This window comes from Nicotiana sylvestris, chromosome 12 (genome assembly GCF_000393655.2).
Source record: "Nicotiana sylvestris chromosome 12, ASM39365v2, whole genome shotgun sequence".
NCBI lineage: Eukaryota > Viridiplantae > Streptophyta > Magnoliopsida > Solanales > Solanaceae > Nicotiana > Nicotiana sylvestris.
Window position 1 is genome coordinate 136,150,653 of NC_091068.1, and position 144,179 is coordinate 136,294,831.

General features: G+C 38.2%; 10 protein-coding genes and 1 pseudogene across 12 annotated transcripts; 10 read left to right on the forward strand and 1 right to left on the reverse strand.

Moving 5' to 3' along the window:
• Positions 1–7,672: 7,672 nt before the first annotated feature.
• LOC138883797 (uncharacterized) lies at positions 7,673–9,609 on the forward strand. The gene is made up of 2 exons (XM_070164510.1): positions 7,673–7,982; positions 8,834–9,609. Exons 1-2 carry the CDS (start codon positions 7,673–7,675, stop codon positions 9,607–9,609), a joined length of 1,086 nt encoding a protein of 361 aa, XP_070020611.1.
• Positions 9,610–13,535: 3,926 nt separating this feature from the next.
• Positions 13,536–15,116, reverse strand: LOC138883798 (secreted RxLR effector protein 161-like). The gene is made up of 2 exons (XM_070164511.1): positions 14,861–15,116; positions 13,536–13,696 (listed from the first exon to the last, which is right to left on the reverse strand). The coding sequence occupies exons 1-2, from the start codon at positions 15,114–15,116 to the stop codon at positions 13,536–13,538; spliced, it is 417 nt and encodes a 138-aa protein (XP_070020612.1).
• Positions 15,117–27,367: 12,251 nt separating this feature from the next.
• On the forward strand, positions 27,368–28,462 carry LOC104235683 (uncharacterized). Its single transcript, XM_009789493.1, has 2 exons — positions 27,368–27,533; positions 27,714–28,462. Exons 1-2 carry the CDS (start codon positions 27,368–27,370, stop codon positions 28,460–28,462), a joined length of 915 nt encoding a protein of 304 aa, XP_009787795.1.
• Positions 28,463–32,550: 4,088 nt separating this feature from the next.
• On the forward strand, positions 32,551–33,201 carry LOC104235681 (uncharacterized). The gene has a single exon (XM_009789492.1). The coding sequence runs from the start codon at positions 32,551–32,553 to the stop codon at positions 33,199–33,201; it is 651 nt and encodes a 216-aa protein (XP_009787794.1).
• Positions 33,202–33,484: 283 nt separating this feature from the next.
• Positions 33,485–34,230, forward strand: LOC138883799 (uncharacterized). Its single transcript, XM_070164512.1, has 2 exons — positions 33,485–33,820; positions 33,892–34,230. Exons 1-2 carry the CDS (start codon positions 33,485–33,487, stop codon positions 34,228–34,230), a joined length of 675 nt encoding a protein of 224 aa, XP_070020613.1.
• Positions 34,231–41,431: 7,201 nt separating this feature from the next.
• Positions 41,432–44,049, forward strand: LOC104235676 (L-type lectin-domain containing receptor kinase S.4-like). The gene has a single exon (XM_009789488.2). It carries the CDS (start codon positions 41,783–41,785, stop codon positions 43,841–43,843), a length of 2,061 nt encoding a protein of 686 aa, XP_009787790.1. The 5' UTR covers positions 41,432–41,782; the 3' UTR covers positions 43,844–44,049.
• A 4,177-nt stretch (positions 44,050–48,226) lies between these two features.
• Positions 48,227–60,277, forward strand: LOC104229397 (uncharacterized). Of its 2 annotated transcripts, none has more exons than XM_070165021.1 (8): positions 48,227–48,392; positions 49,989–50,044; positions 51,926–52,069; positions 59,098–59,171; positions 59,280–59,337; positions 59,406–59,468; positions 59,554–59,681; positions 59,835–60,277. In XM_070165021.1, exons 1-8 carry the CDS (start codon positions 48,344–48,346, stop codon positions 59,911–59,913), a joined length of 651 nt encoding a protein of 216 aa, XP_070021122.1. In that variant the 5' UTR covers positions 48,227–48,343; the 3' UTR covers positions 59,914–60,277. The 2 variants fall into 2 exon arrangements, with proteins under 2 accessions (XP_070021122.1, XP_070021123.1); XM_070165022.1 differs by having other exon boundaries at positions 48,230–48,392; positions 59,283–59,337.
• A 2,068-nt stretch (positions 60,278–62,345) lies between these two features.
• LOC104229396 (thaumatin-like protein) lies at positions 62,346–63,564 on the forward strand. Its single transcript, XM_009782041.2, has 2 exons — positions 62,346–62,479; positions 62,597–63,564. The coding sequence occupies exons 1-2, from the start codon at positions 62,416–62,418 to the stop codon at positions 63,268–63,270; spliced, it is 738 nt and encodes a 245-aa protein (XP_009780343.1). The 5' UTR covers positions 62,346–62,415; the 3' UTR covers positions 63,271–63,564.
• Positions 63,565–100,764: 37,200 nt separating this feature from the next.
• On the forward strand, positions 100,765–105,946 carry LOC104224176 (amino acid transporter AVT1E-like). Of its 2 annotated transcripts, none has more exons than XM_009775760.2 (11): positions 100,765–101,250; positions 102,679–102,938; positions 103,335–103,549; positions 103,646–103,669; positions 103,769–103,949; positions 104,048–104,267; positions 104,353–104,488; positions 104,606–104,771; positions 104,870–104,913; positions 105,221–105,283; positions 105,383–105,946. In XM_009775760.2, exons 1-11 carry the CDS (start codon positions 101,048–101,050, stop codon positions 105,467–105,469), a joined length of 1,599 nt encoding a protein of 532 aa, XP_009774062.1. In that variant the 5' UTR covers positions 100,765–101,047; the 3' UTR covers positions 105,470–105,946. The 2 variants fall into 2 exon arrangements, with proteins under 2 accessions (XP_009774062.1, XP_070021293.1); XM_070165192.1 differs by having other exon boundaries at positions 101,152–101,250; positions 102,683–102,938.
• Positions 105,947–108,797: 2,851 nt separating this feature from the next.
• LOC104224177 (laccase-17-like) lies at positions 108,798–111,787 on the forward strand. The gene is made up of 6 exons (XM_009775761.2): positions 108,798–108,993; positions 109,083–109,234; positions 109,621–109,865; positions 109,979–110,107; positions 110,318–111,286; positions 111,400–111,787. Exons 1-6 carry the CDS (start codon positions 108,874–108,876, stop codon positions 111,528–111,530), a joined length of 1,746 nt encoding a protein of 581 aa, XP_009774063.1. The 5' UTR covers positions 108,798–108,873; the 3' UTR covers positions 111,531–111,787.
• A 5,508-nt stretch (positions 111,788–117,295) lies between these two features.
• On the forward strand, positions 117,296–125,954 carry LOC104246531 (GDSL esterase/lipase WDL1-like; annotated as a pseudogene).
• The last annotated feature ends 18,225 nt before the right edge of the window (positions 125,955–144,179 follow it).

Here is a 144,179-nt window from a genome sequence, read left to right on the forward strand (position 1 = left end):
CACTTACAAGCTATTTGCAAAAGCTGGATACAATCCCAATGAGCCGTAAAAGTTAGGGAAGCTCCCATCAGAAGCTGCAACGAGGTAACCACGTGAAGGTTTGGGATACAAGCAACCGTCACCAGTGTGCATCTCCATAAGAAGGGCGAGCAGCAATTATATCATTGTAGAAGATGAATAGGCTGCTTCTAACAAACCTTCTGCCTTTGATCAACTTGGAAAATCACCTATGAGGTCCTTCGTGTTTGAGAGATTGGGTCCATTAAAGAAGGAGAACAAGTTTCAGAGAAATTTTCAAAGCATAAGAACACCCGCTTCACCCAAAATCCAGGATATCTCTAAGGATTTCCAAAGTTTGGTTCTTTCTAGAATGAGGCGACAAACAAAACTTGTGGTTTCTATCACGACCCAAACTGATGGGCCGCGATGGGCACCTGGTACCTTACTCAACCGAATACCAATGTAACGTATCTTTCTTATTACATCATCATATACACGTGACATATGAGCCTAATAGGCCAACATAATCATTTATAAACTCAAAACATAGGCCGACAAGGCCGTACAATCTTTCACGTACACGACATATATCTACAAGCCTCTAAGAATACATAAATATCATAAAGGCCGAGATAGAGTCCCTCCATACCAAACAATATACGTCTAACTCATACTAACCAAACAAGCAACTCCGAAGCAAATGGAGTGCACCAACATCTTCCGCTGAGCTAATAGCCTACATTGAGGGCTCTCGACCTGTCTATTGGGACCAGCGGGCATGAAACGTAGTGTCCCCAGGCAAAAGGGACGTCAGTACGAATAATGTACTGAGTATGTAAGGCACATAAATAAATACATAAGAGACATGGAAGACATATAGAGTACATGACTCAACCTGTAAGTCTGAATAACTTTATAAATCATAAATTACTTTTAACGTCATGCGTATGCGTATGAATGCCATGTCATGCATAGGTATATGTTTTATAACATCATCAGCCTCTGAGAGCATACCATCATATCATATCGGCCACTGCATGCAAAATCATCATCGTATACCAGTTGATCAGGTGGTGGTGCGTATATAACGTCATAATCTCTCCCATATACATATATACATACATATGCATGTGTATATAACGCCGTTTGAATCATATTTACATATATATGTGTATATAACGCTATTTGAATCATATTTCAGCCACTATGGTCAACGTCATCATCATATACCAGCTAATCAGGTGGTGGTGCGTATATAACGCCGTAACCTTTTCCCATATCCCATATACATATATTTACATATATATGTGTATATAATTCCATCTGGTTATGGGTCAATGCACATGTATAAATGAGTGAAATGCATGAAAAATACATAATAATCTCGATATTCCTTCTGGATAAACTTTTTCAACTGTGTATCATTCTGAGACCCATGAACAGATGATAAAATATTATGACACATGGAAATTCAAGAACATAGATATCTCTAATACTTCTATGAATAGATTCATTTATGGAATTTGTGCATTTGCACGTTTCGTTCATATCGTATGGATCATGCCAAAAAAAGAAGGGATAGCCTTAACGTATCTGAGCTGATTCTCTTGACAATCCCTCTAACATACGTTGATTGCGACAAAACGTGTAACGGCGGATCGAAGTAGGGGAAAATTCATATGGTATTCTTGAGAAATATTGCACTGTGCTCTCTTAGAATTGGATTTTACGCTATTGTAGCAATCCATCCGTTAGCAATCCCAGATCTCTTATAAGGGTTCATAAGTATTATCTTGAAAATGATATCATTTAGTTGTTGCCCATAATTCCCTCTTAAATGACTAGCTCTCGGTTGATGTGTGCATGGAATGATGCAGCAAATGGAGGTTTAAATAATTTTCTAAGCTTATAATTTGAGTATATCCAAATACAAAAATGGAATGAAAGTAGGAACATGGCATTATGGAATATCCCTGATACAATCTTCTAACAATTCAATCCTTTATCTATGCCCTGGGCTTAATTCTTTCTTTTAACTTATACCAGAGGCTTCTATGGTTGTATGATTGTCAACAAATATGTTGCCTGGATAATGCTCCAAAATCTGGAGTGTAACGTACAAACTCTGGATCATTAATCAAATAATTCTTTTGTTCCATCTTAGCTTTCTTTCAACGTAAGCTATTATTTTTCCTGGTCTTTCTGCCCCCTCGTTGTGTCCATACTTAGCTTATATTTGTTCCCACACTTGCCAGGGTTTTTATACAATATATATTATCTCGAATATTACTTTTAACTCTTACTTCCCGTTCATTAGCCACGGTAGGTGCCACTTTCCTTTGGAATGCTTACAATGTTGTTGTGAGATTGTTGTTACACGGCCATTTCCTCTTTAGGTCGTTGTGCTTAGGTTGAAGCCTTCTTTCTTATCTCCTCAGCTAGTCTTTCGTTGTAGTACTTAGGGAGAACCCTTGACTCTCGTAACGCTGTGAGCTTATTACGGACCTTTTCTGATGTCCTTACTTGCCTATAATCATTTGTACTTGCTTACTTCCATGCCCTTGTGCTTATATGGTTGCTTCTGAACTGATATTTAGACTACCTTCCCAGTGACACTTTCTTTTATATTCGTAACACTCATACGATACCTTTAACTACCCCGACTCTTGTTTGGATATATCTCAAGTATTTTAATGATATTCCCGAGGCTGAATTCTCCATGTTGAGTTCTACTATGTTTATATTACACGATCTGATGACTCGTCTGTAACCTCCTGTTTAGCCATAACTGGGATCTTCCTGACCAATTACTAACTACTCGTTGGCCCATTCTCATATCAATATTCCTCGTAATCTTTCTTCAGTTATTTACTTTGTTTTAACTTATGTCTCGCACTGGCTCCTTATTTATTAGTAACAGCTCGGGCAGGAACCTTTACTTCCTCTCCTTGATGTCGTACTTGCACAATATTCTTGAATCGTAGCGTATCTGTAAGATTTGGATAAGTGCCATCTCATTCCTCTTTCATTTATCGCATTTTTCCTTTACCATTCTATAGTCACTAAAACCATTTACTTCTGACTTAATGCCATATTACTCCATATCCCCCCCTTTTGGGGTGTACTAAAAGATGAAGCCACGAGGATCTACCTATAGATATTTTACCTCTTCATCTTTGGCGTCGTTTCTCAACATCAATGATCCTTACTCGCCTTGCGGCAATTCTTCTGTACCAAGGATGGAAAATTCCCTTACTCGTGAGGGTGACACTTAGCGTAACTAGCACATACAATCTCTTAAGCTTAACTTTGCTTACATTGCTTGCTCTAGAGAAGCATCTCCCTGAATGACTATTCTCTGAATTCATCATGAATCTTCTTCTGTGGTCCATTCTATTACCGCCAGAACGAAATCTGAAATTCCCATGATGTCGAGTACTTTCCAATCATTCAGTCCCTAATTCATATTTAGTTTATCTTATTTACCAGTCCATATTGATATATGTTACTCTAGGGATTAACTCTCCTCTCTGGTAGTCGCGTTGGAGTCACGAACTTATTTCTCAAAATGAGGATATAACCTTATGGCCTATACTCTTTCGTTGTCTTAAGGCCCATCACATTTCGTTTCTTCCTTCATTTGACTATAGGTTCTGTAACACTCTACCGTTTTCATCCATGTATCACACCTTATTCATAATGCTTCCTTATCTCTTTTCTTATTTCCTGCTAACATCTATGTTTATCACTGTATTCAAAAAACTCAAACAAGACATTCCTTTGCTTTTACCTCCCCTTGCTTCATCCGTTGGCTTTTCGAATTGCCTAACATTTTTTTCCTCTACTAGGGACGAGAGCCATACTAAGATAATATTTATCCCTTCAAGGCTTCCAGTGCCTATCTTTGTAGTACTTATATCTAGTTGTACTATTTTAAAGTACACCATCATATCTATTAGCACATTTGCAATATCCTTCGGAAATATCAACTGACGACAATTCATCCATCATATCTTCTTATACTACTTCTGTTAACCACCATAGGGCATATCTGGAATGGATGCGACCAATTGTAATACTATTGAATATAACTCAAAAAGCTTATGTTCTTCTGCTTGAATTATAAACACTGTTAACCTTTGTTAATTGGGTGCCTCGTACCTTTCTTTATCTTGCTTTTTTTGCTTGTTGAAACTTGTATTTATCTTTTTAATCTCTCATTGTCTTTCACCATAAAGGTGGATAGGTATTCTTGCCTTAAGGTTTCTTATCAAGAGGCTTACACCTTTCAGTACGCACATGATCTGTTGAAGACCTCACATTTACTTATCATAAGCATGATACAAAGTCGAGTTCCACTAATTCAACACTTCCACAGCTATATCTCTTATCAATCATCTTTTTGAATGTAGGCGTCGTTTTATTACGAATAAAAATAGAAGTTCGGGACTTGAATTCTTATAAGTGAGCTCTACCACACGATCTAGAGTAAGAATAAAGAGTGACAGTCTTAAATGCCCTGTAGCCTCCTGCTTATAAGTGTGGTGCACGACACACCCATAAACAAGACTCTACTAGACACGGCTTATAGACTCCCTAGGACATAACTGCTCTGATACCACTTTTGTCACAACTCAAACCGATGGGCCGCGACGGGCACCCGGTACCTTACTCAACCGAATACCAACGTAACACATCTTTCTTATTACATCATCATATACACGTGACATACGAGCCTAATAGGCCAACATAATCATTTATAAACTCAAAACATAGACCAACAAGGCCATACAATCTTTCACATACACGATATATGTCTACAAGCCTCTAAGAATACATAAATATCATAAAGGTCGAGATAGAGTCCCGCCATACCAAACAATATACGTCTAACTCATACTAACCAAACAAGCAACTCTGAAGCAAATGGAGCGCACCAACATTTTTCGCTAGGCTGATAGCCTACAAGGAGGCTCTCGACCTATCTATCGGGACCTGTGGGCATGAAATGCAATGTCCCCAGGCAAAAGGGACGTCAGTACGAATAATGTACTGAGTATGTAAGACACATAAATAAATACATAAGAGACATGGAAGACATATAGAGTACATGACTCAACCTGTAAGTCTGAATAACTTTGTAAATCATAAATTACTTTTAGCGTCATGCATATGCGTATGAATGTCATATCGTGCATAGGTACATGTTTCATAACATTATTAGCCTCTAAGGGCATCCCATCATATCATATCGGCCACTGCGTGCAAAATCATCATTGTATATCAGCTGATCAGGTGGTGGTGCGTATATAACGCCATAATCTTTCCCATATACATATATACATACATATATATGCGTATATAGCGCCGTTTGAATCATATTTACATATATATGCATATATAACGTTGTTTGAATTATATTTCAGCCACTGTGGGCAATATCATCATCATATACCAGTTGATCAGGTGGTGGTGCGTATATAACTCCGTAACCTTTTCCCATATCCCATATACATATATTTACATATATACGTGTATATAACGCCATCTGGTTATGGGTCAATGCACATGTATAGATTAGTAAAATACATGAAAAATACATAATAATCTCGATATTCCTTCCGAATAAACTTTTTCAACTGAGTATCATTCTGAGACTCATGAACAAATGATAAAATATTATGACACATGGAAATTCAAGAACATAGATATCTCTAATACTTCTATGAATAGATTCATTTATGGAATTTGTGCATTTGTACGTTTCGTTCATATCGTATGGATCATGCCAAAAGAAAGATGGGATAGCCTTAACATACCTGATCCGATTCTCTTGACAATCCCTCTAACATACGTCGATTGCGACAAAACGTGTAACGACGGATCGAAGTAGGGGAAAATTCGTATGGCATTCTTGAGAAATATTGCACCGAGCTCTCTTAGAATCAGATTTTACGCTATTGTAGCAATCCATCCGTTAGCAATCCCAGATCTCTTATAAGGGTTCATAAGGATTATCTTGAAAATGATATCATTTAGTTGCTGCCCATAATTCCCTCTTAAATGACTAGCTCTCGGTTGATGTGTGCATGGAATGATGCAGCAAATGGAGGTTCAAATAATCTTGTAAGTTTGTAATTTGAGTATATCCAAATACAAAAATGGAATGAAAGTAGGAACAAATATCACCCACTCACTTGGTATATGAAAACACTTTTTCGTATGAACCATACCAATATGTAACAATCTCTCATCTTTTAAGATTTGCGGCCCCCACTTTTGGGATGACTTAGTCACAAATATATCTGAAAACTTGACACCTTGCAATTCATTTTAAGATTCATTGATTTGAATTGTGGGCTGCCACGTTACAATCTTATCCACCAAGAATATTCTCAATTAATTAGGTAATATCCCGTTACCGATAATTAATCAATTACCCGCAAAATTAAGAATTATTCCCGCTTACTTAAAATATTACTTACTTTTCACATACCTTATACATCTTACTATTATGATCACGTGGTACCTCGTATGGTACTGGTCCATAAATATCGAGTATTTTAGCTCGAGCCGTATTTTATCCCAACATGCCAAACTTGGACGAAAATTTATTTTCTTTGACTTGCTTCCCCTCTCACCTTCACGAATTTACTTATTACTTATTTTGATATAGCATAATCCTTATAATCTCCAAATAATCTTTTCATTGGACTGATGTCAATTACCTTACGACAAATTCAATGTACAACACTATAGGGTGCAACATTGTCATAATGTAGTGCTGCGGGATGTGACATCTCACTTTCGGGATCTCATTAATTTATTTATGGCGTATTTTCATGTACGAAAATATGGGGTGTAACAGTTTCATATGAAGAAGTACTGAAGGTAAAGCCATATATTGTGGTCTACACTAAGGAACGTGATGAAGATAAACAAAGTGTGAGTTCTTCTTATCATGTTACTGTACGAGGCAAGAATGGTATTTCATCTTCGATGGAGGATAATGCAGAATTGGAGGATGTTTTACCGTGTTATCACATATCCTTCAACGAAGGGGACCCTCAAGAAGATGAGGATGCAAAAGATGTTCTACCTGAACTTGAAGAAGGAGTGAAGACGATAGTTGATACCTTAAAAGAAGTTAACATTGGCACCGATGAAAAACCAAGACCCACCTACCTAAGTGCTTTACTGGAAATTGATGAAGAGACCACTTATATTGAGTGACTCAGGGAGTTCAGGGATGCCTTTGCTTGGAGTGTGAGTTCTTCATATCATGTTACTGTACGAGGCAAGAATGGTGTTCCATCTTTGATGGAGGATAATGCAGAATTGGAGGATGTTTCACCGTGTTATCACATATCCTTCAACGACGGGGACCCTAAAGAAGATGAGGATGCAAAAGATGCTCCACCTGAACTTGAAGAAGGAGTGAAGACGATAGTTGATACCTTAAAAGAAGTTAATCTTGGCACCGATGAAGAACCAAGACCCACCTACCTAAGTGCTTTACTAGAAATTGATGAAGAGACCACTTATATTGAGTTACTCAAGGAGTTCAGGGATTTCTTTGCTTGGCTTGGACCCAAAAGTAGCAGTCCATCACCTTGCAGTCAAAAATAGTGCTCGCCCTGTTAAACAAGCCCAAAGGTGCTTTAGGCCGGACATGGTTCCCTCGATTGAAACCGAAGTTAACAAACTCATCAAAGTTGGCTTTATTAGTGAAGTTAACTACCCAACATGGGTTTCAAGTATTGTCCCTGTAAGGAAGAATAATAGCCAGATTCGAGTGTGTGTTGACTTTAGGGATCTTAACAATGCGTGTCCGAAAGATGAGTTCCCACTTCCCATTCTAGAGCTGATGATCGATACTACTAGGTACAAGGCAATGCCATTTATGGACAATTCGTCAGGCTATAACCAAATTCGCATGGCGCCAAAAGATGAAGAGCTTACTGCATTCTGTACCCCCAAAGGTATTTATTGCTATAAGGTAATGCCATTTGGCTTGAAGAACGCTGGTGCTACTTACCAAAAGAGCTATGCAAAATATCTTTGATGACTTTCTCCACAAGAATGTCGAATGCTATGTTGATGACTTTGTGGTAAAATCAAGAAAGAAAAGCGACCACTTGAAAGACTTGAGAATGGTGTATGAGCTACTCCATAGATATCAACTTAGGATGAATCCATTAAAATGCGACTTTGGAGTTACCTTTGGAAAGTTCCTAGGTTTCATTGTCCGACATCGAGGGATTGAAATAGATCAAGCTAAAGTAGATGAAATCTTGAAAATGCATGAGCCCCGTAATATTCATGCATTGAAAAGTCTGCAAGGAAAGTTATCATACCTTAGGAGATTCATCTCAAACCTAGCTGGGAGGTGCCAACCATTCAGCCGCCTTATGAAGAAAGGTGTCCCTTTCAAATGGGACCAAGCGTGTAGCAATGCCTTTGAGAGCATTAAATCCTACTTGATGAAACCTCCGGTTTTGGCAGCCCCTATACTTGGAAAGCCGCTGATACTATACATTTTAGCACAAGAAAGGTCTGTTGGCCCAAGAAAATAGTGAAGGGAAAGAAAACTCCCTTTACTACTTAAACAGGATGATGACACCAAATGAGCTGAATTATTCACCAATTGAAAAGTTATGTTTGGCGCTAGTCTTCTCAATCCAAAATTTGAAGCACTACTTTCAAGCTCATGTCGTTCGTTTGGTTTCTAGAGCAAATCCCATCAAGTTCATGATGTCAAAACCTGTCCTTAGTGATCGACTAGCAAGGTGGTACCTCTAGTTTCAACAATTTGAAATCGTGTACATCCCAGAAAAGTCTATAAAAGGACAAGAGTTAGCAGACTTCTTGGCAAATCACCCTATACCTGATGATTGGGAGCTAACTGACGAACTACCCGATAAGGACACCATGGTCATTGAAGTTCATCCTCCATGGAAGATGTACTTTGATGGTGTTGCACATCACAGAGAAGCTGGTGTTGGTGTAGTATTTGTCACTTCTCAAGGTGAAGTTCTACCCTACTCTTTTATGTTGACGCAACTCTGCTCTAACAACGTTGCTGAGTATCAAGCACTAATACTTGGGCTCGAAATGGTTGTCGAAATAAAGCAATTGCAGTTGCAAGTCTTTGGTGACTCTCAGTTAGTGGTCAATCAGCTTTTAAGTAGTTACGAGGTCAAGAAACCTGAACTACGCCCATATCATGATTACGCTAAAAAATTAATTGGGTGGCTCGGTGATATGACAATTCAGCATGTGCCAAGGAAAGAAAATAAGAAGGTTGATGTTTTAGCTGCCCTAGCTTCATCGTTAATCCTGCCTGATCAAGCGCAAGTTACTGTCTGCCAAAAATGGGTAGTACCGCTGCCAAATGAGGCTGAAGGTGAAGAAAATGAACTCAAGTATCTTGTCGCTGTTTCTGAAGTTGATAAAGAAGAATGGCGACAACCCATTATCGACTACTTGTGCTATGGGATACTTCCAGAAAATCCATGGAGAAGGACTGAAATCCGTCGTCGTGCACCTCGCTTCCTTTACTACAAAGATGCTCTATATAGAAGGTCATTCAAAGGAGTACTCTTGTGAGTCTAAGGGGAAGAAGAAGACCTCCAAGCTTTGCAAGAAGCACATTCTGGGGTATGTGGGTCACACCAGTCTGGACCAAAGCTCCAATTCCATATAAAAATGATGGGATATTATTGGCCAACGATGATACACGATTGCTTGGACTATGCTAGAAGATGCAAGCTTGTCAATTCCATATGAACTTTATTCATCAACCTCCTGAAGTGTTGCACCCGACTGTTGTATCCTGGCCATTTGACGCTTGGGGATTCTATATTGTTGGACCACTGCCAAAGTCCTCTAGTGGTCACCTATACATCTTGGCTGCAATTGACTACTTCTCAAAATGGGCTGAAGTTGTTGCTCTTAAGGAAGTAAAGAAGGAAAATGTTGCAAGTTTCATCCGAGTAAACATTATTTATCACTTTGGCATTCCTCGTTACATAATAACGGATAATAGAAAGCCATTCGATAATAGGTTGATGAACAATATTTGTGATCTCTTTGGCTTCAAGCAACATAACTCTTCGATGTACAATGATGTCGCCAATGGTCTAGCTGAGGCATTCAACAAAACTCTATGCAACTTGTTGAAGAAAGTCATCTCCAAATCTAAACGAGATTGGAATGACCGTATGGAAGAAGCTCTATGGGCATATAGGATGACTCGCCGCACGCCAACACAGGCAACTCCTTATTCACTAATTTATGAAGTTGAAGTCGTCTTTCCACTTGAGTGTCAAATACCTTCATTACGATTGGTTATTCAAGAAAGGATCACTGATGAAGAAAATGCTCGAAAATTAGTAGAGTTGGACGCTCTTGATGAGAAGAGGTTGGAAGCTCAACAAAGTCTTGAATGTTATCAAGCTCTATTGTCTCGTGCTTCAATAAAAGAGTTCGCCCGAGATCCTTTCAAGTAGGAGATCAGGTCCTTGCCGTACGAAGACCCATAATTACTTCCCATAAACCTGTAGGGAAGTTCACTTCAAAATGGGATGGGCCATATTTCGTACAAGAAGCTTACTCAAGTGGGGCTTACAAGTTGGTTGATGCAGAAGGCATGAGAATCCGCCCTATAAATGGCAAGTTTTTAAAGAAGTACTATCCTTGATGTTGCAACGCTCCTTGATGCATGAGCCTATATTGCATGTTGCTATACTCCTGGCCCGCATGAGTCTAAACTGTGTACGGCCCCACCAAAAAAAAGAATCCTCTAGGTTGAAAACTTCGAAAGAGGCGGCCTAGGCAAAAGTTAGGACATAAAAAATAAAAAAAATAAAAAAATCACCCAGCCTGAACTACTGTATGACTTGATATTAATCCATATTTATATTAGAAGGTATATATAGTTAGTCATTAAGTGATTTATATGGTAATAAGGTTTATATTGTTACTATCAGTATATAAAAGTTAAATTAAGAAAATACAAAAATAAATTTCACTGAATGTCCCTTTTGTATGCATGTGTTTAAATTTTATCCCCCATCTTCACGCTCTTCTTCTTTTTTCTGTTTCTTATGCGCTAAACTAACTAATAATTATATAATTATCATTGAAATCAATATCAAGAAGCAAAGTTCATAAGGAACGTCACTCTATGAATACACCAATTGCAAAAAAACAAACCAATACAGAAGGTTACACTTAATACAAACTCCTGAGATAAATAATTAGAGCATGTATAAATTGCAACTCTTTTATCAAACACGGTTCATTGATGATGTTTCAGCTTCAATACCACAAAAGAGGGGGTGATTTGTGTGGTGTCCTTAACTGATTATGGAAGGACCAGATTCTTTTAGTGTTCCTTAACCTACTATATTGCTGAAATAGTAAATGTGAAAAGTAAAGAACACAAGTATTTTACGTTGAAAACATCTGGTTCAAAAGGTGAAAAAATTATGACATACTTCTGAACATGATTTTTCCGAACACTCCACTGAATCACTGAGCCAAAAACTGCATTTACAAAATACTTTTGTAAACCTAGGATTTACTCTAGTCCCGTTGTGGCAATCAGCCTCTAACTGTTGCGACAACTTCAAGTTAACTCTAACTTGAATACTCTGAGTACCGATTACAATTGCCTCTAGATAAAGCTGAAAGGTACAATATGAAAACACCTACTACAATTGAACTAGAATAAAAGATAGACACTTGGACCTAGTTCTTCTATCTAGTTCATGTAGCTTCAGATTTGCACACTTGAATCACACAAGAACTGCTTGCAAAATACCTTGCTATTTTACTCTCAATTCATATTTAACTTCTACTTTTGTGCATCACCTGTAAAAGAGAACACAAACTGATATATATAGAGTTAGTAAACAAAGATGAACTAGAGTTTTAATGCTTTACTCTTCCTTGGTGGAAACATTCTAGTCAACTTCAACTTCTAACTCTTTCCTTATCTTGTATAGAGTTCTTTTTAAGTAAGGAGTCCTGCTCCTTATCAAATATGCAACCTTTTCGTTCAGGGAATATCAGATACAACCACTTATACTTATCCCTTTCATGTGCAAGGCTTTTGCTTGATTCTATCTGTCACCTGTGTACACTGTCCATGGACCTGGTTCATGCATGTCTTCCTTTGTCAATTATAAAAACAAGATTACTCAGGCCAACAAATTCTCCTTTTTTGATGATGACAAACTTCGTGCTTTTCATAAGCATGAAACCTGTTTCAACTCAGCTCAACATCAACACACTGTTATAGCATTTTCCATTTTAAAGAAAAAAATCATCAAGGACCACGTTCATTAGGTTATAAACATCACAGTCCAAAGCAAAAGCGCACCTTATCTTCCCCCTTTTGGCATCATCGAAAAGTTGCATAATTAAGTTAAGTAACCAGATTTTAACAGATATCACTTATGGCCACTAGAGCTACTTCAAATGCAATCATGGATTCAATTTTTTCTTTTTCAATCTAAGGATATTAGCCATCTAAGAAATATCAACAAACATTTAGAGCAAAAGCAGTAAACTTCATTGATTGATAAGATACTACCACAAGGCATAAAAAGAAATAAAACCAATAGAACCATGAGAAAAAAAATAGAGAAATCTCACTTGGGTCATTGGTTACAACTGGGCTAGGAAGAATTTAGGACTGGGAAGAACCAGGTTCTTGGTCTTGGCTTGAAGCAGTTTCAACATATGTTGAAGAATACCACCATTTTTTTCCTTTTAATTTGCAAGCTCACACTTGAGATAGTCTCTCTCATCCTCTACATCAGCCAATTTAGTCTTCAATCGTTCAATCTCAACATCCTTAACTATTTTTTTCCACTATTTGAGTCTATTTGCTCTTTTTGGTAGACATGGTTATTTTAGTCACAACTGAACCCTCTGCCACAACCTTTGTTTCTTGAGAATTCTTTCACTTTTTGGCACTAGGTATGGTTACTTCCACGTCTTTATCTTCATCCTCATGAACCAGGTTTATCTCCTCAATCTGGACTACTCCACTTGGCTTACCGGCTTTTTGTTTCGAAGCGATTTCTTGGCACTCTCAGCTAAGACCTTTTTACATTGGCCTTACTCTATTTCTTCTGGCTCCTTATAGTTCATCATCTTGTGGGAGGAGTTGCTACAGGGATAGAAGAAGCACTCTTTCTCTTAGTGCCACCCATGCCCTTTCCTACAGTTTTTCTAACTTTGCTTTTCTTCTTTTGATTGTAACTATCTGACACCTTTTACAGCAGATTGGGTCTTTTGTCTATTTTAGCAAGATAAAGAACTGGTTCATGAAATCGTTTGCTTAACCTAACCAGCCCATCCGTTGCACTTCTATCATCAGAACCATCATATATTTTCTGTGATTCTATTCTCATACTTTCATTCATTATCTCCTTATTATCACTAATCTCTTCACTCCAGACCACCATTGCACATGTTTCTTCATTCTAATCAACAAGAGTGGGCGAACTGGATCCAACCACTCATTCTTCTTCCCTTTCTCTCACATATGAATCAATATCCTCACTCTCATTTTCTTTTTCCTTTTTATTTTTACCACTAATTTTTTCAGTCTCAACAATCGAACCAACAAACACAAACCTATTTTCAAGACTCTTAGCAATTTCCGAAACTACATCAGAAGCTTTTAACCCAAAAGTTACTTGTTCAGTTTCAGATGAAACTGGTTCTTCCCTCTTAGTCGCATACGAGATCATCAGAATTTTGTGGCTCTTCTGCTTGACTGACTTGTAGCTTCTCATTCAATTTCTTGGCTTGTTCTTTGCTTGCTACTGTTTTTCGTGCAATCATTTTGATATGTTTTTTTCTTGGGGGTTTGGGTAGTGGAAAGTGTGGGCGAAGGTTCTTTGGGTGGTAAGGAAGGGTTTTCAGAGATTTTGGGATTCTCGTGGGTATTGCCATTTGATCAGTTCAAAAACTTGAGATAAATGGAGAGAGTTTTGAGGTTTTGGAGATTTTGATCTTTCAAAAAAAATTGAGATAAGAGGGTAAGGCGTCCACCTCTTCCCCAAATATTTCAGCAATTATGGTGCATGACTTTTGATGAAATTAGTTCGTTTGTAACTAATTGATTCAAAAGTAGGTTGGGATAAAGTGGGACTCTTTTCAGTTCATGATCCATATGCGGTTATTTCAAATTATGCGGAGTGTAGAATACATACCTTATAAGCTCGAGGAACCAAGTTCTTTACTGAAAGTTCTCTTGTGTAAGACTGATTTTTTCAAGAAAATAAGGCTAATATCATTAGACATCAGGGAGACATTTTAGCACGTGGCACAAGAGTATACTAATAAAATCATGAGATTGAGCAATATCTAATCTAATTATTTACAAAATTCACAAATTATCTAACCAACCACTGAGTTAGAATCGGTTTCATTTAGGTTATCTTAATCATCCCTAATTCTAACATATTCCTTTCAAAGTGATCCCTATTCAAATATTTTGTGAAGATGTCAACTATTTGCTTATCAGTAGCACGAAATTCCACAATGATCAAAACCTTTTCAAATTTGTCCCTCAAAATATGATGTCTAATATCTATGTGCTTAGTTCTTTTGTGATGGACCGAGTTCTTGGTCATCCTGATTACATGGGTGTTATTACAAAAGATGGGGATACAACCTACATCAATTCCAAAGTCCATTAATTGTTGTTTGATTCACAACAATTGAGCATAACGTGAGGCAGCAACCATATATTCATCTTCAGTAGTAGACAAGGCCATAAAATTTTACTTTTTGGTGGCCTAAGACACAAGACATGAGCCAAGAAAGTATGTCATACATGAAGTGCTCTTTCTATCCATAAGAAAACGTGTATAATCAGCATCAGCATATCCCACTAAATTGAAATTACTATCTTTTGGATACCATAGGCAGAGATCAGTAGTGCCTTTTAGGTATCTCAAGATCCTCTTAACAGCAATCAAGTGAGACTTCTTTGGATTTTCTTGAAATTTAGCACAAAGGCCTACACTGAAAACAATGTTAGGTCTACTAGTCGTGAGATATAACAAAGATCCAATCATGCCCCAATACATCTTCTAATCAACAGATGAACCAGGTTCATCCATATCTAAATTTATGGATATTGCTATAGGAGTGTCAATTTCTTTGGATGTTCCATTCCCATTTTGTTGTTGAGGAATATGTTCATGAATAGGTTCTTTTGAGATTTGAGTATCAATTTCTCTTTGTTCAGTTCCCCCTGTCAGGTTGCCCTTGGTAGAAGGACCTGTTCCATCACATATTCCTTCCTCTAGTGCAGCTTCAGTTTGGGCTATGATTTCATTTGATTTTCTTACCAGCCCAATTGCTCCATCATCATTTTCTTGCCTCTCAAAAGGAATGCTAGTTTCGTCAAAAACCACATGTACACTTTCTTCTACACACATAGTTATTTTGTTATAGGTCTTATAAGCTTTACTGTGTAAAGAATATCCCAAGAATACTCCCTCATCCTTTCTGGGATCAAACTTACCTAGGGAGTCTTTACCATTGTTTTGCACAAAGCACGTGCATCCAAATGCCCTAAGATGGGATATATTTGGATTTCTCCCTTTAAGTAACTCATAGGAAGTCTTCTCAATAAGAGGTCTAGTCATGTACCTATTTATGATGTAACATGCAGTGTTCACAGCTTTTACCCAAAAACTATGAGGCAGTTTACTAGAAAGAAGTATAGTCCTAGACATTTCTTCCAATGTCTTATTCTTTCTTTCAACTACTTCCATTTTGTTGTGGAGTCCTAGGAGCAAAAAAATTATGATATATGTCATGCTCATCGCAAAATTCAGCAAATTTAACATTTTTCAAATTCAGTACCATTATCAGACCAAATTGATGCAAGTTGATTACCTAGTTGTTTTTGAGTTCTTCTAACAAAAGAAGTGAACATGTCAAATGCTTCATCTTTAGATGTTAGAAATAGTGTCCAAGTAAACCTAGATTAATCATCAATAAGTACCATAATATATCTCTTACCACCTCTGCTCAAAGTTCTCATTGGTCCACAAAGATCCATATGGACCAGTTCCGTCGTTCTGGTGGTACTTACTATTTTCTTGCTTTTAAAAGAGGATTTTACCTGCTTTCCCCTTGCACAAGCCTCACAAACTTTATCTTCCTTGAACTCAATATTAGACAGTCCTATTACCAAGTTCTTGGAGAATAGTTTGTTGAGTTGACTTAGACTATCATGTCCTCTTTCTTTTGTGCCAAATGAGGGGATCATTATCCAACACACTTAAGCATGTGAGTTCATTATCTAAGATAAGATTAATCACAAAGCATTTTGTAGATGTGAATGCAACCATATTACCTCTACCACACAATTGTGATACACTTATTAGACTGAATTTCAGTCCATCAATCAGGTAGACATTCTCAATAGAGTGAGAATTAGTGTTACATACCTTGCCAACCCCGATGATCTCACCTTTGTTCCCATTTTCGAAGGAGACATTACCTCCCTTAAGGTCCTCAAGTGAAAGAAATTGGTTCTTTCCTCCTGTCATATGCTTTGAGCAGCCGCTATCGATTTACCATATTTGGCTACTCTCCTTCACTTGGACCTGTAAAAGGAAATCAGGGGTTAGTCTTAGGAATCCAAACTAGTTTGGGTCCCTTTCTATAGGCAAAAGGGTGAATCAGATTCTTTTTAGCCCAACCTGACAGCCTATTTTTCCCTTGAACAAATTTTTTATTCTTTTGACTAGCCTTTTCTTTTGCAGTACATTCACTTTTATAGTGACCAGTTTTACCACAGTATGTGCAAATTTTGTTCTCAGGAAGTATGAGGTACTTTCTTTTGGGATCCCATTTAGGTGCAGGGGTCCTATAGCCAAGTCCTCTCTTGTTGCTACTATGGTGTTCATGTAGCCATAAAAGTGCATCGGAGGACCTGTTTCATTTACAGGTTCTGTCTAGCTCGTGCTTGACCTTTCTTAGATCCACCTTTAGGACTCTTATCTGCTCATCTCTTTTGTACAACTCATCTTTCATTTTTCTGCATTTTCTTCTAAAGTGAGTTGTGTATGATCAGCTTTCTTTTTACCTGTTCCTAATTTTTGTTTTAGGTTTTCAGATCTAAGCTCTAGGATAGTGATGTCAAGTTCATGAACCTGGTTCTTCAACACAACATTTTCACTTTCACTTTCACTAGCCCTAAGTTCCAGATTTTTGCACTTAGCTTTCAAAATCACACATTCCTTAGACAGTTGTTCCTTTTCATTGTTTACATCCTCAGATTCATCAAAAATCTAGAAGAAACTCAGAGAGCCTTTTTTTAGACAAAAATTTAATCTTGTCTTTAAGATAAATTATACTTACCTCAGATTCCTCATTAGATTCTCCAATAGCCATAAGTACTTGTTCATCTCCATCTTCATCATCTGAGCTTTCTTCCCAAGCAGCAACCATAGCCTTTGTTGATCCTTTGTTCTTCTTAGGTTGAACCTGTTCCTTCTTCCTGTTTTTTCGTTCAGCTATTTCCTTCTTCCATTCAATTTCTCATTGAGGGCAGTTTTTGATGTGGTGATCAGTCTTCCCACACTTGTAGCACCCCTCATTGGTTTGCTTTTTAGGAACCCTTAGTTTGTTGTAGCTTCCACTTCTTGAAGGACCCTTTCTTCTCATTAGGTACTTCTTGAAGTCCTTTGTGATCATGTCCATTTCATCATCTTCTAGTTCAGAACCTTCAGTGATTTTGAGTGCCAGGATCCTTTCCTTCTTGGGTACATCCATCTTCATGTTTTGCCTTCTAAGTTCATAAGCAGTGATATTTCTAATTAGCTCATCCAACTTAAGAGTGGAAATATTCTTTGATTCCTGAATGGCAGTGATTTTTCTCTCCCAAGTGACTGGCAGAACTATTGTCAAAATCTTCTGCACTCTGTCTTCTTCTGGAATAATCCTTCCAAGAGACTTAAATTTATTTGTCAATGTGGTGAATCTTGTATACATCTCTTGGATGGTTTCCCCTTCGTTCATGGTGAAATTCTCATATTGAGAATATAGTAGTGTTCCTCTGAACCTCTTCACTTGAGGTGTTCCTTCATGAGCCACTTGCAAAGTGGCCCAAATTTCCTTAGCAGTGGTACAATTTTGAATTCTGATGTACTCGTCTGGACCAAGTCCACACACAAGCCATCTCTTGGCCTTAGTATTCTTCTCCTATTTCCTCAAGTCTCAGAAGTGCAGTCATCTCTTGTTTTTGGCACATCTATTCCTTCACTATTTTTCTTCATAGTAGCCAAGAGACCATCAGTCACAATGTACCATAGCTCATAGTCCTCTCCTATGATATGGTCTCTCATTCTGTTTTTCCACCAGGAGTAGTACTGGCCATTGAAGAGTTGTGGCCTAGTAGTGGATTGTCCTTCCCAATTTCCAGGTGGTGCACTCATCTTGATATTCTCCTAAGGGTTAGCCTCTTCAAGGATAACCTGCTCTGATACCAATTGATGTTTTAACTTCAATACCACACAAGAGGAGGGGTGATTTGTGTGGTTTCCAATTTTTGTCTAAACTGATTATGAAAGGACCTGGTTCTTCTAAGTATTCCTTAACCTACTATTGTTGAAATAGTAAATGCGGAAAGTAAAGAACACAAGTATTTTACGTGGAAAACACCTTGCTCAAAAGGTGAAAAAACCATGACCTACTTCTCAGTAGGATTTTCCAAACTCTCAACTAAATCATTGAGCCAAAAACTGCATTCACAAACACTTTTGTAAACTTAGGATGAACTCTAATCCCATTGTGGCAATCAGCCTCTAACTATTGCGACAACTTCAAGTTAACTCTAACTTGAATACTCTGAGTGCCTATTAAAATTGCCTCTAGATAAAGTTGAAAGGTACACTATGAAAATACCTACTACAATTGAACTAGAATAAAAGATAGACACTTGGAACTAGTTCTTCTATCTCGTTCGTGTAGCTTCAGATTTGCACACTTGAATTACACACAAACTACTTGCAAAATGCCTTGCTATATTGCTCTCAATTCACGTTTAACTTCTGTTTTTGTGTGTCGCCTGTAAAAGAGAACACAACTGATATATATATATATATATATATATATATATATATATATATATATATATATAGAGAGAGAGAGAGAGAGAGAGAGAGAGTTAGTAAATAAAATGAACTAGAGTTCTAATGCTTTACTCTTTTTTGGTGGAAGAGTTCTAGTCAACTTCAACTTCTGACTCTTCCCTTATCTTGGATAGAGTTCTCTTTAAGTAAGGAGTCTTGCTCCTTATCAAATATGAAACCTTTTCATTCAGGGAATATCAAATATAACCCCTTATACTTATCCCTTTCACGTGCAAGCTTTTTGCTTGATTCTATCTGTACTTGTGTACACTGTCTATGGATCTGGTTCATGCAAGTGTTCCTTTGTCAATTATCAAAACAAGCTTACTCGGGCCAACAATTGACTTAAAGGAGAAGTATTTTTCACGATTTAAACGAATATATAAACATTTGACTTTTTAGTTGCCTAATAGTTATAGTTATTTGAAACCAATGCACGTTTTGCCCCTTGAGAAAATTTGTGAACAATTTAACAAGATAGGTAGAATGAAAATAATATAAATGTTATATCCCGACCAGCAAAACTAGTTAACAAAGTTTTTCCATTCTTTCGGGTAGCTCCGGGGCTATTTTTTTAAGACTTTCTTAATGTGGATAAAATTTAAACTTGTGAAAATCTCCAAAAATTAAAATAATAGTAATAAGAAAAGATTGAAGAGAAAATGATCCTCTATAGCCCCTCAAAATTTTAAAACCCATGTCTTTCCTCATTGACACGAAATGGCCCTTCGGTCCAAACATATTACATCTAATAGCCCGAAATGTATGTTTTTTGAATATTTTTGGCATAGTGATAATCTATTTTGTATATATTTTGTATAGTGACAGTCTATTGTATATAAATTGTACAGTGACAGTCTATTTTGTATAGTGACATCTGTTTTGTATTTTTTGTATAGTGACAGCTTTTTTGGTATATATTTTGTATAATGACATCTATTTTGTATATTTTTATATAGTGACAATCTTTTTAGTATATAAATTATATAGTGATAGTCTATTTTGTATATATTTTATATAATGACAGTTTATTTGAATATTTTTTTGTATAGTGATAATTTTGTTTTATATGTTGAATGACTACGATGTGATATATATATTATACTAGAGTTCACATGAACTGTAGTATAATAAAATATTTGAAAGATTCTAGCTTTGTTGTATCAAAATTGTATATTTCTGAATGCATGAATCTAATGGAATAGTTATTGTTTGTCAACTTGTCATGCTGCCTCTTTTTCCATTCACTAATTTTAGCCAAGATTTATCCTTTTCTTTTGCCATATTTATTTCTATATAGGGTTACTGATTAGTACTGAAAATTGATGTGGTTATCCCTCGTTTATGTTTTTTGTATCCCTAAACAAGCAGGTAAGCCAGGACAGGGCAAGTATATGTACCTGATCTAAGATTCTTACTTTTAAGTATATGTGCAAAAAAATTCGATGTAATTGTGGTGGTTCATGACTTTAGCTTTAATCAATCTCTTGTTTAATTTGCATGTGTTGTTGATGAAAATACTGGGGATCAAGTAGACCAAGATCAAGTGCTTGCATTCAAGGAATTTAGTCATGCCGAGCAGTGAATTAAAATGTCACGATCCAAAAATCCTTCCGAAGGAGTCGTGGTGGCACCTAGTCTCTAAACTAGGTAATCCTAATATTGACTGAGATAACATTAACATTTACTAACTTCAAATTAAATAACTCTAAGTAATCACAATTCCCAAGAACCGGTGGTACAAGTCATAAGCCTTTCTAAGAGTAGTTATACAAAATAAATACAATATTGTTCCTGAACGAAAAGGAATCAATGGAATGTAAATACAAACGAATGTGACTCCGAGGCCTGCGAACGCAGCAGCAGGTTACCTTGAGTCTCCACCACGACGATCTACACAGCAACTAATGATCAATTCCTGGATCTGTATACAAAAATGTACAGCACGGCGGTGCCCAGTAAGTATCAAGACTAATATCGGTGGGGTAGTGACGAGTAACAGTCAAGACACCTACTGGTCAAATGAAATGAACATGATATGATAATAAAATATCAAGATAAAGATAACGAGGTAATATCAACAGCAGAGAGAAATCAAAATACAAACAATAGGGACAATAAAGGGAGAATACGGGTAGTAACGAACGATGACCAAGTAAATTAGATAACCAAATAAATCAGACAACCAAGTAAATCAACACTAACATAACAGGTACATAGACAAGTAGTAATGTATTCAAATAAAGAAGGCAATGCCAACTCAATCAACTACATCATATCTAATACACAATCCCGACCATTTCAATCCTCGATTTCTCATATCATAATCTCAACTTCCGAACCTTCAACACACATGGCACCTTGTGCCTACATATTTTTAATCTCACTTTTAACAACAAAATCCACATGATATACGATACATAATATCCGAACAAATGCAATCAAGATGTTTAAGAAGTTTCATTTACATAACATAAAGTAAATTACAATTTCTAAACCAATTAGGAAATCAGCGAGAAAAGATGAAGTTGTTTTTAGAAACCATTTGAGTAAAGAAAGTACATTTTTCAATTGGAATACAACATCGAATGAATTATTACTTTTAACATGGGAGTTAATAACTTAAAACTTAGTAGAAATTCCTTTTTAAGTAAAATTCAACCTCAGACGGTTTAAGGGAATATAATTGAGAAGCTAATTGCATTAAAGATCTAACAATTATTGAAGTTTGAAGTATTGAAATATATATATATATATATATATATATATACATACATACATATATATATAAATACGGCGAGGTATTGAAAATACTGTAGGTTCCAACACAAAGGATCCCAGCAGTAAAGGAATTTAAACAGTTAAAACACTTGAATTGATAACAACAAATAAACACAGCAAACAGAAAGTGCACGGCATCACCCTTCGTGCTTTTACTCTCAATCCTCAACATGCAATCAATTAACAGAAATGTCCATGGCATTACCCTCCGTGCTTTATCACTCTTCCTCACCATAGGAATCATAAAATTATGCACGGCATCACCCATCGTGCTTTATCTCTCTTCCTCACCATATGCATCAATATAAACATAAATATGCACGGCATTACTCTTTGTGCTTTATTACTCTTCTTCACAGTATGAATCATATAAATATGCACAGCATCACCCTTCATGCTTTATCTCTCTTCCTCACCATATGCATCAATATAAATGTGCACGACATCACCCTTCGTGCTTTATCACTCTTCCTCGCCCAAACAGTAGAAACAACAACATCCCGGCAAGGGAATCAACAATAGAAACAATAACATCCTGGCAAAGGAATCAACAACAGAAACAATAACATCCCGGCAAGGGAATCAACAACAGAAACAATAACATCCCGGCAAGAGAATCAACCATAGAAATAATAACATCCAGATAAGGGAATCAACAATAGAAACAATCTTGTTTTAACAGTTAGCTTCGCAATATAGATCTCAACTTGAGTCAATACTCAACAATGGTCAATTACCAAGAGAATATCATCAGTCTTACGAAACAGGAATAATCGTCAATTTAAGCATGAATAGTACATAATAAGGATCACGGAAAAGCCAAGAACAAAATAACAAGACATGATAAGCACAAAATAACTACACTGGTAACCATGACAATTGGACATGTAACATATTTGCACGAAGTCATAAAGGAACTCACAATCAAGAAGTATCAAAACAATAAGGAATGCAATCACTTCAATTAAGGCAATTAAGGGTCAAGTAACACGTAAGAATTAGAGGAAATCTAACATCATATGGAGCATATAGAGGTAACTTAAGCAATTAAGAAACTCAATCACATTGGAATACTTTGCACATAATGAACATAAGGACCTAAGAATCCTAGAGGCAAATTTCTCACAAATAAGTCCGAGCACGCACTCGTCACCTTGCGTGCACGGATTACAATTTGCATAAAAGACTCAAATCCTAAGGGGAAGTCCCCCACACAAGGTTAGGCAAGATACTTACCTCAAAAACGACAAACTGGTACTCTAAAATGCACTTCTCAGGTGAAAAGACCTCTGAACGGCTCAAATCTAACCAAATTAACTTCAAAGCACAAATAAAACACATAAGAAAATATTCCGGAACATAAAGTCTTAATCTTTAACAAAATCCAAAAATCAGTCCAAAAGTCGACCCCCGGACCCGCACCTCGGAATCCAACAAATTTTACAAAAATCGAATACCTATTCTAATATGAGTTCAACCATACAAAGTTTATTAAATTCCGATACTATTTGGCCTCTCAAATCATGATTTTTTATTCTAGGAATTTTCCTCAAAAACCAACATTTTCCTCAACCCAAATCACAAACTAAATGATAAAAATGAAGCAAAATCATCGAATATGTTAGATTCTAGGTGGAGAACACTTACCCAATCGAATTGGTTGAAAAACCCACAAGGAAGCTCCCAAAACCGAGCTTTAGAAGTCAAGATATAATGAAAATGGTGTAACCCTCGATTTGGAAATTATATTCTGTCTTCCCAGATTTTGTGCATCACGAACGCGGAAGGACAATCGCGTTCGCGAAGAAGGGAAACTAAAGCTTCCAAGAAAAGCCATTGTGAACGCGAGAATAGATGCTTACGCGAACATGAGGGAGTGGCTGCAAATGCGAAGAAGGATAAGGCAGAGCTTCACGAATGCGAGGCGTGTTATGCGAACGCGAAGAAGGATTTCTAGGTGGTCAGCAACAAAGCTTCGTGAACGCGAAAGGCGGTTCGCGATCGCAGAAGAGGATACCAGAAGCAGAAAATAGCGGTTCAAAAACAAGGGAAAATGATATGTAGCCCACCCGGAACACACCCCAGGCCCCCGGGACCCCATCTAAACACACAAACAAGTCATATAACCTAACACGGACTCGCTCGAGGTCTCAAATCATATCGAATAATGCCAAAACAACGAATCACACCATGAATCGAACTTAGGAACTTTCAAACCTTTCAACTCTTAAAACTCGTGTCGAAACCTATCAAATCAACCTGGAATGATGCCAAATTTTGCAGATAAGTCCAAAATGACATAACAGAGCTGTTCCAACTCTTGGAGTCGCATTTCGACCTCGATATCACAAAAGTCAACTATTTGTCAAACTTCTCAATTTTCCAAACTTCAAGTTTTCCAATTTTCGCCGAAACGCCTCAAATTACTCTACGGACCTCCAAATCCAAATCCCGACGCGTTCCTAAGTCTAAAATCACCATACAAAGTTGTTGAGATCAACCACAACCCATTCTGAGGCCGTTTACTCAAAAGTTCAATTCCGGCCAAATTCCCACCGCTTAAGCTTCCAACCTACATTCCTTCTTCCAATTCGACTCTGATTCATCCAGAAACAGAATCAAAGCATGCACGCAAATTGATACACATAATATGGCGCTGCTTATAACCTCAAACTTTCGAACCGAATGCAATTGCTCAAAACGACCAGTTGGGTCGTTATATAAAATATTCTGAAAGTGGAGAGAAAGCTCCCAATGTTGTCTACAAAGGGAAGCCTTGGAGCAACAAGATAGTTGCCATCATACGCTTCTTCAAGCAGTCATGGCCTGACGCTCAACAACTTGTGGTAAATTTGGTTATAAGTCAGCAGATTATATAGTTTTTTGGTCCTTTTAGCCGTCATCATTGTTGAGTAAGAAATTTTTAGATTTGAAACCTGAACTCTAAATTCGATATGACTTCATTGAGACACACTTACTGGTTACTGAACAACATCTATAGTAGTCGTCCATTATAGTTTTCATTATTTTGTTGCTTTAGTATGTCTTCACTATACAAAATTATCATGTTAGTTGGGTTTGTTAATGTCACGATCCAGACCGATGGACCGCGACGGGTGTCGAGTCCTACCTGTCGAACACCCTTAAGCATGCGTCTAAGATATAAACTGGAATGACATCTGCTGAATTTAGAGAATAACATACATGAAGGAAACCTGCTAAAAAGGCATATGTACATATACATGAGGAATACAGTGGGCGAGTTGGCAAGGTTGCTATAGATAACTATATACCTAAAACTGAAAGCCGACACGGCCACATGCTATCCAACTATACATAATTGTCGACAGACCTCTAATAAAAATACAATTGTACAAGGATGGGACTGAGCCACATCATACCCATATATATAAGTATATCGTACCAAAACCAGACGCAGCTCCGGATCAAGTGGATCATGCCAACTCTCACTAATCAAGGGTCCTAAGAAGAGGGACCGTCGGCTTGCCTACCTGCACCTGTGGGCATGAAACGCAGGCCCCAGAAAATAGGACATCAGTACAAATAATGTATTGAGTATGTAAGGCATGAAAATCAGTATATAAAAGATATAGATGAAACATGGAATAAAGAGATCCATCTGTAAATCTGAATAACTTTGTAAATTATGAAATATTTATATTGTCATGCACGTACATATAAATGTCGTGCCATGCATAGGTATAGGTGTACATAACATCATCAAGCCATTGAGGGCATCCCATCATATTGTCTCGGCACTATGGGCAACATCATCAACATATACCAACTGATCAGGTGGTGGTGCATATATAATGTCGTAACATTTTTTCCATATCCCATATACATAAATATATACATATAAATACGCGTATATAACATCGTCTGGTCATGGGTCAATGTACATGCATAAATGAATAAAATGCATGAAAATATATTAAAAATCTCAATATTCTTTTCGGATAAACTTTATCAACTGTGTATTATTTTGAGACCCATGAACAGAAGATATAATAATATGTCCCATGGGAAATCAAGAACACAGAGACCCCTAGTATTTCTATGAATAGAGTCGTTTATGAAAACTGTGTGTTTTCTCATTTCTTCTGTATAACTTGGATCATGTCAAAAAGAAAGAAGGGATAGCTTTAAAATACCCGGAGTAGGGAAAATTCGTATAATATTTCTGAAAAAGATTGCACTGTACTCCTTTAGAACCGTAAAATTTTACGTTGCTACGGTTCTAACAATTCTCGTTGGAATTGTTTGCAAGAATTTCGGTTGAAGCTTTTTCAGTTGAAGCTTAGTGTCTGTTTTTGAATATTTGAATTAGGAAAAAAGACTTATAGTTCAATTTGTTATTCTCTGTCCAAATGAACCAAGCTTTAAAAGAGACCAAACATTTTATAAACTTTGAATGCCTTTACTTTACATGTTAAAGTCTTGTTACCCTAGGTAGCCACCTAAGCCAATTTGGCCCTTAGTCATTTTATTTTATCAGCCCCTTGCTGCCACATATTTTTTCTTTGGGAGGGGTGTGGTTAGTCTTATCTCATAATTTATTAATTAACTAGGTAATGTCCTGTTACCCAATAATTAATCAACTGCCCGCATAATTAAGAATTATCTCAAATTACTTAAAATATTACTTATTTTTAATATACTTTATACATCATACTATTACGGTCATATGGTACCTTGTACGGTAATAATCCATAAATATCGAGCATTATAGCTCAGACCGTATTTTATCTCAAATCGCCAACCTTCAGCGAAACTCATTTTTTTTAATTCGTGTATCCTTTACCCTTCATGGCACTTACTTATCGCTTATTATAAATAGCATACATACGTTAACCTCAAGATAATCTCATCCCGAGTCTACGTCGATTAACTGAAGATGGAACTTTAATCGTACGAAAACGCGAGATATAACAGTTAATTTTAGTGGCTAGCCATTAGAATTGGTTCTGGGCTATAAAGTGTATATTGTAATTTATGGCCAGCGGATGATATTAGTAGTTTTTATCGAATGGCTAGTAATGAATTTTGCTCAGGATTGAAAACTTGGTTGCAAATAACGGCACACTTTTTAGGGTTGAGATCCAATCTAGTAAAATAGTTTAATTCAAATGTTGACACATGTTGTAATATAGTTTCAGTGGTCAGAATCTATTTGGTCTTTATTCTCTCTCCTCTTTCTCTCTTGGCGTACTTTAAGTGTGATTTGCTAAACAATGTTGGCTGAAAATGGGGCGAGGATGACCAAAAAGGAATGTGAAGAAGGTTCAACTGGCTGATTTCATAATGTCAGGTAATCGCAGTGGAGGACAAGGAAGGGCTTCGTCGCCGACTGAAACCCTAACTAGCGAAAAAGGAAAATCTCGATAATGCCTAATACAGGACCAGTAAGCCCAGAAGGTAACATTGTTCCATTGCTTACTGTAGAACGAATAGTAACACAAACGACTGAGAAGACTAAGAAGTTGGACCAAATCCCCTCTCAAAGGGCTATTGCTAGCTCGAACAAACCAATTGCAGATGAAGAGCAACAGGGTAATTAACACCAAGAGGAAAATCTGCTGAAACAGGAGAAGGCAGGTCCAACAAATAGGAAGGCAGGAAAACCATGGGTGAACCTGTTTGCTAGCAATAGGATGGCTGCAAGGGGGATGGACTTGGTCTATATTCCTCTAATGATTCAGAATGGAGTTAAAAAGGTTAAATTGTAACAAGAGGAGATGACAGATGAAACCAAAAAATGGCAGAAGACAATCATACTGTATGTCATTGGCACCTTCCCATCAATTGGTACTATGGAAAGGTTCATAGCTTCCCAATGGAACTTTGCTGCTAAACCAAAAGTTTACTATCACAATGGGCGATATTTTGTCATTCTATTCAATACCATGGAGGATAAAAATGAAGTAATGTACTCAGGGCCACACACTTTAGGTAACAAGCCAATTATCCTCAAATCGTGGTCTGTTGATTTCAATTTCTATGATGAGGTACTGAAGACCATACCACTGTGGGTGAGTTTTCCAAACCTACCTTTGAATTGTTGGGGTAATATTACTTTGAGCAGAATTGCTAGTGGTTTGGGCTGCCCTATATATGCTGATGAATGTACATCTAGTACAGTTAGAATCTCTTATGTTAGGGTTCTAATTGAAATGGATATTTCAAAAGAATTTCCAAAATGCATTATAGTGCAAGATCTATCGAGGAAAGAATTTGAGCAGGTGGTAGAGTATGATTGGGTGCCACAATACTGCCATGAATATCTTATGGTTGGGCATGATTGTGCTGTCACACAAGAAATTGCTGAACCACATATAGAAAGGCAGAGGGATGGACAACAAAAACAAAAGTTTGTAGTACTAAATCAACAAGACAAAACTTATAAGACTAGAGGCAATATGCAGCAAGCAAAGGCTCAAAAGCCAACAGTTCAATGGGTAGCAAGAGGACAATTCAAATAGAATGATGAGGCTAAGGACAAACAGGCAACTCAACCTCAGCAGCATGAGATGCAAACATTGGATAATGACAAAGAATCATAGCAAAAATCTAATGGAAAAGGCATGAAATCTAACCATTCCAGGCCTCAGCAATATGCTCTTGTCACTACCAATAGTTTCTTTCCTTTAAGAGTGAAACCACATGCTGAACATACAAGCTGGGCTGATGTTGTTGAAGGACAACGGAGTACAAAGGAAGGTGCAAAAGAGGTTCCCCATCAATCCATCTCATTATGAAGATAGCTACATGAAATGTGAGGGGGTTCAAAAAATTATATAAGCAAAAGGAGATGAAAGTGTTCTTACAGGTGAATAAGATAACTATAATAGCAATTATTGAACATAGAGTTCAAGATACCAAAGTAAAAGATATAATAAACAAGGTTGCAACTGGTTGGAATTGGTGTTCGAATATTCATCAAATGACAGATGAAGAATATGGATTATGTGGGATCCTAATAGTAACATGTTAACGGCTCTACAAAGCCATACATAATTCATTTATGGACTAGTACAAAGTGTTGTATCTACCAATCAGTTTGATTTCACTGTTGTGTATTGACTTCACACAATTGCCAATAAATATGATTTGTGGGCTGCTTTAAAGGAGTTGGAGGAACAGATGAACATGCCTTAGCTAATTACGGGGGATTTCAATATAGTTAAGGATATGGATGACAGAGTCAATGGCACTGCAGTTCATGAAAATTAAGTTAAAGGCTTCAGAGATTTTATGGAAGATTGTAGAGTAACTGAATTAGCAACTGTAGGAAGAACTTATACATGGACCAATAGTCATGTGTATAGCAGGATAGATAGGGCACTTGTAAATGCTCAATGGATGATGGATATGCCTCTTATGCAAGTCCAAGTGATGGATCCTCATTTCTCAGGCCATTCTCCCCTAAGTATAGAGATGGAATTAACAATGGATAACAGAAAGAAGCCTTTCAAATTTTATATTGCTTGGCTGAACATCTAAAATACGGTCAAACTGGTACAAGAAGGATGGCAAAACAGGAGTATTGATATGAAAGATATATGGCAGAATTCAAAAATTGTGAAAGCTGCTTTGAAAGGCTTGAATAAGAAAGAGTTTGCAGATATAACTATAAAGGTAAAAAAGATGAGAGAGGAGTTGGAAATCATTCAAACACAGATGAGAAACACTATCTCAATTGTTGATATGTTTGAAGCTGAAAAAGATATTAGACAGAAGCTCGAGAAATGGAGTATTATAGAGGAAAGTATCTTCAAGCAAAGGTCAAGAGTACAGTGACTTAAATTTGGGGACTCTAACACAACTTATTTCTTTTCCAGCATGAAAGGGAGAATCTCACAAAATCAAATCAAGCTTCTCACAGCTGAAGATAAAAATATATTAAGAACTACATCAGGCATTGAGCAAGATAGTGGGCTTTTATAAGAGATTTCTAGGGAATTCATCTAGTAGCCTGCCTGCAATTGATCCCACTGTGATGAGGCAAGGCCAGTATTAACAAAAAACCAGCAACTACAACTAATCTCACCTTTCACTAGTTATGTGTGTTCAAAGCAATACAGGGGATTGATGACTCGAAAGCTCCAGGGGGTGATGGATTCAATGCATGCTTTTACAAGAAAGCATGGACTATAATTGGGAAGGATGTAAGAGCAGCAGTTCTAAACTTCTTCAATAAGAACAAAATGTACAAACCAGTTAATAGCACCTCAGTCACTCTGATTCCCAAAGTGAAGAATCCAGCTTCAATCAAACAGTATCGACCTATCCCATGCTGCACTATTCTATATAAGCTCGTCTCTAAGAAGCTAATAAGTCGACTACAACTAGTGATGGAATATTTGATTGATAAGAGCCGGGCAGCTTTTGTACCAGGAAGAATGTTGAATGACAACATCTTACTAGGCCATGAGCTTGTGAAAGGCTATGGAAGGAAAGGAACTTCACCCAGATGTATGATAAAAATAGACATGCAGAAGGCATTTGATCCCTGGAATGAGTGTTTCTTGGATAGGTCCTCACAACAATGAATATACCAGGCTAGTTCATCAAATGGATTATGATTTGTCACCATAGTGTCCTATTCCATTGTGATTAATGGCAACCCAACAACTCTTTTTGATGTTAAATGTGGAGTCAGACAAGGAGACCATTTATCCCCATATCTCTTTGTACTGGATATGGAATATTTGACAAGGTTACTAAAGGGTTTGAAGAATAAACTAGACTTTAATTTTCACCCAGATGTGAGAAGTTAAACATAGTACAACTAAGTTTTTCCAATGATCTGCTTTTATTCTGTAGGGGTGACCTAGTGTCTACACAGATGTTATATAATTGCTTTCAACGGTTTTCTAACTCATCTGGGATGATTCCAAATCAAGAGAAAAGTTGTATATACTTTGGAGGGGTGCTGATGGACATACAACATCAAATTTTGCATAGGCTGGGGTTCTCCATGGGATCTCTCCCTTTCAGATACTTTGGTGTACCACTGAGTGCAAAAACAATTATTAGTGGCTCAATGTAGCCCCTGCTAAATAAGATGTTGGCAAAGGTTCATCATTGAATAGAAAAATTCTTGTCTTATGCAGGAAAATTACAATTGATCAAGAGTGTTATGATTGCTATCCAATCCTTTTGGTTGCAGATATTTCTGCCAAATAATAAACCTGCTAAAGTATTTGCAAGAGATTCTTATGGACAGGGGAAGCTGGAAGTAGCAGGAAGGCACTGGTGGCATGGAAGCAACTCTGTTGCCTTAAGACTGTAGGTGGCCTGAACATCACTGATATTATTACATGGAATAGAGCAGTAATCCTTAAACACCTTGAAACTTGTGCAAAAAGAAGGATCGATTATGGATACAATGGATGCAAACATATTATATATATAAAGCAAGGAGAAGCATGGGCTGTCAAAGCTAAGCAAGCATCATGGTTAACTCAAAAGATTTTGGGTGCAGTCAGGTACCTCACTAAAGAAAATATTATAGTGGAATAGGTGATGACTGCAGATGTTTACTCCATCAGAGACATGTACAACAAACTTAGAGGAGAATTTCCAAAGGTTTCATGGAGGAAACTGTTGTGTAAAAATGATAGCTGCCCTAAATGGATCTTTATTGTATGCATAGCCATATAAGGCAGGCTATACACTAGGGATAAGCTTATCAAATGGGGTATATAACAAATCCAATTTGTTCCCTGTGTGAAGGAGCTAACGAGGATCATGAGCACCTGTTCTTTGAATGTAATTACTCAGTGGCTAATTGTTTCACATTCTTTGATCTGTTCTTCCGGATAATTTATTCGCTTTCGGGTCTATCTCTCTGCTGGGCATCACCAGTGGTAGGGGTGACAGCCCCCTATTGGTTTGGTTCCATGGAATTTTCTATGTATTTCAGGCTGGCTTTGGACGACGAGCGAGACGGGCACATGCAAATAGTGAAGTACAACCCAAGTGTTAGCAAGGGACGACAGGAGTGGGACGCGAACGAGCTAGGTAGACGCAACACCATCGGGTATACCAAGACAATTCCCAGGTTCTTATTACGGGAGTTGGTACCTCCCGTTTTCAAGTTTCCGTCTGTTGTGTTAGTTGTGTTAGTTGAATTGTTGTAGTCTGAGTTCTTATTAGTTTGTTCACCAAATTAGTGTACCTGTAGTGGCATCTTGTCTTCTTCTAGTTTGATTTGTTGTATGTGTTAGTGACTCCCCTTAGTTTGTCGGAGGTATAGTGGTTGTGGTCTGAGATAGTCGAGTGTGCTCATATCCTCAAGGGCTGTAGGGGGGTGGGTCGGGAGATAGGGAGGGGGTTAGGGGTGGGTCGAGAGGCAAGGGAGGTAAAGGGAACAAGGGTGTGAATCAGTTGCGAATTGGGTCATGGAACGTAGGTACATTGACAAGTAAGTCTATAGAGTTGGCGAAGATCCTCTAGAAGAGAAGGATCAATATAGCGTGTGTCCGGGAGACAAGGTGGGCTGGGTCGAATGCGAGGGACGCGGACGGGTATAAACTTTGGTACTCAGGAACCCAGAAGGGTAAGAATGGGAGTGGGTATTTTGGTGGATAGGGAACTTAGAGAGTCTGTGGTTGAGGTTAGACGAGTGAATGATAGGTTGATTATTATTAAGTTAGTGGTAGGTCAGTGCACCCTAAACGTTGTTAGCACCTATGCGCCTCATGTGGGCCTAGACGAGGAGGTTAAAAGACGCTTTTGGGAGGGGTTAGATGAGATTGTACGTCAGGTACCACCTGCTGAGAAGTTATTTATAGGAGGAGATTTCATTGGTCATATTGGGGCAACAGCAGGTGGGTATGACAAAGTACATGGAGGCTTCGGTTTTGGGGAGAGTAATGGAGGAGGAACCTCATTACTGGACTTCACTAAGGCATTTGGGTTGGTGATTGCAAACTCTATCTTTTTGAAGAGGGATGAGCATTTGGTTACTCATCAGAACGCGGTGGCACATACTCAGATTGACTATCTCCTCCTCAGGAGGCGTGACAGAGGGTTGTGCAAGGATTGTAAGGTGATTCCAGGTAAGATACTCGTGATGCGGAATAGGCTCTTGGTGATGGACGTTGGTATTATGGTGAAAATGAGGAAAATGTTTGCTCGAGGAAGATCGAGAATCAGGTGGGGAGCCTTAACTAAGATAAAGCCCAAGAGTTGGAGGGGCGGTTGTCAGCAATGAGATCTTGGAGGAGTAGTGGTGACGCGAGCACTACGTGGTCAATGACAGCAGACTGTATAAGGGAGGCTGCGAGAGAGGTGTTATGGGTCTCGACGGGCATCTCCAGCAGGCACAAAGGTGACTGGTGGTGGAATGAAGTGGTACAAGGTAAAGTGGAAGCGAAGAAGGAGGTGTACCGGTCGTTAGTGGGGAGAATAGGCTAGCGTGCATAGAGAGGTATAAGGTATCTAGGAAGGAAGCAAAGCTGGCGGTCACAAAGGCTAAGACTGCGGCTTATAGTCGTATGTACGAGGAACTATGGGAAAAATGCAGGGATAAGAAGTTATTTCGGCTGGCCAAGCGGAAAGAGAGGAAAGCTCGAGATTTAGACCAAGTGAGATGCATCAAAGACGACGATGGTAGAGTATTGATGGAAGATTCCCAGATTAAGAGGAGATGGCAGACTTACTTTCAAAAACTTCTTAACGAAGTAGGGGATCGGGATATTGTGCTCGGTGAATTGGAGCATTCCGAGAGTCACAGTGACTTTGGGTACTGCAGGCGCATCAAGGTTGAGGAGGTCGCGGGAGCTATGAGTAAGAAGAGTAGGGGCAAAGCGACCAGGCCTAACAAGATTCCGGTAGAATTTTGGAAGTGTGTGGGGAAAGCAGGTTTGGAGTGGTTGACTAGGTTGTTGATGTTATTTTTAAGGCGAAGAGGATGTCGGAAGAGTGGAGGTGGAGTACGATGGTCCCACTGTATAAGAACAAGGGCGATATCCAGATCTGTAACAATTATAGGGGTATCAAATTACTGAGTCATACTATGAAAGTATGGGAGAGGGTGGTCGAAACAAGGTTGAGGATGACTGTGTCCGTTTCCGATAACCAGTTTGGTTTCATGTCGGGTCGTTCTACTACAGAAGCTATACACTTTGTTAGGAGATTGGTTGAACAGTACAATGATAGGAAGAAAGACCTGCATATGGTGTTTATTGACCTAGAAAAACGTATGATAAGGTTCCTAGAGAAGTTTTTTGGAGAAGCTTGAAGGCAAAAGGCGTGTCGGTTCCTTACATTATGGCGATTAAGGACATGTATGATGGGGCGAAGACTCCAGTTAGGATAGTAGGAGGTGACTCTGAGGATTTTCCGGTTGTTATGGGGCTACACCAAGGTTCTGCGCTCAGTCTGTTCCTATTCACCCTGGTGATGGACGCGTTGACACATCACATTCAAGGGGATGTTCCATGGTGCACGCTATTCGCCGATGACATAGTTTTGATTGATGAGTCGCGAACCGGTGTTAACGAGAGGATAGAGGTTTGGAGACAGGCTCTTGGATCTAAAGGTTTCAAGCTTAGCAGGACAAAGACAGAATACATGCAGTGTAAGTTCAGTGCTGAGTAGAGGGAAGTGGGTGTGGATGTGAGGTTGGAATCACAGGTCATCCCAAGTAGAGGCAGCTTCAAGTACCTTGGGTCGGTTATCCAGAGGGGAGGGGAGATCGACGAGGATGTTACACACCGTATTGGGGTAGGATGGATGAAGTACAGATTAGCATCGGGAGTATTGTGTGACAAGAGAGTGCCACTGATACTCAAAGGTAAGTTCTATAAAGCGGTGGTTAGGCCGGCCATGATGTATAGAGCTGAGTGTTGGCCGGTTAAGAAATCACATATCCAGAGGATGGAGGTAGCGAAAATGAGGATGTTGAGGTGGATGTGCAGGCACACTAGGATGGATAAGATTAGGAATGTTGATATTCGGGAGAAGGTATACGTGGCTCCCATTGATGACAAGATGCGGGAAGCAAGGCTCAGATAGTTCGGGCATGTTCAGAGGAGAAGCCCGGATGCTCCGGTAAGGAGGTGCGAACATCTGGTTGTGGAGGGCACGAGGAGAGGTAGAGGGCGGCCTAAGAAGTATTGGGGGAGGTGATTAGGCAGGATATGGCGAGGCTTCAGATTTCCGAGGACATGGCACTTGATAGGAACATGTGGAGGTCGAGTATTAGGGTTGTAGGTTAGGAGGTAGTTGAGTCTTGTCTTATACCATATCTTTGTGAGACTAGTTTGGTAGGGATACTATTTTGCTTTTGCCTTGCTTTTGATTTTGCCTACTTTGGATCATTTTTCTTGATTTTTGTTTCTATTTGTCATATTTGTTTCATATTATTTCAGTGGTGTTACTAATATTGTCTACTTTTGTCTTTTTATCTTCTTGAGCCGAGGGTCTTTCGGAAACATCATCTCTACTCCTTCGGGGTAGGGGTAAGGTATGCGTACACACTACCCTCCCCAGACCCCACTAGTGAGATTTTACTGGGTCGTTGTTGTTGTTATATGGAGAAAACTATTGCAATGGGCTGGAATAAACGGAGATGTCAAACGATGGGCTGAGGAGATCAGTTGGGCTACACAGCTTACATCAGGTAGGAGACTATCAGCAGCCATATACAGAAGGCTACTAACATGTGTTGTATACCACATATGTCAAGAGAGGAATTGGAGAATCTTTCGTAACCAGAAGAGGAGAAGTGAGGACATGGTCAGACTAATAATCCAAGAGGTCCATTGTCGAGGGAGTTTGAAATCCAACTTAGTGAAGATACTACAAATTCTAAACTTCTATCTTTAGATAGTACTTGTAGTTCCTTAGATTTGGTGTGGTTTTGTTATGACAAGAAAAATATCAGTCCTGAATATTCAAGTACGAAAGAGAACAAACAATTATCAAATCCATGAAGAGAGCAATATAAACTATACAGATCTTGAAGAAAGGATAGAGACAGTTGAAAAATTATTTGGCTGAAGTTCTAAAGGAGTTTGAAGAAGGAAGAATGAAGAGTAGAGAGTAGAAATTGAAAATTAAGAAGACTTGGTACGTGTTATCGCAGTGGGAATAGAGAAAAGTTAGAAAAGAATTAACTATAGTTAAAGAGTAAATAGATCCTAACCATTGAAACTATACTAGAGTAACATATGAATGCTCTATTAAACTTTACTGGAGGGGATTTACTGGACAAGATCTCAACCCCACTTTTACATACTTTAAAGAAACACCAAAATATTGTGGAAGCCAAATGTATATAGTGTGAATAAGTCACAACTACTATACCAAAAATTATGACAGCCACCAAATAATAAATAATATAATAAAGCAACAATAAAAGGAACACCAGAATTTACGAGGTTCGGCTAATTTTGCCTACTCCTCGGACACAACCAATATTTTATTCCACTCCAAAAATACAAGTGAAATAATACTAAAGAGAGAAGATACAAATGCCTTAAGAAGATAAGAAGGCAAATGAGAGGTGTGTTTAAATCCTAAACATTAGGCCTCCTTTTATAGGGTGAAGTACCAACCAAAATTGGTACTTCACCGATGTGGGATTTCTGCCATTCAACAAATCTCCACCTTGGCAAAATTTCACATCTTCAATTTTCTCTCAATAACAAAATTTTAGTTGTGTCTTCATCTTCAATCTTCAGTGTTCAACAATGTTGATAAAATCCAAACAATGTTGAAACTTGACCACAGTTACCACTTTGGTCAGTATATCAGCAGGATTCTCTGTAGTATGAATTTTCTTCACTGTGACTTCACCTTCTTCTATGATTTCTCGTACGAAATGATACCGAACATCAATGTGCTTCATCCTTGCATGATAAACTTGGTTCTTCGCTAATTGAATAGTACTTTGACTATCACAAAAAATTGTGATATTTTTTTGTTCAACACCAAGCTCCTTTAGCAACCCTTGAAGCCAAATTGCCTCCTTCACAGCCTCTGTAATAGTCATGTACTCTGCCTCTGTTGTAGACAAAGCAACTGTTGACTGCAAAGTAGACTTCCAACTAACTGGTGATTTTGCAAAAGTAAACACATAACCAGTAGTTGATCTTCGTTTTGTCCAGATCACCAGCAAAATCTGAGTCACAATATCCAACTACAGACTGATTGCCTCCCTGCTTAAAAACTAACCCAACATCTACAGTATTATGAATATACCGTAGAATCCACTTCACGGCTTGTCAATGCTCCTTTCCTGGATTATGCATATATCTACTAATAACTCCAACATCTTGTGAAATGTCAGGTCTCGTGCAGACCATTGCATACATCAAGCTACCAACAACATTTGCATATGGTACCTTTGACATATACTCTCGTTCAACTTCATCCTTTGGCGACATAGTATTACTTAGCTTAAAATGGGGAGCAAGTGGAGTGCTAACTGGCTTAGTCTTTTCATCTATGCCAAAATGTTGTAGTACTCTAAATATTCTTTCTGAGATAAACAGAGTTTCTTTGAACGTCTATCTCTTATTATCTCCATGCCAAGAATTTTCTTTACCTCACCCAGATCCTTCATCTCGAACTCCTTCTTCAGTTGAATCTTCAACTTATCAATTTCTTCTGAATTCTTGGAAGCTATCAACATATCATCAACATATAGGAGAATATATACAAAGTAACCATCTTTAATCTTGCGCAAATACACATAATGATCGTATTTGCTTCTCTTGTACCCTTGCCGCAACATAAACTCGTCAAATCGCTTGTACCATTGTCTAGAAGATTGTTTCAATACGTACAACGATTTTTCAAGTTTGCACACCATATTTTCTTTTCCAAAAACTTTGAATCCTTCTGGCCGAGTCATGTAGATTTCCTCCTCCAAGATTCCATGTAAAAACGCAGTTTTTACATCCATCTGAACTAGTTCCAAATCCAACTGTGCTACCAAAACCAACATAATTCTAATGGAGGAATGTTTTACAACTGGAGAAAACACTTCATTGTAATCAATTACCTCCTTTTGAGCATATCCTTTGGCCACCAATCTTGCTTTGTAGCGAACATCTACTTGGTTAGGAAATCCTTCCTTCTTTGCAAATACCCATTTACACCCAATTGCTTTCTTTCCCTTCGGGAGATTGGCCAATCTCCATGTATGATTCTGATGAATGGACTGTATTTCATCATTCATGGCAATCCTCCACTTATCTTCTTCTAAACTTTGGACTGCGTCTTTATAAGTCGGAACATCATCAGCTACAATTGAGGTTGCACAAGCAACCGTCTCTATGAGACGAACAGGTTTCGTTATTGTCCTTTTTGGCCTGCTGGTTGCTATTGATTCAAGTTGTTGTTGAGGTTCCTGAGTTGAAATCTCCTCTACTGGCTCTCCTTCCAGATGGTAATCTTCATTTGTTTTCTCCTCTACTTCTTGTGTAGGAAAAATAAATTTTCCTTCAAACTCCACCTGCTTAGAAGCACCTTCATTTTGTTTGGTATCTTCTGTTACCTTATTTACCATAGCAGATTCATCAAAGGTAACATCCCTGTTGAATATTATTTTCTTTGTCATAGGACACCATAAGTGATATCCTTTGACTCCAGAAGTAATTCCCATAAAAATAGCCTTCTTTGCCCTTGGATCCAATTTTGACTCTGTCACATGATATATGTAGTTGAGCCAAACACGTGCAAAGAGTCATAATCTACAGCAAGCTTTCCATACTATTTTTCAAATGGTGCCTTGCCATCAATAACAACAGATGGTAGACGATTAATGAGGTGGCATGCATATGTAATTGCCTTAGCCCAAAATTCTTTTCCCAAGCTAGCATTGGACAACATACATCGTACCTTCTCCAGCAAGGTCCGATTCATACGTTCTGCCACTCCATTCTGTTGTGGTGTATGTCTAACAGTGAAGTGTCAGACGATGCCATCATTTTCACAGACCTTATTGAAACAACCATTTTTGTATTCACCTCCATTGTTTGTGCGAATACACTTGATCCTCCTGCCTGTTTGATTCTCCACCATCATCTTCCATTTGAGAAAAATTCCCAGCACTTCATCTTTGCTTTTCATTATATACACCCACACTCTTCGGGAAAAATCATCAACAAAGGTTACAAAATAGTGCTTCCCACCCAATGAAGGTGTTTTGGAAGGACCCCAAACATCAGAGTGTATATAATCCAAAATGCCTTTAGTATTATGGATCGCTGTACCAAATTTAACCCTTGTCTGTTTCCCTTTGACACAATGCTCGCAAAACTCCAAGTTGCAAGCCTTTACTCCTTTTAACAATCCTTGATCTGATAAAGTTTTCAAGGATTTTCCTCCAGCATGTCCCAAGCGCATGTGCCATAGCCTGGTTGCTTCTGCCTCTTTTTCGTCACTGGATGTTACTATCGATGTCCCAATAACTGTACTACCGCGATAATGGTACATGTTATTGTTCTTCCGATTGGCCTTCATTACCACTAGTGCACCAGAGCATACTCTCATCACTCCATTTTCTGCAATGATTTTGAACCCTTTTGATTCTAGGGCTCCCACAGAGATGAGATTCTTATTCAAATTCGGTACATATCGAACATCTGTTAATGTTCTGATCATTCCATCATAGTTCCTTAATCGTATTGAACCAATTCCATATGAGGTAAGAGGGTTGTTATCCACTGTGTGGATGACTCCATATTCTCCTTCTTGAAATTCCACGAACCAGTCCCTGTTGGGACACATATGATAGCTACAAGCCGAGTCCATCAACCATACGTCTGATGATGTTGATGACTCTGTTGTAACTAATGAGAAGTCTGAATCGTCACAATCAGCTACATTTGAATCCATAATTGCCTTTCCATTGTTATGTTTGGCCTTATTCTTCAACTTCGGACAGTCTTTCTTCCAGTGCCCCTTTTCTCGACAAAAGGCACATTCATCTTTGCTGGGTTTAGATCTTGACTTGGATCTTCCCTTCTTTGTTCTCATTTGATTTTGAGGACGAGCCCTCACAACCAGTGCTTCTCCTTCTCCGCCCTTTTGTTTTTCTCCCTTTCTTTGTTCATAGCTATACAAAGCCGAACAAACTTCTCTGAGAGAAATTTTGTCATTCCCATGGAGTAGAGTAGTTTCAAGATGCTCGTACTCATCAGGAAGTGACCCCAATAACATCAAGGCCAAGTCACCATCATCAAAAGTTGCATCCATATTTTGCAAATTTGTGACCAACTTATTGAAACTGGTGATATGTTCGTTCATTGTGGTACCAGGAACATAGGTGAAGCGAAACAGTCTCTTCTTCATAGTACAATTTATTTTGATTGTTTTTCTTCAAAAATTTATCCTCCAATGCTTTCCATAATTTATTTGCAGAAGTTTCCTTTGTGTCTGGATATTTCATCTCTCTAGCAAGGTAGGATCGAATGGTACCGCAAGAAACACGGTTGATAATTCTCCAATCTTCTTCTCCAATAACATCTGGTCTTTTTTCTTCAATGGCAAGATCTAGCCCTTGTTGAAAAAGGACATCTAGAACCTCGCCTTGCCGCATCCCAAAATGTCCTGATCCGTCAAAAATTTCTACCGCAAATTTCGCATTTGACACAATTCTTGTCATAAGCGAAGATGCCAATGATGACGTATTGTTGACACTTGATGTAGATTCTTCTTGTTTATTGTCTCCCATCTTTGACACAAATATTATTTAATAGTTGTCAACAAAAATCAAGATTATTTCCTTTCTGGTTTGGAAGATCAGACTAAGCTGCAACCACAGAGCATACTCAGACAGAACCTTGACTCAGTTACCAAGATAAATCTTTTCTGATGTAGAAGATCAGACTATGTTGCAGCCACAGAGCATACTTAGACAGTACCTTGGCTCTGATATCAATTGTTGCGGAAGCCAAATGTATATAGTGTGAATAAGTCACAACTACTATACCAAAAATTATGACAACCACCAAATAATAAATAAGACAATAAAGTAACAATAAAAGGAACACCAGAATTTACGAGGTTCGGCTAATTTTGCCTACTCCTCGGACACAACTAATATTTTATTCCACTCCAAAAATACAAGTGAAATAATACTAAAGAGAGAAGATACAAATGTTTTAAGAAGATAAGAAGGCAAATGAGAAGTGTGTTTAAATCCTAAACATTAAGTCTTCTTTTATAGGGTGAAGTACCAACCAAAATTGGTACTTCAACCGATGTGAGATTTCTGCCATTCAACACAAAAAAGAGAGGGGAAGAAGCTATTTGTTTTCTACAGCCTCCACCTATGACCCAATTTTATGCAGTGCATTAATTTGAAATTTCTTTTGGTAAAGAATAGTGACAATCAACTAGTGGTTCATTGCGTCAGAAGTCATAACAACTAACTTGCTATAAATAAAAGAACCTCCCTTTCACTTTAGTCTAAGGACAATGCTTCTGCAAAATAAATGTCACTTCTGTTTTTCTGTAACTTTCCTCTCAACTCCATGTGCCTCGTTGCAATAAAAAAAATCAGAATTCATTCTTTAAAACCTGCTCAAAATCCTTCTCTTTGCTCTCAATACAAATTTTACTACCCATAAAAATCTGATCTCATCACTACGAAAAAAAACTGAAATTAGTTATGAACATCTTTGTTGATCTGTCGCTAAATCGCTCGTAGCTAACAGAATTTTTTGATAATCTGGTGTTAATCCATCGCTAATCGATAATTTTTCTAGTTAGCTACAGAATTTGTATCGCTAATTTCTGCTTTTAGTAGTGTATAATCTTAAAACTCTTACTTACAAATGGTCAGTTTTCTTATATTCCTCTGCCCCATCATTTGTTTCTCAATTCTTGTTTCATCTGAGGTTGATGAATTCATATATACAAGATTCAATGAACCAAATAACAACAACATAAGCTTAAGTGGAGTTGCAGAAATAGCCCAAAATGGTTTTCTTCAGCTAACTAATGACACAAGTAGACTAATGGGTCATGCCTTTTATTCTTCACCTTTCCACTTCAAGAACTCCAGTAGTAATGATACTGCCTTCTCTTTCTCAACATGTTTTGCTTTCGCCATCGTCCCTGAATATCCAAAACTCGGTGGCCATGGCTTTGCATTCACTGTTTCTCACTCAAAAGATTTCAGTACAGCTCTTCCAAGTCAGTATTTAGGCCTACTTAATGCCAGTGATGTTGGTAATTTCTCTAACCATATTTTTGCTGTTGAATTTGACACGGTACGAGATTTTGAGTTCGGAGATATTAATGATAATCATGTTGGTGTCAACATCAACAGCTTACAGTCCAATAAGTCTGCTGCAGCTGCTTACTACAATGATGAGTTAGTGAAACAAGATTTGAATCTCAAAAGTGGAGAGGTTATTCTTGCTTGGGTAGAATATGATTCTGTCAAGAAATTAATTAATGTTACTCTTTCACCAACTTCTTTAAAACCCAAAATTCCTCTTTTTTCTTATCATTTAGACCTCTCTCCAATTCTCAAGGAAACTATGTATGTTGGCTTCTCTGCTTCTACTGGTTTGCTTGCCAGTTCACATTACATTTTAGGTTGGAGTTTTAAGTTAAATGGAGAAGCTAAATTTTTAGACTTGGATTCTTTGCCATCACTTCCTGGAGCCAAGAAGAAACACACTGGCCTAATTATAGTCATTTCAATTGCTGCAGCTGTTTTCGCGTTAAGCTTAATCTTGGTTGCTATTTATTTATTCTGGAGATTCAAGAATGATGATGTGATTGACCCTTGGGAGCTTGAGATTGGTCCTCATAGATATTCTTACCAAGAACTTAAGCAAGCTACTAAAGGTTTTAAGGACAGTGAACTACTCGGGCGTGGCGGATTTGGCAAAGTTTACAAGGGTATTTTACGAAATTCAAAAACACAAATTGCTGTGAAGTGCATTTCGCATGAATCTAAACAAGGTTTGCAGGAATTTGTGTCTGAAATTGCCAGCATTGGAAGACTCCGTCATAGGAATTTGGTGCAATTGTTAGGGTGGTGTAGACGTCGTGGTGACTTGTTGCTTGTGTATGATTTTATGCCCAATGGAAGCTTGGATAATTTCTTGTTTGATCAGCCTAAAATGGTATTAACTTGGGAACAAAGGTTCAAGATAATCAAAGGGGTTGCTTCTGGTTTATTGTATTTACATGAAGGCTATGAACAAGTTGTGGTACATCGAGACGTTAAGGCTAGTAATGTGCTACTAGATGGGGAACTGAACGGCAAGCTTGGGGATTTTGGACTAGCAAGATTATATGAGCACGGATCAAATCCTTGCACGACTAGGGTGATGGGCACCTTGGGGTACCTTGCACCAGAATTGCCAAGAACAGGACGGGCCACAACGAGTTCTGATGTGTTTGCCTTTGGTGCTTTGTTACTCGAGGTGGTCTGTGGACGTAGGCCAATTGAACCCAAGGCAGAACCCGAGGAGTTTGTACTAGTGGATTTGGTGTGGGATAAATTAAGAGAAGGGAAAGTTCATGATGTGGTGGACTATAGATTGAAAGGTGAGTTCAATGAAAATGAGGTTTTGATGGTGTTAAAATTAGGACTAATGTGCTCAAATAGCCAGCCATTGGCGCGACCAAGCATAAGGCAAGTGGTAAGATACTTGGAAGGTGAAATTCTGATGCCTGAGGCTCCAACAGAGCCAAATCCTGATGATGGAGAATTGTGGTTCGACGAAAATGAACGTTGGAATTCTTTAGGATCAACTAATATTATCAAGTCAAATTCATTTACAAGTTTGTCTAATGGAGATGAAGATGATACTTTTGCTTCTTTTTCTACTTCACCACTTCCACTTCTATATAGTGGTGAAGTACCTAGATACTGATATGAACTAGCAAGCAAACTCCTCTTTATTTTTCCAGGAACATTTCCTGTACATTTTTTCCGCTTTTCTTTGTCTTTCCTCTCTGTATGTATTCCAGTCTATAAAGATTCAGTTGCATAATCTGAAGTTCTCCTCAGTTGAACAATGGATAAAGATTGATGTAATGTAACTATGAATGGATGTGGTTGTTCCAAAGTTCTCTTTTATTCCTTTTTGTGCGTGCGCTTCTGTATCTTTTCCTTTTTTAGAAAAGGCGAAATGGCTTCCTGGCCACTTAAACTTGTCGGGTTTTTTAAAGCCGATACATAAACTTATAACTTTCTCATTTGAACACTCGAACTCATTTTTTCCATAACTAATAAACACATTTGACCATTGACCATGCTCATGTGACGTCAGTTGGTCCTAATCAGCAGCCCGCGTGAGGAACACGACGCACAGGAGCGTGAAAACCCCCTTCCCAACGCCCAACAGTACAAAATACGCCCTTCCTCCATTTTTAAAAATCTGAAGCTCCATTTTCAATTTTTTTTTTCATTTTTCAGACCTTGAAAATGGTGGAAAGTTGTATATTTTGTCATTGTAGAGTTTGAAGCTAAGTTTTGAACTTCCCCATAACCTCCCCTTCCAAGTTCATTGATTGAAATCCTTCAAAAGCTTTCTGTACTTCTTCTGGATGTTCAAGGTGATGGTAACAGCCCTGTGGAGGAACTCGGCAATCTGCTCGAAGTCCTTCTCAACCAATCCCCTTGATGTCATTGCAGGAGTACCTGTAAATGAGAACTTCAGTTAGTTAAAAATGTTTAATGAAGGACCTTAACATTATGCATAGAAGAAGAGATTATGGGGGATTTCAAGTTTCAATAAGGAGGGCCTTCAGATTCTCTTTGAAATTCCAAGTAAGGTTGGCTTCTGCTTTTGTATAGAAATAGATTCATTGAATTAAAACATTTAGAAAATTACGAAACTGGACCACGACAAACCTCCAAACAGCAACCTCGGCTTTTGATTGAGGAAGAAAATTGATCAGGTGGAGTGTTGTGTGGTAAAGGGAAGAAAAAGGAGCAGAGATAGGCGTAGCAGAGATAGGCGTTCTTTTGTTGCTAGGGGTGTTGGAATTAGCTTGAAATGGTTGATGAAGAAGAACACTAAAGCAGTCAAAGAGAAGACGTTGTTGCTTGACTTTTCGCGCCCTTACGTGTAAGACATCCATTGGTCATTTGCTGACTAGATGGACACGTATGTGTATGTGTAATACACGCACACATGGTCAATGGTCAGATGTGTTTATTAATTATGGAAAAAACGAGTTCGAGTGTTCAAATGAGAAAGTTATAAGTTTATGTATCGGCTTAAAAAAACCCGACAAGTTTAAATGGCTAGGAAGCCATTTCGCTTTTAGAAAAAGCAACAACAAACCGAGTGAATTCCCACAAGTGATTTCTGGGGAGGATAAGATGTATGCAATATTACCCCTATCCTGGGAGGCAGAGAGATCATTTCTGATAGACCCTCGGCTAAAGAAAAAAATGATAAGCAGTAGCAACAACAAAATATTAACAAGACCAAAGCCAACATAGCAATTAAACGATAGGTAGTAATAGCAATCTTCTTTTAGAAAAAGCTAGTAGGAAAATTTAACCACACTTTGAGGTCAACAAACATTGAAAAATGGTGCTCATGTCAAACTTGATAAAGGGTTCAGAGAAGAAATTATGACGAAAGGCTTTCTCCAACGAATTTCTAGAGTCAAGGCATCACCAAAACCGTAGTTTAAACTAGTCTAGTGATTAATGCAATATGATCAATGCTACAATAGTGGTGTTTTCTTGAGCAGAAGGCAAATACTTTTTAATATGGCACAATAAGCATAGTGATGCCACCAGAAATGAATGGAGATAAAGTTGAATAATACTAAAATCTAACTTAGATGATAATGCGGCCTCTTGGCAAATAATTTCAACTTAGCCCTCTTTTGGATTTTAAATTAGACACTTGAAAGCATGCCTAGCTTTTATTTTAAATAGAATATATTAACGGCCACTAATAGTTCAGTGGGGAAGTTGTTGAATAAATTAAAGTCTTCTAAGGACTAGAAAATCTTCCGAACAAGGGATCCAACAATGAGTTTGCGAGTTCAATATATGTTTTAGAACTCATTCTTTCAAGTTTCAACTCAGAACCGAAAACGTCTAAATTTTGGGCGCGTAACTTATGATGTCTACTTGTCTAGCTCCATTCAATTGAAGCTCGTGGAGCTATGACAGCAGTAGTAACTGGGACCATATTTAGTTTTATGCAGAGGCGGACCCATGATTTAAGCGCGACGGGGGCACCATCACTTTATATATGCAATTACTAGCGACAAAAAGCAGTTCTATGAAAACGTAAATGATTATGATAACATATCAACAAAATATAGATTTAATATTATCGAATATAATTAATTTGGTACTGATATAATAAAAGTACATCATAGGCTCATACTTGAACTCTATGCATTTTCATACGCAAAGGGCAAAGGTTTAAACTTTAATGTGTAAATTTTTATATAGAATGTCCCGATGTGATTGTAGCTATACAATGAGTTAAATGTTTAGGTATCACTAATTAGAATTGAGAAACATAATCAAATATATATCTTGCTAATGCATAGAAAATCACAAGCCGCTTGTTAATGTCCATATGGAAGGGAAGAATCACATAGGAAATTGTCCAAGTTAGTTTTATTTTACAATCTTCAAAAGGTAAACTTTATTAGTCATTATGTGGATCCAACTGTCCTCCAATTATTGCAAAGAAAATATATTTTACTTCTCCATCATTCTTCGTTCTTTAAGTTACATCGTCAGATAAAGCTTTCAAAAAAGAGAAAATTCTAAGCAGAGAGTGAGTGAGGGACTTGAAAAAGAATAAAATACATTGACTATTATGTACTAGTAATAAACTAATTTTGAAAAGATAAAAGAAAAAAAATTAAATTAATTGCTAGTAAGGAGTATAGTAGTAAGTTAAAAAAAAGGAAGTGAGGGAAGGACTGGAAAAGGAATAAAATAAATTAACAACTATGTAATAAAAATAAACTAATTCAGAAAATATTATAGAAAACAAAAATAAACACATTGACTAGAAGGGGAGTAATAGTAAGTAAAAAAAGGTATCCATGATTTTCTTTTTAAAACAAAGTAAACAAAAAACAATTTTATTAGGAGAAAAAAATCAAGTTATAGGAGTACGTTTCGAACCAAGGTAAACGGGTAAGTAAGGGAACTCGCGCTGTCCAGTAAACTAGTCTAGTCTGATTTTTAAGTTCAAGAGGGCCAAGGAAATATACAACGGGTTCCTTTGTATATATACAGACCATATATAACATAAGTATACGTAATTTTTGCCGTGACTAACAGGATCCCGTGACCCCAACACTCTATGTAGGTCCGCCCTTGGTTTTATGGAGTTTAGCTATAATACTTCCTCAACCCGAATGATATTTTTCAAAAGTATATGTGTAGGGACTAGGGTTATGGCTTCAAGCTCGGTGCATTTCTGGTGAGAGTTGACGAAGTCTAGCCGCAGCAGTCATGATGTGTGATGACTAATGAGAGGCCAAGTTTTCTTCACGCTGCTACTTTTGTTTGTTGTCTTTTTTCGTTGGCCCCCACTTTGCTTTCCAACTAAAAAATAGACAAGTCGTCGAAATAGTATTCCGAACTTATTAGTCCGATTAATTTAGATTAATTTAACTTGAAATTTCTGATTAATAGTTAAGAATGAGAGAATCACATCCATCAATTCACGTCTTAACTTTTATTCATCTTTTAAATCATAAAAAGCTAATAATCGGAACTATTGTGATAGATAAAAAGACCGGCTAATTATCAAGTGATGTTCACAATAGCTTTTGGGATAAATGTCATCGGTGGTGTTCGCACTATTTTTTTTTTTTTTTCACAAAAGTATCTAAAAACATTTTGTAAATAGAAATACCTAAATTACAGTTATATCTAACAAAAAGAAATACTTACTGGAAATATAAATTCTTCAATATAAAACATTTACAAAATAATTTGAAAACCCTTAACTCACCCAATTAACATATTTTCAACCCACTTGCGGTTATAAATTTTACACATTACCTATTTTGATTAGTGAATAATATATACACACAACTATTTATTTATAGAATTGATTTCAAACACTTAAAGTTATTTACAATTTATTTAGCATTTGCTAATAATGACTTATTTTCAATCAGCTATGACAAACATAATTTTTCCTAAAATTGTTTGCTATTATGTTTTTCAAAAGCTACAATTCTCAAAACAAAACCAAAAATGAATAGGCTTTATTAAAAAAATTAATTGCATCTTTTTTTCTTTTTTTTTTTCCTTTTTTCGGAGAAAAGTTGAGTTACCAATGCTTCTACTTCCGCCTACTTTGCGACTAAGGTCGGTTCTCAATTCTCAGTGCGATTGAAAAGGATAATATAAAGGCGACCACAAAATGCCTGTGAGAGTGGTGGAAACTTCTTCTACGCCTTCCCAGCCTTCAGGTAATCAACTTGCACTAAATTTCTCGCTTTTTAGATATACTAATTTAATATCATCAAAAAAATTGGAAGCTGAAATTACCTCCTGTATAATTTTTTATATACACTATGTTTTCTGAATCGAAGTTTCAGTTTTGATTATGGACATATAAATTGAGATTCTTAATATTTAGGGCCTGACTTAATCAGCGTAATGTGGGTTAATTTACTAAGTTGGCATTTTTTTCATTTTTCTTTTCTTTTTGAAGATACTTTTGAAAGGATCTGGGCCACTCACTTTGCCAGATTGAATAGTTTAAAGATTCTTGCCATGTGTAATTTGCTTTTAATTTAAATTGGATTTCCTCAGTTTCTGATTTCAGTATATTTAATTGTCATAGTGATAAGAATGTGCCGCTGAGACTTAAAAGATAATTTCTACAAGGTTGTAGTTAGATAGCAGAGTGTTGGCCGGTCAAGAACTCTCATACCCAGAAGCTAAAAGTAGCTGAAATGAGGATGTTGAGGTGGATGTGTGAGCATACCCGGTTGCATAAGATTAGGAATGAAGTTATTCGGGAAAATGTGGGAGTAACCCTGTGGAGGATAAGATGCGGGAGGTGAGGTTGTGATGGTTCGGGCATGTTAAGATGAGAAGTATAGAAGCCCCAGTTAGAAGGTGCGAGCAGTTAACCTCGGTGGGTATTAGGGAGGGTTATTAGGCGGGACATAGCGCAGTTGGAGCTAAATGAGGACATGGCCCTAGACAGGACGGTGTGGAGGTCAAAGATTAGGGCAGAAGGTTCATAGGTAGTCGAGCGTTTCTCTTTGTCTTACTCAGTTCGCTAGCATTAGTGTTTGTATGTTATCTTTTATACAAGATGGTTATTACTACCTAGAGTTTGACTGCATTCTTGGATTCAATCAGTGTTATCAAAGGCGAAAAGCGCAGAAAAGCTCTAAGGTCCTTTGGGGCTTTAAGCGCAAAGTGCAAATAAAGCATGGGCTTTAATAAAAAAAGGCACAACTAGAAAAAAATTAAAAATATGCATATGTAGTCTAAGAACAATAATTATAAGCATGAATAACAAATATATGGACAAAGAAATTGAAAAAAATGATTACAATAAAGTGAAATATCAATTATTTAGTGTCGCATTTTCAGGATTACACTCATTGGCAAGTAAAAGTATGTCTTAGAGCCTTAATACGACACTGAAGCGCCCACAAAGCGAGGCGAAGCGCTCAACATGTTTTGAGCCTCGCTTCAGGGCTTTAAGCGCGCCTTTGACAACAGTGGATTCAATTATTTCATCTTGCTGTTATTCCTACTTGTTGCAATTACCTTTTCTTTTTCAGTCGTTCTCTAGCCGAGGGTCTATCGAAAACAACCTCTCTGCCCTTTCAGGGGTAAGGGTAAGGCTGCGTACATCCTACCCTCCCCAGACCCCACTTTTGGGAAACTACTGAGTTTGTTGTTGTTGTTGTTGTTGTTGTAGTGTTAGTATTTAGTATTCACTAAAGTTCTGTACTTTTTGGTGTCAAATTATGTGATTGTGTTTGCCAAGTAGTAAGTAGTTGTTGCATGACTCAAATGCTCGTCTTTTTTCAACTATAAAGGTGCAACTTCAGGAAATACTTTGCCTCCAGCCTGTACACTTCTAAGTGTCGGACAGGTGAACTTCTGCTGTCATTTTCTCCTTCTGTTTCTATCATTTCATTTCTTTGGAAATGCATTTCCCATTAATTTACGCGATGTTATACTTGTATAGATGTTGTCCTGTAACATTAGTGTAGCCTTCTTGTTTTTGTTTTCAATTTGATAGTTTGTTAAGATGACTTTTTCCTGTCTCGTCCTTTGAGACGAGGTTTTATTTAGAATTGTTTCATCAGTTTGGGCAAGAACAGTGGGACAAGTAATATTTTGAGAGCTTGAAGAGTATAAAGGAGTGGGTGAGACGGGTAAGCAAAAAAAAATGTTAAGTCAAAGGCTATGATCAATCTGTGTCGCCCACGACAGAAGGCGGGCCAATGAGAGCGGGCAAGCAAGACTGACAGGCTTCTAGGCTTGCAAGCTTATGAAGAAGGGGTGCACATGTCACCTTAGGCGAATCCCACGTCGAAATGAGAGAGGAAAGTAAAGAGCTTTATAAAATATAACACAAGTTTACATGTACGTGCACTTTTGGCCTCGATAATGGCGTAGCCCAAGGGACAAATCTGTGAGGTCCGGGGCCAAAATGGACAATACATATTATGGACTTGGGTATATAGTATCAGAGTCCCGCGCTTCCTCAGTACGATAGTGGGGCGAACCTCAGTGAGGACGCTGAGTCCTCGGGGAAGGAAAGAATGTGACGCCCATGAGGGAGGGCAAGCTGACGAGGACACGTCAAGCAAGACTAGTAGGCTTCTAGGCTGACAAGCTTATGAAGAACATGTCACTTTAGGTGAATTCCACATCGGAAAGAGGAAATTGAAGAGCTTTATAAGGATAACACAAGTTCACATGGTATGCATTCTTTTGGGCTCGATGATAGCGTAGTCCAAAAGACAAATCTGTGAGATCTAGTGGGCCAAAGCAGGCAATACGTGCTACGGATTTGGAGTGTGACACAATCGGAGAGGAATGAGCGTGAGAGCTTGTCTAAGAGAAAAGGCAAAAAAGGGGAAGAAATTCAAAACTGAATTGAACAGAAAGTGATCTATGCACATGTCTCTAACCAGCTAATCGGCTTACTCCAGTCAACTATTTATGATTCCATTATGAGTTGGTGTTTTTCATTCTTTTGTTGCTGAGATACAGTACAGCAGTGGCCACAATATCTCTGTGGACATTCAACACTCCCCCTCAAGTTGAGGGATGAAAATTCTTCTTGATTCCCAACTTGGAAACCAATGTGCAGTGCTGTTACTTGCCTAAACCTTTGGTCAGTAAATCTGCTCGTTGCTTTTTTGGTTGTATGATTATTTCTGCGTTCTTGCAAACCCTATACCAGAGAAGAAACTGAACTCCCCTATCCCTGATTTCAAAATTGTACTTTGTTCTTTGCTTGTTGTATCACATCCAAATTGTATAGATGGCAATGATCAGAAAGCTGTTGCCTAACCTCTTGTGGACAGAGCTCATGCTTGCTTTGATTGAGAGCTAACTTCAGTGAGCATCAGTGAGCTCCAAGTTTCATTTTTTGAAGCTTGTTTGAGTCTTTGAGACCATAAAGTGGTTTAAAAGCCTATACAGCTTGTTCTTCTCCAATCTGTGATAACCCTGAGGTAAAGCCATGTAGGCCATCTCAAAAAAATCATCTTGCATGAAAGCATTGTGGGCATCCATCTGATGGACAGTCCACTGATCAAATGCTGCAAGGGGGGCTGCTTCTCTCTGCCACACTTGTGGCTAATGGTGAAAAGGGTATCATGGTGGTTCAACCCTTCCTTCTGATTGTACTTTTTGGCTGCTAATCTAGCCTTGAAGCTTTCGAACTTAAAGTTTGTGGTTGTTCAGCTTGTCACACAGGTGAAAAGTCTCATCATTGCTCACTGCATTTTTTTTCCAGGCCTTTTCTGGGACTCAGAATGTCTCAAGTCAACAAAAAGATGAAGCGTGGAGAGTAAATGTACGAATTCAAGGTTGTGACCTTGATCATGGGTATCTCTGTGGTACAATGGAAGCTCTTAATGTTCCTATGGCAGATACACCAGTAAGAAGCCTGTGCTTTTACTTCAATGAGCATCAGATCTCTTTGCTTCTTCCTTAAATATCTTTGATACATGAATTTGAAGCTACTTTAAAGAATAGGCATCTCTTGAGTGGTTGAACCTTTTTGTTACATTCATATGAAATTACACAGGTGAAAGGACGTCGATTGAAATGTCATTGATCAGTGAGCGAAGATGGTTCTTAATCTAACTGCTGGTCCACTTTGTCTTTTTTCTACCATTACAAGTGGTATTGCAGTGACAAGTTTTATTCGACAACTCCTATGCTTTTCACATCTTCATCTGGAATACTTTGAAAATCACTCCACACTTCATGGTGACAGTCTAAATAATATATCCAAGAGTTTTTGTTGAAGAAAATTTCCTCTATGTGGTTGTCTCTCTCGATTCTCTGCTGCAGAGAAAATATTAATATGCTTTTTCTTTCCAGTTTAGAAAATGCTGTTGACGATTTTGCTTGCTGTCTAGTGTCTACTCTTAATAACTTTGATCTTATTTTGGACTTTGCATGCTAATGTTTCCAGCCTCTATTAGATAAAAGAAGAGGCTTCTCAACCTCACTTTCCAGGAAAGAAAAGGGAAACGAGTTATGAACTGCTGTGTCCATGGAGCTTTTTTTACTCTTTTATTTTTCAAACTTGTTTTGAAAAAGCTTTTCTTGAGCTGAGGGTCTATCAGAAATAGTCTCTCTACCTTACACAAGGTAGGGGTAAGGTTTACTGTACACCCCGCCCTCCCCAGACTTCATTTGTTGGTTCCGATTTTAAGGCTTTAGGTCCAGCAGAGGATTGAACTAGTTTATCCACTCGCGGGGATCGCTCTGGATATGTTGTTGTTGTTGTTTATTCTTTGCATAACAGCAGTCTCTCTCTCTCTCTCTCTCTCTCTCTCTCTTTGTAGTTATTTGGTTCCCATTAATCTCCTTATTCCAGCAGAGCAGTCCTCGGTTTCGTGAGACATTTTTATAGATCCTCCAAGTTCAGATATTTTTGTTCATGTTCTCTAGTTCCAAGAGATTCTTTTTAAGCTGTTGTTTCTGCTGATCTCCTTCACCCAAATCCCAATAGATGACCCCCCCCAACCCCCCCCCCCAAAAAAAACAGCTTTGGAAATTTCTTATCATTCCCTTATATGCATAAAGGAGTTTGGATCAAAACCAAGTTGAGTTTTGATAGTTTTTTTTAAGAGAGTAACGCAGTACAAGAAACCGTAGACTTTGAAACCTCACGAACAGGATTACTTCATCCTCAATACGCAAAGATTTTTTTATTTTTTATTTTTGGGGGGGGGGGGTGGTGGTGGAGGCTGGATGTAATTGGAACTCAGTGAATTCATTTAATTCTCTCCAGTCCAGATATAATGAATTGTGTTAATAGCTCTGTCACTTGATACTTTTGTAGATTTCCCTTGAGAGACTTTTCTACCTAACTCATCTGGTATCATATCTCTCTTTTTTATAAGGTAAAGATCTCATCTGGAATCATGTCTCACAAAGCATGAACTGTAGGAACTGTTACGCAACGCCTTCCTGATGATCTTTGGAAGGGCAACGTAAGGCTAAGCAACCGATGTCAGTGCGGTTGCTGTCCGCCAATGAGGTCCTCGCCGCACGCTAGACTAGATTGTCAGTGCCGTGCGGGAAAACCAATGTCGTGGGCAATTGCGGAAGCTTGAGAGAGAATTGGGTTTTGAATGATGATGATGATTTTATTGCTGAATGAAAATGATGATTACAATGATGTGGTGTCGAGGGGGAGAGACACCAGAAAATGCTGATTGAAATGTTTGATTGTTTGGTCCCCCTTAATAATGCTTAAAAAAAATAAACCAACATGACAAGACTAGTCCTAATAAAGCTGTAGAAGCACACTGAAATGAAAATGATGAAAACTAGTCTATGATTACAATGAAAAGGACTTAGATTATTACAAGGAAAAACTAAGTCCGATGGCAGCATCTTTGTCTTGCGGGTCTGCGCGCGCGTTGCTGTGGGCGCGCGCGACACTTGATGTGCTGGCCTGAGGCTGGGCACTGGTGCTTGGCATCAGGGTCTGTGCGCGAGGCGCTGTTGGAATGGGCCTGCAGCTGGGCGCTGGCGAGGCATCAGGATCTGCGCGCGCGGCATTGTCAGGGCGCGCGGCGCTGTTGTCAATGGCCAGCCCTTGGGCGCTGGCGAGAGGCATCGGTGGGGCGACAGAGGCACATGCGCGCTTGTCACTTGGCGCAGCCAAGACCACGGGGCCGACCATGGCGCTAGGCATTGTGAGGCTTGCTAGGCCGCCATGGGGCGCGGCCAAGGGGTCATGGGGCATGTCTGGAAAGCAGCCCATGACATTCTCCCCCACCTGAGTTGGCGCCGTCCTCGGAGCCTTATGATGATGATGATGATGATGATGATTCTGATGGTTTGCGCCCCTCTGTTCTGTGAGCTTGCTGTTGTAGCGAAGCAATGATTTCATGCGGCTGACATGGAAGACTGGATGGATCTTCCACCAGGATGGAGTTTTCACCTGGTATGTGGACTCCCCAATGCGTTTTTCAATGGACAGGGGCCCGATGTATTTTTGTTGCAGGCGAGGGTCATGGGTCCTTTCTGCAACAAGTACTGCTTTGGGATGCGTAGCATTACTTTATCCCCTGGTTGATGTTGGGAAAAGCAACGCTTTTGTTCGGTGAACCTTTTTGCCCGCTCTTGGGCCCTGATGAGATAGCTCCGCACTATCTCCATGTTGCGCTCCCATTCGCTCGAGAAGTTGGCAGCTCGAGGAGATTTCGGCATGGTTGAGGCATTCACCGTCTGCGGGAGAAGCGGTTGCTGTCCGGTAACAATTTCAAAAGGGCTCTTGTTTGTATGATGGCTCTTTTGAGAATTGAAACACAGTTGAGCAGCATCCAGGAGCTTCACCCAATGCTTCTGTGATCCGGTTGCGAAGTTGCGGAGATATTCCTCCAGCATGTCATCGAACCGGTCTGTCTGGCCATCCGATGGTGGATGGATGTCTGTGTTGTGACTCAATGTTGACCCAAAGCACCTGAAGAGATGGGTCCAGAAGTTGCTAGTAAAGCGTGAGTCGCGCCTACTAACAATGTTTTTGGGCAGGCCCCAATGTTTGACAATGTGCGAGAAGAAGAGTCGAGCTGTATCTTCTGCTGAGATGTTTTGCGGGGCTGCTATGAAAGTTGCATAGTCTGAGAACTGATCTATGACAACCATGATGGATGCAAGATTGCCAACTTGGGGCAATCCCGTGATGAATCTGAGGGAAACACTTTCCCATGGTCTCTGAGGGACATGTGATGGCTGCGAGGGTCCCGGCTGTGATGAGTGATCCGACTTGTCCTTGTGGCATGGCTGACAAGTCTTCACACGATGATGAGCGTCACCAGTCTTTTGAGGCCGATGACATGATGGCTGATTGTTGCTGCGAAGGGTAGCCTGAACCTGGGGTTCATGTCTGTTGACTACCTTCTCCAACTGCATGGCCGAGATGTTTTCAGCGGCCATCTTTATGGGAAAGCATGGTATGGTGCAGGGCTTGGCCCCTTTTTCTCCCATCATTAGGAGCATGTTGGCAAATGGTACTGGAATGGTGTTGGTCTGCCTCATGAACTCCAGACCCACTATGATGTCGAAGTCATCTATGATTGCGATGCGCAGGTCGATGCTTCCTTTGTATGGGCCAAGTTTCACTGGGACATTTGTTAGCTGTTCCACCCAATGTCTGAGGTGGTGAGTTGATAGCCTTGACGCGGCCTTTGCTCTTTTGTACCACAAGACCTAGGCGCTCTACTTGCGTTGATGACAAGTAGTTATGGGTGGCACCCGTGTCTATCAATGCGTGAAGGGGCTTGCCGTTCACTTTCAATTCGACGAACATTAGGGTCCTCGCTTGCTTAGGAGGTCCTTCGTCCATCTTTTCTTTCCCTTTCCTGGTGATCGGGACTGATGTTTTCTTAGGAGGACATGCACTGGTCCCCGCTAAGGCATGAGGGATAGAGCCAACAATTGCATTGAAGGCGCCTACCTGGTTGTCTTCAGATGTGTCTGATGCATCTGTCTCATCCTCGACAGTCTGATGAGCATTGACCTTGATGTTTGGGCATTCATTGTTCCAATGTGCCCCGCCGCAATGACGGCATTCTGAGGGAGGCTTTCTCCCCTGATTGTTGTTGATGGATGCAGCACTGTTGCTGTTGGAGGGAGGAGTCTTAGTTTTGGATGCACTCCGATCTCCCCCACTTTTGCTTGGGCCACCATTGCTGGGATGGTGCCCGTTGGATCCCCCTCGGACAGACGGCTGGGGCCTGTCGTTCTGAGTTCCCAAATGATAATCGCCAAGGCATTCTGCAGCTTGAATGGCCTTGGGCAGGGTGTCTACCCGTTGTCGCTGTAGTTCCATACGGGCATGAGGTTTCAAACCTTCTATGAATGCGAAGAGTTTGTCTTTGTCCCCCATGTCGCGTATGTTTAGCATGAGTGCGGAGAATTCGCGCACGTACTCCCTCACTGATCTGGTGTGGCGGAGGTCCCGTAGCTTTCTCCTTGCATTGTATTCCACATTTTCGGGAAAGAACTGCAGGCGTATGGCTACCTTCAATTCGTCCCATGTCTGAAGAGTATCTTCACCGGCCTTGATGGCTTCGTGTTTGACCCGCCACCAAAGTTTGGCATCGCCCTGAAGATACATGGCAGCAGTCGCTACCTTTTTGGATTCCTCCAAATGGCCCACGGCATCGAAGTATTGTTCGATGTCGAAGATGAAGTTTTCCACTTCTTTAGCATCCCGGGATCCGTCGTATGGCTTTGGCTCCGGTATCTTAAGCTTTTGTGGAATGGGGGTGAGGTTTGCTGCACCCCTGATGTGATGGTTGCCTTCTCGAAGTAGGCTCTGTAAGGCAGCATTGACAACGTTGAGCTTGTCAGTCAAGTCGTTTATGGTTTGCTGCATGGCAGTTAGTCTGTCTGCCTCATGTTGCTGATGGGCTAAATCGTCGGCACGCTCCTGTTGGAGGTCCTCAAATTTGCCATGAATATTGGCAGTTTCGATGGCTGCCGTTTGTCGGTCCTCGTCGGAGTCACGACTGATGTTTGCAATGTCATTTTCGGCCTGCCGCATTCGGCGGTCCAGGTCGTCCAACCTTTGCACTAGGTTGTTGCTTTGATCAGGCACCGTTTCTACGATGGGTCGTAATCGGTCAACCGTCTCTTCTAGGGATGCTAGACGCTCCCCATGATTCACCATGGTCAGAAATGGTGATGATGGCAAATGTTTTCCCTCGTCCGATGTCGAGCCTAGGCTCTGATACCAACTGTTACGCAACGCCTTCCTGATGATCTTTGGAAGGGCAACGTAAGGCTAAGCAACCGATGTCAGTGCGGTTGCTGTCCGCCAATGAGGTCCTCGCCGCACGCTAGACTAGATTGTCAGTGCCGTGCGGGAAAACCAATGTCGTGGGCAATTGCGGAAGCTTGAGAGAGAATTGGGTTTTGAATGATGATGATGATTTTATTGCTGAATGAAAATGATGATTACAATGATGTGGTGTCGAGGGGGAGAGACACCAGAAAATGCTGATTGAAATGTTTGATTGTTTGGTCCCCCTTAATAATGCTTAAAAAAAATAAACCAACATGACAAGACTAGTCCTAATAAAGCTGTAGAAGCACACTGAAATGAAAATGATGAAAACTAGTCTATGATTACAATGAAAAGGACTTAGATTATTACAAGGAAAAACTAAGTCCGATGGCAGCATCTTTGTCTTGCGGGTCTGCGCGCGCGTTGCTGTGGGCGCGCGCGACACTTGATGTGCTGGCCTGAGGCTGGGCACTGGTGCTTGGCATCAGGGTCTGTGCGCGAGGCGCTGTTGGAATGGGCCTGCAGCTGGGCGCTGGCGAGGCATCAGGATCTGCGCGCGCGGCATTGTCAGGGCGCGCGGCGCTGTTGTCAATGGCCAGCCCTTGGGCGCTGGCGAGAGGCATCGGTGGGGCGACAGAGGCACATGCGCGCTTGTCACTTGGCGCAGCCAAGACCACGGGGCCGACCATGGCGCTAGGCATTGTGAGGCTTGCTAGGCCGCCATGGGGCGCGGCCAAGGGGTCATGGGGCATGTCTGGAAAGCAGCCCATGACAGTAAGTATGAACAAATTCAGACTGTGAAACTGCGAATGGCTCATTAAATCAGTTATAGTTTGTTTGATGGTATCTACTACTCGGATAACCGTAGTAATTCTAGAGCTAATACGTGCAACAAACCCCGACTTCTGGAAGGGATGCATTTATTAGATAAAAGGTCGACGCGGGCTTTGCCCGTTGCTGCGATGATTCATGATAACTCGACGGATCGCACGACCATCGTGCCGGCGACGCATCATTCAAATTTCAAAGATTCTGCAGTTATATCTCTTTTAGGATCAAGATTCTGCTTCATACAAGTTAATTTTTCTTTTTAATGTTATTTTCTTGTTAGAGCTTTACAATCTTTTCTTCAACACATGTGAGTACGGTTCACTGCTCAAAACTTTCTCTTATCTTACCTTCAACCTCATTTATCTGTTCTTCACCTTCAACAATCAAGTAGTTACCTAATTCTCCATACACTCTAGCTGTAAAGCTGACAACACAGAATGTGTAAGTGTGGTTACTCGAAGCTGAATCTCCTCGTCTGACCCTTCAAACCTATTGTTATCAGCCTTCAACAATCAAGTAGTTGCCTAATTCTCAAATTCAAGCTGTAGAGTTGCTGTTGATGGCTGGCAACACACACATACAGCTAGGTGCAAATTCTCTAATATCTAGCAGCCTTTTTTCCATTGAGAATAAGCTTACCATGGAGTGATTTGTCAAGTTGTGATTAGTCTTCAGCGTGTAACTGAAATTTTATCCTCTGCTATTCGTCTCTTTCGGGAAAGAGTGTTAACCAATATGTTCTGAGTGCTCTTTTATATCTGTCCTGTGCAAACCTCCAAGATGTCTAGGGTAACACCACTTCTTTGTGGTATCGCCAGGTAGTTACTTTCTGGGAAGGAGAAATTGTTGACACCAAGAACTATACTTTCTTCACTGGCAAATGGGGTGCCACGTATGCTCTTTTCCTTCGCTTTCTACATTGACCAACATCCATTCCAAATGCTTTGACTAATTTTTTTTAAAAAAATAGAAGTTTAGCTAATTGGTTTGGTTTTATAAGCAGATCAGAAGATGATATAAAACACTGGACCAAGTTTCCATCGTTTTCACCCCTTCTGGTAAGCAGTCAAAGCTTCTCCTTTAAATGCAGATATTCAGCCCTCTTGATCGTTTCTGCCCTTTCCAGAGCCAAGTGGAGGTCGATGGTGGTAAATCACTGGACCTGAGTAACTATCCATACATATTCATGGTAACATTTCTTCTATTACTGATTATTTGGTAAGGAAGCTTGCCTGCAGCTCATGGGATGTGACATTCTAACTTTGGGCGTGCAGAGATGGAAAGAACAATACTTCGTAAATGTTGGAACAGACTGTGGGTTGACAATCGCTGGTTTCTACTATGTGTGCTTCTCCTGTAGTGATGGCTCCATCAATGGCTTCTATTATGATCCCAATAGCAGGTATCATCTTTACCAAGCTCTTTCTCTTTATGGTTTTCCTATATATTTGCCTATCAATGTGCTCATGAACCTTCTCGGACTACTGTAACCTTCTCACGACAGAACTTAATTCTTCCAAAGTTGATGAGAATGTGATTGAATTTATTTTGGCAGCCCTTTTCAGAAGTTAGAACTAAAATCCACAAACGAGGGACGATCAGGTTTCAGTTTTTCCTCATATGAGTTGCAGTGAACCATCATCAGGAGTCAGATCGGTAAGCCCTGGCTTTGATACATTATTTCTGAAGTCTTCCGTCAATTCCTTGATGTCAAGTGGTGGCAAAGTTTCCAATATGCAAACTAGAGCGTTCACAGAAAATAGAAGTTCAGACACGGGCCAGAGCTCCTGATTTAGTTGTCACAGGTCGAGTAGATGGGAGTAAAGATTAATTAATGAGTTAAGTCCTGATTTTATTTGAGATTTTGTATCAGTGAAGTATATTCTTATTATGTACTTCTATGTAGTCCATCTGTGGAATACTCATCTTTGATTCACTGAATCACCTCATTTTAATCTCTATTTTCGGTGAATCATTAAAAGAAAGTGAGTTCTTGTACATCAACTTCTGGATCTATCATGCACGCAATTGTTGGAGGGTGTTGGTAGCATTTGACACTCAAATGTAATAGTGTACTTGTGATGCAAAGGACTAGAAACCAAGACAATATGCAGGTCTCGGTGGAGGTACCCAGTGGATTAGTCGAGGTGCCTATAAGTTGTTTTAGACACAACTTTTATCAAAAAAGAAAAAAAAAAGTATGATGAACTGTGAGGTTGCAGATCACTGCTGTGAAGCTCTGGTAAGTTAAGTGGTAGGGCTTGAAAGTAAGCCTTGCACGTAGTTTCTATTTCTTCCTGTCCCTTACTGGGAAACCTACTGATTATACTCGACCATATTTCTTTTCTTTTTTTGTTTAACAATCATGAGATTTCTGGGGTCATTGCCACACTGTTTAAAATTTGATGGATAATGGGTCATACTTTTATCCTTCTCCACTTAAATACTAGGTTCTTAACTTGTTGGTATGATTCGTACTCGTAAAGTGAGCCTACCCACAGGGTAGTGCACTCTTAACGCTAGACCAAAACATTGAAGCGGTAAAGTATTATATTTCTCTTGCAACTTCTAAATTCTAAAAAAAAATATGAAAATCTTGTATGATTGATTAAGTTCCAATTGTTGTGATCGATATAGCAGTATAGACTTAGATTATACATTTCTCCAAGTTCTCTCTACTCTTTCCTTCCTTTCTTTTCTGTGTTTTTGTTTCTCTCTCTTTCTAAAAAAAATAGTAATATTTATCACAAGTAGGCGCTGGTCGGATTTGACAGATTGGAATCTTACTTCTAGCTACTATGAAAGTGATGTATAGCTTATTAACACTTTAAGGACCCTAAAAAATCTTCCTTGTCAAGAATAATATTATTTAGTACTATTAATGTCATTTCTTTTGGAATCCCCTTTCGGAAATTAATAGACAGTTCTTTATCATGTCAGGATATAAATATTAGAGACCGCCCTTTTCCTTTACAAGACTCAGAAGATTGCTTCTACTACACACCATTGCAAAGTTACGACGATTTTCTCCTTGGGACAAAAATAATCTTGTTTCTCTTTCGCTTAATCTGCTCTCTTTTGCTTGAAATAGTATAAAATGAATCTTCTTTCTTTTCCTTCTTTTTTCATTCATAATTAATTATGAATACAAATAAAAAATTACAAGCTACCTTCACAAAGCTCAGGGGTAAGGTCTGCATATATTTTACCCTCCTTTAGACTCTACTTTGTGGGATTACACTGGATATGTTGTTATTGTTGTACCAATAAAACATTACAAGGAGACAGATTATGAATATGTTTAAAAATTTCATGATTCTTTCTTCTAGGATGCTATTTTGCTAACTAAATAGGCGCTTTTATGTGCATATATATTACAAAAGTGATCCAAGCTGATAACAACTGAACATTAGCTACGAATAGTAATAAGACAAACTATAGTGCTTTATGAAAATTCCTCGAAGCAAATTGTGATTAGCTCAAGACACTACATATTTTCAATAAAATATGTTTTAGTCTCAAATTAGTTAAAGGTGGTTATATAAATCTTTTATATACGTTCATTCCGCTCCATTAAAGCTCTCCATATTCATATGATTTATCATTTTTACGTTGTCCATTAAGTTACATCTATTTTCCTTTTTGTCCGAGTTTGGAACCGGCAATACAACTCCATAAATATTTTGCTCTACTTGATTAGGTTAAATTTGCCAACAATCACGTTACCGAAAATGTGGAAGAAGATACGCAATGATGTCCAAACTTATCTGCTTGATTATTTAATACAATTTCATACATACATCTGGTGAGTGATGACTCATCTTGACCTGTAAAGCCCTTGAACATTTTCTTCAAACTTTAACTGTGTGATATTTGCCACTCCCATTTATAAACAGGTAAGTACAAGTCCTCCACTTGAAGCAATGCATATATTCCTTTTCATTCCAAAGAAAAAGCTAAAACAAAACAACATATTAAAATATCGATAAAAGAAAAAAAAAAAAAAAAAGAGACATAAAGTAGTAAGTACACAAGCCCTCACCCCTAAAGAGTAAGTTTGTCCTTTAAAAACTGAGTCCTTGTCCAGAAAACTGATCATCAGCTCTTATTCTCACTTAGTAGAGCCAACTTCCAAAATGCTTATTTCGCCTTATCTTGTCCCTATTTTGCTCTGCATATTTCTCTTTCTTTTTAGCACTGGTAATTCTTCAACTTTAACTCATTTTCTCTTCTTTGTATTGGAACAACGCTATCTATTAGTCTAAGCAAGATACGACTTATTCAAACTGAATACATTAGCTATTTTTTTGACTGCAGATGGAACACAAGTCATTCTAGTAAACAACTGCAAGGAGAGCATATGGCCAGGAATTCTTGGCGGTGCAGGGCAGACTACTCTAAAAGATGGCGGCTTTCACCTCAACAGTGGCGAGCAAATAGTCCTCGACGTGCCTGAGAAGTGGTCGGGTAGAATATGGGGTAGACAGAATTGCCATTTTGACGAGAATGGGAAAGGAAAATGTGATACGGGAGATTGTGGTAGCCAACTACAGTGCCGGGGGATGGGAGGTGAACCCCCGGCTACTGTTGTGGAAATGACATTAGGCTCATCGACTTCACCTTTACATTTCTACGATGTGAGCTTAGTCGATGGGTTTAACTTGCCTGTATCGATGAAACCTGTGGGGGGAGGTGTTGGTTGTGGAATAGCAGAATGTGAAGTTGATTTAAACATATGTTGTCCATCTGCATTGGAAGTGAAAGCTGGAGAGAAAGTGGTAGGGTGCAAAAGTGCATGTTTGGCTATACAATCACCAAAATACTGCTGCACAGGAGAGTATGCAAATCCCAAAACTTGCAAACCAACTGTTTTTGCACATCTGTTTAAGGCTATTTGCCCAAAGGCTTATAGTTATGCATTTGATGATGCTTCCAGTCTTTATACATGTAGGGCTTCTAGATATTTGGTAACTTTCTGTCCTCCCAAATAAGAGGCAGAGGTAATGACGGGGCGAAGATTTTAAGTTTATGGGTCCTGAAATTGTTACGGAATCATAGCTCGTCTTAGTTACTGGGTTCATAATTAAATATTTATATATATCTAATGAATTTTCTAATACAAATTACATCGTTTAAGCAAAAGTGTCTGGGTTCGGCCGAACTCGCGCCGAATGAGCTAGCTCCGCCTCTGGTGAGAGGTTTATATTTTGCTGTGTAATTCCCCTGCAAATTAGGATGTGATTGAAGAGTCACGTCCCTTGTGTTTATGGGCAGTTTATTGTCTAGTTTTTTGTTATTCAGTTTAATAGAAAAGTAGTTTAAAGGCCAATGAAGAACAATCCTGGCCCTGCTTACTGAGTTGAAAAGCAGATTAACAAAAATTCATCCTGAAATTAATACTATCTGAATTTGCTGCATCCACACAATACCTTTAATCAATTAAGTATGTCTCGTTTCCAAGTTAGTTGGGGCCAACTATCTTCTGTAGTTTATCTAACATCTGTGAGATCACGAATTCAACATGTAATATTGACCACCCTTAAGGGCGGAGCTAGAGACTGTTGTGCTGGTTCGGCCGAACCCAGTAACTTTGGTACAAACTCTGTAATTGTCTTCAAAAATTCATTTAATGTGTGCAAATTATTAATCCAGAACTCAGTGACATAAAAGTGTTAGAATTCGGAACCCACAAATTTAAAATCCTAGCTCCGCCTCTACCTACCCTAATGCAAGCATTAGTGACCGCTTAAAATGACTAAGAACTTATTATCATTGGTGATGTTAATTGAGTCAACGTGTTCATGTAATTCATTAAGCATATGTGATGTCAAGAAGCTAGGAGAAAATGCTCCACATGAATAAAAAGTATACTATTAGAATATCAGTATAATCTGGGGACATGCACACAAAAGCAAAACAAACAAAAAGTAGGACGCAAAAAAATTCAGTACCTTGAGAAGTTGCCCTTGAACCTGCTCAATGGTTTATGGAGACTATTCAAGCGCTTAACCGTCAATTTTGGAATCTCACGCAAATTCAAGATGTGATATATATATATATGTAATATGTTGTACAAGAACCAAACATCTTTAAAGTTGGTATCCAGTAATAGTCCTTAAAAAATGTTTATTTCCTCCTCTTGCTTAATTCTGCTTGAGTAATGAGTATACGTACCTACTATATAATACATGAATCTCCCTTGCACTATTTTGCAAAGTTTTAATACAATGAATGGGGATCCTAATTTAAATAGTACTGTATGCGACATTTAAGTCTTCATGTATTAAATAAAAAAGGGTGACAGAGTAAACAATTTAATTTTATTCAGAAATAAGTTTTCAAAAAAATAAAAATAAATAATGACCGTCACTGAGTTGTTTTATGTACAATTAAAATGATAGTATTTCACTTGAAATTACAAAAAGTTTTGATGCATTCCAGTTGCACATATAGGACAAGCTGACGCGCGGAATCCCAGTATCATATTCATGGTACACTGCTAAATGCGTGATACCAAATTTTTGCTGAAGTCATGGGACCATGTTCACAAAAAAAAAAAAAAATACAAAACTAATTTAACTGTTATTGAATATAGCTTAAATTGAGGCATAGTGCTAGAGTTTAGGTTACCAATTCGGTTGAACCCAGTATTTTCTTTAAACTCTATTTTTTTTAAGAAAACATTAAATATTGTTAAAATTCGGATTCTGTCTTTGCTTGTTAAATCCTAGGTCAAATACATAGATATCCCCTTAAACTTAGGCTCCAAATTCCGTTTAAACACTTTAACAAATTCTTATACCTATTAGACGCTTCAACTCTTACCAAAATGTACCTATTGAATACTTCCTGCTCATGTGGCACAAAAAGTGAATCTCACTTAGAATTAGGCGCGTAAAGCTAAAATATACTGTATTTTTTTTTCTTTCCTTCTTATTTCTTCTTCACAGAACGTCCTCCCACCATGATCATCTTCTCCCACTATAAAAATGGTCATCCATAGCCATATACCTCGTATAATTAACCAAAACCAAAATACAAAATTCAAAAGAAAAAAGAAAATAAAAAATCTTGAAAACCTCAGATTCGGAAAAAGGACGTACAAATAAAACAAGTTGAATGAAGGAGAGAAATTGGAAACGATGAAACAAAAACCCACCTGATAGCAATTGAAAAATGAGAAAAAGAGTTAGAGAAGAAAAGACAACTCATTCAAAATAATAATAGTAAGGATTAAAGAAAAGCAAGCAAAATTTGTAAATACACCGACCACCGACGACGATATCGCATTGCCGTTGTTTCATCGTTGAAGACCCACCACTCTTTTAACCCTCTTCAAATTCAATTCCACGAGAGTCATTATAAACAGGGGCATAAAAAATTAGAGAAGGAAGCAACAACACCGAAAATTTTTTGGCCGGAAAAGTGAGTACTTGCTAGAGAATTCTCTGGCAATCTTCCCTCTTTCATATTGTTGTATGGGTCAAAATCTGATCAAGACAACCTCGCCTGAAATAAGGCAATCAAGAACCAATTAGGTCGACGGTGTGCTTAAGAAGCAACACTAATGAGCCGAGCAGCTAATGTCGAGGTCGAGCACTCAGATCGGCCAAAACGGCTAATGTAGCAAATAAGATATTTTAAAAGAATATTCTCTGCATTTGTACTTTCAGTAGGTAAGGTTTATGTCTCATATAAGGAAGAATATAGAGAGAAAGAGAGGCATGCAATATTCTATTTGATAAGCTCTCTCTAGAAAAGTTGACTCTCAAGTAACTACAAACATGATCTTTACACAAGATCCGATTTGCTATTGATTCTAAGCTTTCCCGCATCAGATCCGATAAAGTATTTGATATTCCCACGTTTGGTTATCTTACATTATTGTCAGAGGGAGAATCATCCACCTCATTATACATTTGAGTTAATCATTCTCTCTATTTACACTTATTACTATTTATCATATTTATTGCTTGTCCTTATCCCCTCATTCATTCATAACAATATCATTAAATATCTTTTTGGCATTTAATAGCTTTAAATGTGGTTTTAGACTATTATTATCCGTCAATCTCGGATCTAGGATTTATTATATTTAACTAGAATTTACCCATTGTTATTTATTTATTTAATTTAACAAAAAGGTTTAACACTTTTTAGTCAAACAATTTGGCGCCGTCTTTGGGGATTTTCTAGTTAGAAGTTTTAGTTTTTTCTAGATTTACAAGAACACACCAATAGCAAAATACAAGACTTTTTCCCCCATACTTGCACAATCTAACATGGCAGAAAATGGAGAAGGAAGACTAAAAGTAGTGGCAGGCCTTACTACTGGCCTCTTCCCTGAGGCAATCCCTGGGATTCAAAAGAGAGAGAAGGAACTTTCTGTGTCCTATGCCGTCATCACTAACCATTCCCCTTCTCTTTGCATTTCTTGATCGGTCGCTTCCTTTCGCTTTCATGCGGAAGGTTCCCCCTACCGGCCTGAAAGAAAGAATGGTTTTTAGATAGAGCGTTGGCTATGGCGCCATTTGCGAATTTATTTCAGAGTCGCCACTTGGGGGATTTAGGGTGTCCCAAGTCACCAATTTAATCCCGAATTGAGGAAAAGAATGACTCTGTTTAACAGTCTGCGAACCAGAAATCCGGATAAGGAATTCTGTTAACCCGGGAGAAGGTGTTAGGCATTCCCGAGTTCCGTGGTTCTAGCACGGTCGCTCAACTGTTGCATTTAGCTATTATCTGATTTTTACATGAATAACCTATGTGCTGATTCTACTTTTTATTACTTTTACATATACATATTTATTCGAGAGAGTGAACGCCGTTTAAAGTATGTTTTCGGATTGCGCCACATCAAATGAACCCGCAATCTTAGGCACACTCTATTCAACGTCTTAGGATTTGGATTCGGGCCGCATAAAATGCCCACCCATATTTAGGAATGTAATTTACTAAAGTCGCGCTTAAAGATTCTAGCGCGTTATTATCTTTTGGGAGGGCCGTGAAATTCGTTAAACGGCCCTTCCCGACTTCTAAAAAAATTTCTTAAACCTTTACTGAGGATCCTGCAATTTTTTTATTATTATTTTTTTTTCGTTTTTTTTTTGTTTGACGAAGCTCGTCTTATTTATTTATTTATTTATTTATTTATTTATTTATTAAAAGGAAAGTAACTACATTTCTATTTTTATTTGTCTCTAAATAAAGAAAAATCCTGGTTAGTTACATGCTAAAAAAAATCGTAACTTATTTAATTAACAGATTACAACAGATGCTGACGAAAATTATACTTGAACTTGTAAAAATGGAAAATTGTTTCGCGCCTTATTCCATAAGCTAATATTACTAAAAATGGAATTATGTATAAAAAACGTACAAGATTGACTAACATTACTACAATTAGCTATTTTTAACTGTAGTGAGGTTAACTAAATGATCAAAGCTATAGACTAATTCATTAACCCTAATGGATTCGCAATTTAACTATACTAAATGCTTATTGAAACTACTCTACATTAGTGTAAGTATACTTAATTATTAATACATAAAATTATCGACTACGACCTTTATTTATTTATTTATTTACTTCTATTATTATTATTGGAGCTATAATGTTGACACTACCCAACCACCTTACATTTACATTTTTATCAAGTCCACAATCTATCTATGTGAGATTATTTGTAACATGAATTAATGTCAATACTGATGAGAGTATAATCACTTAAGAGGACTAATGGAAATTAGTTTTAACCATCTAAACGAAATACTAATCGGGTTTTGACTAAGTACTCTATCTCGTTTATGGACTACTTGAATTATATGCATGGAAACAAACAACTAACTAGAGATATGCTACTTATCATGATTTACCCCATTAATCTAATAAAATTGAAAGGTTCATGTTATATCAGCGCATGACCATTTATATGATTCCTTCTCTTTTCAATCCAATTATACAAAAAAAATAAAAAATAAAACAGTTCATACAGAAAAAACTAAATAGACCAGATTGTCTACTATCTACTTTATTGAAGCGGTTGGATTTTATTGCTGCATTTCCACTTCAAAGCTTTATCACTACAAGATTCGAATGTGTACCTGGAATTCGAATTACAAATAGAGAAAAGAGGTTAGGAGCAACAATGTATAGCAGTAGCACAGCAACAGAATCCCACAGCAAATAACAACAACAAAACAGCAATAACCAATGTAACAATGGTAAGAACCAAACTGAAAACCCCGGAAAACCTGACTAAAATCAGTAGTACTAAACGCAATCCACAGAGGCAGTAACAAAGTTCTGATTTCAGCAGTAAAGAAAATGACCTCACTTTCAGTTTTTAGCTCTCAAAGACTGACTTTTTTAGTTCTGAAAAATTAGCCTATCTCTCACTTTTAAGTTCTGAAAATTTCTCTTCTGTAATTTTTTCAGTCCCCTTCTCTATATCAACTCCTCCTATTTATAGGCTAGAACTAAACATTATTTATTCAAAGTTTTCACTTTCAGCCTGTATATTCCCTCCCATGTGCATCTATACACTTTTATCATTAATCCCATGCTTATTTTCTGATTTTCCACCCTTAAAGATACCAGACAGGGTGTATTCTGCACTACTAATTCCCTTTTCATTAAATAATTCATTAATTTAATTATACACTAAATATTCAACTGGCAGACTACTAACACTAAACATTTTAAATCTTTTAACACCCAAAAATACCCCTGAAAATCCTCTATTATTATTGCCTTGCCCTCACTCTTAGCAATCTGTATTTAAACCTCTCTGATTTACAACTACACCAAATCACTACACAGCTACAACCAATCCTTAAGTCAAATTCACACAAAAGATTCAAGCATCAAAACAGACCTACGAAGTGATTCATGTTGTATTCGTCCAAACAAAGCAGTCATAAACTAACTATTCGACGAAGTTGTTCAAATCGAATGTAGTTTATAACGCACACTCAAACAAACAGAAGAAAGACCTTGACCAAATAAAAAGGTCTTGAAGAAGAAGGAGAACTAATGAACAAGACAAGATTATAAAATAACACTTTAAACAAAGAATCAATAATCCGAAAAATAGAATGAACAAAACAAGATTATGAACAACACTTAAAACCAAAAACCATAACAGAAAATAAATCAAATGAACTAAATAATCTTGAAAGAAAAATTTGACACTTGAACGAACCCAAGTCGAACTCGGAGTTGAACTATTGGAGGTCGAACGGACTGTTTTGTGGACGTCGAAAAAGGATGAAGCAGAAGCTGGTCGTTTGGACTGTGGTGGATTAGCATGGAAGGAGTTGGTGGTGGGGTCGACGGGACGCGTATGGAGCTGGTTTCAATGGAGGAAGAAGGCGATGGGGAAGGACGTGAAGCAGCTGCAGCAACTGCTACTTGACGGGGTGGTCGACGCGACGGAAAACTGGTATCGTTTGGACGCGAAAGAAGAAGAAACAATGGCCAAATGAAGAAGTCTTGGACTGTTTCGTTTTTTCTTCATGAAGAAGAAGAAGAAGGTCAATCGTGCCTTCTTCAAAACTTTTTCTTTTTAAAATCCCCCCCTTTTTGCACGTTCTGTCCCTTTCTTTTTTTCAAAAATTTGCTTTTAAAATTTCCAATCCCCCTTCAATTTCACGTTCTGTCCTCTCTTTGTAGCTTGTGCAAAAAACATGGACCCCACGTATGTAGGGGTCCAAGACTTGTGTCCCCCAGGCGTGGTGGGGTTCCCCGTGTGTGGTGTTCCGTCCGTGTTTCCCACGCGTGTCCTCCATGTGTGGTGGACTCGGATTATTATTGGTCAGGTCCGAAAATTAGGCCTAAAAACGGGTAGTTTAAACTCAAATATTATTCTTTGCCCAGACCCAAGAATAGAACACGATGTTATTCAATTAATCCTATGCGAGCAAAATAACTACCAAAATAAGACTAACATTTAAAATAAAACTATTTTTAAAATAGCTACAAAGCATAAATAAAACTATTTTTGTCATTTTCGTTTTTATATAAAGATAAAATATAAAGTACTATTTTTTTTTGTATTTTTCAAGATTAAAATGGCTACAAAACGTTAATAACTCTTTTTTTTTATAATTTTCGAAATTATACAACGATAAAAATATAAAGTACTATTTCTATATTTTTTAAGTTTAAAATGACTACAAAACATTAATAAAACTATATTTTTTATAATTTTCGAAATTATATAAAGTACAAAAATAAGGTACTTTTTTTTGTATTTTTTCAAGTTTATGCGAAATACATAAGCTAAAATTTACATATATATTTTTTGTAATTTTTCTTTTGCGAAGAAATAAAGTAAAATAGTCAAAATAGCTATATTAGACTCAATTCAAATATTAACGTTTTGTAGCCCTCTTTTTTTTTTTTTTGATAAAACTAAAATTCTAAATTGAGCTACAAACTAAATTAACTCCAAAAATGCTAATTAAACTATTAACAACAATTATCATACACAATTAAACACCAATTAAAACAAAATTGCATAATTTGACATTAAATGCTAACAATGCAAAATATTCCTATTTTTTGTGACTTTCATTTTTGCAAAACAAACTTAATTAAATACTAAATGAAAATGTGATATATTTTATATTTTTATTAATTAAAACAAATAAACATGCACTCATAAAAATACAAATAATTATACAAACATACCACAAAAATAACAAAAATTGCACACAAAGGAAAATTATTTTATTTTGAATTTTTTGGGAGTAATTCTTTCATAGGGAAAAAATCACGTTCTTACAGCTGCCCCTCTTTGCCCGAAAACACAAAGGATTTTCGTGCAAAGATAAAGTGAGCGATTTTTGCCCATCCGAGTACTCCGCGTGAAGCATTTTTTGAAAGATTTGACCGAACCTTTGCTTCAGAGGTTTCCTACATATCCTGGGCTAAACAGGAATCAGGTCAATGTAGTTCGGGAAGTCTTGGTAGCTGGGACTACCGGGGAACTGTGGTTCTGCTGTTACTGCTGTTGTATACTGTTACCACTGCCTTACTGATCTCCTTATTACACCGTATCCAAAAGAAAACAAGAAAATCAGAAGCTAGGCTAGCCTATGGATCACAAGATCTTATCTATTTTCAACTTGTCTTTGCTGCCTTGCTTTCTTGTCGGATTGTGTTTCTTCCGGCGCTTCCTTCTTCCGAAAACTTGGGGATGGCACTGGCCTTTTGCTTTTCTGAATCCCAGTTCTCACTATCTTGTTCGGTCCGCTGGGATATGGCTTCCTCCTCTAAACATTTAAAGGTTTCTCTGGGGATACGGCTTCTCTTCATCAGATTTGTTATGCTGGGATCAATTGAGGTTCAAAGGCCGTTTCTTTTGAGATTTGTCTTATTTTCCCTTTGACTCATGCGCTTGAACTTGTGCTGGACTTCTCGTTGTAACATTCTGCCTTCTTTCTGATTTCTGAATTTGGACTTATGCTAGGACCTCTTGTTGCAACCTTCTGCTTCCCGGTGTTGGGGATTTCTGTTGTAGCCTTCTGCCTTTCGGAGGGGTTACTGATTTCAAGACCTGAAGTATAAGACTGAAAAGTATTCCTATCGTTATACAGGTAGGCGCCTGAAACAAAAATGTAAAGACTGAAAAGTATTTCTCTCGTTATACAGGTGGGCGCCTGATACATAAAATGTAAAGACTGAAAAGTATTCCTCTCGTTATACAGGTGGGCGCCTGATACAAAAAATATAAAGACTGAAAAGTATTCCTCTCGTTATACAGATGGGCGCCTGATACGTGAAATGAAAAACAGAAATGTATGCCCTCATTATACTGGTGGGTGACCTAGAACATGAAATGTAAAGACTGAAATGTATACCCTCATTATACTGGTGGGCGACCTAGAACATGGAATGAAAAATGCGTACCCTCATTATACTGGTGGGCGACCTAGAACATGGAATGAAAAATGCGTACCCTCATTATACTGGTGGGCGACCTAGGATAGGAAATGAAAACAGAACTGTATACCCTCATTATACTGGTGGGAGACCTAGGACATGGAATGAAAAATGCGTACCCTCATTATACTGGTGGGCGACCTAGGACATGAAATGTAAAGACAGAATTGTATACCCTCATTATACTGGTGGGCGACCTAGGACAGTAAATGAAAACAGAACTGCATACCCTCATTATACTGGTGAGCGACCTAGGACATGAAAATGAAAAATGCATACCCTCATTATACTGGTGGGCGACCTAGGACAGGAAATGAAAAATGCATACCCTCATTATACTGGTGGGCGACCTAGGACATGAAATGTAAAGACAGAATTGTATACCCTCATTATACTGGTGGGCGACCTAGGACAGGAAATGAAAACAGAACTGCATACCCTCATTATACTGGTGGGCGACCTAGGACATGAAAAAATAAAAAAAAATGTATTCGGATTTGTTTCCTCGTTCCTCCGAGAAAATTTTTAACAACGGCAGAAAATTTTCTGCCCCGATTTTGGTGACCTTCTTTGTGGTGTGTTTTTCTGTCATCATCAACCTTTGTTTTCCTGTAAAAATCAAAGAAAACTTTGTTAGTTTTAATATGGTGAGTGATGATGTCACTCCTGCTGGGGGATGATTTTTCCTTTCCCTTTCCTTTGCTCTGTGCTCCCAAAATTGGTTGGGGATAAAGTTGCTTGCTGGGGATGGTATTTCATTTATCTCTTCCCCGCTTTTGTTTCAAAACATGCTGGGGGAGTTCTCTTCAACTCCAAAACTACTCCCTTAAAAGTTTATTTTCTCCCAGCACTGCAAGGCATAAAATGTTATCATCTGGGGATAACGTTGTTGAGGATAAGACTGTTAGGGTTATCTTTTTGCGGATTAATTCTCTCTCCCTCTTTCCCCCTTTCTATTTTGTCTGACCCCCTTGGACCTTGGTCAGTGATCTATCGAAGTTCTGCCGGGGATCTTTTTGGAACTTGGTTCATAAGTCTTTAACCTCTGATTCCCGCTTTTCTTCATGTTCCCCTTAACTTTCCAGGACAGTTTGTCATTTGGTTTTGCAACAAACACCTTTTGTCTTATTGTCTTGACTTTGGCCTGTCCCCTTCGTATTTTGCTTTGTACCCTTTCGGCCCCTGGTAGTAAACTCTGAAAAATCCTTTTCGAAACAAATTTCTGGAAAAAATCTTTTTAGACAAAGAAAATGAAAAGATAGAAAAAGAGAAAAAATCTTCCTGAGCAAACGCTGGGGGAAAAGAAAAGGAAAGAACTTATCTGGACGGTATGACTGGTCTCAACGATCATGTCATGCATTACGGATTAATCAACCCAGTCTATTTGTATCAATCAATCTTCCTGATGGCCTCACTTACTGGGAATAAATAGGTGCTCACCTCTTCGCAAATCCAGCCCTTTTTGCCAATCTATCTTGTTGCCTTATATTGCCCTTCGAGGGGTTTTCACTAATAAGACTCTCTCCTTTCCCTCAGCTCTCGTCGCCTTATGGTGCCTGTGAAGGTTTTCACCGATAAGACTCTCTCGTTTCATTTCTCTCATCTTTCGTCGCCTTATGGTGCCTGTGAAGGTTTTCACCGATAAGACTCTCTCATTTTATTTTTTTCAGCGGGGAATTGGAGTGTTGCCGATATGACTCTCTCTTCTGGAGATTCTTTTCGGCTATCAATTCATTTCCAGTTTATGATCCTCTTCTTGCTGGGGATCAGTGCATTATTCTCGGCTTTCATTTGCCTGACTTGCCACCTCTCGGATATTGATCGGGAGGTCTTTTTTGGACAACGATGTTGATTTCGGTGTGAGTCTAAAAGAAAGGCTATCAAAAATTCAACATAACTTTGATGGGTGAACTACTACAACTCTTGGAATCAAACCCTTTTTGAAACTTTAAAACATAACTTCTGCCCCAATTTTTTTTTTTTTTTTTGCTTGGGGGATTTTATTTTTGTTACACTATGTTGAACTATGCACACTATGACCGAGCCGTGAGGCGCCTACGTATCCTCTTTGAGGAATCAGGTCAAACGTAGTTCCCACGGTTTTGTTTTTCTTGTGATCTTTATCTTTCTTTCTTCTTTTTTTTTTCTTTTAATTTTTCTCTTCTTCTTTTTTTCTTTTTCATATCTTTTTCCCATTAGTGATTCCAAAAGAAGGGTATGAAAGAATAACTTAAGGCTCAAAAGGGGGAAGCAAGGGTTAAAAGTGTTTGGATAGAAGACAGAATTGCCTCCATCATTTCATTATCCAATAAGTACCAAATACAAACAAACGAATCAATAACTACCATAATCAAAGAAATTACGCATAATATCTTTTGACTGCATCAGAATTGATAGTCATGTCGACACATCTTCCCTCGATATCTGTTAGACACAAAGCACCGTTGGACAACACTCTGGTCACGATATAAGGCCCTTGCCAATTTGGGGCGAACTTGCCTTTTGCTTCGACCTGATGCGGGAGGATCCCGTTTCAATACTTGCTGCCCTACTTCAAATTTTCTGGGGCGCACCTTCTTATTGTATGCTCTTGCCATTCTTTTCTGATACAACTGGCCATGACACACTGCTGCCAATCTTTTTTCATCTATTAAGTTCAGCTGCTCCAGTCGAGCTTTGACCCATTCATTATCATCAATCTCAGCTTCAGCGACAATCCGGAGGGACGGAATTTCGACCTCCGCTGGTATTACTGCCTCAGTTCCGTATATCAACAAATAAGGAGTTGCACCTATTGAAGTACGAACAGTAGTGCGGTATCCCAACAATGCAAATGGTAGCTTTTCATGCCATTGTCTGGATCCTTCAACCATTTTCCTCAATATCTTCTTTATGTTTTTGTTGGCTGCCTCAACCGCTCCATTCGCCTTGGGCCGATACGGGGTGGAATTACGGTGTGTAATCTTAAACTGTTCACATACTTCTCTCATCAAGTTGCTGTTAAGATTAGCACCATTGTCCGTGATTATTACTTTCGGGATCCCAAATCTACAGATGATATGGGAATGGACAAAATCCACCACTGCCTTCTTGGTTACTGACTTGAAAGTTTTGGCTTCAACCCACTTAGTGAAATAATCGATGGTTACCAGAATGAATCTATGACCGTTCGAAGCTACCGGCTCAATAGGCCCAATGACATCCATCCCCCATGCCACAAATGGCCATGGTGCGGACATTGTGTGCAATTCCATTGGTGGAGAATGAATCAGATCTCCGTGTATCTGACACTGATGGCATTTTCGTACGAAACTGATACAATCATGCTCCATAGTGAGCCAATAATATCCCGCTCGCAGAATCTTCTTTGCCAACACATATCCGCTCATATGGGGCCCACAGACTCCAGCATGTACCTCTGTCATCACTATCGTGGCTTGACCTGCATCAATACATCTCAGCAATCCCAGATCTGGGGTTCTTTTGTACAACATTCCTCCACTGAGGAAAAATCCATTTGCCAGTCGTCGAATGGCTCTCTTTTGATCTCCGGTTGCCTGCTCCGGGTATATCCCCATCCTGAGGTATTCCTTGATATCATAAAACCATGGCTCGCCATCCATTTCTTCTTCTATTATGTTGCAGTAGGCATGCTGATCACGAACCTGAATATACAATGGGTCAACATGGATTTTGTCTGGATGGTGCAACATCGATGCTAAAGTGGCCAAAGCATCGGCAACCTCATTGTGAACTCTCGGGATGTGTCTGAACTCCACTGATCGAAATCGCTTGCTCAGATCGTGCAAACATTGTCGATATGGTATAAGCTTCAAATCCCGTGTTTCCCATTCACCCTGGATCTGATGTACTAGGAGGTCCGAGTCTCCCAAGACCAAGACGTCCTGAACATCCATGTCTGCAGCCAATCGTAGGCCCAAAATACATGCCTCATATTCAGCCATGTTGTTGGTACAATAGAAACGTAGCTGAGCTGTAACAGGATAGTGATGTCCTGTTTCTGAAATAAGTACTGCTCCTACTCCAACTCCTTTTGCATTAGCAGCCCCGTCAAAGAAAAGCTTCCACCCTGGTTCCTCCTTCAGTTCTAACTCCTCTATATGCATCACTTCTTCATCTGGAAAATACGTCCTCAAAGGCTCGTATTCTTCATCAATAGGATTCTCAGCCAAGTGATCGGCCAATGCTTGGGCTTTCATGGCCGTCCTCGTCACATAGACAATGTCGAACTCTGTGAGTAATATCTGCCATTTTGCCAATCTTCCTGTGGGCATAGGCTTCTGGAAAATATACTTTAATGGATCCAGACGTGAAATAAGGTAAGTAGTATGTGACGACAGATAATGCTTAAACTTCTGTGCTACCCAAGTTAGAGCACAACATGTCTTCTCAAGTTGAGTGTACTTATTCTCATAGACTGTAAACTTCTTGCTGAGATAATAGATGGCTTGCTCTTTCCTTCCTGTGATGTCGTGTTGCCCCAACACGCAACCAAACGAATTCTCCAGGATTGTTAGATAAAGAATTAATGGCCTCCCTGGCTCAGGTGGAACCAACATAGGTGGATTGGACAGATACCCTTTCATCTAGTCGAAAGCCTCTTGACACTCCTCCGTCCAGTCTACCGCAGCGTCTTTCTTCAACAGCCGAAATATGGGTTCACAAGTCGCCGTGAGTTGAGCGATGAACCTGCTGATGTAATTTAGTCTCCCCAGCAGACTCATTACCTCTGTTTTGTTCTTTGGCGGTGGTAAATCTTGGATGGATTTGATCTTGGATGGATCCAATTCAATACCCCGTCGACTGACGATGAATCCTAACAGCTTTCCTGATGGAACCCCAAAGGCGCATTTGGCCGGGTTGAGCTTAATATCATACCTTCGAAGTCTTTGAAAAAATCTCCTTAGGTCTCGCTACATGGTCTTCCTGACGCCAAGACTTTATGATCACATCATCTACGTACACTTCAATTTCTTTGTGTATCATGTCGTGAAACACAGTAGTCATTGCTCGCATGTACATTGCCCCAGCATTCTTCAGTCCAAACGGCATGACCCGGTAGCAGTAACTCCCCCATGGTGTGATGAAAGCTGTCTTTTCCGCATCTTCTTCGTCCATTAAGATCTGATGATATCTTGCATAGCAGTCCACAAAGGATCCGATCTCGCGCCCAGCGCAATTATCGATCAGGATATGGATGTTGGGCAATGGAAAATTATCCTTAGGACTTGCTTTGTTGAGATTGCGGTAGTCGACGCATACCCTGATTTTCCCATCCTTCTTCGGCACTGGTACCACATTGGCCAACCACTCGGGATATCGAGTGACCCGAATGACCTTCGCCTACAGCTGCTTAACCACCTCTTCTTTGATCTTCACACTCATCTCTGTTTTAAATTTCCTTAGCCTTTGCTTGACCGGAGGGTATGCCGGGTCAGTGGGCAATTTGTGAACCACTAGATTGGTGCTTAATCCCGGTATATCATCATATGACCATGCGAAAACATCTTTGAATTCCACGAGGGTTTTGATCAATTTCTCCCTGACATTTGGCTCAATGTGGATGCTGATTTTGGTTTCTCTGATATTATCTGCGTCCCCTAGATTCACAGCCTTAGTGTCATTCAGATTAGGCTTGGGTTTCTCTTCAAATTGGAATAGTTCTCGGTTTATTTCTTCGAAGGTTTCATCCTCGTCATATTCAGACTCATTGTCACGATCGACCTATTGTATCATTAAGTCGGAGTCGGATTGATTTATTAGACTAGGTCGAAGATCCATTGTGCATGCCATGTCATTAGAACCAGTAAAAAGAGAACTGTTCAGAAAGAAAAAGAACAAAACAGGAATCAAAATTAGGCAAAAGAAGAAAATTTTATTAAAATTTGGGATAACAGGGTTCACACTTTTACAAAAAATAAAAATGAAATTTGGATTACACCCTGGAATAATCCGAAACAAGAAAGCAAAAATCAAAGCCTACTACCAAGACTCCCCCGGATAGGAAGAGGAGTAACCGTCCAATTGTTGGTTTTGGCCTCAGGCCCCACCAACTGTATGTCTGCTCCGCTGGAACTCTCTCCAACTTCTACCATATTGACATCAGCGAATAGCCTCTCGAAACTCTGATTCAAATCCTCGTCCATCCCAATCAATGGCCCGAGAATTTTTGGGACTGGTGACCCCTTGGCATTTGCTCTAACGAAAGATCTTGAGAGACGTGGCACAGGTTTGGGAAGAAACCAAACTTTCTTCTTCATTTTACGCGCTCGCTTTACATCTGCCGCAGTCGGTTTGAACCCCAATCCAAAAGTCTCCAAATTCTTGGGCAAGGAAACAGGTTGGACAATCCCCTGAAGCTCAACCCCAGGCCTTTTCCCGGCACAAACCCATTACCCAGCATTTCCGAAACCATCATGACCGTTGCGGAAGCTACCCTAGGGTGTTGAATGATCTCATCCTCGAAAATCTTGTTTGCCGACACTGCATCGAAAACCTGGTAAACCCAGGGACCTTTATCATCATTGGTCTCTATGAAGGGCACAATGGCGCTTCCCATGGTGCACACAGTGTCCTCGCCGTGCAGTACGACCTCTTGTCTATCCCACTCGAACTTGACCATCTGATGCAGGGTGGAAGGCACTGCTTTAGCTGCGTGGATCCACGGTCGCCCCAACAGAAGGTTATAAGATACCGCGGCATCTAATACCTGGAACTCCATGGTAAACTGGACTGGACCGATGGTCAATTCAAGTACAATATCACCCACGGTGGCTGTTCCATTTCCGTCAAATCCTCGGACGCAAATGCTATTCTTGTGGATTCTTCCATGGTCGATCTTTAACTGGTTCAGGGTGGATAATGGACAAATATTGGCACTTGAGCCGTTATCCACCAATGCCCGAGTAACTGCCGAATCTTCGCATTTGACAGTTAGGTAGAGAGCTTTATTATGCTCCGTGCCCTCCACTGGCAGATCATCATCTGAGAATGTTACCCTGTTCACCTCGAAAATTTTTTTGGCAATCGTTTCCAGGTGATTTACAGAAATCTCGTTGGTCACATGAGCTTCATTCAGTATCTTCATCAGGGCCCAACGATGTTCATCTAAATGGATCAGTAATGATAACAGCGAGATCTGTGCCGGTGTTTTCTTCAACTGTTCGACCACGGAGTAATCCTGCACTTTCATCTTCTTCAAGAACTCCTCAGCTTCTTCTTCTAACACAGGTTTCTTTGTTGTAGCTGGGTTGGGTCTTCTCAACTCCACTGGAGCAAAACACCGTCCTGATCGAGTTAGTCCCTGCGCCTCACAACTATCCTCCTCCACTGGTTTTCCCCTATACATCACCATTGCCTTCTCATACTTCCAAGGCACGGCCTTGCTATCAATCTTGGGCAATTGAGCTATCGGCTTTATAGTGACCAGTTCCCTGCATACCCCTTTCCACACAACTGCGGGTGTGGGTGGCGTCCCTGATATTACCAATTTGGCTGGCTCCGGTTTCTTTGTTGCGGTGGACAGACTCTTTCCCAATATCACCACTGGCTTGACACCTTCCCCTTTCAAATGTACCCCTGGTCTTCCGTCGGTCGATTCTTCTTTCGGAGCGGCCTGGATCATCATCACTATCTGTGTGGGCTTCCTCGGCTCTCCTCCCTCATACACCAACTCGATCATGTAAGCCTCGTGGTGTGTTGGCAATGGGTTCTGGTTGATGTTAGGTACCTCCAGTGTCTGGACCTCGATCTTGTTGGCATCAATAAGATCTTGTATTGCATGCCTCAATCTCCAACATTTTTCAATATCATGCACCAGCATCCCTGAGCAGTACTCACAGCTTATCGATCGGTCTAAATTTTAGGGTAAGGGATTTGGCAATCTAGGCTCAACAGGATTTAATAAACCCGACTGCCTCAATTTGTGGAACAAGGCAATATAAGTTTCTCCTAACTCAGTAAAGGTTCTTTGCCTTTGCAGTCTTTCATTTCTGAAAGCCAGATTTCCCTTGAAACCCATCCCTGGAGGGTTCCTATAGGCTTTTGGCGGTGGATAGGTGTTTTGTGGTGGTGGGTAGGTATTATGTGGAGGTGGGTATGTATTGTGGGGAGCTGGCGCGTACCATTGTGGGCAAACCGGAGGTTGGGTGTATGTCTGGGCTTGATGGACGGTGAAATGTTATTCTTGTGGTGGGTAGTAGGGTTGTGGAGGGTAATTTGGAATGTGTGGGTAGTTTAGATGATGGGGTCTGGGTTGGTAATGAGGGGAAGGACCTCTAGATCTGGACCAATTGTCGGCCTCTATTGTCGTGACCTCCTCTCTCCTTTTCTTTCCGAGCGCACCTCCCGCGCCGCTCTGAATGGCCTGAGTCGTTGCCTTGATTGCTGAGTAACTCAGGATCTTATTGGACTTAAGTCCCTCTTCTATCATTCCTCCCATTTTCACCACTTCATTGAATGATTTGCCAACTGACGTCACCAAGTGACCGAAGTAAGTTGGCTCGAGAGTTTGTAGAAAGTAATCCACCATTTCTCCCTCTCTCATTGAGGGATCAACTTTGGCTGCCTGTTCTCTCCATCGGAACCCAGATTCCCGAAAGCTCTCTCCGGGTTTCTTCTCAAGCTTCAGCAATGTGAGACGGTCTGGGACTATCTCAAGGTTGTATTGGAAGTGTCCTGCAAAAGCTTGTGCCAAGTCATCCCAGGTGTACCACCTGCTCGGATCTTGTCTTGTATAACACTCCAGTGCCGACCCGCTCAAACTCTAGCCAAAGTAAGCTATCAATAGCTCATCTTTTCCCTCTGCTCCCCTCATTTTGCTACAAAAGCCTCGTAGATGTGCCATAGGATCGTCATGCCCTTCGTACAAATCGAACTTGGGCATCTTGAACCCTGCTGGTAATTGAACGTTAGGGAAAGGGCATAGATCCTTGTAGGCCACACTGACCTGGTTGCCTAACCCGTGTATGTTCCTGAAGGACTGTTTCCAGGCTTTTAAATTTCCGCATCACTTCGTCCTGCTCTGGGCTCTTAGCCGGCTTTTCAATCTCTGCCGGGACCTCAAAGTGGGGATTATAGGTATGCGGCTCGGGTGCTTTGAATATGAGTTCAGGGGGGTAATATTGTGTGTCGTTAGCCTGAAATAGTGGCTCACTGGATGATCTGTGCAATGGGGCTGGGGGAGGTGCCACAAAGATGGGAGAATTTGGTGGAGGAGGGTTTTGACTGGGTGGTGGAGCTTGGGGATCATAGGCCTCTCTTCCCTGATAGTAGTGATGGCTTGGGAAACTCGTTGAAGGGCCGGTGGAGGGGTATTCCGACGTGTGTACTGGTTGGAGGGTAGGAGTAACGGGTAGTTCCTGCCCCTTCTGGGCTCTAGCTAAGGCTATCTGCATCTCATTCATTTCCAGCCTCATTTTTTCCATTTTCTCCAGGGCTTCCTTCAGCATCTGATTGGCTGTTTTTTCTGACTCAACGCTGTTGTCTGACCCAGTCATGCTTTCTGGTATAGGACCTTTCGATCTTGTTTGATAATGGTACGGTGCCAGTACGCTCTAACAAACTAACTGGTATTGATTGGAAAAATAACAAACTTGTTAGTGTTAGAGTCTTAACAGATATTGTAATTGCACGTTGGGGGATGCAATGTTCTTAGGCAATTAACCATTTCTAACATGCTTTTGCTCTGACCGCATGCATCATTCCGGCTTATTTTATTTGGTGCCTCTTTCGAATGTTTCAGGGACCTTCCTTTTCTTCTTCTCTTTTTTTTTTTAAATTAAAGTCGAATCCTATATAGATTGCCTACGTATCGTGACCCCGCACGAATCAGACCAGGCGTAGTTCATGCATCCGTAAGATAAATACCCATTTTTCTATTACTCAAATATGTTATTACAAACTGTGATTTGAAAGAAAACAAATGAAATACAGACTCTATATTATTAACAATGTTTGAAGAGAACATAGGGGTAAACAACAGACTCTAAAAAACAAACAAGTGCAAACTTGAACTAGGGACACATTAAAGATTTCAATTTAGGTACTCGCGAGGCATCATTCGGCCTTTTCGCGGGTTTTGGTGTAAGACCCCTCTGCAAGCTCTTCAAATCATTCATGATCTGGTGGACATAGCCCATGATGGAGTCAAGAAGGGTATCACGAAATATTTGCTCACATGTTAGGCATCTCATGTAGATGTAGTGCCCAATATCATCAATCCTTCCCCGGATGTTATCCCTTTCCCTGAATAGTTGTTCTATTTGCTGGTTCTTTAGCCCCAGCATTTGAGCATTGTCAGTGAGTCGATCCTAAAACCTCTCCATTCGTTTTTCCATTATGGCCATCAAATCATAACAACGCCTTCTGTCTGCCCGGGCATCTCGGGCTTGTTTAAAGACCTGCTCATGAAGAGTGGAGTTTGTCTCTCTTAATAGTCCCATGCTTATTTCAGAATCCCCTATGACTTGTTGTAGATGCTTCTTCCATGCCATTGTCCCTTTTTCCCATCTGACCTGCATTCTTGCTATGCAAGCCTCGGATCTCTCCAAGTCCTCTCGGCTTTTGCCGACTTGATTTCTCAACTCTGTTATCAACCTTTCATCGGATCGACGTTTCTGTCGGTCGTTGTTACTCTTACTGACTTGGAAAATTCGGGCTCTTAGTGCCTGGTTTTCTTTGGTTAATTTATTCTTTTCACCCTATTCCGAGGCGACTTGCACGCGGTTTTCAAATATAAGCCTTTCAACTTGTTGCTTCAGCTTCCCGATTTCAACCCGGTAACCTTCTTCTCTTGCCAACCAACCCCACTGCTCTTGCGAATCATCCGTAAATTGTTGTACATGAGCTCTTTTAGCAGGTCTCAGATGAATCTGGAACCTTTTACCGAACCAAGCATTGTATTTTGGGTCTACCTCATCCTTAGCCAATTCTCGAACCATAGTCTTGGGCTCCAGAAATCTACATTCGTGCCACAACTTTCTAATTTTTTCTTCGAGGAATACGACTCCTGGGCTTAATTCAATGGCGTGCTTGCTTAGATTTTCATCAGTGGGAATTACCTGAAATCTTCCTAGCTGGCGCAATACCCGATGAGGAGCATATGGTTGGATACTACGCACTCCTATCAAAAGAATGTGACATTCCTCGGCCGACATGTATATCACCTCAGTATCAGGCAACCACCCAAATGCCCATTCAATTTGGTCGGCCGTCATTGAACTTAATCGTGCAAGCCATGCTTCGACACCTTCGGGGAATACAACACCTATCATCCGTTTCTCACAACCACTGATACAGTTTTTTTTGGTCAACCCGTGATTCATGTATCCTGCTCGGTGACAGAGGTGCTCTTGCATCCACAGCTGGAGTAACAAATTGCATCCCTGGAAGAAATTGCCTCCCTCTCGGCATATAGTCAAGGCTCGGTAGATTTCTGACAAAACCAAAGGGACCACAGTACTGTTAATTTTTTTGATTGCAACATCAGCCATCCTTACAAGGCCTATCTCTATTTTCTTATCTTTGCGGGGACAAACCATGATTCCCAAGAAGGCTGTTATGAATGCCAAAGTACGTCTTGCCTCCCACTTGTTTCTGTCCCCACTATGAGTTAGTCCGAGGTTCGGTTCTTCGAAACCCTGAGGAGTACCATACCGCTGATATAAGAATTGAAGAGCACAATAACCTTTCGACAAATCGTCATCTTGCACCTTCCGACTAATGTGTAGCAAATTCAAAAACCCATGTGGAGACACTGGTCTAGGAGAAAGCAAATATTGCCCCCTCAATTTTCCATCCAAACCTGCATAACCCGCAATCTCCTCTAATGTAGGTGTAAGCTCAAAGTCTGCAAAGCGGAATACATTACGGGTTGGATCCCAGAATGGTATTAAAGCTTCAATGACGTCCGTCCTTGGCTTGATATCTAACAGACTGACGAGGCCTCCCAAAATTCTTTCCACTATTTTCTTACTATCATTTCCCAAATCATTCCACCACATGTGGAGCTGCAGAGGGACCTTGCTAAAGACTGAGAACGGTTCGGTTTGATTTGTGCTCATCCTACACATTTATTGAGGTGATTAAGAAAGAAAAAAAACTTTTATTCGACTCAAAAATAAAACTATTTATATGTTGTTTTGTGTGTTTTCAAATTGGAAAAAATAAAAAACTTGATTTTCAAACGTGGCCTTTCAGCACTTCGGAAGCGAAGATTTTTAAGGCTGTGTGGGTCAACTGGACTAAATCTTAAAAAGAATGACCCAAGAGGTGGCTGTTTATGCAAAGTTAGCCTTCCGGCGTCCTTTTCGGGAACATTCGGCTATTTATGACAAAACAGCATCACCTGACTTATTTATGACTCTTTTTATCGTTTTTCAAATTAGAAAACTCAATATTGCTAACACGGCCTTTCAACGTCTCGGGGACGAAGATTTTTAAGGCTGTGTGGGTCAACTGGACCAAATCTTAAAAATGACCCAAAGGTGGCTGTTTATGCAAAGTCAGCCTTCCGGCGTCCCTTTCGGGAACATTCGGCTATGTTTTGACAAAACAGCGTCACCCGACTTCTTTATGACAGAATTAAAATTTTGACATGTTTTTTTTTATTATTTATTTGTTTATGGCTATTTTAGCAAAAGGTGGGGTTGGACCCGATGAGGGTTGCCTACGTTTCTCACATCCGGTGAGAATCAAATCAGCGTAGTTCGGGCGAATTAACCGCACTATTTTAAAATAGGACTCTTTTTCATTTTCATTTTTGACATTTCATAAGCAAAAAAAATATATAAAAAACATTACTTTTAAAACAAAACCCCTTTTTTTTTCTTCGCTCTTTTTTTCTTTTTTTTTTTAGTAAAACAAACCAAAAAATAAAACTTTATTTTCCAGAGTTCCGACAGTACTTGGGCATTGTATTTTTTTTCAAAACCATTAGTTAACTCTCCAACTGCTATTTTTCTCTTTTTCTTAATTTTCTAACATTCCCGAAATTCAAAAAAACCGGTCAACATCCAGGCCAGAGCAAATAAATGCACAGAAAACAATTAGGATGCATCAGGATGGTCTTTCCGTTTCAGGTTGCTAGCCCTAGACGGACCCAACCCCTGTGTTGAGTCCCCTAAGTCAAAATGCACATGAAGCAAACAAGCGTTCCTACTAGGGATCTGGCATGAGGCTGAGTTATTCTAGGTTCAAAACCTGGGTGTTTGTTCTAGACCTGGCTTACCCGAGCGGACAACTCGAGCCGAGGAGGAGGCGGCAGTCCGGGAATACAGAAGCTTCACCGGCTTTGCGACTTATCCAAACCTCGTTCTAAATTGGGACTTGACACTAGACAAAAAAGAAGTCGTACACCGTACACCCTTCTTCACAATTCAGAAGACTCAGAGAGGAGATGGGTTTCAGCACAGTTTATATACAGTTCACAAAATATCAAAGCAGTAAAATCAGTTAGTTAGCATAGTATGCAGAGATCATGTAACAAAATCTGATAAAGCTGAATACACCAATTATTCCAAGCTCGAATTCTGAACCCTGAACCAGAGATTCTGGGTTCATTCCCCACAGAGTCGTCAGGGCTGTCACACCTGCTTTTTCCGCCCCCGCCAGGGGGGAAGGAGTTTTTCCAATTAAAGGACAATCGAAATGGGATTTGTTTATTTATTTTAGAGTCGCCACTTGGGAGATTTAGGGTGTCCCAAGTCACCAATTTAATCCCGAATTGAGGAAAAGAATGACTCTGTTTAACAGTCTGCGAACCAGAAATCCGGATAAGGAATTCTGTTAACCCGGGAGAAGGTGTTAGGCATTCCCGAGTTTCGTGGTTCTAGCACGGTCGCTCAACTGTTGCATTTAGCTATTATCTGATTTTTACATGAATAACCTATGTGCTGATTCTACTTTTTATTACTTTTACATATACATATTTATTCGAGAGAGTGAACGCCGTTTAAAGTATGTTTTCGGATTGCGCCGCATCAAATGAACCCGCAATCTTAGGCACACTCTATTCAACGTCTTAGGATTTGGATTCGGGCCGCATAAAATGCCCACCCATATTTAGGAATGTAATTTACTAAAGTCGCGCCTAAAGATTCTAGCGCGTTATTATCTTTTGGGAGGGCCGTGAAATTCGCTAAACGGCCCTTCCCAACTTCTAAAAAAATTTCTTAAACCTTTACTGAGGATCCTGCAATTTTTTTTATTATTTTTTTTTCATTTTTTTTTATTTGACGAAGCTCGTCTCATTTATTTATTTATTTATTTTTTAAAAGGAAAGTAACTACATTTCTATTTTTATTTGTCTCTAAATAAAGAAAAATTCTGGTTAGTTACATGCTAAAAAAACCGTAACTTATTTAATTAACAGATTACAACAGATGCTGACGAAAATTATACTTGAACTTGTAAAAATAGAAAATTATTTCGCGCCTTATTCCATAAGCTAATATTACTAAAAATGGAATTATGTATAAAAAACCTACAAGATTGACTAACGGTACTACAATTAGCCATTTTTAACTGTGGTGAGGTTAACTAAATGATCAAAGCTATAGACTAATTCATTAACCCTAATGGATTCGCAATTTAACTATACTAAATTCTTATTGAAACTACTCTACATTACTGTAAGTATACTTAATTATTAATACATAAAATTATCGACTACGACCTTTATTTATTTATTTATTTACTTCTATTATTATTATTGGAGCTATAATGTTGACACTACCCAACCACCTTACATTTACATTTTTATCAAGTCCACAATCTATCTATGTGAGATTATTTGTAACATGAATTAATGCCAATACTGATGAGAGTATAATCACTTAAGAGGACTAATGGAAAATTAGTTTTAACCATCTAAACGAAATACTAATCGGGTTTTGACTAAGTACTCTATCTCGTTTATGGACTACTTGAATATATGCATGGAAACAAACAACTAACTAGAGATATGCTACGTATCATGATTTACCCCATTAATCTAATAAAATTGAAAGGTTCATGTTATATCAGCGCATGACCATTTATACGATTCCTTCTCTTTTCAATCCAATTATACAAAAATAAAATAAAAAATAAAACAGTTCATAAAGAAAAAACTAAATAGACCAGATTGTCTACTATCTACTTTATTGAAGCGGTTGGATTTTATTGCTGCATTTCCACTTCAAAGCTTTATCACTACAAGATTCGAATGTGTACCTAGAATTTGAATTACAAATAGAGAAAAGAGGTCAGGAGCAACAATGTACAGCAGTAGCACAGCAACAGAATCCCACAGGAAATAACAGCAACAAAACAGCAATAACCAATGTAACAATGGTCAGAACCAAACTGAAAACCCCGGAAAACCTGACTAAAATCAGTAGTACTAAACGCAATCCACAGAGGCAGTAACAAAGTTCTGATTTCAGCAGTAAAGAAAAGGACCTCACTTTCAGTTTTTAGCTCTCAAAGACTGACTTTTTTAGTTCTGAAAAATTAGCCTATCTCTCACTTTTAAGTTCTGAAAATTTCTCTTCTGTAATTTTTTCAGTCCCCTTCTCTATATCAACTCCTCCTATTTATAGGCTAGAACTAAACATTATTTATTCAAAGTTTTCACTTTCAGCCTGTATATTCCCTCCTATGTGCATCTATACACTTTTATCATTAATCTCATGCTTATTTTCTGATTTTTCACCTTTAAAGATACCAGACAGGGTGTATTCTGCACTACTAATTCCCTTTTCATTAAATAATTCATTAATTTAATTATACACTAAATATTCAACTGGCAGACTACTAACACTAAACATTTTAAATCTTTTAAAACCCAAAAATACCCCTGAAAATCCCCTATTATTATTGCCTTGCCCTCACTCTTAGCAATCTGTATTTAAACCTCTCTGATTTACAACTACACCAAATCACTACACAGCTACAACCAATCCTTAAGTCAAATTCACACAAAAGATTCAAGCATCAAAACAGACCTACGAAGTGATTCATGTTGTATTCGTCCAAACAAAGCAGTCATAAACTAACTATTCGACGAAGTTGTTCAAATCGAATGTAGTTTATAACGCACACTCAAACAAACAGAAGAAAGACCTTGACCAAATAAAAAGGTCTTGAAGAAGAAGGAGAACTAATGAACAAGACAAGATTACAAAATAACACTTTAAACAAAGAATCAATAATCCGAAAAATAGAATGAACAAAACAAGATTATGAACAACACTTAAAACCAAAAACCATAACAGAAAATAAATCAAATGAACTAAATAATCTTGAAAGAAAAATCTGACACTTGAACGAACCCAAGTCGAACTCGGAGTTGAACTATTGGAGGTCGAACGGACTGTTTTGTGGACGTCGAAAAAGGACGAAGCAGAAGCTGGTCGTTTGGACTGTGGTGGATTAGCATGGAGGGAGCTGGTGGCGGGGTCGACGGGACGCGTATGGAGCTGGTTTCAATAGAGGAAGAAGGCGATGGGGAAGGACGTGAAGCAGCTGCAGCAACTGCTGCTTGACGGGGTGGTCGACGCGACGGAAAACTGGTATCGTTTGGACGCGAAAGAAGAAGAAGCAATGGCCAAATGAAGAAGTCTTGGACTGTTTCGTTTTTCTTCATGAAGAAGAAGAAGAAGGTCAATCGTGCCTTCTTCAAAACTTTTTCTTTTTAAAATCCCCCCCTTTTTTCACGTTCTGTCCCTTTCTTTTTTTCAAAAATTTGCTTTTAAAATTTCCAATCCCCCTTCAACTTCACGTTCTGTCCCCTCTTTGTAGCTTGTGCAAAGAACATGGACCCCACGTGTGTAGGGGTCCAAGACTTGTGTCCCCCATGCGTGGTGGGGTTCCCCGTGTGTGGTGTTCCGTCCGTGTTTCCCACGTGTGTCCCCCATGTGTGGTGGACTCGGATTATTATGGGTCAGGTCCGAAAATTAGGCCTAAAAATGGGTAGTTTAAACCCAAATATTATTCTTTGCCCAGACCCAAGAATAGAACACGATGTTATTCAATTAATCCTATGCAAGCAAAATAACTACCAAAATAAGACTAACATTTAAAACAAAACTATTTTTAAAATAGCTACAAAGCATAAATAAAACTATTTTTGTCATTTTCGTTTTTATATAAAGATAAAATATAAAGTACTATTTTTTTTGTATTTTTCAAGATTAAAATGGCTACAAAACGTTAATAACTCTTTTTTTGTAATTTTCGGAATTATACAACGATAAAAATATAAAGTACTATTTCTATATTTTTTAAGTTTAAAATGACTACAAAACATTAATAAAACTACATTTTTTATAATTTTCGAAATTATATAAAGTACAAAAATAAGGTACTATTTTTTTTGTATTTTTTCAAATTTATGAGAAATACATAAGCTAAAATTTACATATATATTTTTTGTATTTTTCTTTTGCGAAGAAATAAAGTAAAATAGTCAAAATAGCTATATTAGACTCAATTCAAATATTAACGTTTTGTAGCCCTCCTTTTTTTTTTTGATAAAACTAAAATTCTAAATTGAGATACAAACTAAATTAACTCCAAAAATACTAATTAAACTATTAACAACAATTATCATACACAATTAAACACCAATTAAAACAAAATTGCATAATTTGACATTAAATGCTAACAACGCAAAATATTCCTATTTTTTGTGACTTTCATTTTTGCAAAACAAACTTAATTAAATACTAAATGAAAATGTGATATATTTTATATTTTTATTAATTAAAACAAATAAACGTGCACTCATAAAAATAATTATACAAACATACCACAAAAATAACAAAAATTGCACATAAAGGAAAATTGTTTTATTTTGAATTTTTTGGGAGTAATTCTTTCATAGGGCAAAAATCACGTGCTTACAAATGAAACTCACAGAGAGGACGAGGAGAATGTGACACAAGCGTCTCACCTGGGCGAAGTGATTCACCCGCCCCTCATGGCAGCGTTACCGTTTCTCACGGAAGAAAGCCTCTACGTTGCTACGGAAAAAGCACCACTAGTGGTAAAAAAGCTATTAGAAGCATGGCTAACGAATACACTAAACAGTATACTCGACAAACACGCTCAGAGGGGGAGCAAAAAAGGCATGCGAGTCGATATCGCCATAACAACCAATGAGCAACACACCCAGCCCCCCTCGACAGGTATCACTCACTCTGTTAATGATGCAGGTAACGACGCCCTCGCTGTCATCCTTAGAAAAATGGAGGAGATGGAGAACGAGAACAAAGCACTTCGCGGCCAAATAAGAGAGCATCAAGAAAGGGTGGATAAGATATCGTGCACCCCAAAACTCCTACCAAAGCGGGACGCCGGCCAATTTGTGGAACAATCGTATAGCGACGAGGCCGCACCACATGCTATACCCAAAACATTCAATATGCCACCATACCTGAAGATATACGACGGTACAACGGACCCTGAGGATCACATCATCTACTATGTCACCGTAGTAAAAAGGCAACGACCTCGCTAAAGAGCGGGTGCCATCTATATTGCTGAAAAAGTTTGGTGAAATGCTAATCAGGGGAGCATTAACATGGTACTCACAACTGCCTGCACGATCCGTACAGACATTTGAAGACTTGGCCGACAAGTTCGTCACCGCCCATGCAAGGGCCAAGAAAGCGAAAGCTAGGGTGAATGACATATTCGCCATCAGACAGTCACATGGTGAAGGGCTCAGGGATTCAACATAGTGAGAATGACCCTTACAAATGTATCAAAGGGGATGACAGTAGCAGCTTTCCAAAATGGGCTGAACAGGAGCGGGTTAAGGGCAACCAAAAACTGTTGAACATAATCATGAAGTACTCTCCCACCACTTGGGAAGAAATACAAAAAGCTTATTGTGCCGAGGTGAGAGCGGATGAGGACAACCTTAATGGGACAACCCAGTAGTTGACGTCAGTCCAGATGGAGTCGAGAAAAGACCGCAGAAACGACAACAGGGGGGATCATGTAGGTCCGCGCCTCAATTGCGAAAGACAATAGCCGTACACCAGAACGACCGTCGTACCACCTCTTCGTCATAGTGACGGCTCACCCATGTCGTAAACAGGGACTTACCGAAGCGAAAGAGGTATGCCTCCACTGTTATTTGCTCATAACATATGTGTCTCTCCTTCAGAGATAGTCTACGCTCTAGAGAATCTCAGCCCTAAGGTGAAAGGACGACAAAAGATGAAGTCCGACCCAAACACCAGAAAATCAAACGCCCTCTATGAATTCCACCAGGAACGAGGTCACAAAACTGAAAACTGCATCGCCTTGAGGCAAGAAGTAGTAAATATGCTCAACTAGGGGCATTTGAAGAACTGATGAGTGAGCAAGGAAGAGCGAACTTCGCTCGTGGACGAGAACAACACTAGGGGCCGCCCAAACTACCTTCCTCAGTTCGGACCATCCAAACGATCATCGGAGGAGACAACAACGCATCTATCAACAACGTAAAGTTCACCACCACCCAAAATATCAAGCGGTCAATCACGCACGAACAGTATGACGAACTCAAAGAAAGTATCATCTTCGATAAGTCAGATACCCATGGTTTGTTCTTTCCTCACCATGACGCCCTTCTCATTACTTTACGTGTTTTGGATACTAATCTAAGACGTATTATGGTCGATGATGGAAGTGTCGTGTGCATAATCCATCCTCAAGTTCTCATCCAAATGAAGCTCGAGGACAGGATAGTGTCATGCTGCATCGCGGTAACAAGTTTTAACAATGCAGTTGAGCGGACATCTGGAGAAATCACGCTGCCTGTCTTGGCCGTCGGTGTCATCTTGGAGACCATGTTCCACATCATGAACAAGGATATGGCATAACTCCATCATAGGCCGACCATGGACACACGCCATGAAAGCTGTCCCCTCCAGTTTGTACCATGAAAGGCGCTTGTAACGCATCAGGATCTGGACTAGGACTCGTACTCGAGTCCCAACAGGAGAAATGATTTGCCAATCCATACGATGCCCTAATATGACTAACAATGAGGCCGAGTATGAGGCCGTGATTGTAGGTTTAAAGTTACCACTCAAGTACGGAGCACGACAAGTCATCCTTCGATGCGACTCGCAACTCGTCGTCAATCAAGTCACAGGTACTTTCCAAAATAAGGAGCAACGACTACAAAAATATCAGGCCAAAATTTGCAAACTATTACCCGAGTTCAACGAATGCAAGCTCGACCAAATACCCCGAGCGCAGGACATCGAAGCGGATGGCCTCGCCAAACTAGCAGCATCCAACAAAAGAATAACCAGAGAGTGGGACGTGGTCACTCTTCTCCATTCATCACTAGACCAAATCGAGGTACGATCTATAAACCTAACTTGGGACTGGCGCAATCATATTATCTCATACTTGCAGGACAGAGTGCTCCCACCCGACAAAAATGAAGACAAGAAGCTTCGAATGCAGGCAGCCAGGTACAACATTGTCAATAACAACTTGTACAAAAGAACATTTGGTAGTCCCCTAGTAAAGTGCTTAGGACCAAATCAAACACAGCGCGTCCTCTAAGAAGTACACGAGGCCACTATGAAGCTCATAATGGCAACTGAGCTCTTGCCAGATGCCTCATACGAGCAGGATATATTAGCCCACGATGAAAAAGAAAGCCGCCGACTTCGTCAAAAGGTGCAAGCAGTGCCAACAATACGCCCCCATGATTCACTAAGCAGGCGAACACCTTCATTCAATCACCTCGCCCTGGCCTTTCATCAAATGGGGAATGGACATCGTTAGACCCCTCCCGGCGGGACGAGGTAATGTACGATTTCTTTTAGTTTTAACTGACTATTTCTCCAAGTGGATAGAAGCAGGTGCATTCACCCAAATACGCGAGCAAGAAGTAATCACGTTCATATGGAGAAACATCATATGCCGCTTCGGCATCCCCTAAGAAATCAGCTGCGATAACGGTCCCCAGTTCACTAGAAAAAAGACCGTCGAGTTCTTCAAAAAATGGCACATCAAAAGAATACTCTCCACGTCATATCATCCCGCATGCAACGGTCAGGTAGAATCCTCCAACAAAATAATATTGAACATCATCAAAAAGAAGCTCGAGAACGCCAAGGGACTATGGACGAAACTACTGCTGGAAGTGTTATGGGCATACCGTACTACGCTGAAAACGAGCACAGAAAAAATGCCATATTCACTAGTCTATGGGACCGATGCAGTAATACCGAACGAAGTCGGGGAACCAAGCCTAAGGTATTCAAACGAGAGCGGGCCAAGCAACAATGAAAACAGAAGGCAAGACCTCGACGAAGCCGAGAGCGAAGAGACATGGCCTACATAAGAATGATAGCTCAAAAATAATAGGCAGAGCGGTAATATAACAATAAAGCCAAAATCAGGCCACTTAAAGTCGGGGACTACGTACTCAAAGCCAAAACACAAGCAAGCAAAGACCCACAAAAAGGCAAACTGGGAACCAATTGGGACGACCCATACAAAATCAAGGCGGTAGTAAGCAAAAGGTCATTCCAGCTAGAAAGAATGGAGGGAAAATTACTACCAAGCAATTGGAACGTCGCTCACCTCAAATACTTCAACTTCTAAGGATAGACGTCTCCCGAGTCATACTCTTTTTCCCTTACCCGAGTTTTGTCCCAATTGGGTTTTCTCATGGAGGTTTTTAACGAGGCGACAAAGAGAGCATCTCGAAGTTAAGTATAAGTTCATCGCTCGACCTGTCAACTACTTTTCCAGGTTGACAAATGAAGGGACTAGATAAACTGGGACTTCAATGTATGAGACTTCCCTAATGCATGCATGAAAAGAGCAAAGATATGTAAATTTCTCCAATGAATGTATAAACAAAGTGAAATATACAAACACATGAGTTTTTCATCTCCACCAAGTTCATACATTATGCCAAGTTAAGAGTCAAAAATTCGACCTCGCTCGAATCGACTCACATTCGATCTTGCTCGAATTTATTAACATTCGACCTCGTTTGAATCACTTAAAGAGTCAAACATTCGACCTCGCTCAAATCGACTCATATTCGACCTCGCTCGAATTTATTAACATTCGACCTCGTTCGAATCACTTAAAGAGTCAAACATTCAACCTCCTTGAATCGACTCACATTCGAACTTGTTCGAATTTATTAACATTTGACCTCATTCGAATCACTAAAGAGTCAAACATTCGACTGCTAGAATCGACTCACATTTGACCTCGCTCGAATCGACTCACATTCGACCTCGTTCGAATTTATTAACATTCGACCTCGTTCGAATTTATTAACATTCGACCTCGTTCGAATCACTTAAAGAGTCAAACATTCGACCTCGCTCGAATCGACTCACATTCGACCTTGCTCGAATTAATTAACATTCGACCTCATTCGAAATAACTAAGAATCAACAATTGACCTCGCTCGAATTAATTGAAATTCGACCTCAATCAAATTATGAATCAACATTTGACCTCGCTCGAATTAATTGACATTCGACCTTATTCGAATTATGAATCAACATTCGATCTCACTCGAATCGACTCACATTCAACTTCATTCGAGTTATCTAACATTCGACTCCGTTCAAATTATTTAACATTCGACTTCGTTTGAATCATTAACATTCGACTTCATTGGAATTTAGTTAACATCCGACCTCGTTCGAATCAACTAAGTCAGGAACTCTTATAAAGGAAAAACATTCAAAGAAAAACGAAAAGAGCCAAGAACATACAGCAAAAAGCCAATAGTTGTTCCCTTCCAAAATACAAAGTATCTTACAAAGGGCCAGGAACCCCCCCCCCCCATAAAAAAAAGAAAGAAAAACTAAGTACAAGAAAATCACACCACATCATCTCCGCTAGCGCAACCTTCACAGCCCGGCCCAACAACACCATCTTCACCTTAGCCCGCGCCATCGGCATACTCATTGTCGTACCAAGGATCAGATGCAAGCCCATCTAAATCCTCTTCATCATCGTTGTTCCCCGGTGTGGCGGGATCATAACTATAGGCAAGCATAGCATCATGTGCCTTAACACGGATATCTTCAAAGTCGGCCTCATGAACCTTCCTCGCCGCCATCAAGTTCCTATATATGTCTAGCTTTGCCTCAGCATGGATCCATATCTCATATAAATCGAGAGGAACATCGGGGAAAGTAGAAGCATGAGAGGAAGAAGGTCGAACCAACAACTGTGCCTTCTCAGCCTCAAGAGCAGCGACTTGCTCACTTAGGCTCAAAACTTCTTTCTCAAGCCCACCAATTCGCTCATCAAGCCGCGTCTAGCGCGGTCGTTTCCGCATCGGTTGCACGTTAAGACCTAAGGACGCAGATATAGCTCTCTAATGCCGCCGCCTTTGCTAAAGCCACTACCCGAGCCTCCTCGACCCTTACCAACTCTGCCACTTTCTCAGTCAACTCACCACTCAGGCCGATAACTCTAATTGATATTTGCTCGAGCTCAACCCGTAAGGTCGTCACTTGCACTTGAAGGTTGACGCACTCGGCCACGACCCCCTTGCTCACCTCGAGCTCGTTGTCCTTGGCCTTGATAAACCCATTGAGCTCACTGCATATACCAATAGTTCGCACAAGCTCCTCATCCTTCTAACCCAATTCGTCTCTAAGGGCTTGGAGATTACCACCTGCTCTAAATCGGGCACGCATCTCACGGTACTTGTCACGATAACGGATGTACTTCGAAACCATCTTCTGAAACACAAACTTCCGCCTCTCTTCTCGGCGGGCACTCTCGATCTCCAAAATAAAAGTCTAAAAAAAAGAGAAAGAGAATAATAAGAAAATTAGCAAAGATAAAAAGAGGAAAAATAAGCAAAGTGCAGAAATGATGAAAGACTCTCACCCGCAAAGCCATCACAAATATGCCCAGTGATAGGTCGAAATCTTGGAGCACCTGAAGGGTCCTGTTTTCAGCGGCGGAACAAAGAGGGTCAAAGGAGGGGACCATGCTCACCATATCCTCCAACAAATCGCAGTCCAAAGGGATAACGATCGAGCGAGAGGATCCATCCGTTCTCACCTCCACCCGAGTAAGCCCTTAATCAAATATCCTCGCTTCCTTGGGGTTGACATTGGAGCCAGATTCGTAATAATCTACAATCACACACTTCTCCCTCTCCTCATCCGAAGAAGGAACAGTGGCCTGTGCCGACGTCGACGGATTACTCCTCGAAATGATCATAGTCGCTTCTGGTCGCTCCCCTTCTTCAACGGAGGTGATCTCCACGTCCAAAGGAGGCATGGTCTCTATATCCAAGGTCGTACCGCCCCTCAACTCGGTTGTGGTCAACTCAGGTTTACCCCCGTCGACTCCTCCTCGATCACTCCTCCACCAGCCTCTATCCTTCGCCTTTTCAGTGGAGCCTCTTCGTCTTCGCCCTGGTCCGACTCATCGACCAAGTGAAACACTGTAGAAGACGGAATCTCCGCTAGCGGGGCAGCAACTTGGCGACTAGGACCATGCAAGGTCGGGGTTCGAGGAATAACAACGGTCTGAGCAGTCTCACTTGCAGCCACAACGAGTACGGGCCTGGCCAAAATACCTGACTGGTGAAAAGTAGGCGTAGGAGCCCTCGACCTCCTTGAAGCCCTCTGACCTACCAACAAACTCGTGAATCCCCATCGTGTGAGGCAAAATCTGACTCACCCAATCGCAAATGTCCACGACTGATGAAGGAGTATCCCTCTCGACTGCAAAAAGAGAAGGAGAACGATCAGATCACCAAAAATAAACAACGAAGTCATTTGGGAGAAAACACTTACGAGCAAAGTTCCACTCCTCGGGGAATCCGCTGGGGTTCGATACCACATGCTTTGTCTTCATGTAGAAGAAATTGGACCAAAAATGGCGATTAGTTTTATCGTCCATCTTCACCACCAATCCCTTGGTTCCGCGATGGCGCATGTGAATCATCGTGCCCCTATGAAAACTTGGGGAGAATAGGTGAAGCAGATGGCGGAGAGAAATACCATGGTTGGCCAGCTCCGCGTACTTGATAAGCATAAGGAAAAGCTTGTATATGTACGGAGAGAGCTAAGCCGGGCACACACTATAAAAGCGGAAAAAATCCTCCACCAAGGAAGGAAGAGGAAGTGTATAGCCAACAAAGAACGGGTACGCGTAAAATGCACAGTACCCTGAGCGATGTACTTGCACTACATCGCTACCAGCAGGGAAAAGTTCAACGTGGGCCGGGATTCGCCACTTAGCCCTAAATGTTGCAATCGTCGCCGCATCCATCTCGAAAACGACGGGTTCAGGTTCACCCTCAGGTGGGTTCTTGAAGTGTTACCTGGCCTTCCCCGAACATGGAATTATCTCATTCACGGTGGGGAAATTCTCGTCTTCTACCATGGCTGCTCCTTTTTCATGAGGAGGCATGTCCACATCCAAAGTTACAGGATCAGAGGAAGCACTAGCCATCTTTCTGATTGTTTGCGAAAAGGAAATGCAAAAGTGAAAAAGGTGACAATGACGAAAAACGCTAAAGGGAAGAAGAAAACACAGACGCGGGAAATTTAAAGAAGAAGAAAAAACTTGGGTTTCAAAAGCTCCAGAAATGCAACAACTCAAATGAGAAATACCCATCCCTATTTATAAGAATATGGGCACCCTGATCGAGAAAGCCCAAACGTTGCCTCATTAATTTCGAAACGGAAGAGGTGCGGGGAACGACGTAACGTATTGGGAACATGCGCCATAATGACACTTGTTGAAATGATGTTATTTCGAACTGACGCAACGGTCAGATGTGGCTCTTGAAACACCACATCATCACCTCATTATAAAAGGGACACTCCTCGGCCAACGTGCTCAGATTTCTCAAAATTGCAACTGGCGAAGTCCGCCCATCGAGCTCGTCCAAAAATAACCCCGACGGGCGGAGGGACTAACTGTATGGGTCAAAATCTGATCAAGGGGACATTGCCTGAAATAAGGCAATCAAGAATCAATTAGGCCGAGGTCGTGCTTAAGAAGCAAAACTGGCGAGCCAAGCAGCTAATATCAAGGTCGAGCACTCAGATCGGCCAAAACGGCTAGTGTAGCAATAAGATATTTTAAGGGAATATTTTGAAGAATATTCCTTGCATTTGTACTTTCAGTAGGTAAGGGATATGTCTCATATAAGAAAGAATAGAGAGAGAAAGAGAGGCATGTAATATTCTATTTGATAAGCTCTCTCTAGAAAAGTTGATTCTCAAGTATCTACAAACATGATCTTTACACAAGATTCGATTTGTTGTTGATTCTAAGCTTTCCCACATTAGATCCGATAAAGTATTTGATATTCCCACGTTTGGTTATCTTACATCATTGTCAGAGGGAGAATCATCAACCTCATTATATATTTGGGTGAATCATTCTCTCTATTTACACTTATTGTAATTTATCATATTTATTGTTTGTCAATATCCCTCGTTCATTCATAACAATATCATTAAACATCTTTTTGGCATTTAATTACTTTAAATGCGGTTCTTAGACTATTACTATCCATCAATCTCGGATCTAGGATTTATTATATTTAACTAAAATTTACCCATTATTATTTATTTAATTAATTTAACAAAAATATTTAACACTTTTTGGTCAAACAATTATCTCCTTTCTTTCTTTTTTAAAGTACTTCTACGAGAACCATTAAACTCCAAAATCAAAAAAGCATTGTAGCAAATATCCTTGATTAGCAAGAATTTCAAGGGAACTTTCCCCCAAGAACGTGAAGAAGAGAACGAGGTGGAGATATTATCTTAAAAGCCTTATTTAAGTTTTAATTATTTTTTCTGTTGTTTTACATGTGTTCCCTATTAATTTGTCCAGTTTTCCATGTCAGCACGATTGGTATTCACGCGCTTCAGTTGAAGTGATGCAGTAATTCAAGTGTTCAATAGAGTTTGAAGTGTCTAATAGGTACAAGAGTTTGTTTAAGAATCCTGAATCCCACTTGTTACGCTGTGTGGCGGCTAGTTCGCGTCAGGGAATCAGACTGGTTATCTGTTAAAATAAATAAATAATTCCAGTCAGAAAATCACATGCATATCCCAATCATATTGTATTATTGTGCTAGCGTTCATGTGCCGCTGCCGCATAAGGAAGAGCTTAATTAGCTGTGCTTGTCAGTAATTACAGTAGACAAAACTCAATTGAGGTACTTACATATTGTTACTTTCTTTGTCTTAATTATATACTATATTACGCTTGCTAGCTATGTGAGTCATTTTAGAACCTTTGGCGTTATTACACTAACAATGTTAGGGAAAACCGGCTATGCTCATTTATAAATAATTTATTACAAAAATTGGCCAATTCGTTAAATATTATTAATATTAGCTAAATATTATCAATATTAGCCAATTAACTATTTATAGCAAAAAAAGAAGTTAAATCTTTGCTTTTTTGAGTGAGTGTCATTAGAATAGATTGAGTACATCTTAAGAAGTTTGATCTCAGTTTTGAGATGATTTGGTGGAGTTTTGAAGTAGTTTGAACTAAAATTTCAAAGTAGAAGATGAAACATGAATGTATCACATCTGTATCATAGTGTATCACCGTGTATCAAATGTGTATCATATATATATCCATGTATACCTGTGTGTAATACATGTGTCACAGAAAAAATTTTGAACTCGAATTTAACTACAAATTTTAATACAAATCACCTCCAATCTTCCTCAAAATTTGTATATTGACTCGTTTATATGTTTTCAATGAATTTCAATCATACCCATTAAAAAAGATTGTTTTTTTTTTGCTTAGAATTTTGGAATCTTGTGTGTGTATATATATATATATATATATATATATATATATATATATATATATATTTTTTCTATTTCATCACCTTGTTTGCTACCTTATCCATGGAATTTTTTTTCTTGCATCTAATGTTGCTGATCACGCTTAAAATATAAAAGGAGATCTTTGCATGTGATTCTTGGAGAGAAAGAACCTTTTTTATTTGGGTTTTTAATTTTTATATGTGCTTGGCTAGTTTTGATAAGTCTATGATGAATTGCTAGAGGTTGGTAAGCTGGAACTTATTTGGGATATTTGCATAAAATTCCCATTTTTACGTTGTAAGTATAACTTTTAGAAGTTTGACGAATATAATTCGAACCTGTTAACAAATCAATTTAACTTTTAATGTGATATTTTTCTATGGAATTAACTATTGGAACTATAAATTTAAATTTTTTAAAATTTCTACTTATATACAAGCTAAAGTAATGTTTTAAACTTCATGCCTAATTAAATGGTGTTAATAAAATGGGATGAATTGAATATATATACTTTGTGCATTTATTTGTAAATGTGATAATTTATTTGGTGTTAAGTTTTCCCTTTTAAAAGATATTCCATATTATTCTTGATACGCTATTCTCAGTAATCCTTATCTTAATTATTATTCTCAAGATAGCTTTGTGTTTAATAAGTTACCTAGGCTGCCGTAACCAAGTACAAAGATTAACCTTAAATAAAAAGGAATAAACAGCTGTTGTCGTTCAATCAAATCTCAAACTGAATCTTTCTTTTTAGGTTCTCTTAAGAAAACGAAACCAAACACAACTCTCAAATCTCAATCTCAATCTCAATCTCCATCTCTCACTTTTTCTCTTTCACAACCCTTTGTGCTTCTCTTTTACAGATTTGTTCTATTGTTTCATATATAACACACGTAAATAATTTGTTTTTTTTCTTTTTGCATGGTAATAAAAGGATTTTATTTTTTGCATGATTGAATACATTAAATAACAAGAATATTAGATATGGGAATGAGATTAGACGAAGAATTTGGAGCAGATAGGGTGTTACAAATTGAAACAGACGATGAAGAGAATGAGGCTGATGATTACAAGATTGAAGACGATGATGATAGTGGATCTGATTCTACCCTTCACTCTCCAGTACATGAGCCATCTCATAGCCAAATTGGACCTCATGATTCTCCTACTTGGCCTCAAAGTTATCGGTATTTCTTGATTCTCCTTCCTTTGCTGTTTTCATGCACGTAAAATAAATGAATAGTAATACCTCTCAAGGGTGTAAATACCATTGGAGTCAAATCTTAGCATAAAAAAACGTTAGGTGATTTCTTTCCATCTGGATAAGATTTAATTGGCAAAGTCACACGGTACATGCACTGATGGGAAATAGCAAGTACCCGGTGATCAATAGTCCAGGTGCAAGCAAGCTGGTTTAGACACTACCTTTTTTGAAAGAAAAAAAAGTATAGTGAGATCCCTTTTCCATATGCATAAGACTTGGTACACAAAATTACCTGGTGCATATGCTGGTAGGAGATAACAAGGTAGGTAGATAGTCGAGGTGTATGGAAGCTGATTTAGACACCAACTTATAAGAAAAAATGAGTAGTGACTTGTATAACTAGGCTTTTATGTGATCAGTCTTTAAACTTGTGTTGTACTGTTGTATATAGATTTTACTCTCTAATCACTACTTATTAATATTAGTGTCTTACGTAATATCTTGAAACTAGATAGTGTAGTTTGATTATTTATCTATGGTTTTTGAATGCACTGTTTGAATTTCAATTAGCTATGAGAAAATGGCTGTGAAAAATTATTCAAAGAGTTTTGGTGTCCGATCCATATTTTTCATATAGAAATCTCTGATCAAGGACAGAACTTAAGCCGTTTTGCATCATATATATCTAAGGGATTCCTAGGTTCGGGCTGAAGAAGCAATGCCATTTAATTATTATCAAATTGACTGCAATCTTTTTCTATCCATGAAGATCCCAACTTTCTAGAATATACACCTCCTCACTGTTATTTAGGTTCGGGCTGAAGAAGCAATGCCATTTAATTATTATCAAATTGACTGCAATCTTTTTCTATCCATGAAGATCCCAACTTTCTAGAATATACACCTCCTCACTGTTATTTTTGAAAGTGAAACATCTATTAGCCAATTTGTTATTGAATTTGTGAACATATTAGCTAGCTTTCTCATGTTCTTCAAGAAGTTCTGTATGGTCTACAAATAGGTGATAGTCCATAGGCTGAATGTACCTTTTTGCAGAGCAATAACATACAAACTTGTCTGACAAATTAACTTACATAAGCCAAAAACTTGTGAATGGTTGATAAATCCATCATGTGCTTTTGGAGTTCTAATATTTCAAATTTTTTAGAAAGTATATTTTCACAATTCTGATACAAAAGTCCATTCTGAAAGAGAACATAATTACTCTGCTAATCTTTTTCTCTATTTCACATTGTTCTTAGGCATGCCTATATGTATTTGTTTGGCCAATTTTCACTGTGCACATATACTGTGGTTAAAAGTCTTCTTGACATTCTTCTTGTGAATTTACTTGAAATTTATTTACTCTTCTCATCTAAATGAAGACTGAATTTTTTTATTGAATATGTAGGCAGTCAATGAACATGTTCACAGGTGTGACCCCTCCTTCACTCAGCTTTTTAAGGGGTAGCTCCTTCTTGAGGTCTCAGACTACTCCAACACCTCAACCTTCAATTTGTAAACCTCTAATTTCCTCTCCGCGCTCAAACAAGGAAGAAGTTCCAACCTTAACACATCCAACAAGGTTATCTGTAGTCTCTTCTGCAAGATTTTCAGCACTTGAATTGCCACCATCACAGCAGTGTTCCTATACTCAATCAGTGCTAAATGGTAAGACATGTTTCTTATCTGGTCGTTTATGTGCTTATTGTTCTACTATTAAAGTGGCCTATTTTTGTCCCGCAATTTTGTTACTGGGAATTTGAGTCTAAAGACTACCCTTTTCTTGTTGCACTACTTTACCGTGTGTTTGCATAACTAAACTTTAGAAAAATAAGACTTCCTTCTGCTGAATGAACTAAAGCATTTTGCAAAGAATCTACAGCCTATCATCCTGTGTAATTCAAGCATTTACATATCTTGGAGCTGTATTTGTTGCATATTGTTGTCCTATAGGTACTAATGTAGTGTTCTGCTTTTCCTGTGGCCAAATCTGTTTCCAAAGTACTTAATCATCTCCTCTCAGTTCTCCTGTTTGTTCTAATGTGGATTGATCTTTCAATGCAGCGATAAATGCTCTCTGTGGCATAGGAATACTTTCGACTCCCTATGCACTCAAAGAAGGAGGATGGTGTAGCCTTTTCCTGCTGCTACTTTTTGGAATCATTACTTTCTACACTGGAATTTTGTTAAAAAAATGTTTAGACAGTTCTCCTGGTATTGAAACCTATCCTGATATCGGACAAGCTGCTTTTGGAATGCTAGGTCGAATATTTATAGCTGTGAGTATATATTGAGAGCATATGACTAATGATTTTTCAATTAGTAGAAGAAGGTTTTCATTTAGCTACTAACATTGGTTTTTTCAATAAATGCAGGTAGCCTTATACGCCGAACTATATGTAAGTGTAAATAGTCCATATTTTACTAATTCTCGCTCTCTGCTTCATTCTACTGCTTTCTGTTGTCTATACCTTGGAACTATCTTTTCTTCTTTGCAGTCCTCTTGCATCGAGTATTTGATTATGATGAGTGACAATCTTGGTGCAATATTCCCAAGTGCTCGCATGGTCTTTGCTGGAATTCATCTGGATTCTTATCAAATGTGTGCTATCATTTCTACCCTTGTCATACTTCCAACAGTTTGGCTAAGAAACCTCAGTTTGCTGTCATACATTTCAGGTTTTAATCATTATATAGTACCTCAAAATGTCTTGAAAATTAGTTCAAAGCTATTCGATTTGTGCTAACGTGTTGAATTCTCATGCTTGTAACTCCAGCTGGTGGAGTGGTCGCACTGATTGTCGTGGTGCTTTGCTTGTTATGGGTTGGCGCGATCAATGAAGTTGGATTTCACTCAGGTGGAACAGCTTTAAACATTGCAAAATTACCCGTCACAATTGGTCTATACAGTTTTTGCTATGGCAGCCATTCAGTTTTCCCGAATATCTACTCATCAATGAAAGAACCTTCAAGATTTCCTTCTGTTCTTCTTATAAGGTGATTTAATACATTACTGTTTAAAAATGTACATCTGCCCATTGAAGACCTAATATTTAACTTGTGTTGGTTCATATCGATGCAGCTTTTCCATCGCCTTCTTTTCGTACTTTGGAGTAGCAGTTTGTGGCTTCCTTATGTTTGGTGAAAACACCAGTCCGCAGTTCACATTGAATTTGCCAGCAAAACTTGTTACTTCAAAAGTTGCAGCCTGGACAGTGGTAAGTATAATATTCGCTTTAGTCTATACTTTTCTCATTTTTGTTCACTTGAAATGCAACCTAAAAACTTGGACTGAAATCATTAAATATCTGGAATTAAAACTGTGTTTTGTGCAGGTTTTAACCCCTGTAACAAAATATGCCATAACAATTACACCAGTCGCGTTTGGTATTGAAGAATTCTTACCTTCACCTCAGCTTAGAACTTATGGTGTATCGATCCTCATAAGAACAATTCTGGTGTTTTCAACTTTGGTCATTTCACTAACAGTTCCATATTTTGGTAATTATTTTCTTCTAATACTTTGCACTTGTAACAAATAAATTAGTAAGCCGTTTTACCACTAAGATATACATTTCTTTTTGAAACTTCAACTGCAGGTTCTGTAATGTCATTGATTGGATCTTCACTAGTAATGCTTGTGGTAAGTTACCAAAGTAATTTCACTTTACTTCAATGTGAAGCTAGAAGGGGAGCCTTGGCGTAACTGGTAAAGTTGTTGCCATGTGACCAGGAGGTCAAGGGTTCGAGCCATGAAAATAGCCTCTTGCAAAAATGCAGGGTAAGGTTGCGGACAATAGACCCTTGTGGTCCGGCTCTTCCACGAACCCCACGCAGAGTGGGAGCTTAGTGCACCGGGCTGCCTTTTTTTTTTTTGTTACTTCAATGTGAAGCTAATTAGCAAAAGAATCATAATAACATGGAGTTTTCTTTTGCTTGCTTTGTCTCAGTCTCTGATCCTTCCTTGTGCATGCTACATTAAACTAAGCAAGGATGGAATCACACGATTTCAGGTATATTTTTGCTCCATATTTTTCTAGCTAGAGAAAATAATTCTTTTCATCCCCAAGATATGCTAAAAGTATATTGTTTCTTCCTTTTGTATTATTTAGCTTGCAGCTTGCACTTCCATTATAATGGTGGGAGTAGTTTCTGCTGTTATTGGCACATATTCTGCAGTCACAAGCATGGCCAACTAGTTCCAAGACCTAATGGACAGAAACCACAATCTTACTTCCATTATCAAAAGTTTCTTGTACACTATGCACAGTAGCATCGGTCAAAAAGCATAGACCAAATATCAAAGTTGGAGAGGCTGTAAGGAAACAGAAAAGGGCAAGTTACACATTTGACAGGCTGGCCAAAATAATTGCATCGGCTAGCAAATATACAAGTAATTTTTCCAATATACCAAAAATATATTGGGAATATACAAAAAAGATACATTTTGTCGGCTATTATTTTTTAGAACGGCTACGTTATATAGTTTTCCCAATTGAGAAAACCAGAGAATCCCTCGAGTGATGATGAAATAGAAGTTGTAATTAACAGGACATTAGATCTTGATTTGGCCCTTTGAGCCCCTTCTGTTGTATCTAATCATTGTAAGTTCAGCTCCATCACATTGTTAATTACCTCATGATTTAGCAGTTAATTAATCAAGCAAAGATTTATCTTCTCTGTGTTATAATCATTTAATTGTATTTAGTGGTTCTATCTTGCTATAATCGTTAATTTCGTCTTGTTTATGAGATAAGAAGGAAACTACTTGAGCAAGTACTTATTTTGGTCAATAGGATTTAAGTATCATCCTAACCTTGCTGTTCATTTCATATCTCTCGATTACACATTTTTATGCCTTTTTGTTCAAACTTTTGGAAAATGAGTGCTTACTTTTCAAACAAAAAAAAAAGTACTCATTTTGGTCAATTGGGTTTAAGTGAAAAACTTATAACATATTGTGTTTAGAACCTTCTTAAGGAATTAATCCACCATAGTCCATATGAGAAAATCTATATACGTACTCATCGCCGCTGACAACCTTTTCCAGTGTGATTATACCCAAATCTAATTATAACATTTGCTTCCAAATATGCTCGTAGTATATAAAATCATTCGCCATGTCTTCACAAAAAATATCTCTTAAATATACGTGTAAATAATACTCCTGGTTTCTAAATAAATATGTATACTTAGGCTGTTTGAAATCACGAGTCTCATATATACAAACTCACTTACAAACCAGATTGTAATAACATATCAACATCACTTAGCGCAAAATTCTATATGTGTCTATTGTTTGTGTTACCAAATTAATCCATGTATCCATCACAGGAGAAACTTAGAAAATGTGGTTTTGTGCAGCGATCTTTTTGTACACTCGTAGGGAAAGCTTCTTCCGCTTTTCCCATCGAACATAAGTCGAGAGGCGGAGCCAAGATTTGAAGGTTATGTGTTCGGAGTTATAATCCTTTTAAATTATTGGTTCCAAATTAATAATTAGTACATAATTAATGAATTTCATAAGACAAATACATAATTTGGACCAAAGTTACTGGGTTCGACTGAATCCGTAACTGATGGGCTAGCTCTGCCCCGGATAGCTGATCCTTTTTGTCTGTTTCTTTTTCTAGTTGAGCTGAATGTAGTAGGTGAATTTGGCCTGGATGTAAAAAGTTAAATTTTATGTAATTTACCTACTTCGTTTATTCTCCTTTTGGCCTTTGCTCTTCCGTGGGGATGTTAGGGAATTCAATAGCTTTTGTTTAAACATTGTAAATATATTAAAAATTTATTAAATATTTATAAATATTTCACAATAAACTTAATTATTATTAATTTGAGATTGTCATATAAACTCATAAATCTAAAATACTGGATCCGCCGCTGGAGTGAATGGAATGTTGGTGTAGTTTGAATAGTCACTAGTCAGACGTTGGATTGGAACGAAGGGATGTAGAATGAAGCAAAAGCTGGTCTGTCATTGCTTGCCATAAAAGAGCTTAACATACCAAATTGGTCCTACACTCTTCTCTCTCTCCATTTAACTACTAAGGATTGTGAGATACCAAAAGAATGAAAACCCCTTTTTCACCGACTTCAGCTTCTTCACTTCATTTATCACTAACGTGTCTTACTATACACCAATATATTTTTTCTACTCCTTTTTTTTAAAATTTAAATGAATTTTAGTCATTCGACTTTAATAATAAGTTACTCCTTTACTTTTTGGAAAACAGTCAATGTACTCAATGGTGGAGCCATAATTTTTACTAAGTGGTGTCAAAATATAAAAAACTAAATATACGAAGAAATTAAAGAGATTCAATATAACATATTTATATTTAAAAAGAAATTTAACTAGGTATGCAGGAAGGGGTGTCAAATGACACCTTTGGAATAGGGTGGCTCTGCCACTCAATGTACTGTCATTTTCTACCCTTCATCATTTATAAATATCAGATAACGTTTTGCTTAAAGTTTACTCTCGGAGTGAAAATACGCACATTTCTATAACATTATTTAATTGGAATGGAATAGACAAGATTAAATTTTATTAAACTACGTTTAGTTAACATAACCACGTGCCCAGTTTAGCAATGAACTAGTCGCTATATGTTGGGTAAGATTACAACCCCATGATTTAACAAGAAAAAAAGCATATGTATCAATATGCCTAAATGTTGAGATCTAATTGGTTAGATGGTTCTCTTTATAATTCTCACTGACAAATATATATCTTAGTGAGGGGTGAATTTAGCATTTGAAGTTTGTGTTCCTACGACGACAACAAGTTAAGATACAGTAGTAATCACTAAGTTCAAAATTAATGACATAAATATTTTGTAAATATATATATATATATATATATATATATAAGGATCGGTAAAATTTATTGGATTTGCGTGATCTCATAGCTAACTCTATAGCTCTACCCTTTACTATGACTTTTTTCTAATAATTATACTTTGCAAGAGAATAGAGAAGGGTAAAAAGATGCAGTTTTTAACCTTTTTATTACTAAACCCGTAGACGTCTATTTTCAACACCAACAAAAACATGAATATATTTTTATATGTGGGGTCTGGAAAAGGTCTTGCATATGCAAACCTTATGCCTACCTAGTGAAGGTTGGGAGGATGTTTTCAATTGACCCTCGGCTAGACGTCTTACTTTCACAAAGAGGAAATTAAAACAGAGCAAAAGAAAAAACAAACCCATGCACACATGCAGTAGCTATCGCATATATGAAAAATTTGTCAATATCATGCAAGCTTAACATCACGACGAAGGAAAGTTTTTGAACCTCAGCGAAATATATAATTATAATAGAGCTAGATTGTCTTTGACCTCACTCTAAAGTTGTTTTCCAACAACAGTTGGTCAATTTTAGAAAAAGATTATGTGCAAATTTTGAACTCTTCTTCCTGATTTCTCTTCTTTAAGCTATACTATTTTCATCACCTAATCGACCAAGCACCCCATCAATATTTCTCTATATATACATCAATCTTAGAGCTATCTTTCATCCAACTATACTACAATCTAAAGCTGATCTTCACCCTTCAATTTAATTTCAAGGAAGAGATCAGACAAAAAATTGATGGGGTTTTCTAGTACTTTTCCATCATTAGTTCCTATGGCAATGTTCATTATTGCTTTTCTGGCATTATGTCTCATGCCTCAGCCTGCACAAGCCATCACCAGACACTATGAGTTCAATGTATAATATCAAAAGTTCATTCTACTTATCTTACTCCAAATGTTCATATTTTTCTTACTCTTGCTAACATATTTGAATCTTTATTGCAGATTACAATGGCAAATGTCACTAGATTGTGCCATACTAAGAGTATAGTGACAGTCAATGGAAAATTCCCAGGGCCTCGTATTGTGACAAGGGAGGGTGATCGTCTCCTTATTAAAGTCAATAACCATGTTCCTAACAATATTTCCATTCATTGGTATAATCTTTGGGCCTTAATTAGATTCTACTCCATTTGCTTCCTTACTACATGGATTAAACTTAATTTATACAATCGGTCTGTAGCAACATATTACCTGTCTTATTTTTTAAGTCACTGATCTTGCTTGTTAAGGACAATTATCTATAATTATCTTTTTTGTGATCTAATTAATTAGTAGTATAAAAGTTCTTTTACCCCATAACATATTGAACCTGTAGAAGTTAAGACTTTCTACATTGTCAGCTATTTCAAAGAAACATTAGAAAAACAAAATTCAAAGAGCTAGGATCTCTCTCTCTTTTAATTATTCGTATAGTTAGTTATCTTTACTTTTTGAATGTTCCAGGGCCAATTTCTTTAATTTTCTTTGTCTCTCTGAATAGGCATGGAGTGAGACAGCTTCGTAGTGGATGGGCAGATGGTCCTGCATATATAACACAATGCCCTATTCAAACTGGCCAAAGTTATGTATACAATTACACAATTGTTGGTCAAAGAGGGACTTTGTGGTGGCATGCCCATATTTCATGGCTAAGATCTACTCTTTATGGCCCTATAATTATCCTTCCAAAGAAAAATGAATCCTACCCTTTTGTCAAACCATTCAAGGAAATTCCAATCATCTTAGGTACTCAATTAAACATCCACATAGAATATATCAAATTAATTTTTATGATCCAAATTTCTCCATCTAAAATTATTCCTAATATTAGTTACAAAAATTAATTTCTCGATGTTCAGGAGAATGGTTTAATACTGATCCCGAAGCAATCATTAGTCAAGCTCTACAAACTGGTGGAGGTCCAAATGTCTCTGATGCTTACACTATCAATGGCCTTCCCGGGCTCTTGTACAACTGCTCTGCAAAAGGTACTTATAACATCCAATTTTTTGTTCAACCATTATAGTATTTGTAGGTTGTAACAAGTCATTCACCATCTTTTTTGGGTTATCAATCCATGCTTATTAAAGAAAGTTACCTGTAATTGACTTTTAAGTGATCAATGTATGGTAGTCGAACTTTTTAGTACTATTATTTTTCATTATTCTGACTAATGTTCTATAAATGGTTTGTGACAGATACATTCAAACTAAAGGTTAAGCCAGGAAAAACATACCTTCTTCGTATGATCAATGCTGCACTCAATGATGAGCTTTTCTTCAGCATTGCAAATCATACACTCACAGTAGTCGACGCTGATGCAGTATATGTTAAACCTTTTGAGACTGACACAATACTTATAACACCAGGACAGACCACAAATGTTCTTCTAAAAACCAAATCTGAATACCCTAGTGCTACTTTTCTCATGGCTGCTAGACCTTATGTTACTGGCCAAGGCACTTTTGACAACTCCACTGTTGCTGGAATTCTTGAATATGAATCCCCACTTCTTCATTCAACCAAATCAATGAAGAAACTTCCCATGTTCAAGCCTGCTTTACCTCCTTTAAATGACACTTCTTTTGCTACCAATTTTAGTAAGAAATTGCGCAGTTTAGCAAATTCTCAATTTCCTGCTAAAGTCCCTCAAAATGTTGACAAGCATTTCTTTTTCACAGTAGGCCTTGGCACAACTCCTTGCGACAAAAATCAAACTTGTCAAGGTCCTACTAATACAACTAAATTTGCAGCATCGATTAATAACATATCATTTGTACAACCTACAACTGCATTGCTCCAATCTCATTTTATTGGGCAATCAAATGGTGTTTATAACCCTTATTTTCCTATTAATCCTTTGCATTGGTTCAATTATACCGGGAATCCTCCAAATAACACAATGGTTAACAATGGTACTAAAGTTTTGGTACTTCCTTTTAATACAAATGTTGAGTTAATCATGCAAGATACAAGTATTCTTGGCGCTGAAAGTCATCCACTTCATCTTCATGGCTTCAATTTCTTTGTTGTTGGTCAAGGTTTTGGTAATTTTGACCCTAATAAGGATCCTACCAATTTCAATCTCATTGACCCTGTTGAGAGGAACACTGTAGGTGTGCCAGCTGGTGGATGGGTCGCTATTCGATTTTTAGCTGATAATCCAGGTTGGTAGATTAAATCACAAGTGATATTACTAAATATTCATTTGATAATATTTTGACAAAATTTATAATATGTTTTTAGTTTAAGACACAATAATTTGTACATTTGAATATAGGTATTTGGTTCATGCATTGTCACTTGGAAGTGCATACAAGTTGGGGATTGAAGATGGCATGGCTTGTCTTAGATGGAAAACTTCCCAATCAGAAACTCCTTCCCCCTCCATCTGATCTCCCAAAATGCTGATTTCTTGGTTCCTTTTTTCAGAATTAACAGTCAAGTCTCAAACTTTTGCACTTTCATTCCTTGTCTTGACCTTTTTTTTTTTTTTTTTTCCTTTTATGTGTTCTGGGTGTGCTTGCTTTAACAGTCATTTTTTGTAACTGAATGGCCTTTTCAAGCCATGGTCTAAGGAGAGGATGAAGGATTGAGTCTGTTTTGTAATTCTTTTCTAACGACAATTGTGTCTTATATGCAAATGAGAATAAATGGTTCTTGTCCCACTTCTTTATTGATCTTAGTTATTGTTCTGGCTTCTGGGTTATGGATGTTTGGCTTTGAACATTTACCAACTGCTTTATATGACTAGATTCAAACATTTTAACGAATTAATTCATGTATGTATATGCCAATCATATCCCAATCCTTATACATGAAATGTTGTTCGCTTGCAACATTCAGAAAAGTTTTTCAACTGCTGCACTAATTGACAAGACCTCTCGAGTAATTTATCAGGTTTTGTAAAAACTGAAAAGAAAAAAAATTGTAGTGGTGTGTGGTTGAAAAATATTTAGAGAAACCTTTTCACCAGTTTTGTAAGCAAACGCCAAGGAAACAAATACAATTGATTTCGACTCTCGAGCATTTTATTTTGGGAAATTTTCATAAAGTATTATCTTTTAGTAGTAATTAGTCATCTATAGATACCATTTGCTATATTACGGATTATAAATACCTTTTATGTGGTTATAAGATGTATTTGATGTATTTAATCTATTGTATTCATGAATATAGTAGCAAAAATAGGCGTGAATCAGGGAAGTCCAGCTAATCAATTGTTATATTCGAGTGTATTCGACTGTATTCATGGAGTAAAACATGGGATTACAACTGGACAGATTATTGTATTCGACTGTATTCACAACGTGAAATAGGGGATTACACTGTTTTTAAAACGGAAAGTGAATCAATTAACATAATATACTCCTAATATAACTCAACAAACTCAATTATAACACACAAAATTTGTATTTTCAGTTATAAAAAAGATTTTCAACCAAAAAATACCCCAAAAACATAGCAAACTTCAGAGAAATTATATAATACATCTGAGTACATAAATTATATTAATTAAAAAAAACTTATGAATACATTCATGGCATATAGCGAGACAGTGAATACGATGAAATACATAGAATATAGCGGGATACATTGAAATATGGTGAAAAAAAGACAGAGAATACAATAAAATACATGGAATACTGTTAGATACATTGAATTACAATAAAAAAATGAATACAATGAAAATCATGAAAATATAGTGTAATACGTTGAAATTACATTGAAATATATTAAAGGAAATGTTCTTCTTTATCGCAAAAGAAAGAAATCGTCACTCAGTGGATCTCCGAAACCGAATCCTCTTTCCACGACCGCCGCCATCTCCTCGTTGGACTTGACGTCGAGTGGCGGCCCAGTTTCCACCGCGTCCAGCAATTCAAAGTTGCAACTCTCCTCTTTCCACGATCGCCCCCTCTACTGCAGTTCAATTCCAGAAGAAGACAAGGCAAAAAGAAAGAAAAAAGTTGATTAGCGTATAAAGGGAGGGAAAAGTGGGAAGGGATAGAAAGAAAATCAGTGGAAAGAGGAGGAGATCGAAAATTTTAATGGGATGGGGGAAGAGAATGGGATGTATCAAAGTAGAGAGAGAAAGAAAATAGTGTAACTGATTAGCATATTTAGTCGCTTAGGGCTAGGAGGTAACCAAAATTAAATATTTTGCTATAAACCTTAAAAGGTATTTATAGAATATAATTTTTTTAAATGGTATTTATTTAAAATAAATAAGGTGTTAACCTTTGCTATAGGAGTTAAAAATTTCTTTTATTTTTTTATATTTCTGTATTCGTGTTGATTGTATTTGTTGTGTGTATTAATACAGTTGATACATGTTTTATCCTTTGTATACACCCATGTATACAGTCGATACATATTGTATCATTTGTATACACCCTTGTATTTCGCCTTGGTTGCAATTGATACATGCCATATTTGTTGCGCGAATGAATGCAATTGCGCAAACGAATACAGTTGCTACGGGTTGTATTCGTTGCCTGAACGAACACATGATATATTCGTTGCGAGTTTGAATACAACTGATACAAGCCGGTAACAATTGAACAGTAGCTACATATGATAATTATGCAAACTATAGTTACTAGGCTCTAAACTATAGTGATTTATGAAAATACTCTTTTTAAACACACAATATCTCAAGCAACCGGGACAGAACAACAATCTACTCAATTTGGCAGTTGACCCACTGGTGAAACAACTTTTTCTACTCTCTCTACCCACTTTTATTTGTCCAATATTCTAAAAATAAATTTTTATTTTTATTTGTCACTTTTAGCATATCAAGAGAAGACAATTTTTTTCATATTATACTCACGGCATTAATTTCTCATTTCAAATCATTTTCTCAAATTCATTAAAAATATATATCAATTAATATGGGTATCATGGTAAATTATGTACTTCATTTATTATTTTTTAAGAGGATATGCAAAGTTCATAGAGTACAAGTAAAAGTGAACTGAGGAGTACATTCCAAGGTTTGGACAGTTTACAAGTAGAGACATGAAATATGGATAGGGAAACTACAAGCTATGTCCATTTATAAGTAGTCCATTATAAAAATTAGCCAATTCTTAAAATATTACTATATTAGCCAATTAGCTATTTGTAGCCAAGAAAAAAGGTCAATGTTTTGCTTTATTTAGAGTGGATGTTATTAGAATAAATTGGGTACATCTTAAGGAACTTAAATCTCAGTTTTGGGATGATTTGGTGAAGTATTGAGGTATTTTGAATTGAAAATTCGAAGTAAAACCTGAATATGATAAAAAATGATGTGTATCACACTGTATATCATTTGTGTATCACATATGTATCATATTTGTATCAATTGTGTATCACATATATACATGTGTGTGAGATACATGCGTGATACATGTGTCGCAGAAGAATTTTTTTAACTCGATTTAATTACGAATCTTGATACAAAACCAGTCCAAATCATCTCCAATCTTCCTCAAATTTTGTATATTGATTTATCATTTTTTTTTATGAATGTCAACTATACCCATTGAAAAAGTTTTTTTTTTGCTTAGATTTTTGGAATATTGTATTTTTTTTTATTTTGTATTTTATCACCTTGTTTGCTACCTCATCCATAACATTTATTCCATCTTGCATCTAATGTTGCTAATCACGCTTTAAAATATGGAAGGAGATTTTTGCATGTGATTATTTGAGAGAAAGAACCTTATTTATTTGGTTTTTTAATTTTTATATGTGTTTAGCTAGTTTTAGTAAGTTTATAACTAATGGCTAGAGGTTAGTAAGTTTAGACTTATTTGGGACATTTGTGTAAGTTTTCCAAATGGATACGGTAGCAGTTTTTGGAGCATCTTTTAATATTTAGCCATAGTTTGAAATATAATTGAGAAATAGTAATTCTAAAAATAAATAAAAAACTTAACTAGAACACGAAGAAACTCCAGAAACTTTTATTAGAGTTTGAACATTTAACATTTCAAAAGCTTGCAGTGTGCTACCTGCTAATGCAATATACGATGGAAGATCAGTAATCTGAACCCATAAAAGCATACAATTTTTTTATTATTATTATAGAAATTACTCTTCTGTATATTTTATTTTAGGTTTAATGAGGTACCTAAACTGATCAATTTGTCAACGAGGTTAAATTAAGAACTCATCAATATAGACTCCCATAACCGTTACATTATACATTATCACAAGTTTGAGATATTTCCATATATAATGTACGTACTTAGCCATCCATGTTAGACAACAATTGTAATTTCAGCTCTCGTTTTCCATCTGCCATTTTTAAAAAAGCTAAGCTCCTCGTCCCCACGTGAAGAATCTATTATCGATAATGAAAATTGGAGCATGGCAAGTAGTATTAACAATAGATAACATTCAAGAGTCTGGAATCTGGAGACTGACAAAGAGAAAATCATTAGAATATAATACGCTGAGAAATTAAGGCGAAGGAATACCAAAAGTGGCATATTATACTAGGGGAGTTAATCGGGTGGATGGGGCGGATATTTACATTAACAGTTTAGCTTATCGGTTATCGATTTATAAATGTAGTAATCCGTTAGCTAGCTATCCAATTAGACATCGGGCGGATTGGTATCGAATTAACGATTATCGGACAGTTTATCGGCTAAATTAATAGACAATAAAAAAGAAGCTGAGAATTAGAGATAAGGAAATTTTTTGAGTAATGCATCACATCTAGCATATGTATGTATAGATACCTATCCAGTTGATTGATTATGTGCCAAGTCTCTTTGTCATGCATTTACGGTTCAAGTGAAAAATTACTAGTGGTTCAGCTTAGCTAACAAAGTTTAAGGCAATTTGCACTCGGACTCTTCTTCAATTTAGCTTAAGAATATTGTTCTGCTTCTCACTTATGTAATCACTTAAATACCATTTTCATAGGAAAATCAAACAAATCCAATCATACATACGAGACGAAGAAAAATTTTAGTTAGCGATTTAGGTGACAGAGAAGAGAAAAGAGATGACTGTTGCGGGCTGAATTGAGCTTTGATAAATTAGGGATTTAGGTTTTCAAATATTAATTTATATACATAGGGGTAAAAGTATAAATATAAAAAAAATTAATGGGTTAATGGTTTATCCGATAAAGAGATTGAGTAAGTCGCCCAAACCGTTAAGCCGTTAATGATAAAATTTCAATCCGTTCACCAACCATTAACCAGATAAGCCGATACCAATAAGTCAATAAGTCATTTTTGTGATTCGATTAACGATTGTGGTTCCTATATTATACTAATATCACAGGCTTTACATTTTTATAATAAAGCTACAAGATCCTTGACCGCCGCCCCCTCCTTTTCCGAATTATTGCCGTTGGAGAAGTCACGGGAGGAGCTACCGTTCTGCTTACAATTTCGGCAAAACCCAAGAACTTTGGCCAAGTAATTTATATATTTGTATTAAGAAATTTACTTAATTAATAATTTATTCTGAACTCAACAAGATATCTCTTTTAAAATTCAAAAGTGTGCGGTTGCATAGGCCTTATTACTACTAACAATTGTCCAGTTTTTTTTCCATGGTTAAGTTCCATGATATTTGGACAAAAGTATCCATATTGTTTTTTAACGATTGAGATGACTTAGAAATTAGAGTAATACCAAAGAGATTAACTTTGGGAGAATAATCGAAAGATATTCTTGTTTTCTCTCGTAAAAGTACAGCAAATATATTAAAATAGGGCCTTGGCTAGCCGTATTATCAATAGATTAACATTTAAAACTTGTCCGAATGGTGGGGAGACTGAAAGAAAGAATCTTTAGAATATAATAAGCTGGGAATTAATTATAGTTTAAAGTTGAACGAATATCAAGCCATATTATTATATTCAGGGGCGCATCCATCGTAGTAGTGTCGGATTCAATTAAACTCAGTACTTTCGACATGGAACATAAATTTATATGTAAAAATTATTTAAAATAATAAATATGAACTCATAACTTTAACAATATAATAGGTTCAATACTAAAATATTTAGAGGTTGAACCCATAAATTCAAATCTTGGATCAGCCTCTGATTATATTGGTGTGCATATCTCGTCCCTAGTAGGTTTCCACCATTATAAATACGAGCTGCTTTTGCCTTGTAAAAGGAAAATTGTTAAGAGAAATTAGAGACACCTAAAAATATGATAGGACCAAGTCGTCCATTGTTCGTTCTATTTGGGTCATCAATTGTTCGTTCAAGGCTGGGGTGCAACCCTCACTAGCCTCTACTCTCGCAAGGTATGTCTTCCTTTGCGCTTTGAGTTTATAATTCTTATCATATATAGTCAAACCTCTCTATAACAGACACAATTATTCTGATATTTTTTGGCTGCTTTAGTGAAATACTGTTATAGATGACAATCAAGACATATATTATAACATAACATAAAAGTTTGTTCCGAGAAAAAACTTGACTTTTATGGTGAATGAATATTATATAAAGATGTTGTTATACGGATATCTGATTGCACTACATTAGATGAGTATGATTTGCTTCTGATCAGTCGTCCACCAAATATAGCTTCAAAATTTTCTCGATGCCACAATAAGAATCTCGAATAATTATAAGCAAGTACTTTTCTACACAAAAGTTGAAAGTAATATTTTCAGCTTTAAACTAATCGTTTTATTCTGTAATTGGAACAGGCTGATATTTCATTGCGTGGATATGCTGGTTGGAACTCAAGGATGGCCAACCCAGCTTACATGGGCCTTGGTATTTGGAGTTGGTTGGGCGGGGTCGGCTAACAATTTTGATGGGCCTTAAAATAATTAGCTCAACCCAACCTCATATAGGCCGCGTGCCCCAACAGGCCTACAATTTTTTAAAAATAATTTTTATATTTAATAAAATTTAAGTTCTAATCTAAAATGCAAACAAAAAAAATACATTTACAAGTCAAAAATATTTACTTGGATAGAAAGGTTATGCAAAATTTTATAACTGTTGATATTTTTCCAATAGATTAGAATAAAACACGAAAATGGGAGGACAATATATATTCAATTCATTAAATGTAAAAACTCATAACAAACTATTCAAAAAACTTCAATGGAACGCAGGGGCGAACTTATTTTGGTTGAAGGGTGGTCAACTGACCACCCTTCGCCGAAAGTTTATACTATGTATAAAATAAAATATAACTTGTTATATTGATTAAAACAGACTTTGAATACTCTTGCATAGCCCACTTACAAAGGATGTTCAAACTTATTGAATTTTCTGGTTTCACCACTAATGGAACTTATGACATATCCAACACCAACACATCATTTTCATCAAGTACAGTTGATTTCGCTTGTGACAATTAGAGATGAATGAAAAGAAAACACACATGTACGAGAGTGAAAGAGAGGAAAGAGCGCTACTTCCTTTTAGGGGTTTAGAAAATTTAGAATTTGTTATGAAATATAACTCAAAGTAATAATATGGAACAAGAAAATAAAAGCAATTTAGTAAAACATGAACAAGAAATGGAGATAGAGAGAAGGAAGAGATTTCTTCTTCAATTGTGTGTTTCTTTCCATTGCAATTATATGGCCTTTTATAGGCATAAAAAGTAAAGATGATGGACATAAAATAGGAAATTTAATCTTTAAGTTATTCACAACATGGGCATCCAATGTAGCATCCAAAGTAGCATCCAAGGTACAAACTATTCATAACACTCCCCCTTGGATGTTCATGTAAGATAATGTGCCTCATTAAAATCTTGCTAGGAAAAATCCCTATGGGAAAAAAAATCCTAGTGAAGGAAAAAGAGTACACATGTTTAGAAATACGCCTTTTGGTTGCCTCGTTAAAAACCTTGCAAGGAAAATCTAGTGGGACAAAACCTTGTAAGGGAAAAAGAGTACAACGCATATTAACTCCCCCTGATGAGAGCATCAATTCACATCCTTGATCATTCACATCCCAATCTTGTACACTAGTTTCTTGAAGGTTGGCGTCGGTAGAGATTTGGTGAACAAATCAGCCATATTATCACTTGAAAGAATCCGTTGCACATTGATATCACCATTCTTTTGAAGATCATGTATGGAAAATAACTTTGGTGAAATGTGATTTGTCCTAACTCCTTTTATGAATCCTCTCTTCAATTGGGCTATTCATGATGTATTGTCTTCATACAAAATTGTGGGTAGTTTGTAACACTTCAAATCATTTTTGGCTCAAATAAGATGTATTATAGACGTTAACCATACACATTCTCGACTTTCTTCATGAATAGCAATTATCTCAGCATGATTAGATGAATTAGCCACGATTGATTGCTTAGTCGATCGGCAAGATATGATAATACCTCCACATGTAAACACATAGCATGTTTGAGATCAAGCCTTGTATATGTCAGAAATACACCGCATCGACATAACCAACATGATCGAAATTGCAATCATTGCCATAAAATAAGCCCACATCGGTAGTCCTTTTTAGATAACGCAATATGTGTTTGATTTCATTCCAATATCTCCTTGTAGGAGCAAAGCTATATCTTGCTAAGACATTAACTGAAAAAATTATGTCACGCCTTGTAGTGTTAGCAAGATACATTAGTGCATCAATTGCACTAAGATATGGTACTTCAGGATCAAGAAGTTCTTCATTATGAAGTCGGAATGAATCTTTATTTATATCAAGTGATCACACAACCATCGGGGGTACTCAATGGATGTACTTTATCCATATAGAATCGCTTTAAAATATTTTCAGTGTATGTTGATTGATGGACAAAAAATTTATCTTTCATATACTCAATTTGTAGACCAAGATAAAATTTTATTTTTCTAAGATCTTTCATTTTAAATTCTTTCTTTAAACAGTCTACTGCTTTATGAAGCTCCCCGGGAGTTCTAATGATATTTGAATCATCAACATACACCGCGATTATAACAAATTCAAATCTGGATCCTTTTACAAGGACAAATTGAATTATTCTTGTATCCTTCTTTCAACAAGTATTTTCTCGGGCGATTATACCACATGCGCCCTTATTGTTTCAATCCGTATAAGGATTGTTGAAGCTTTATTTAATAAATTTCTTGGAAACCATAATATGTTTCAGAACAATTTAAATCCTTCAATGATTTCCATTATACGCATATCAAGTTTTTTTTATGTATTGTCAGATTAAAATCTTAAATGACTACATCCACCACAAGAGAACATGTCTCTATATAATCAATGTCAGGATATTTACAAATATTCTTGTGACACAAGTCATCTTTATGTCTATCGACTTGACCTTTTTCGCACAAGAACACATTTACCTCCACTGGATTTATACTTTCAGGTGTTGGGACTCCGTCCAACTTTATATTTTTCAAGTGAAGTCAACTTTCATTGCGTATTTTTAATTTGGCCAATTATTTATCTGTCCAAATTTCATGACAGATTTGAGCTCAAGATCCTCGTCAATATTAATAATATTGAGCGCTACATTATGTTAACAATATCGTCGACGATCATTTTATATCGGTTCAATTATTACCTAATAAAGACATAACTTATTGAGATCTCTTTATCTCATTATTTCAGGTACCTGAGCTTCTCCCATGAGGTCTTATGAAATATTATGTCGTGGTGCTCTTCTAGAGCATTTGCCTCCTTTTTATGACCATTTTGAATATTTGCCCCTCTTCTTCTTCAAAGAGTTTTATCTTTGGAACCGATTGGTCTGTTACGCTTTATGCGTGGCATAGACTCTGTCCCCCATGGACTTTGTTATATTTGGAGCATTAGCAGCTGAAATATGACATTTAGTTTTAGGTCAGCAAATGCGTTTGGCAATAATTTGTAAATGAATTATCACTTGAACTTCAAGTTCATATTTTCTTGTACGAGGATCTATATGTATTCATAATAATTCATTTCACGTATCACTTTCTCAGCTGCCCATTTTCTCCCCCTAATGTTGGGATCACCAACACATTTCCCAACCTTCTTTGGGAACACATCTTTGTGCATTGTGGTGGAATAATTAAATCATATAGCACATCCATATTTCTATATAAAAATTATTTGGTTCCTGACCCTGAACCGATTGTGATAGGGAGAAATTTTCATAACTTGGCTAGATGCGTGCAGGTGTTGTTGTATATTAATAATACATCTCATACAAAATTTTGTTTTGAGAGTTTTGTTCTCATAACCAACGATTTAGCTATAATTGGAGGCATATAATTTCTGCTAAACCAACTTGGATTTAAACCAGTATTATTAAGATAAATCATCATAATTTATATTCTGGAACTGTACTCTAATAATTTGAGCAAGCAATCTTGCAAAACCCAAACTTCAAGTTGATAACAAATGCACATGTGACCATAGAATAGTTGCATCTATTAAAATCATATAATAGTAAACGGTCCACACGGCAGGTGACTGAGCCCATATATTTATCACCTTTTATTTGTTCCAGAAATCAAGGGATACAATCCCAACCTTAACTGATATATCATGAGAAAAAGCAGCACAAGAGAATTCTTGAAGAATCTTCTATTCTTCAATATATGTCAATGTAATTCTCAATTAATTTTTTCGCATCATAATTGAACCGGGATGGTCAACCGGTTATGCCAACTAATATTTATTTTAGTAAATCTCTAGTTTACTTGTGACATATGATTCAAGCATCATGCTTATATTTGTGTAGTACAAATAGAAATAAAATCGGATAACCTTTCATATTTACCCGGTATGATTATAGAGAAGATGTTCAATCTTCCTTTTATTTATTGTTTCATATGACAACAACTTTTACTTATACATTTGAAACTCAAAAAGTTTCTTTTTAGATTTTACAATATCAATGTCATGAATAATTTTATTTATTCGATAGTAACAAATTCGCTCTTATGGAGCTCTCAATAATTTTGCACTACAAGATCTTTTATAACACCATCCAAGTGGTGAATTTTTCCTCCACAAAGAAAATTATTTTATCATAATAATTGTCATGGTCAAAAACATTATAGACAAGTCTCATTTCTTGCTTTACTTTTGCCTTTAATAACCTTTTATAAGGCATGGCAAAATATCTTTGGCGTACCACATGTACGCGACCAATGACATATTTATGTAACTTGTAATATTCAATATCTTTATCTCTCTCAAGCCTCCCTTAAAGGTAAGTTGTGGTATTTATCCAATCTTGCATAAGTACATTCTTATGCATAATTTGAATCACATATATATTTTCACATTCACTTTTAAGAATGAGTTTGCATTTACAATGCATATCACAACTTACATTCTCTTCAAGTGGACTATATTAATCATATGGGGATGCTTATTATTTTCATACCACATGGATGACAAACATCACCTTCATATTTTGTAGGAATATTTGAGAACCCTTATTGTTCTCATTTTTACAATTACCATAATGATGATTATTGTTATTGTCTTTGGCACGCCCATGTTCATTGGTCAACCACTTGTCTTCATTTAGACTTATTATGCGCTCCTACCACATTCACTTCAAGAATGGTGCAAATCAAATGGGACATGCTTCATGCTTTTTTTTTCATGAAAAATATGTTACTATTTTTCTTTAGTCATAATTATATCATCAATATGGCGCATTTGGGACTAAAACACAATGTCTTACCCATATAAAAGCATGCTAGGCCATAATAAGTTTGTGTTCAAATCCAACTCTTATCACCATAGTGCATCAGGACTTGAACCCGATGTCTTACCCTTATAGTGCGCTGGGACAAATAAAACGAATTAAGTGGTGCACAAATATGATATAAAGCTATCATAGTAACTTGACAAAATTCGTTAATTAGATAGTACCAAAATATGTCTAAATCGCCGGTATATCCAGTTAGTATGTTATACGTCATAAAATTATACAAGTCAATTAGCATGACTTAAAATGTACTAAATGCATCTAGCAACGATACTGGTTAATATGAATACACTTATTACACTAAGGTCTTTATCATGCAACTTCAGTAACATTTATCTATGTGATTTGACATGATACATAACTAGTATTGTAAGATAATACTTATACCTATTGAAAGATTATATTTGGTCATCTATTTGACCCAGTAGAAGTGAAAGTCCACAAAAACATAAATTTGAAGAAAAGAAATCATACTATGACAAACGACATCGACAACGTCATTGACAAAAGAAGCCTCAGTGTTAGAGATACAAACCTTAGTTAATGGCTTAACCATTTTATAACTCTTTACTTACTGTATTAATCACCATAACTCACCATAAGGTGTGTTAGCTTCGTATTTTTTTCTGGGAATGAAACCGGATTGCCTTGAAGAATCCAGCGGTGACAGAACAAAAATAAATAGAGGCTCGTCCGCTTCATGTTCATATTTTTGTGAGCAATTCGTGCTGATAACGTGTTATGAAATATAACTCAAAGTAACAATACGGAACAAGAAAATAAAAGCAATTTAGTAAAACATGAACAAGAAATGGAGATAGAGAGAAGGAAGAGATTTCTTCTTCAATTGTGTGTTTCTTTCCATTGCAATTACATGGCCTTTTATAGGTATAAAAAGTAAAGATGATGAACATAAAATAGGAAATTTAATCTTTAAATTATTCACAACATGGGCATCCAATGTAGCATCCAAAGTAGCATCCAATGTACAAACTATTCATAACATAATTTTATTATTTACTTATTTCATAGTTTTGTTTAACTTCACTTTATGTTTAAAATTTAAATATACGACTTTGATCTTTTAAAATATGGACTTAGTAAACTTTGAGGAGCTACATTTTTTGTTATTTTTTGTTCCTACATCCTTTTGCCTTTTATATTTTTAATTCAATATTTTTTTATTAGGCTCACGTGCGAACCAGCTCAGTCTCAGTCAAGCTTCTACTTGGGCCGGTCTAAAAGAATTTCGTTTTTAAATGAGCTCTAAAAATCTTAGCTCAACCCTACTAAATCACAGGTTAAGCTGGACCAACCCAACATGCCAAATTTCTATTGACGGCTCTATCCAAAGCTACCTAAAGCTTTACAGAATATTGTATACATGTTTTATTTTCAATGATTTGTGTGCCTCCTAAACATTCTACAACTTGCTAGAATAGAACTTCCTACAAAACATTAAAACAACATTCTTAGATAGACTTTTCTTTTGCATGAAAATAATAGGGATCTTTACACAAATAGATTTACTATTTATCTTTTTTAGTCAGTATATATAGATTATACATTAGTTATATATATACAGCTTATACACATGATTATACATATATTGTATATCTTTGGCCATTTTTAATTTAAGTAATTTGATGAGCGACTATTCTAGTTAATTTTTAAATAAATATAAACCAACTAAAATGTTGTGAAATTTATCCATGCAGTAGACCGAATTAAGGAAAAAACTAAAATATTCGAAAATCATTGGCCCGACTGTCAACGCGTAATGCCCATTAAAGGGGAAAGCGCTCCTTATCAAGGGTTCATTCCTAAGGATCGAGCCAAAATCTCTAGTGAAGTTTAGAGAGATTTCATTTATCCTACCACACCCCTTTGTGGTAGCTAAAATACCCATTTCCATTAGAGTTAAAACCAAGAGTTTAGACCTAATTGGCTAGTCGATATTCCAAAATATATGATGATATTTTTATTTCTCTTCCTCCAAAGAAAATTTATTGATCTGGAGCTGTAATCTATTATTTTTTGTTTAATTCCGCTGCAGGATGCGGATATTAAAACCTTCTCTTGTCATACTTTATTTTGGTGGAAATGATTCAGTAGATCCTGAATTTCCTGGCAGTACTCATGTCCCTCTTCAAGAATATGTTGAAAACATGAGGAGGATTGCACTTCATATCACGGTAAATATTTACTCGCAATCAGTGTTTAAAATCAAACCAAGTAAACATTTTAAGTTTTAACCATAAGCAGTTAATTAAATATGTGTATGAAAAACTTGCTGTTGTATATACATTGAATGCGGGTAATTAAGTTTTACCCAGTTTATCTTTATTTGAAACCTTTTCCTAGCTATTACTCTTATACATTTTATTTGGTATTTCTAACATAAATGTTGTCACGTATATCACTTACAGAGCCTTTCAGAAAATACTCGTCTGATAATGCTAAGTGCACCTCCGGTGAACGAGGAACAAATTGTTCAATTTTATGAGTAATTTAACACCGATACTGGACATGACTTCTTGATTAAATTTTAAGTAATTTAAATGTTTTTTAAAATATGCATTCATCCTGCTTCTCACCATTACAACCTGAAACTAAATCAGCGATAATCGAAGTAGAAATAATGAGACAGGCCGTATATACTCAGAAGCTGGTATAAAATTAGGCCAAGAATTAGGCGTGAAGGTTATAGATTTTTGGTCTACGCTTCAGGAACACCCTGATTGGTTGACTACAGTCTTCTTGTAAGTTGAAATCTCTACTACTTTTACTCTTTACTGTTGTGTTAATATAGGAGAAGTTGTAAGTAATATTGTTTCATTTTGAATCAAGGAAATTAAGTTATATACATTGCGCGTAAACTTTTTCTATATTATTAGTAAATTTTAACCTGTGATAATCGGTTAATTACCATTTTATGAGAATTAAGTTAGTTTTTTAATTGTGTTTGTATAGGGATGGGATGCATTTAACAAAAGAAGGAAGTGACATTTTGGTCAAGAAAATCTCGAGGGTACTCCGAAAGGCACAGTGGAAGCCAAGCCTACATTGGACAAAAATGGATGATGAATTTTCTGATATTATCATTCCACTTGCTTCTGGGATGAACCTTGACAATTGGCAGAATGAGTATAATGAATAAAACTCAAAATCTTTTTGGTGCATATATTAACATATGCAAGAATAAGACATGTACTCTTCATTTCCCCTTTTTTTGTTAGATCTTTTAAACTTTTTTGCATAAGAATAAATGTAATTACTAGGAAGGTTTTGCCTTTTCCTTGAAGGGTTTGCTTTCTTGTAGAATGCTTCTGTGCGTGCTATAAGTTATGAAAAGTTACTCCTTTTGTCTCTAAATATTTGTTATGTTTCTCTTTTATATGTCTCTTAAAAAAATATTAAACAAGAAATCTTTTTGATTATTTTATCCTTATTTATATCTTAAGATATAATCTTTCTTCATTTAATACTTACTTATAATTAAGGTATATATAGTCGTCAAGAACAATTAATATTAAGGGTATGATAGGAAAATAATAATTAATTTACTCTTGAACTTCTAAAATGACAAATAATTTGAGAAAAATATTTTCAGAAACTACGACAGATAATTTAAGACGGGGGAGTAGTTAATGCAAAGAACACTATTCTAATTTTCATTTTGGAAACTAATGATTCATTTATTACTCCATCCAGTCCATTTTAATTGATTTTTTGACTCTTTTCGCACATATTAATGAATTCACTTTTTAGCAAAAATTAATAATAAAATTAAATTTTAACCTTAATGTGTTTATTGAAAATATAATAAATACTTCTAAACTCTTTATTCCAAGGGCAAATTTGAAAGAAAAAAATTCCTTCTTAATATCTGAAAAGATTAAATATTGTGAACCACAAAAAAGGCCAAAAAATGTCACGACCCGAAATTCCTACCGTCGGGACCGTAATAGCGCCTAACATTTCACTTGCTAGGCAAGACAATGTTAGAACATTTTATCCATTTTTAACAGTTTAAAATTAATTAATGAGAAAGAATTGAAATTACTACAATAATCCAAAGTAATAATGCGGAAGCTAAATATAGCCAAAAGTCTGATACAACCCTGGACACGGTATCACAAGTGCACGAGCTACTAGAATAGTACAAATAAGGGTCTGAAATAACATAAAGTTATCTGAAAAGAAAGTACACAGCCAAATAAAGAAGGGAAGGGGACTCCAGGAGCTGCGGGCGCTGAACAATTGTACCTCAAGTCTCCACAAGCTGTCCAATCCGAGCACGCTAATAACCGTCACTGGGACCGACTCCAAAATCTGTGCAAGAAGTGCAGAGTATAGTATGAATACAACCGACCCCATGTACTATGTAAGTGCCGAGCCTAACCTCGACAAAGTAGTAACGAGGCTAAGGCAGGTCACTTACACTACAACATGTACGCAGTATATAATAAAGACAGAAAAGAAAATACGGAACAAAATAAGACAGTCAACTGAAGATAATAGCTACAGCCTCAAGAAATAAGCCAGTGACGATCAGAATTACCAATCCTTAGAGTTTCAAGTGAAAATACCGAAAAGCAACACAACTCAAGGAAATACAAACACATAGGTTGTTGCGGGATCCCACCGTACAACACAGAGTCCTCCCTTATTCCACTGTAACAACATCAACAATCACATATATATCAACAAAAGTAAATAATATATATATATATATATATATGTTGCGGCGTGCAACCCGATCCCACCATATAACAATATCAGTATCATAGTTTACCCTTATTTCACCGTATCAATCCACCCTTATTTAACCTGTTACGTCGTGCAACCCGATCCTACCGTATCAGTACAAATTCACCCTTATTCCACCATATCAATCCACCCTTATTTCACCTGTTGCGGCGTGCAATCCGATCCCACCATATCAATACCAAATACTCAATGAGCACAGTCAAATCAATAACTCAAATCATAAGAACCTCTACGATAAATAAATACAATGCTGAACCATAAAGGAAACCTTGTACAACATAGGAATTCACATAAGTAATACTACACAGCAAGACAAGTCCAATAAATGACAATTAGAAGGTGTAAGTAAGTCAATTAAAACAAATAACGGAGAATCGTAAAACTATAAAAGATCTAACATCATTAACAGGAGAAATTAAAACACTGATTAACAGGTACCAAATAAGCATGGAAGGCATTTAGAGCATATAACAATTAAGACATTGAAGGAGATAATTAAGGAAAATCGGAAAAATCAGGGAAAACAAGTAATTCGGCGGCGTATAAGCACTCGTCACCTCGCATATACACCGCAACACATGAAATTCACATAACACATAATTCGAGGGTCCCTAATTACCTCAAGTCAAGGTTAAACTCAACACATACCTCACTCCGCAGTCAACTCAAAGCTCTACTAGGGTATTTTCCCTAGAATCCACCTCCATACCAACCGTATCTAACCACAATTGACTCAATAATATTTCCAAACTACAATGCATAAATTTAGAATTTCCAAACTTTTTCCCAAAAAATCAAAAATCGGCCCTGGGCCCGCTTGGTCAAAACTCGAAATTCAGAATAAAATCCTATTACTCATTCACACCCGAGCCTGGTTATGTAATTTATTTTGTAATCCGACCTCAATTTGTGGTCTACATTTCAATTTTACAAAAATTTCTATTTCCACCCAAACTCCCAGTTTCTACTATGAAATCCTAAATTTTAGGTTAAAATCTTGTGAAATATAATGGACGATTGAAAAAAATAGGTTAGAATCACTTACCAATGAATTGGGGAAGAAAGGTTCTTGGAAAAATTGTCTCTAAGGTTCTAGGTTTTAAAATTTGAAGAATGAGAGAAAAATCCCGTCAAGTTCAGATTTTGATCAGGTGCAGGTGACGCAATTGTGACCTGGGGTTCGCAATTGCGAAAACCCCAAATACCAGAAATTCTTCGCAATTGCGAAGTCTCGACATTCATGCTGCCTTCGCAAATGCGAACAAAATGTTCGCAAATGCGAATCTGAGGGGATTGCAATTGTGAACCCAGCTCTCGCAAATGCGAAAAATCCACCCCCAGTCCCTGCTCGCAAATGCGAAGTATTCTTCGCAATCGCGAGATCTACAAACAACACCAGAAAACACTCATGCACCAGCTATGATCCTAAGTCCAAATTTACTCCGTAGTCTATCTGAAACTCACCCGAGCGCTCGGGGCTCCAAACCAAACATGCGCACAAGTCCAACAACATCATACGAACTTGCTCGCGCGATCAAAGCACCAAAATAACATCTAGAACTATGAATCGGGCACCAAATCAAATGAAATTTTCAAGAAAACTCATGAACTTCTCTTTTAACAACCGAACGTCCGAATAACGACATACCAACTCCGTTTTTTTTACCAAATTTGACAGACAAGTCATAAATATAGTAATTGACCTATACCGGATTCTGGAACTAAAATACGTACCCAATATCAATAAAGTCAAATACGCACCCAACCCAATATCAATAAAGTCAAATAATGGTCAAACCTTTAGATTCATTAAGCCTTTAAACTTTCAAATTTCAACAAAAAACGAAAACTCGAGCTAGGGACCTCCAAATTTGATTCCGGGCATACGCCCAAGTCCCAAATCACAATACGAACCCACTGGGAATGTTAAAATACGGATCCGGTCCGTTTACTCAAAACGTTAACCGAAGTTAACTCAAATAGATTTTTAAGGTAAAATTTCATATTTTATCAGTTTTTAACATAAAAGCCTTCCGGAAAGACACCCAAACTACACACGCAATTCAAGAAAGGCTAAAATAAGGTATTTGAGGTCACAAAACATAGAATTAGGGTTTGAAACTCTAGATGACCTATCGGGTCATCACATTCTCCACCTCTAAAATAATTGTTCGTCCTCGAACGGACATAGAAAAGTACCTGGGCTGGTGAAAAGGCGTGGATATCTACTCTGCATGTCCGACTCGGACTCACAAGTAGCTGCCTTGACTGACCGACCTCTCTACTGCACTCGAACTGAAGGATAACTCTTTGACCTCAACTGTCGAACCCGCTGGGCTAGAATAGCCACCGGCTCCTCCACATAAGTCAAATCGTTGTCCAACTGGACTGAGCTAAAATCTAACACATGGGATGGATCATCGTGAATACTTCCGGAGCATGGACACATGGAATACTAGATTAAGTGCTAACAAACTGGTGACAATGCGAGCCTGTAAGCCACATCACCCACTCTCTCAAGAATCTCAAAAGGTCTGATATACCTATAGCTCAACTTGCCCTTCTTTCCGAACCTTATCATACCCTTAATTGCTAAAACCCGGAGAAATACCCTTTCTCCGACCATGAATACGACATCACGAACTCTACAGTCAACATAACTCTTCTGTCTAGAATGAGCTGTGCGAAGTCGATCCTGAATAATCTTGACCTTATCCAAGGCATCTTGTACCAAATCTCTACCCAACAACTTAGCCTCCCTCGGCTCGAACTATCCAATTGGCGATCGGCACCGCCTCCCATATAATGCCTTATAGGAGCCATCTGAATGTTTGACTGGTAACTGCTGTTATAGGCAAATTTTGCAAGTGGCAAGAACCGATCCCAAGAACCTCCAAAGTCTATAACACAAGCGCGGAGCATATCCTCCAATATTTGAATAGTGCGCTCGGACTGTCCGTCCGTCTGAGGATGAAATGTTGTGCTCAACTTAACCTTCTTGCCCAACTCACGTTGTACTGCCCTCCAGAAATGCAAGGTGAGCTGCATACCTCGATCAAAAATGATAGATATAGGCACACCGTAAAGACGGTCGATCTCGCGGATAGAAATCTCAACCAACCACTCTGAAGAATAGGTAACTGCCACAGGAATAAAGTGCGCTGACTTGGTCAGCCTATCTACAATGACCCATACCGCATCGAACTTCCTCTGTGTTTGTGGGAGCCCAACAACAAAATCCATAGTGATACGCTCCCACTTCCACTCAGGAATCTCTAACTTCTGAAGTAAACCACCAGATCTCTAATACTCATACTTTACTTGCTGATAATTTAGGCATCGAGCTACATATGCAACTATATCCTTCTTCATTCTCCTCCACCAATAATGATGCCGCAAGTCCTGATACATCTTGGCGGCACCCAGATGAATAGAATATCGGGAACTATGGGTCTCCTCAAGAATCAACTCACGAAGTCCATCTACATTAGGCACACAAATACGACCCTACATCCTCAAAATTCTGTCATCTCCAACAGTAACCTGCTTGGCACCACCATGCCGCACTGTGTCCCTAAGGACAAGCAAATGAGGATCATCATATTGTTGCTTCCTGATGCGCTCAAACAAAGAAGGCCGAGCAATTGTGCAAGTTAGAACACGTCTGGGCTCTGAAACATTCAACCTCACAAACTGATTGGCCAAAACTTGAACATCTGATGCAAGCGGTCTCTCACTGACTGGAATGTATGCAAGGCTGCCTTTATACTCAAGGCATCGACCACCACATTGGCCTTCCTGAGATAATATAAGATGGTGATACCATAGTCTTTTAATAACTCCAACACCTCATCTGCCTCAAATTGAGATCCTTTTGTTTGAACCAATACTACAAGCTCCGATGATCCGTGAATGCCTCACATGACAAGCCATAAAGATAGTGCCTCCAAATCTTCGGCGCATGAACAATAGCTGCAACTCAAAGTCATGAACAAGAGTAATTCTTCTCATGAACCTTCAGCTGCCGCAACACATATGCAATCACCCTGCCATCCTGCATCAATACTATGCTAAGTCCAATACGAGATACATCATAATATACTGTGTAAGATCTTGAACTTGTGGGAAATATCAACACTGGTGCCGTAGTCAAAGCAATCTTGAGCTTCTAAAAGCTCGCCTCACACTCGTTTGACCATCTGAATGGGTCAACCTAGTCAATGGGGCTGCTATAGATGAAAACCTCTCCACAAACCGACGGTAATATCCCGTCAAACCCAAGAAACTCTGGATCCTCCTAGCTGAAGTTGGTGTAGGCCAGTTCTGAACTGCCTCAATCTTCTTAGGATCCACCTAAATGCCCTATGCCGATACTACGTGCCCCAAGAAAGCGACCGAGTCCCACCAAAACTCACATTTTGAAGTTTTAGCCTATAACTAGCTGCCTCTCAGAGTTTGAAGTACGATCCAACGATGTTGCTCATGCTCCTCTCGACTGCAGGGGTAGATAAAGATATCATCAATAAACACAATCACAAAGGAATCCAAATAGGATTGAACACCCCTTTCATCAAATTCAGAAATGTTGTTGGGGTATTTGTCAATCCAAATGACATCACTAGAAACTCATAATCCTCATACCGAGTCCGAAATATTGTCTTAGGGACATCAGATGCTCTAAACCTTAACTAATAGTATCCAGACCACAAATCAATCTTTAAAAACACCTTGGCACCCCGAAGTTGATCAAATAAGTCATCAATCCTCGGCAATGGATACTTGTTCTTGATGGTGACTTTGTTCAACTGCCGATAATCTATGTACATCCTCATTGATCCATCATTCTTCTTCTCGAACAACACAGGCGCACCTCAGGGCGATACACTAGGTCTAATGAAGCCCTTATCAAGTAAATCTTGCAACTTCTCCTTCAATTCTTTCAACTCTGGCGGCGCCATACGGTATGTCAGAATGGAAATGGGCTGAGTGTTCGGAGCCAAGTCAATACAGAAGTCAATATCCCTGTCGGGTGGCATCCCCGACAGGTCTGCAGGAAACACCTTTGGAAACTCATGAACAACTAGTACTGAATCCATGGAAGGAACCTCCGCACTAGAATCGCCGACATAATCCAAATAAGCTAGACACCCCTTCTCGACCATATGTCGAGCCTTCACATTAGAGATAACCCTACTGGTAGAATGGCCAGGAGTCCCTCTCCACTCTAATTGAGGCAACCCCGACAAGGCCAAGGTCACCGTCTTGGCGTGACAATCCAATATAGCATGATAAGGTGACATCCAATCCATACCCAAGATAACATCGAAGTCTACCATATCGAGAAGTAGAAGATCTACGCTAGTCTCAAGACTCCCAATGGTAACCACACACGAATGATAACACACGATCTAAAATAATATAATCTCCCACAGGTGTGGACACATACATAGGAGCACTCAAAGAATCACAAGGCACAACCAGATATGAAGCAAAATAGGACGACACGTAGGAATAAGTAGAGCCCGGATCAAATAGAACTGAAGCATCTCTATGGCAAACTGAAACAATACTTGTGATAACAGCGTTAGATGACTCAGCCTCAAGCCTGGCTGGGAAAACATAACATCGGGGCAGGGCCCCACCACTCTGAACTACATCTCTAGGATGGGCTCTAGCTGGATGGCCTCCACCTATAGCAGTATGACCTCCACCTCTAGCGGCTTGAACTTCACCTCTAATGACCTGACCTCCACCTCTGGCTGCCTGACCCCTGCCTCTAGCTGGCTGGGCAGGTGGTGGTGCAAGCAGTACCAGAATCATGGAACGAGAACTCTGTTGTGGCAATGTCGCCTAATAATCTCAGATAGGTCCTCCTGATATTCCCAAAACCACCACACTCAAAACATCCATCCTGTTGTTGTAGCTGCTGGAATTGAGACTAACCCGAACGGGTCGGATAACCACGGTGATAACTCTAAATTGGAGGCGCACTGATAGAAGCCCATGGTACATTGTAGGTTGGTTGTTTAGAATAAGGCACATAATGACCACAACCCCATGAAGCACTGTGGGATGTCTAAAGCACTGACTGAAATGGCCCCTACCAAAAGTACCCCTGCCTCCAGATAAGGCGCCACTAAAACCACCGGAATGACAAAGCCTCTTATCAAACCCCTGTCCTCTCTCATGTGCAAGTACCATCTCGACACGTATAGTGACATTAGCAGCCATTTGAAAAGAAATCTCACCCCCGGTCTCCTTGGCCATCTGCAGCTTGATAGGATGAGCGAGCCCCTCAATAAACCTCCTCACCCCCTATCTCTCTCTCTATCTCTCTCTCTCTCTCTCTCTCTCTCTCTCTCTCTCTCTCGGTAGGAAGCAAAAGAATAGCATGATGGTCCAGATCCACAAAATAGGTCTCATACTAAGTGACTAACATACTGCGCTACTAGAGACGCTCAAACTGCCTGCGGTAATCCTCTCTCAGTGTGATGGGAAGAAACTTCTCAAGAAATAACTGAGAGAACTGGTCCCAAGTAAGAGCAGGCGACCCAGCTGTTCTGGTAGATACATAATCCTTCCACCATCTCTTGGCGGAACCCGTCATCTGAAACACAGTAAAATCTACCCCATTGGTCTCAACTATACCCATGTTCCGCAGCACCTCATGGCAACGAACAAGATAATCTTGTGGGTCCTTAGAAGGTGCACCACTGAAGTGAATTGGGAAGAGCTTAGTAAACTTGTCCAATCTCAATAAGCCCTCAAAAGACATGGCGCATCAATCATCGACCTACGCTACAACAACTGGCTGGACTACCCCAATTGGCGGGGCTGCTGGTGTTTGATACTGGGAAGCCATCTGCTCCGGAGTGTGAGTAGCGGGAGTCTGTGCTCCTCTCCCAGCCTGAGAGATGGCTGGTGCCATAGGAAATGTACCTTCCTGGGCCACACTCTCTATAAGGCCCACCAAACGAACTAGAGTGTCCTGAAGCACTGGGGTGGCGATGAACCCCTCTGGGACCTGAGCTGGTCCAACGGTACAGTCTGAGCTGGAACCTCCTCATCAAAATCTACCTGAGGCTCCACTGCTGGTGCTGCTGCTCGAGCTCTAGGCTGAGCTCTGCCCTTGCCTCGGCCTCTGGTGCAACCTCGGCCTTAACCTCTGGCGCAACCTCGGCCTCGACTTCTACCCTCGTAGGAGCTGTTGCTGGGGGCTCTGGCTGCTGTCTAACTGAAGATGCAGTGTGTGTTCTCGCCATCTAGGAGAGACCAAGAATAAAAGAGTTCAATCATATATATACATACATACATATATATATATATATATATATATATATATATATATATATATATATATATATATATATATATATATATATATATATATATATATATATATATATATGTTGCTGCACGCAACCCGATCCCACCATATAACATATTAGTATCATAACCCACCCTTATTTCACCTGTTGCGGCGTATAACCCGATCCCACCATATCAGTATCAAATACTCAATGAGCACAGTCAAATCAATAAACTCAAATCACAAGAACCTATACGATCAATGAATATGACACTAAACTAGAAAGGAAACCTTGTACAACATGAAAATTCACATAAGTAATATTACACAGCAAGACAAGTCCAGTAAATGACAATTAGAAGGTGTAAGTAAGTCAATTAAAGCAAATAGCAGGGAATCATGAAACTATGAAAAGATTTAACATCATTAATAGGAGAAAACACTAATTAACAGGAAGAAAATAAGCATTGAAGACATTTAGAGCATATAACAGTTGACAGGGAAGGAGATAATTAAGGAAAAACGGAAAAATCATGGAAAACAACTAATTTGGCGGCGTATAAGCACTCGTCACCTCGTATATATGCCACAACACATGAAATTCACATAGCACATAATCTGAAGGTCCCTAATTCCCTCAAGTCAAGGTTAAACTCAACACTTGTATCACTTCACAGTCAACTCAGAGCTCTACGGGGGCTTTTCCCCTAGAATCCGCCTCCAAACCACTCGTATCTAACCACAATTGACTCAATAATATCAAATATTTCTAAAGAAATCAATTACAATGCATAAATTTAGAATTTCCAAACTTTTTTTCCCAAAAAGTCAAAAATCGGCCCCATGCCCGCTTGGTTAAAACCCAAAAACCGGACCAAAACCCGATTACCCATTCACCCTCGATCCCGATTATGTAACTTGTTTCAAAATCCGACCTCAATTTAGGTCTACATTCCTATTTCTACCAAAACCCCCAATTTCTACCCAAACCCCCAATTTCTACCATGAAAATTCTAGATTTTAGGTTGAAATCTTGTGAAATGTAATGGAAGATTGAAAGAAAATAGGTTAGAATCACTTGCCAATGAATTGGGGAAGAAAGGTTCTTGGAAAAATCGCCTATAGGGTTCTAAGTTTGAAAATTTGAAGAATCAGAGAAAAATCTCGTCAAGTTCAGATTTTGATCAGGTGTAGGTGTCGCAATTGCGATCTGGGCTTCACAATTGCGAACCCCCCAAATGCGAGAAATTCTTCGCAATTGCGAAGTCTCAACATTCCTACTGCCTTTGCAAATGCGAACAAATACGAACCTGAGGGGATCACAATTCCGACCCCAGCTCTGGCAAATGCGAAAAATCTATCCCCAGCCGTTGCTCGCAAATGCGAGGCTCGCATTTGCGCCAGACCTCGCAAATGTGAGATCTGCAGACAACACCAGAAAACACTCATGCACCAACTATCATCCTAAGTCCAAATTCATTTCGTAGCCTATACGAAACTCATCCGAGCCCTCGGGGCTCCAAACCAAGCATGCACACAAGTCCAACAACATCACATGAACTTGCTCGCGTGATCAAATCGCCAAAATAACACCTAGAACTATGAATCAGACACCAAATCAAATAAAATTTTCAAGAAAACTCATAAACTTCTCTTTTAACAACCGGATGTTCGAATCACGTCAAACCAACTCTGTTTTTCACCAAATTTGATAGACAAGTCATAAATATAGTAATGGACCTATACCGAATTCTGAAAATAAAATACGGACCCGATATCAATAAAGTCAAACATTGGACAAACCTTTAGATTCATTAAGCCTTTAAACTTTCAAATTTCAACAAAAAGTGATAACTCGAGCTAGGGACCTCCGAATTCGATTCCGGGCATATGCCCAAGTCCCAAATCATGATACGGACCGACTGGGACCGTCAAAATACGGATCCGGGTCCGTTTGCTCAAAACATTGACTGAAGTCAACTCAAACGGATTTTTAAGGCAAAATTTTATATGTTATTAATTTTTAACATAAAAGCCTTCCGGAAAGTCACTCAGAGTGCACACGCAAATCGAAGAAGGGTAAAATGAGGTATTTGATGTTTCGAAACACATAATTAGAGTTTAAAACTCTAGATGACCTATCAGGTCATCACAAAGAATCAATTAAAGTGGATAGAAGGAAATAGTAAAAATGCGACTTTGGTCTCCTGTGAGGAAGCCCTTTAGTTTCTCCATTAAGCTTAAAGACACGTACCGTTCTATATAAGTACCAAGCTTAAATCACCAGGTATCAACAGTAAGGTGTAACAAAATATATATAGACTCGGGTCTAATGTTATCCCTAGCAAATATAATTTTTTGGAAATTATCCTTTCAGGAAAATAAGATTCGGGTCTAATGTTTGCTCATATAATTTTAAGTTTGTTTACATATTATTCGATTATAGTATAGCGTTTGCAATAACTTATAAAATTTTAGACCGATAAAATTTTTGTTTGTGAAAAAAGTATCATTAGACCATGATCTAAAAGATTTATCAGCTAAGAGTAAAATTAAAAAAAGGGTCATTTCCTAAACAGTTGATATAGAAAGGGACAACCGGCGAAAAGTTTCATGTACCGTTTGGATCGGGAAAACCCGGCCCATTTGTAAGGTTAGTCATTTTCATTTGCCTTTTTTTTTTTCTTCATATTTTTCTGTTCAGGGCTTCTCAATATCTCATCTCATATGCGAGTCCATAAGTACCAATCAACTACTGGCAAGTATCTTTCTTCGTAAAGACAAAGCACATAAATTTTTTAATTTCCATTCATTTTAATATTAAATAATTTAACACGTGGGTTATTAATTATTGGCCTGCTGGAGGATTTTTATTGACAAACTGCTACTCTGTTTTGCATTTGATAATGCTAAATTTGTGTTAGGGAATCAAAATTACCTCATAACAAGTTAAAGTATTGATAACAAAAAAATATATATTAGTACATCTGTATCCTTCATCAAGTAAAACCCCAATTAAAAGCTCATATTGAAGTACAAAGCAAGAAAGAAAATCATTCACGTCTAGTAACCAATATAGTAATTTCTTCGATTGTATTGAATGGGCAAGTACTTATCTTATCCAATAACTAGTAAATTTGTTCGCGCTTCGGACGATCATTAAAAGTTTGTGAATTTATGGAATACTTGCTTAATGTAGTCAAGTACAGTAGACAAAATATTCATGTCCATCAATTAATTAAAGGGAAATTTTCGTTCCTATACCATATAAGAAACTATATTATGAAAAATATTCATAGTTTGCAAATTACCCGCCATGCTAACAGTTTTTCTACTAAATATAAACAAATCATTAAAAACAGAATCCTGTTAGCTGTACAATTCCTTTAATAGGCGCGCGAATGTTGGGATATTAAGGATTCTTCCAGATTTTATCAAACGCAAATCTCGCTATTAAATTTCGTCCGTTTCTCTCCAAAATTCACTACTCTGTTTTTTTACGACAATACTCTGTTTCACTGGTTTTTCTTATTTCACAATTCAAAAGCGACTAAATTAGCTACAATTCTTCTGTAACAACTGCAATTATGCCGAAAATCCCAATTATGCTTCAACTGAATGAGAATTGGGATAGCTATGGTAGATATAGAGACTTTCAGGTCGATGGAATTATAGTCGACGAGGATGCGAGTTATAGCCTATTGAATTCTACAATAGCAAAGCATCTAATCATAGATACATCCGAAAAAATAATAGAAATCAAATGCATTGTCAACGAACATTGTCCTCCAATGGAAATTAGGAATGATATGGGTGTCCGTGTATACATGGTGTCACACCTCCTTTTTGCGCGCCCGCCCCCGAAGGGTTAAATGCGCGAGGGGAGTTTTTCCAATTTAAGTGACAATATTCGAAATGGGATTAGTTATTTAATTCAGAGTCGCCACTTGGGAAATGTTTGGTTTTTGGTGTCCCAAGTCACCGGTTTATCTTGAATCCCAAATCGAGGAAATTTTCGACTTTTCCAAATGAAGTCTGCGAACCAGAAATTCTAAGTAAGGAATTCTGTTGACCCGAGGGAAGGTGTTAGGCACCCTCAAATCCCGTGGTTCTAGCACGGTCGCTTAAATTGTTAATGGCTAAATATCTGATTTAAATACATGTTACGACTTATGTGCTCTTATTAAGTTTAAACTGCTTTTACTATTATCATTTATTTTTATAGAATTGCAACGTCGTGAAAATGTATCTCGAACCACGTCACAATCAATGCACCCGTAGTTATCAATACATTTCGACTCTGTTGAGATTTTGGATTCGGGTCACATCAATGTGCACCCGAGTTTAAGAATATAGTTTAATTAAGTCGCGCCTAAAGAGTCTAAACGCGTTATTATTTTTGGAGAAGGCCATGAAATTCACTAAACGGCCTATCCTGAATTCTAAAATATTTATTATGGTTAGTTATTGAGGGCCCCGCAAATGTTGCATTTTTTTATTTGGCGAGGTTCGTTTCTATTTTTAGAAAGGATATCCTAAATCAACTACATTTCTAACTGCGTTTGTCTAAAAAATGGAAGGAGAAGGATACATGTTAATTCAAGTATATGCTTTGGCCTAACCCGAATCCTTATCAATTTCTGATTAATTATTTTATAAAATGGAGGGACGTCATACCTTGTGAAACATGCTTTAATTGGACAAAGAAGTTACATGCGAGATTGACAAAATACAACACTTAATCCGAACAACATCCTTAAGTCGGATTTAGATTAACTCGTTTAAGCGGGATTAATAGAATTTCTTATTAAAGGAAAAACCAGTCCTATGAACTGCCCAAAGAAATTGAGACTGGGTGATTCAAAACTGTATTATATTTGGCTAGATTTAACAACCATTTGCCCCTACCTATTCAAAGCATGCTGAAAGAGTGAGTTCAATTCTAACAATCATATTGAATAGTTTCACATTCCATGAACTGTATTTACATCCTGTATGCTTCTAAATGAATCAAATACCACAGTTTCAGATCAACATAAACATTAATTAAGTACAAACTTACTAATGTATTCTCTATTAGGCTACAAATTAAAGGATTTATACAACTTTAACAATATTCGCAAAGCTGTAAGTAAAGCCATAGATGATTAAAAATTCTTCAGATCTTTCATTTCAACTTTCATTTCGACATCAGTTACATCAGACAGATTCGAAGTGTGTACCTAAGAAGATGCTTACAATGAAGAAAGCAAGAGAGTCAATTGAGCAACAGTGCAAGCGAAACAGCAGCAGTAACAGATAACAGCAGCAGGACAAGTTCCGGTGCAAGATACAATTATGGACGAGGAAAAAGTGGAAAATGTCAGCAGTAGGCAGTGTTGCATAAACAAAACTCCAGGCAGACCGACTCAAAGGAAACTAAGCGCGAAATACCACCAGTAATCTCAATCGAGACTTGGAAGAATCAGTACAGCCCAACAGGTTGACAGCGAATGAAACCCAAACAGAAAACAGTTTCTCCTGAAATTTCTGTATATTCTCTGTTTCTTGTTCATTCTCTATCTGTATATATAGCTTCTCTCAATGTGTCTGTATGTGCCTCTTTATGATATCCCTCTCACTATCCCTTTTCTTCTTAAACAAAACAGTACCAATTTTCAGTCTTGAAATCTATTTGGGTTATCAGAAGAACTCCTCTCAGTTTTTTTTTATCTTTTTTGAACTTCAAGCCCTCAATGATTCAGTCTGAATCCCCCCTATATCTCTCAATGTGCCTCCCTTTTATAAGCCTTAACATCACCCCTTTTACAGCCTGATAGACTAATCAGATACCCCTCCCATGTGCTATCTTCTTTTCAGTTCCACTTAGCTATTTAAGTATTAACCCCCCATCACATTCCCTGGCAGACTTCTTCTTTTAAAAGAGGTTTAATACTTCTTAAACTAAAGCAGGGTAATGGGCAGCAGAATATATCTGACAGCATGTGCTGTCAACTATTTTATTCAAAAGCCCTAATGCAGGGCACAGGCTGTGCACAAATGCACCTGTGGTGCTCAAATGCACATGTTGTGCACAAGTGCACATGCCCTCCAATTCAGAACTTAAACAAACATTCCTTTTACATTTCTGATTCAAATTAACAACTATAAGTAAACAAACTCAGTTCCTAATTGATTCAAACAAATGTGTCCAGAAGCAAATCGATTTGTTATTGTTCAGGCAGTTGAAACTAATTGACGACACATGTCGACTCGACTATATTAATCATAACATGCACAATCGTAGCCAAAAATCAGACATTTAACAGTATCGACACATGATTTGAATTGTACTGACCAAACAGAATTGTACTCGAGGAGTCAGTTAATCGGTTTAAATTTGAGATTCAGTTAATTGCACAACACATACATACATACGCATTATCAGAACAGGAGAGAGACCTAATCAAACACGTAGGTTCAAACAAAGTGGACAGGACACAGTTGATAAAACTCAAAACACAAATTTCACAAAACATGAACAGCCTTTAAAACAATCACATGGACTAAAACAAATAAAGAAAAGAGAACAAAACTCATCTTAAACCCCGAAAAATCAAAAGACCCTAGCCTGGACTCGAACATACCTTTCTTAAGGCTGAACGGACCTTAATCTCTTCGGTTTGAACAAGATACGGACCAGTGACGAGGAACCCTAAGGTTCCAAAAATTAGATCCGGGACTCATGCTTCCCTGGTCAGATTCGGACCAAACCAAGCATGGTTCGGTCACGAGGGGGGTCTGGGGAGTGTCTGGTATGAATTTAGGGCAGATTGGTGTAGATCGAGTTTTGACTCGAATCTTCAAATGAAGATTCGAGAAGGTGGGATGGGATTCGAGCTGAACGGTTGGTGGATCCATGTTCAGGGTATCAAGGTGGTCCTAGGGTGTTAAGGTGAAGGTCACCGACGTTCATGCCGCCGGGTTTCTGGTGAAGGGAGATGGGGGCGGCTCTAGGGTTCCGGGGTTCTTGTGAAGATGATGAAAGGCAGGGGTATTTGGATAGAGGGTGGGGTATGAGGGGAAGCTTATATATGGAGTGGGTGAATGGATCTCAGCCGTTGGATGAGGCACGATGAAGGGCCAGGATCCTTCAGCTCGCGGGAGAACGATGTCGTTTCAGGTGCTGGGGTCAAAGTTGGTTCGGGTAACGGGTCGGGCAAATGGGGTTATGGGTGAGAGATCCGGACCGTTGGATCAGCCTGGTTTGAACGGTTGGGATGGATTGGCATTGAAACGACGTAGTTTTGGTGTCAAACTACGTCGTTTTGGTGGCCTGGGGATGGGCTGTTCAGACTGGTGGCTTGGGCCGCTCAATTGGGCTTCAGATTTTGAAAATGGGCACGGCCCAAATTCATTTAAAACAAAATTTTAACCTATTTTTCTTTATTTCTAATTTCCTAAATACACAACCTAATTAAATAAAACTAAGCACCATTAATTAACACTTAACGTATTTATTTCACGCGTATAAAATGTTAAGTAGGTAAAATTAAACAAGGCAACAAATCAAGACAAAAGAAATGCGTATTTTTGTGATCTCCCATTCAACAATCGGATTACGGTTCACATTACGCACGACACACATTCATTTTGTATTTTGTTTTAATAAAAATGGGCAAATATCATAAATAATTAACAAAGTGCCATGTAAAATCCAAATTTGTATAGCAGGACCATTTGTTATTATTTTTTTAATTCTTTTGGAGCGATTGTCGCGTAAGACAAAAATCACGTGCTCACAGCTGCCCCTCTTTGTTCGGAAACACGAAGGGTTTTCGTGCAAAGATAAAGTAAGCGGATATGAGCGACTTTTGCCTATGGACCACTCAGTGTGAAGCATGTTTTTGAAAGATTTGACCGAACCTTTGCTTCAAAGATTTCCTACATATCGTGGGCTAAACAGGAATCAGGTCAATGTAGTTCGGGAAGCTTCGGTAGCTGGGACTACCAGGGGATTGCAATGCTTGCTGTTACTGCTGTTGCTGTTGTCACCTGCTTTACTGACCGCCTTATTACAACCAAAGAAAAATTGAAACTGAACTAAACACTTATATGCATGTCAACTGCTAGTTACAAGATTCCTATCTATGATTCTTTTGCGACTTGATCTTGGGTCTTAGCTGATTCTGCTTGTAGACTCCTATCTGAATCTTGATGCTTGCAAGTTGTAGGCGCTTGTTTAACCTCTGGGATGCTGAGTGAGGCGTGACTGGCAGAGTTCTGAATCTTAATCAAATGTTGGAGTCGATCCGCCTTCCATTTACTCCGATATCTCGGAACATCTTCTTTTTGTCTTTTTCTCCTTTGATTCTGAGTTGAGACTCACTTCATGGGTCATTTCGATCCGTGTGACTCGAGGCTATACCTGCGAGAGAAAACAAACGAACGAAATTTTCTGCCTCAGTTTCACTAGGAAAATTTCGTGAATTATTCGCCAGGAAGTTCATAAGATTGATGAAAGAGGATATGTGTGCTCAGTTCAGGGTTGAGGCCCTAAACCGACTAGCTGGGGAGAATTTTGGTTTTAGAGTTGAAACTCTAATACTGACCAACTGGGGGAAAGTTCAGTTCAGGGTTTAAAACCCTAATGCTGATTAAGAGAAAAAGTTCAGTTTAGGGTTTAAAACCCTAATGCTGACTAAAAGGAAAAAAGTTCAGTTTAGGGTTTAAAACCCTAATGCTGACTAAATGAAAAAATTTAGTTTAGGGTTTAAAACCCTAATGCTGACTAAATGAAAAAGTTCAGTTTAGGGTTTAAAACCCTAATGCTGACTGAAGGAAAAAGTTCAGTTTAGGGTTTAAAACCCTAATGCTGACTAAAGGAAAAATTCAGTTTAGGGTTTAAAGCCCTAATGCTGATTGCATGGAAAAAGCTCAGTTTAGGGTTTAAAACCCTAATGCTGACTAAAGAAAAAATTCAGTTTAGGGTTTAAAACCCTAATGCTGATTGCATGGAAAAAGCTCAGTTTAGGGTTTAAAACCCTAATGCTGGCTGAAGGAAAAAGTTCAGTTTAGGGTTTAAAACCCTAATGCTGACTAAAGGAAAAATTCAGTTTAGGGTTTAAAACCCTAATGCTGATTGCATGGAAAAGCTCAGTTTAGGGTTTAAAACCCTAATGCTGGCCGAAGGAAAAAGTTCAGTTTAGGGTTTAAAACCCTAATGCTGACTAAAGGAAAAATTCAGTTTAGGGTTTAAAACCCTAATACTGATTGCATGGAAAAGCTCAGTTTAGGGTTTAAAACCCTAATGCTGGCTGAAGG

What these genes read in the sequence shown, in the direction of transcription:
- LOC138883799 (XM_070164512.1), top strand. Translation starts at nt 33,485, where the DNA reads ATGTACGAGGAACTATGGGAAAAATGCAGGGATAAGAAGTTATTTCGG. An exon ending in CCAGGCCTAACAAGATTCCG is followed by an intron (nt 33,821 to 33,891) that starts GTAGAATTTTGG and finishes GTTATTTTTAAG; the next exon opens with GCGAAGAGGATGTCGGAAGA.
- LOC104224176 (XM_009775760.2), top strand. Translation starts at nt 101,048, where the DNA reads ATGGGAATGAGATTAGACGAAGAATTTGGAGCAGATAGGGTGTTACAA. An exon ending in TAGGTCGAATATTTATAGCT is followed by an intron (nt 103,550 to 103,645) that starts GTGAGTATATAT and finishes CAATAAATGCAG; the next exon opens with GTAGCCTTATACGCCGAACT. An exon ending in CTTCACTAGTAATGCTTGTG is followed by an intron (nt 104,914 to 105,220) that starts GTAAGTTACCAA and finishes GCTTTGTCTCAG; the next exon opens with TCTCTGATCCTTCCTTGTGC.
- LOC104235681 (XM_009789492.1), top strand. Translation starts at nt 32,551, where the DNA reads ATGGGAGTGGGTATTTTGGTGGATAGGGAACTTAGAGAGTCTGTGGTT.
- LOC138883797 (XM_070164510.1), top strand. Translation starts at nt 7,673, where the DNA reads ATGGTTCCCTCGATTGAAACCGAAGTTAACAAACTCATCAAAGTTGGC. An exon ending in TGCATTCTGTACCCCCAAAG is followed by an intron (nt 7,983 to 8,833) that starts GTATTTATTGCT and finishes TGTACATCCCAG; the next exon opens with AAAAGTCTATAAAAGGACAA.
- LOC104224177 (XM_009775761.2), top strand. Translation starts at nt 108,874, where the DNA reads ATGGGGTTTTCTAGTACTTTTCCATCATTAGTTCCTATGGCAATGTTC. An exon ending in CCAGACACTATGAGTTCAAT is followed by an intron (nt 108,994 to 109,082) that starts GTATAATATCAA and finishes TCTTTATTGCAG; the next exon opens with ATTACAATGGCAAATGTCAC. An exon ending in AACAATATTTCCATTCATTG is followed by an intron (nt 109,235 to 109,620) that starts GTATAATCTTTG and finishes CTCTCTGAATAG; the next exon opens with GCATGGAGTGAGACAGCTTC.
- LOC104235676 (XM_009789488.2), top strand. Translation starts at nt 41,783, where the DNA reads ATGGTCAGTTTTCTTATATTCCTCTGCCCCATCATTTGTTTCTCAATT.
- LOC104229396 (XM_009782041.2), top strand. Translation starts at nt 62,416, where the DNA reads ATGCTTATTTCGCCTTATCTTGTCCCTATTTTGCTCTGCATATTTCTC. An exon ending in TCTCTTTCTTTTTAGCACTG is followed by an intron (nt 62,480 to 62,596) that starts GTAATTCTTCAA and finishes TTTTGACTGCAG; the next exon opens with ATGGAACACAAGTCATTCTA.
- LOC138883798 (XM_070164511.1), bottom strand. Translation starts at nt 15,116, where the DNA reads ATGTATTGGGGCATGATTGGATCTTTGTTATATCTCACGACTAGTAGA. An exon ending in GGATAGAAAGAGCACTTCAT is followed by an intron (nt 13,697 to 14,860) that starts GTATGACATACT and finishes TTGGGTTAAAAG; the next exon opens with CTTCTGATGTAGTTTCGGAA.
- LOC104235683 (XM_009789493.1), top strand. Translation starts at nt 27,368, where the DNA reads ATGCCTAATACAGGACCAGTAAGCCCAGAAGGTAACATTGTTCCATTG. An exon ending in TGCAGATGAAGAGCAACAGG is followed by an intron (nt 27,534 to 27,713) that starts GTAATTAACACC and finishes AATTGTAACAAG; the next exon opens with AGGAGATGACAGATGAAACC.
- LOC104229397 (XM_070165021.1), top strand. Translation starts at nt 48,344, where the DNA reads ATGCCTGTGAGAGTGGTGGAAACTTCTTCTACGCCTTCCCAGCCTTCA. An exon ending in TACGCCTTCCCAGCCTTCAG is followed by an intron (nt 48,393 to 49,988) that starts GTAATCAACTTG and finishes TCAACTATAAAG; the next exon opens with GTGCAACTTCAGGAAATACT. An exon ending in ACTATCCATACATATTCATG is followed by an intron (nt 59,469 to 59,553) that starts GTAACATTTCTT and finishes TTGGGCGTGCAG; the next exon opens with AGATGGAAAGAACAATACTT.